Genomic DNA, 102,016 nt, shown 5'->3' on the forward strand with positions numbered 1-102,016 from the left:
TGAAGGTGCCAGAAGAGCATCAGCACTGGAGATCCACCCTAAAGGGCCCCATGCCAACTCCAGCAAGGTACCCAGCTCCCCTGCCCCCCATCTTTTGGTCAGAGGGCCTTAGAGGCTAACTGAGGGGGAGCAGGTGGCTGCAATAGCAGATCCTTTGCTACCTCCACTCCAAAGTCCCCCCAGTGAGGTGGGAACTGGCAAAGTACAGCATGGCCTCAGGCCTACTGAGCACCCCATTTTCTTCCCACTCCCAGTGCCCTTGGGCTAAGGGCGAGCGTGATGTAAGAGCTGAATTAAAGATAAAAAGAAGGCAGACTAAAGGGCAGAGAGGACTATAAAGGTGACTGCATAGTAGATGCAGAGCTATGCAAATGAGATGGGAGCAGCCTTGACTTTGATGTCTCATTTGCATATCTTACGCAAATGCAATGAGATCCCTAATATAATAAATATATTTCTAACTTTGTAATAAATATTCTGTTTCTTCTCCCTCCCCTTCCCTAGGAAATGGGCACACAGTGGTTCAGGGGCCAGCTTGGGCTGACACTGCAGCGAACACTGATTAGACATCCGGACAGACAGACGGACGGACGGACGGACGGACGGAGAAGCACAGGGGCTGGGGCGGTCCCCTGCAAGGAAAGGCTCATGGCAGGGAGGGTCACGAGAAGGAGAAATGAGATGCCTGTGGAAGTTGAGGACAGCATTCTTTTCTTAAAAGGGATTTTCCTATTTTACACAATTGCCCTCCCCAAGGACTGGAGAGTGCCATTTAGGGTCAGGGGACAGTAGGAGAGCTGGAAGAAGACATCCAGGAGGGCCAAGGCTCTAGAATCTGGGATAAGGGTCTCATAAGACATGGGGACTGATGGGGAACCCTGAAAAGGGGGTCCCAAAGAGTGACCTCCAAAGCTTCTCTCCAAAAGCTAAGCCTGACACACACGCCAGTGGCAGAAACCCAGACAAGGTTTGTGGCATGTGGGACAGAAACTGCACAGAAACAGTACAGATGGCTCCCCCTGCAACTGGGCAGCAAGGGGCCTGCCAGAGCGGAGCACTCCATGGCCCAGTTCTCACAAGGTCCCCTCCGCGCCCTGCCTCAGCCTCCCAGTCAGCCCTGATGCTAGTGAACCACGTGGACCTGGCCAGAGCAAAGACCAAAATGGACAATGGCCATGGACAGGTAGCCCAGACATGTCCTCACCACGGGCCGTGGAGAGCTTGGAGCTCTTCAATCAGTAGTAGCAGGCCCCAACCCACCCTGACCTTGGCTGAGCCTGCTCACTCCTGCCTGCTTTGCCCTGCAGGGAGCAGAGCAGAGCAGACCAGTCAGGGCGCATTGGAGAAGTCTGTGGAGAGACTTCGGCAGTGAAAAGCTGTGGATGAGGGAATACCAGGAAGCGTCCACTCGTGGGACTCCGCCTCAGTCCAAGGGAGCAGAGAACTGCACTGTTCCCGGGCTGTGACAACGAGCTCCTGCTTTGGCTCCTGCAGCCTTCAGGATGGCACCGGGCTGACACCACTGCCCAGGCCTGCCTGGCCACACAGAAAAAGCTTATTAAGCCCTGCTCCTAGGACACCACGGTGAGAGGGGGGAGGGGCTCAGGAATGGTGTGGGTGTGGCCAGGCCAGAGGAGAAAAGGTGATTGGAGAGAGGTGGTAGGGGCAGTGTACCTACTGATCACATGGTCCCAGAGCAGCTCTTCTCTGGGTTGAGCCTTTTGGAGGTGACTCTGACACACTTGTGGGCACAGCTTGGCCCTCAGAGAGGAATATCTGGTGGCCAGTTGGGCATCAGGAGAGGGCAGCACCTGGGCACAGAGGTACCCCATGAACACCCACCTCCCTGGCAGTGCAGGCCTCTGCGTCGAAGCCAGACTTAGGGCCTGCTAGAAGCTGCTACCCAGGGAGCCAGAGTGCCAGGGACTGGAGCTAAGGATCATGGTTGAGGGTCATGGTTGGAGAAGAAATGGATTCAGTTTCCTGGGTCACAACCCAGAGGGGACAAGGTCCAGTCAAGCAGGCTCAGTACACCCAGCTGACAGGCACCCACTGGGGCTCCGTTCGTAGCTTCTCCATGGCAGCCTGGAGCTCACGGAAGGTCCTCTCCAGGTTGCTGTTGACCAGGCTGAGATCAAAGTAGTGCCCGTAGCCTCTCTGGATGCGGCTGCTCTCCTCCACCGTCCGTCTCAGGTCCGCCTCCTGCCAACACAAGGGGACCTCCCGCCGGTCAGTGTCTCCTCCTCATCTCCACAGTCAGGGGGATCTACAGCCTGCCCCATCTAGCCTCCTCCCCAAAGCCCAACCATGGTAGGTACAGACTCCCTGGCTAGGAGCCCCTCCCTACGTGTCCCAAGGTGGCTCTTCTGCAACCATGGACAAATGAACAGGTTAAAGAAAGGAAGGAAATAGCCCTTAGTTAAGTGCCAGACATGGCACTAACCTCTTTACAACCCGCGTAATCTGCACTACAGCTCTGCAAGGCAGTACTTAATTGTTCCCCATTTAACTGAGGTACAAAGAGTTCACACAGCCAGCCAGTGTCTGCAGAGTCTGCCTGACTCCAACGCCGGTGCTCCCTACAATCTGATGAGATGACTGTACCTAGGCAGCCTGAGGGGCACTTGCCACGTGTGGTACTAGGGCAACCCACAAATGCCGAGGCAACCCCACCCCGGACCAAGTCCAAGCTGGTCAGGCAGGGGTGGAAAGGGAACTTGAACACTGACTTAAGTCCAGGCGGGAGCTCAGGCCGGCCCAGCTGTGTCACAGCAGTACCAGGCCAGGGGAGCATGCAGCAGAGGGGAGCCCAGCCCAGTCAGCTCCTCCAAGGCCAGAGCAATGCTGCGATCTGGGCCCCGAGAGCTGCAGTACCAGATATTGCCAGCAGAGGAACACCTGGGCTTAAAGTCTGCAAACCCTATACATCTTGGGGAAGGCTGCTCCAAGGGGTTCCTAGGAGGAGGGGGGGTGCCCTGGAGTCGAAACACCTGCCTAGAAGCCTCTCCTCCAAGCGCTACCACCTCCCTAATGCTAACTCATCCCTCTAGCCACCTGCCAGCCTCTGTCTCCCTCCTTCCCATCAGCCTTTCCCCCAGCTGTAAACAGCCCTGAGCCCACCTTGCCTGCCTCTGCCCACGGATTTCCCACAGGCCCTCTTGACTCCCTTTGGTCAGCACTCTGTCCCTGCACAGTGGATGGAGCAGTGGGCCTGACAAGCCCCTGCACCTCAGGCTAGCTATGTCCCTGACTCTATGAGAATCTGAACACTTCACTTCCTTGTTCAGACCATGTCCTCACCTATGAAGTGGGAACCTCAAGTCCTCCCTCACTGATACCTTGGGTGGGTGACTCTCCCCTTCCCTGACACCCTCTTCTTCTCTTCATCAGCTCCAGTCTCCCCCCTCACACCCCAGGCAGCCATCAGACCCCTCCCACTGCACATCAAAGCCCCTCACCATGAGCTGCTTGGTAGATACCCCACTCTCCAGTGCAGCCCGGTTCATGGCACGAAGGGTCTCAAAGTCGGGGGCCTCAATGAACACCACGTAAGGGACAAACTCAGCTGTCCTCAGTACCTTCACTGCCTGCAGGAGAGAAGGGTCGAGGAGTATATCTATCCCCACTTACATCTGGGGTGATGGAAGTAAGGACAGGTACCTGGGAATGAATGAGAAAAGGGTACCTGGGGTTCTGGGACATCAGTCCTAGGGACAAATACTAGAGGAACAGCTGGCAAGTATCTGGGAGTTGGGTAACTGGAGGAGACTAGACGAGTGTGGGATCTCGGAGGCTGAAAAAGAAGGTCTAGAGAGGCTTGGTCCCTGGCAGTAGTTGAGGGGTTACATGGGGTACTTGGGAGACAAGTACCTGGAAATATGGGGAGGAGTACTGAGGGAATCAGTACCCAGAGGGGATACTAGGCAGGCTGGGAAAGAGCAGGCCAGACGGTACCTGGGGGTTGACATCCAGCACGCACACCTTGCCGGCCGCAACCACACCCCGGATGGAATCGATACGTGTGCCATACAGGTTGCCCTCGTATTCACCATGTTCCAGGTAGCGCCCAGCACGGATGTCGGCCTCCATCTCTGCTCGGGACACAAAGCTGTAACCCTGGCCTTCCCGCTCTGAATCCTTGGGCCGCCGAGATGTGTCTACAGGGAAGGAGGGGCCAAATGGGCACAGGCAGGCCACTGTACCTCAGACATACATGCACGTGTTCTACGTGCCACACAGCCCCAGGGGTGCAGCCTGCCCTCTGTCGTCTCAGTTCCGCTGCCTTCCCACAGGCATGCCCTCCCCCTCACCACTGGCACACACACAGAGACTGTGGACATCGATATCGGAAGACACTTCAGAGATCACTGCTCCAACCTAGTGCTCACAGATGGGGGACAAGGCCCAGAGAGGACAGTATGCTGTGATAAAGCAAGGTCAAGCTGACCTGGGGTCAGCATTCAGGCTCCTGCCTCCAGGAAGCAGAGCTTTCACCACCCCAACTGGTTCTGTCACCAAGAAGCCCTGTCTTTCACAAGGTCACACACAGCTCATAGTCCTGTTTCACATGGATGCCCAGATGGGCTTTTAGCAAGTAAAACATGAAAGAAGGAAAGGCAAGGCTAGCTCAGCCGACCTGGCCACGGGATTAAAGGATAGTTCCCCACCCGCCAACAAAAAACAAATAAACAATAAATGTATCTCCCTGGCCTGCAACCCCCTCACCAACCAACAGAGGGCGCTTGTCCCACACAGTGCTGCTTGAGGCCAGTGCCCAAGCATATGCCCATTCAGTGCGCCCAGACCTGGCCCCCAGAGCACTCCAGATTCCTGCTCCCCACCCAGCAGGGCCCAGCTCCCACTCACAGGGCACCGTGGTGCCATAGCGGTCTGGATCCCACATGATGAGCTTGTTCTTCAGGCTGCGCCGACCCACACCCTGAGCCCCGATCAGCACCAGGGTTTTCCGGCGGAATGGGGGCATGCGGGCCACCTCCTCATAAATGAGCAGCTCATGGCGGTCAAACTCTGGACACAGGGAGATGGCACTGCTCATCAGGCTGTTCCCCAGGTGAAAGGGGTGGGGCTGGGTTCTCACGGGCCAGGGGCGGCAGGAAGAAACTGGGCAGGGCCTAGGGACAAGACTGGCAGCATCAGAACCAGGAGAGCATATGCACAAGTCATTGGTGAGGGCAGAGGGGGAATGTGTCATGTTAGAGGAGACAGGAGGAAGGGGCCTCCAACACCCACCTGCATTCTTGGTGGTCAAATACATCATTCGCTTCTTTTTCTTTCCTGAAAGGCTGCCGCATAGGGTCCCTGGCCATAGAGAGGTGGGTCAGAAAGGCCAGACTGGGACACAGTCAGATCCCAGATTAGGAGTGGGAGCCTTATACCTGAGGTGGGTGTCAGCTCCAGGTCCCGCTTGACAAAGGCTTTCCGCTTCTCCTCCAAAAGCTGGCTCGGGATGAGCCCGGCACTGCCTTCTCCCACGTGGCACGCCTCAAAAAGACACGGGCAAAGCTCTGCCTCAGTGACAGGTCACCTCCCAAGCCCTCGCCTCCCCACACCCACTACCTGGAAAGACTGCATGGGCATTCAGGGCTCACCTGCCACCAGTTGGCATCATCCTGGTTTACAATCTGGAGTAAATCCCCAGCGTTGAAGCGCAGGCCTGCTTCCTTGCAGGGAATGAGGCTATCTCGGGTAGGGTCATAGTCAAAGTGGCATTTCACAAATACCTAGACCAGAGAGCAAGGAAAGGTCAAGGGAAGAAGCAGGGGAAGGCTAGAGCAGATGTGCCCACCCCCATCCGCCACCTCACAGCCCCCAACCACTGTGGTGGGTAGTGTCATGCCGTCCACCCTCTGTCCCTTCCCTCACAAAGATGAGAGGCCCTGGCACTGCCCCTTTAACGGCATAATGCCCTCAGGCCTGCGTGCCCTGCCTTCCTGGTACCAGCCTCTCTTTGCATCTAGAACAAAAGGGCTCAATCAGAGGGATGGAGGATCTGCTCAGGCTTGGGACCCTGGCCCCACTCACTCAGGAGGCAGGATCACTGGGTAAAGTTGAAGACCCTGACACCTGATGCAGAATCCCTCCATCCACTCACCCCCCTCCCCTTGGAGGAAGGGGCTCTGGCAAGCCAATAGGAGAAGTGGGCAAAGCAGCCAGACCTCCACAATCCACCAACCAGCAAGCAGCTGTACAGGACACCCAGCAATCCGATTTTGTGCACCCATAGACACAGAGGCACACAGACAGCTACACACAGTGCAGGTGCTCACTTGTACACTCAGGTACCACAGGCCTTGAATGCACGCACAGCCCTTGCACATTGCGCATGTGTGTCCAAGACCAGGGCAAATGCGCAGAGTGGGTGTGTGTGGATAACAGCAGATGCCTGTAGGTGGGCCCCACCCCCATCTTGCTTTTCAGTGTTGGTAGAAGAATTGCTCCCACCCTGAGGCCTGTGACCCTGACAGCTGGGAGGCTTGGCTACCCCTTGGGCCTTGTGTTTGATAGGGAAGTTGGTAAAGGGACTCACCTGGCGGGGCAGATGGGGCTCCTGGTAGCTGGGCAGGATCTTGAGGATGACGCTGCCGCTGGCACTGCGCAGGAGCTCCTGCAGCGCGCGGGGGTCACTGCCCACTGGTTGCCCATTCACCTCTTTGATGATGTCGCCCACATGCAACAGGCCTTGCTGAGCCACCATGCCCCCGTGCAGAATGCGCGCGATCACCAATTCGCCACCCTCCACGCGGAACGTCACTCCCTGGGGATGGAGAGTGGGTAAAATGAGGCCCCAACAGCTCCACATCAGAATCTTCGAATGGGATCTCCAGCACCCCCCTTTCCATCCCATACTCCCACCTCGCCCTCACATATTTCTTCACTTACAGGAGCACTAAAGAAGTGAAAGTGGGAAGAATGAAGAGGGTTCTGGCGCACACATGTATGCAGCTCATATGCACGGTGCCTGCGGTCTTCTGGGTCTGCATGGGCCAATGCCCGGGCAAAGCTGGACCCACCTGTCTTCAGTCCTCTCCAGACCAGATTTGACCCTGCTGGTTGCTCTCAATCCCCCACTTCCATACCCTACCTCCGGCCCTGCCCAGCACTCTCACCAGGTGTTCTCCCGCGGTCTTGCGGATGCCCACCATGCGCACAGCGTCAGGAGGCAGCGGCTGGTTGCTGAACATGGGGTCCAGGCCAGGGCTCGGGGGTGGTGTCTCATAGGTCTTTGAGGCCACAGAGTCGTGCGTCTCCAGAAGAGACTGGGGAGGAGGTGGGAGGAGGAGGGACCATGGAGCAGTGCCCTGCAGTCCCTTCCCATCCCACCTCCAACTTCTAGTCAGCCCCTTCCCCAGTGCCCTGCCCTAGTTGCCACCCCAGCCTGCAGGAAACCTGGAAGTGGGGCTCCTGGAGGATGCGGGCCAGCTCAGCGGCTGTGCTGCTCTGTTCCGCCAACTGCGCCAGGTCCCGCAGGATCTCCTGCACCAGCTCCAGGTTGTTGTCCCGAACAGCCTCCAGCTTCGTCTCCTCCAGCCTCTCGTGGGCCTAGGTGTTGGGGTGGAGCAGGTAAGACCTGATGCTTCCCCAATAGCCCGGGTACCAAACACCATCCCCCAGGTCTCTCCCCACCCCAAAATCCTAATTTTAGACCCTTACATAAAAGGTAGAATATAATATACATTCTTTGATACCTTGGGGCTTTTTGTTTCTTTAATTGGTTTAATGTATAATTTGGTTTTTAATTTAATATGCCCTGGAAATCACTCTATGCTACAACATGGAGATCTTCCTTTATTTTTTAATTTTATTTTAATTACTTCATTTGACTTATTGTATGTTTGGAATACCATAGTTTATTCAACCTCCACAGGTATATAGGTTGTTCTAATGTTTTACTGTTGTAAATAAAGCTGCAGTGAATAATGCTGGCATAGCTATTCTGAACCTATGGAGAAAATAGATCTCTCGTAAATACCTAGAATTCTTGCTGGGTCAAGCAATAAATACATACGTGGATTTAACAGACTCCCCACCAAAGCTTGGGCTACTTTGCCCTCCCCCTAGCACTGGGTGAGAGACTTTCCAGAAGCCTTGCCACCAGAGTGTGTGCTCAAACCTTAGTATGTCTGCCAATCACATGGATGAGAAATGATCTCTCAGTGGGGCTTAATTTGCATTTTGCTTACTGAGAGAAGTTGAGCATCTCTTCGTATGTTTAAGGGCCATCTGTATATCATTTTCTGTGATTGTCTGTTCATGTCTTCTGCCAATTTTTCTGTCAGGTCTTGATTTGTTCTCTTCCCATTTTTTAAACATTTGCTATGTTAGGAAGATAAGCCCTTTATATGTGATATCTCCTTCAAATATTGTCCCCAGTTTTCATTTGTCTGTTGACTCTGGCTTATGGTTGTTTGTCAATGCAAATATATATTTAATGTAACTGAGTTAATTAATATTTTATGCATCTAAATTTTGAGTAATAGGTTTTTAAAAAGCTCCCCCACCCCCCACAGATCCATATTTTCTTCTAGGACATTACGGTTTATTTTTTCACATTAAGATCTCTGATCTGCTTGGAGCTTATTCTGATGTAGAGTGTGAGCTATGGATCTACTTTGATTTCTTTCCAAACATCTCTCCAGTTGTCCCAATACCATTTACTAAAAGTCCATAAATGGGGTTGCAGGGTTGGGTGAAAAGGTAAAGGGAGTAAGAAGTACAAATTGGTGGTTACAAAACAGCCACAGGGATGGAGGGTGCGGCACGGGGATACAGTCAGTACTAGCGTATAACTGTGCGCGGTGTCAGGTGGGCACTGGAGATATGAGGCGGGGATCACTTTGTAAAGCACATGGTCATCTAACCACTATGCTGTGCACCTGAAACTAGTATAAAATAATATTTAATGTAAACTGTAATTGAAAAATAAAAATGTTTTAAATGCTTACGAAGCCCTGGCCAGTGTGACTCAGTTGGTTGGAGGGTCAGCCCGTAGACAAGTCACACATTTGATTCCCGGTCAGAGCACATGCCTGGGTTGCGGGTTCAGTCCCAGGTTGGGGTGCAGACAAGAGGCAGACAAGTGGTGTTTCTCTCTCACACCACTGTTTCTCTTCCTCCCATCCCCTCACTCAATAAGCATGTCCTCGGGTGAAGATTTTTTAAAATGCTTATGAACAAAAAATCCATAAGAAAATTATTGTTTGATTTTCTCCGTGCGATAATGATAGTGTGATTACTTTTAAGGAATCTTTATGTTTTAGCAATGCACACTGAAATACAGATAAAATGATACCTGAGATTTGCTTCAGAATAATTCAGGAGAGAGGGAAGTAGGAGGAGATACAGATAGAACAAAATTGTTCATGAGTTGTCAAATGTTGAAGGGGGACAATGGATAATGGGGGTTCAGAAGACATTTTTTTAAATTTCCATAATAGGAAGCTTTTCAAGCCCCAGAGATGGAGAGACTTTAATAACACCTCATAAGAAGAGTCGGGATTTGGTGAGATGGACACAGTGCCTGGCACACAGCAGGTGCTCAGTAAAGGCTAGATCCTCTTTGTCTTCTCCCCAAATAGGCCAGGGGAACAGCATCCCGCATGGGGAGGCATGCTGGCCCCACCATCACTTAAACCAGCTTCTACCAGGTGGGCAGCATTTCACACTGACTCCCACAGCCTGGCTGGGCAGAGCACTCCTCCAGGAAAAACAGACAATCAAAGGGGAATAGGAGTAACACTCCAAGGCCACTGTGCCTTGATGCTCTTCAAAAATTAGAGGGCAGGGACATGCCCGGGAAGTTTCTACCAACCCCTCAGTAACTTAGCTTTGCACTGCCCGCGTAGCTTCCCGGCTCTGTGTCTAGGTCACTGCTGGGAGTCCAGAGCCCCAAGAACTGTGTTTCAAGAATGAACAAAGACACTCAGGCATGCAACCATATCACCATGGTGACCCTGGCAGGGCTCTTTCGGGATAAAGGAGCTAACTCTGGCCCAGGTGACATGACGTGAGCATACAGGTCACCCATTTTAGCTTTAGCATCTTCTGCTCCATTGATGGGGAGGACAGGTTTCCCTAGGAGCCCTCACCTAGCCATGTGGGAAGCCAGGGCATCTCCCAAGACACTTACCTCCCCAGGCTGATCCATTCCACCTCCTGAGGCCACCCCTGGACATCTTACCCAGATATAAAAGCATAGCTCTCCAAACTCAACCTTCCTGGCCCAGAGGAAAATTCACTTTAAACATTTAATCATTCTAATAAAAAAGTAACACTATAGCAGACTGGTCTAAACATCTGATTGACGAGTGCTGAGAATACCTAACCTGCATAATTTGCAGCACACTTTTCTAGAACTTTGGAAACTCATGATTGGATTAATCATATCCTTGGTTCATGATACATTCCCATCATTGGTTTGTACATGACTTCCTTATAGTTAGTTGGTATTAAATTAGATATTTTTGTAATAATATAACAAGGATCTAAGGAACCACCACTCAAGCCATAAATGAGGATCTTGACACTATCCTACGTCTAACCACCTGCCTCCCCCACCCATGCACTCACAGAAACACCGTCTTGAGTCCCTGTGCTCACCATGCTCTGGCTTCCCATTTTACATAGCTTTATTGTATCTATATGTTTTCTACATAGTCCTAAAATGAATATTGCTTTTAGTTATTTTTACCCTTAAAAAGGGGGACTCATGCTATATATAACCTCTGGGAGTCAGATTTTTTTCACCTAACATTATTTAAATATTAATAAAATTTCACTTAATATTAATTTTTTTCACATAATATATTTCTCAGTTAATATTAAAATATTTCACATACTATTTTTTACCGCTATTATTTTGCTAAAATTTACTCTCCTTTTTCATATTAAGAGACATACAGGGGTTGGCAAAAGGAGTGCATGGAAGTGTACTTGAGTGTCTTATAGTCAGCAAGTAGACTATAAGAACATGTAAATAAGGAAGGCTGGGCCCTGGTTGGTGTGGCTCAGTGGATTGAGCACTGGCCTGTGAACTGAAAGGTCACTGGTTTGATTCCCTGTCAGGGCACATGCCTGGGTTGCGGGCCAGGTCCCCAGTTGGGTACATGTGAGAGGCAACCAATTCATACTCCCTCCGTACCTCCACCCCACACACATGGATATTTCCCTCCCTCTCTCTCTTCCTCCTTTCCCCTCTCTGTGAAAATAAATAACTAAAATCTTTAAAAAGATTAAGTAATAAAGGCCAGCAATTTGAGCACTTATAAGATTGTACCTAAGTGCAGTGTCATCATGACATTCTTTTAAGTTAATAAAGCTATGGTAATAATCATAACCTGTATATCTTTTTCCAGACACACAACTGTAAACCTACTTTTGCCCACCCATGTATTTCACTTAATATTATTTTTCACTTAACATTGTTTTGCTATGATTCATTCTTTTTTCCCACATCACATTAGTTCATTCATTTTAACTGCTGTATTACATTCCATTGTGTGACTACACCACATTTTGTTCATTTCCTCATTCTTGGGAGGGCATCTGGGTCATTTCAGACCTTTGCCATTGTGAACAATGCTGCTATGAACATTCTAGGCTGCGTCTCCTGGTGCACACGTGAGAGTTTCTCCCAGAACAGAATTGTTGGGTCATGGGGTATATGCATGTCTGATGATAAAGCATCACATTTGCAAAATATTATATCCCATTTCAAAGTCACAACAACTTTATGAAATTAGTAACATTGAGGTCATTTTTCCAATAAAGTATCTGAGACTTGGATAGGTACAATAGATTCCTTAACCACATACAACTCAGCAGTGTACACCAGGGACCCCAGTCAAAGTTCCCCGACTCTCTGAGCTCCCCCACAGTTGTGGTGTCGCTATCTGAGCACCTATTTTAGAAAGCATGTTCTTGGTAGAGCACACACTGCAGTATTAGAGGCACCAGGCTCCACAACCAGCAGAGTAGCTTTCAATTTCTATGGTAACCATTTGTTTAATTCTGCTCTGAAAATTGTCCTCAGCACAGGAAGGGCTCAAGCTCATTATAGACCAGAAGCTCAGCCAGGTTCACAGCTAGTTAATGGTAGAGCCTGTACTTGAACCCAAATCTGCCAGCTACCGACCTAGACCCATAAGCCAACTGCAAATGCAGAAATGTCACGCTGCCAATTCTTTGAAAGCTCTTCCCTCTGTCCTCCCACTCCAACCTCTCTGATCTTGGCAGAAGATAGGGAATTCTCATTTGAAGCCTAGGCTCATAATTATTCAATAACTGAAAGAAGTCCCGGAGATTGGTGTGTCAGAAGACAACTTCACTCACTCTTCAAACTGTATTTATCCTATGATTTGCTTTGGCCAGTGGGACATGATCAAATGTGATGTAAGCAGAGGCTTGGACAGTGCTTGGAATTTGGAGCTGGTCCTCCTTTGCAGCTGAGCCTGCCATGTGAAAAAGCCAGGGCCACCCGCCTAAAGGATGAGACCTCACCATCCTAGATGCTGCAGCCTCCCCAACTGAGACAGTAGCCATGTGAGTGCGGCCATGTGAGAGCACCCAATCCTGACTCGGCAAGCCCAGACCCGAGAAACCACCGCACCAATCCACAAAATCCTGAGAAATGAATCATGATTGTTTTAGGCCACTATGCCTTGGGGTGGTTTGTTACACAGCAAAGGCCAACTGATACCCTGGGCTCCCACCACTGTGGCCTCTGCTTGTCACGTCTGCTGGTCAGCCTCTCAGTAGCCCACCCTGGGCTCTCATTCTTCTAAGGCCCTCTCTTGCTTTGCGACCTCTCTCACCGTGGTCTCACACAGAAGAGTCCTCCCTGTGAGCTCCAGTCCAGTGACTAAGACTACATTATAACAACTCTTTATGAGTTAAAAAGCACCTCCATGTCCCTGACCTCCCCACCTATCCCCACCATGGCTGAGAGACTGGCATCATTATCCCCACTTCTCAGAAGAAATAACTGAAGCTCAGAGTTGTCAGATACACTATAGTCGCACAGCCAGCCAGTGAATCCTCTGACTCTAAACCCTGTGTTCTTTCTTCTTCACTTCATGTGGATTAGTTCATAGGCCTCCCACCTGGCAGATGTCCCTGCTGGTAACAGTTTGCCTGAATTTCTGGATGTCACCTGCCTTGGATTCCTCACCTTAGCCTTGCCTGTTGTTGGAACACCTGCTGCTGGATCCATGTCAGCTCTCCCAGGTGCCAATCACCTGCCAGCCACCTGCTATCTGCAGTCAAATGCCTGGATTTATCAACTGTCTGCTGGATTTGACTTCCCTCCTGAGCCTTTAACTCTCTGGGTTTGTCCCCTCAAGGCGCTGCCCCTCCGTGGTCCCAGATCTAACCAGCCTGGCCCCTCCCACACTGTCTGCCACATCCCCAGAGAGGAGAGTTGGGCCCAGCTCCAAAGGATTGGGGAAAAGAGTTAACAGATGCCACATACAGTTCCACCTTGACTCTGTTCTTGTGGGTTTCCAGGCCACTTCACCAGGAGAACCACGTTTTTATAGCTGGATCTTGGATGAAAGTACTTTGTCTATTAGCTTAGAAATATACTGCTATAGACACAATCATTAAAATTGGTGACAAGGAGTAAGAAGTAGGTCCTGTTATCCAAAGTCACATGGTCCAGCCCAGACTGAAGAGCAGAGACTAACCACCTTGTGATGTGAGAAGCGGCAAAGCTGCATCGCAAAGGGTCACACCTGTGGAGATGAGGGTTTTTACTGAGCTCAGACAGGAAAGGGGTTTACCTAGAGTCTGATACAGCACCCTGGCAACCTTTCAGTCAGGCTGTACCATGAGGTTCCGGGACTGGGACATTGCAGCACTCAGTGAGGAGATGAGAGGCTTGGGCTCTATCGGGGGAAGAACCAACTATTAGCCCCAGCACTGGGCCTGGTACACAATGAGCACTTGGTAGATATTTGTTGAATAGGTGATGGATGACTGAGTGACTGAATGACTGAGTGGATGACAGGGCCATACATGCAGCACTCCCATCCCTGGAGAGCTGTCAAATAGACTAGACAAAGCCACCAGAGAAGAATGCTACTGGAGTGGGGGGGGGGCGGGGATCATGCTTTGGAGAGGGTGGGCTAACGGACCTTTTAACCCGGAGATTCTGTCATGAGTGACTCTCCTTATTCCATTAGCTGTCTCACTGTCGCAGCAACAGCTAGAGTGAGTCAGACATGATGTGGTCAAATCAATCCCACTCTGAAATCAGCGTTGAAAGGTTACAGCTATTGAGGTTCAAAATGCACATATTCAATTCCATTGCCAAGGGTGCACTCTAGAGAAACTCCCACACATGCAGGAGCAGGTGGACATGAGGACGTTCACATCCTCATGCAGCACTGTCCTTAACAGAGACAAATCAGCAACAACAGACCTGCCCTTCAGTATGGGAACCAATAAACAAGTGCACTGGGCTCCATACACATAGTGGAGGACCACGCAGCGATTAAAATGAATCTATCTATATCTATACTTATGTCAACAGCTATACTACTTATATAAACTAAAAGTCTCAAAAACTTAAGCAGCTTACACTATCAATCTATTATATAAAGTTTAAAAACATATAATAGGGGCATACTGTTTACATCTAGATACATATACAGGCAAGATGTGCAATTCAGGGGGAAAATATCCACTAACATCATCAACTTCCAGTCAGTGGTAGTCACCCGTGGGTAGGGAAAGCAGTGAAAAGAAGGAAAAGGGAAGAGGTGTTCCTTGTATTATACTTTTTATTTCTTTAAAAGAAAGAGCAATAACTAAAGCAAATACGGTGAGAATCCACATCCTGCAGATGGGTACTCAGAGATCTGCTGTAATTTCCCACACTTCTCTGTATTCAGTCATTTGACAAAGATTCAATGAGCACCTACTATGTGCCAGGCACTGTTCTAGGCTCTCAGGGCACAGTAGCAATCCAAAGAGACAACCCTGTCCTCACAGAGCTCACATTTTCTATATTTGAAACATACGTAATTCCATGTTTTTGTCTGTAATATATAAATACAGTCCCTGACTACCAAGTGAAAAGCAACCTGTCTTTCTCCAGTCTCATCCAATCTGCTCAGTGTTCTCTTCCGCCCACTCTTAACCCTCTCTCACATTTCTTCTGCCCCCATTAACAACCTCCCCGGGTCTTCACCATACCATAGATCATAACATTTTACCAGGCTGTGACCCAGGGAACCAGCATCCCATCCAGAAGCTCTCTCCCTCAAGTGGGGCCCAGTCCCCTTCCACACCCCATGCCAGGACCTGCCACCCCCACCCCCACCCCTCCCGTTATATCACCCTCTCCACCATTACAGTCGTTGCCCTCTTCCTGGTCACCCTGATCACCATTCACTGAAGACCCGGGGTTGGCCTCAGTCTTCTCCCCCTCTGCCCACGCCTGCCGTAATCCTAGGTTCCAATGCCTGTGTAGACCACCCATCCTGCACCCAAGACTTCTATCCCTGGGCCTCTTTAACATCCATGACCTCCTGTCCACAGGACCCGCACCCCGGATTGCCATGGTGCCCTCCAGAACTGCCCTCCTTGGAAATCTTTCACCTCCCACCTCCCCGTCTCTGCCCTGGCCTTCTCTTCCAGCTATGCGCTCTCCCCAAACACTGAGCGCTGAGAGCCCACAGGCCTTCACCTCCATTTTCTCCCTGCCTCTGTGTCTCTCCTGGTCCCCTCCCCTTCCCTTCCAGCCTGGGCTCCAGAGGTGACCCTCTGAGCTGCTCTCCTCTGTCCCCTTCTCACAGGTCCCTGCATCTCAGCCTCCCACAGCCCCTATCCAGGATAAGTCCTAAACCAAAGACACCTCCTTTATCTCTGTACTTCTGGACTGAGACACCCCCACCCCGGGAAATCCAGCACCTGCAACAGTCTATGCCCTGTCAATCCCGCTCCCTGGCTTGGGTAGGTTCCCTCTATCCTCCACCTTCATTGATTAGTTGAATCTTTACTTCCAAATCCCTCCCACCTTCCTGTTCAATCCCTGATCCCTAATTCCCAACAGACAACAGCCCCACCTCTGCTGGGAAATCTGAGCAATTAGACATGATTCAGTGAAACATCCAGCCCTGCCTCCAAAATGGCTATTGACACCATCTCGCCTTCTCTCCTCCTCCTCAGGAGAGGGGGTGCCTTCTTCATCTGCCCCTCCCCTCACCCATGCTTCTTCTCTCACCTGAAGGCAGCCCCAGCCTCACACTTTCTCCCGCAGAATGCAGGGTGCCTTACTACCCCCACCCCTCACCTTCCACACCCAACACCAAGTACTGCCAATGAACTTCCTTAAGTGTTGCTTTCATCGCCCCCCCACAAACCCCATTACCAGAGGTCTAGTTCAGAGCCACTCCAACTCCAGTCTCTCCAACTCCAGCTATGACCCTCCAACTACCTTCCATGTGGCTGCCAGAGGGATGTTCCTAAAATGTCCATGTGCCATCATCACACTCCCACTGAAAACCCATGAAAGGCTCCGTGTCACTCTCAGAACACCACAGGACAATGCCCCCAGTGCCCTTGTTACAGAAACAGGGGAGTCCAAAAATCCCCAGAGTTTGCTGCTGGGGGATGGGGAGAAGTAAGCAGCTTTTCAAATGCTTCCACATGCCTGAGGCTGGTGGCTACTGTCTTTCTTATGCAAATGGCTTTAATGCATCCAAAGCCTCAGGCCGATGGGAGGAGTCTTGAACCAGGGGACGGTATGGAAAGCACACAGAGCCTACGTAAGGGTCTGTGAATGGTCAGAACTGTTTGCAACGCCCACTGCGTCAGATGACGCAGTCAGGGATATATAAGCAGCTGCAGACATTTTAGACTCAGACTCTCTCTGGCGCTCGGACTCTCTCTGGCTCTGGCTCGTGCTCTCACTCTGGGACTCTCGCTCTCTGGCTCGCGCTCTCGCTCTGGCGCTCTGACTCGAACTCTCTCAGATGCTCCCTCTGAGACTCTCTCAGACTCTCTCAAGCTCTCGTTCGGGCTCTGGCTCTCACTGGCGCTCTGGCTCTCGCTCTGGCTCTCTGGCTCTTGCTCGTGCTCTCTCTCTGAGACACTCTCGCTCTCTGACTCGGGCTCTCACTCTAGCTCTCGGGCTCTCTCGCTCTCGCTCTCTCGTGTGCTCCCTCCATGTGGCTTGGTGAAGGGGCCTTCTCCATGTGGCTTGGAGAAGGGGTCTCCAGGCTGCTTTAAGAGGCTCTTGCCATGCAGTTTTGAGAAGGAGAGAAGATCCACACGGTTTGCAGGAAGAAGACAGTTTGCAAGGAGGCTGAGAATCCAGGTGGTCCTGCATTGAGAGCTGGAGGGCACCACAGCACAGAAAGGACCTCCCCAATCAGATTGAATGATTGGCAGCTGCTGGTAAAGCTGAACTGTGTTGGGAAAGTAGGGAAACAGTTTCTCTGACTTCCCTAAAACTAGCCTGGTTTGGAAGTGGGGGAGGCAAGGATATGTGTTTGTGGGTATTTTAAAGAGCATAAGACTTAACAACAGAAATCTGCAAATAACTAAATCTATATAACTGTTAAATAAACAATTCTTTTTCTTTTCACCAAACTCTGGTATTGAGAGTTATAATTTTGGCGGCGGGCAATCGGGCCCCTAACTAAAGAGCCCGTGGGTTTGTTTTCAACTGGAGCAGCCCAGGGGTTCTGTAACAATTTGGCGACCCAGATGGGACATTAATAATTGCCCATGGCAGGTCGACCCCCTTGGGAGACACCTTCTGAGGGCGCCGACCGCCTAAGCACGCCAGTGTGGTGAAAAGAAAATAGAACTGAGAAGGGATTAGAGAAGTAAGATTGTTTGCTAAAACTTATTTCTGTGTATTTCTAAAATAATGGCATCGTGGATACTAGATTTGTTTGTCCGATTAGGAGAATTCCTGGAAGTAATAGAATTATGGTATATATGTTTTCTAGTCCTTGGGATTGTTTTGGTTATAGCCATTAGCATATATGTCTGGGTTAATGGAAGCAGTTCTGGGCAAGTCCCTGATGGCAGCCCACTGGAGAGAATTTTGGAAAATTGGGATATGTACTGTCGTTATCCTATGACTAAGAAAATATTAATTTATTATTGTAATACTGTTTGGCCTGAGTATGTTCTGGGTGGTAAGAAAAGGTGGCCTGTGAATGGTACCCTGAATTATCATGTCATTAAGCAATTGAAAAGGTACTGCCTGCAATCAGGAAATTGGGAAGATGTTTATTATCTAAATGCATTTGCAGAGTTGCATAATAAGACCTTAGCAGAAATGGAGGCCCGAATAATGGTGCAGAGGAAAAAGGAGATCTCAAAACCTTTTCCTGAGAGTCAAACGCCGGAAGAAAGGGAGAATGAGGAAGTAGCCCTCTTTAATTCTCTAAATCCGGGAGACAAAGGCCCTAATTTGGCGCCAAGCCAGGCACAGGTGGGGGCGGTTCAGGAGGCCATAGCTTCCGCAGCAGTGGCTCCACCTCCTCTGCAGGAGGCCCAGGCTTCTGGGGTGGCGGTTCCTGTGGCGCAGCGCCCTCTGCAGGCGGATGCAGCTCCTGCAACGCCAGTGGCGACGGCACAGCACCCTCTGCAGGTCGAGGTTGCTTCCACCATGCCACCTCCAGAGATGGAAGTGGCTTCCATGGTGCCCGCCCTTTTGCAAACTCAAGGGACTTCTCTCGCGCCACCCTTTTTGGAGCCAGCCTCTGAAGTGACTGCAAAGTCAATGACTCCACCCTTACAGGACGAGGAGTGGGTCTCCCCCGCCAGAACCCGCCAAGGAACTCAGTATAGTCAGGGGGCCTCCCAATTCGGAGCAAGCCAATTCCCTCTACGGCAGTACCCAATAGGTGGAATAAATCAGCAAGGCCAGCCCTCTGGCTACTATTGGGCCCATACTCCGTTTTCCACTTCAGATTTGCTAAATTGGAAGAATTCTAACCCCTCATATAGGGAAGATCCTCAGAAAATGGCAGAGCTTGTTGCCTCCATTTTTGCCACTCATAACCCGAACTGGGCAGATGTACAGGCTCTCCTAAATATTCTGCTAACTGGGGATGAGAAGCGACTGGTTACAAGTAAGGCTAATGAAGAGGCTCAGCGTCTCCATGGAGAGGATCCCCATGGGACCCCCGACCCAACTGTGGCAATTCCTTGGACAGAGCCTAACTGGGACCCAAATGGTGGAGGCCTAGTTCCTTTGAAACACTACAGGAAGTGTATATTGGAAGGACTTAGAAATGGGGTACCCAAGCCAAAAAGCCTGAATATGGTACAGACTATTCAGCAAAAACCAGATGAGGATCCTTCTGAGTTCTTAGAGAGGATCTATCAAGCCTATAGAAAGTACACTGATGTTGATCCACAGGCACAAGAGAACTTAAGAATGGTGAACATGACATTTATTGGGCAGAGTGCCCCAGATATTAGACGGAAACTCCAGCGTATAGATGGGGTATTAGGAATGAGCCCCTCTCAGTTAGTGGACATCGCATTTAAAGTTTACCATGCAAGGGGAGTAGAAAAGAGAAGACAGGACCTGATGTTCTTTAAAACAGGCTGGAGAGGCCAAAGGAAGAAACAGGACCCTAAAGAGAGGAGGAAAGAGCCATTGGGCAAGGACCAGTGTGCCTATTGCAGAAAGAAGGGCCATTGGAAGAATGAGTGTCCAGATCGTAAGAAGGGAAGTAGAAATGAGAACCCTTGCACCCATTCAGACCTGGGGACAGAGTCTTACTGAAGAACTGAAAGACGCAAGGTCCCGAACAGCAGCTGGCTGAACAATGGACTGGTCCCTATGATGTTCTGCTAACAACACATTCTTCGCTGAAGCTGGTAGGAATCAAGTCCTGGATACACCACACACGGGTAAAACGAGCACCGCCTGAGGAGGACACAGACCCTGCTGCTGTGACTGACACCAAAAGGGAAAGTTGGACCTGCACTCCGGAAGAAGATTTGAAATTACTCTTTCGAAAAAAAGGACAGTGAACTGAAACACAGATTAAAAGTGTTTCTTTTGCTTTAGGCATGTGCTTGCAAATCTAGGGAATTTTAGCTGCCAAATACTGAGTTTGGGTAGAGTCCTTTACAGTGTGGAAAAGAATTGGAAATGGGTTATGGTTAAATCTGAATGGGTAAATATATAGAAAGGTTGTGAAAGTTTTTAAACCTTGGAAAAGGGAAACCTCAACTACTTGTGGTCTAATTGTATGGTTACTGTACCTCTGTATTGGCATTTAGCCATTGGGGACCTATGAAAGGTCATTTGGAATTCCCTGTGTTGGCATTCAGCCTTGGGACCTATGAAAGGTCATTTGGAATTCCCTGTATTGGTTTGGCATTAGCCACTGGAGACCTATGTAAGGTCTAGAATTCTCTGAGGCCTAGGAAGGGTCTGGAATTCTTTGGTTTGGCATTAGCCATTGGTGACCTAGGAAAGGTCATCTGGAATTCCCTGTATTGGTTTGGCATTAGCCACTGGAGACCTATGTAAGGTCTAGAATTCTCTGAGACCTAGGAAGTGTCTGGAATTCTCTGTATTGGTACTGGCCATATAATCTGAAAGGAAAATTGAGGTTTCCCAGAGAAAGTTAAAAAAACTTCACATGTAGGAAAGTGAACAAAAGAAAGTATAAGGCATGGAAATGCAATTTTGGGAATATTAGAAGGACAAGGATTTTCCTTCACACTGTGTATTGTTCTCCTTACCTGATCCCTCCAGAATTTGGCAATTTAAAGGAGTAAGTAATTACCGTTAGGTTTCTTTGCATAAAACTAAAAAGACCAGTTGTTAATAAAGGTATTGTTAACCAAGACTTTTGACTGGAGTGACATGCCTGAAGGAGGCATGCTTAGGCTCTGGTTGTTACCAGAAAGCCCTGAGGAACTGCACTTGACTTTTGAAGCTAAGGAAAGCCCAGAAGGAAAAAGGCCTGACACCTTGGTTGGTTGTGCGGTTCATGGCAGTCTTTCCAGGGAAGGAACGAAGGTTGCTTTCCTGAAAGATGGCTAGAAAGAACCTCAAGGCACAATGGAAAACCCAAAGGATTTGGGAAAGCAGGTGTTTGCAGGCAAGGCTGAATGGCAGGTATGTGGCTCAGCTTCTGTGCCCTAATGGGCAAACTAAAAGTCAACATGAAGGTTCCTTGTGTAAGTTCCAGCATAGTAGACTTAAAGATCATATGTGATCAATCACTGCTCTTGTTGTGTTTATGCAAATGAACAGGGTAAATTAAAACTGGACTTAATGCAGTCCCTTTACTGGCAAGGAGGGTAATCTTAAGGAGAAAAATCGTGACTTAAGGAAAATTGCAATGCTCAGTGCAGCTAACTGTCTATAAAGTTTGTTTTTCATTTGAAAGTTAAACCAAGTCTGTGACATTATAAAGGATGCTTTATTTACAGGCAAGAAGAATGTCAAGTGCCTTGCAACTGGATGTCTTCCCAGTAAGACAGTCTCTCAAATTAAGAGACTGGTTTGTGAATTGTGTTGTGTGAATTAACGTGTATGTTCTTTCTGTTTTCATAGGGCATAAGCCTATGATCTCTACCTGAGTAATTATCTGTACATATAGGCCTCACTTAAGAAGCCCATCTGCATTGCCACCTCCTGAGACTCAACGGTTTGGCTGAACTAAGTGGCTGAGTTGGTGAAGTATGGGGTGGTCTGCAGGCTTCACTTTAAAACTGGTTTCTTTTCTGTCCTAATGGCTTGGACAGAAAGAGCACAGAGGTCTGAGAGGGGGGAAATCCAAAATTTATACCCCTCAACCCAAGCTAAGTGAAGTGGGCAAAAGGGCTTTGGACAGGTGTGATGTGCCCTGCACACCTTCCTCCAAAGAAGCCATTTCTTTTTCCTAACGTGGGACATTGAAAAATTAACTCCTGCCTTTTGTATATAGTGGTTATAGGTTGAATTGTGTTTTTTTTTTAACCCTGTTGCCAAATCTGTTGCCCTCAGAATATGACAAGAATGCCAGCTTGTCCAGCAGTACCAGCCCTTGGAAACCAAGCATGCTGCTACCCAGGAATAGCCAACTGACCTGGACTCTGCAAGATTCTTCCCCATGTGGGAAGGGCACCCTCCCCTACATTCCCACTCTTATTAGGGATTTCTAGACCCAAGGGTAGGTAGGACGACAACCACGTTCAGCAGGAAGCAGTTAGAGGAGCATGAGACCTTCGCCCATTGTCCTTTATAAGATTATAAAGGGTCTTAGTCTGAAAGGGGGGAAACTGTTACAGAAACAGGGGAGTCCAAAAATCCCCAGAGTTTGCTGCTGGGGGATGGGGAGAAGTAAGCAGCTTTTCAAATGCTTCCACATGCCTGAGGCTGGTGGCTACTGTCTTTCTTATGCAAATGGCTTTAATGCATCCAAAGCCTCAGGCCGATGGGAGGAGTCTTGAACCAGGGGACGGTATGGAAAGCACACAGAGCCTACGTAAGGGTCTGTGAATGGTCAGAACTGTTTGCAACGCCCACTGCGTCAGATGACGCAGTCAGGGATATATAAGCAGCTGCAGACATTTTAGACTCAGACTCTCTCTGGCGCTCAGACTCTCTCTGGCTCTGGCTCGTGCTCTCACTCTGGGACTCTCGCTCTCTGGCTCGCGCTCTCGCTCTGGCGCTCTGACTCGAACTCTCTCAGATGCTCCCTCTGAGACTCTCTCAGACTCTCTCAAGCTCTCGTTCGGGCTCTGGCTCTCACTGGCGCTCTGGCTCTCGCTCTGGCTCTCTGGCTCTTGCTCGTGCTCTCTCTCTGAGACACTCTCGCTCTCTGACTCGGGCTCTCACTCTAGCTCTCGGGCTCTCTCGCTCTCGCTCTCTCGTGTGCTCCCTCCATGTGGCTTGGTGAAGGGGCCTTCTCCATGTGGCTTGGAGAAGGGGTCTCCAGGCTGCTTTAAGAGGCTCTTGCCATGCAGTTTTGAGAAGGAGAGAAGATCCACACGGTTTGCAGGAAGAAGACAGTTTGCAAGGAGGCTGAGAATCCAGGTGGTCCTGCATTGAGAGCTGGAGGGCACCACAGCACAGAAAGGACCTCCCCAATCAGATTGAATGATTGGCAGCTGCTGGTAAAGCTGAACTGTGTTGGGAAAGTAGGGAAACAGTTTCTCTGACTTCCCTAAAACTAGCCTGGTTTGGAAGTGGGGGAGGCAAGGATATGTGTTTGTGGGTATTTTAAAGAGCATAAGACTTAACAACAGAAATCTGCAAATAACTAAATCTATATAACTGTTAAATAAACAATTCTTTTTCTTTTCACCAAACTCTGGTATTGAGAGTTATAATTTTGGCGGCGGGCAATCGGGCCCCTAACTAAAGAGCCCGTGGGTTTGTTTTCAACTGGAGCAGCCCAGGGGTTCTGTAACACCCTCCGCCAGCTGCCAGCATCTCCGAAGCTCCACTTCCTGGCTCACACCTAAAGCCCCAGCCTCACACCAGTCCCCTGTATACTTCTGGTTCAAGATCTTCCCATGGCCCAGAATGCCCTCCCCCTCCTCCTCATTCTTCAAGACTCAGCTCAAGTGGCTCTTCCTCCAGGAAGCCTCCCCTGCCCAACCCAGGTTGGGTTAGGCATCTATCCTTTATGCTCCAAAATGCTTACTGCACCTGCCCCTATCACTGCTGTTACCCAATTGTTTTATACCTTTCTCTTTTAATGAGTCTTTTCCTCTCCTGTTGTAGCAGTTGACCTTGTAAAAACATCTGCACAAAATGCCCAATGACAGAGTGATAGGCAGGATGAACTCTGGAGATTCCAGTACACAGGCATGCTCACGCCCTTGGTAGTCACCAAAAGGCATCCACAGAGGCATGCACCCACAGTCACCAGCCACGCCTGGGGCAGCCCCCAAACCTAGAGTCACTCAGATTCATCATCTGGGCATGGATGTTCATGCATACCCTGCCTCAGGGGTCTCCCAAGGCCCCGTGTGGCTAACACCCCATCCCTTAGTGTGCCTCCCCAGACACAGTGCCCTTGTGCCCCCCTCCCAAGAGCACTATACCTTGGCCAGCGATCTTACTATGGGACTTTCCATAATGCCTCGAAGGAAGATCAGGTCCAGTTCTGCAGCCCCTGTGGCATTAGGGAGGGATCCTAAGTTGTCCAAGACTTGCTGCATGGCTGGAGGGAAAGGCAGGCAGTGAGACACACACAGGTGCCAACTGGGCCCAAGAGGCCAAAACACACCACAACAACTCCACCCCTCCCACCCCACGACCCACAAAGGACAGTCCCTGCCCAGCAGCACTTCCCTCCCTGCCTGGCATGGGAATGCCTGAGGCAGAGGATCTAGCAGGGGGCAGGGAGTTTCCTTGGCCTGTTCTATAGGCCCTAGGTAATGTCGGCCCAGGCAGGTGAGAGGCTCCAGGCAGCAGGAAGTATAATCTGACAAGAAAGGGAAGCTGGCTTCAGGTTCCAGGTACCACCCTGAACCAGAGAATCACAGGCTGCTCACTCAACCTCTGGATGGGCTGAAGCCCCAGGCCTCAGCCACCTGCACCTCAAGGGCTCAGGAATGAGACAGACAGTGCCCGAGCATGTCCCTGAGAGCAGGCCCAGAGTCAAGCAGACAGGCATGCAGGAAGTCAGGGCCCCAGAGCATCCAGGGCAGGCTGGGCCACGAACTCCCTGTGATTTTGCACCAGTCCCTGTCTCACACTGACCTTGGTCTTTCCCTCCTATATAATGGGTGGGTTGGGTTAGATGGTGTCTACAGGCCCTTCAGTTTCAACAATGATCTATAATCATCAAGAAATTAATAAAGATCATAAAAAGCCAAAGCTGAGGCCCAGAACGTTGGCAGGAGCTGGGAAAATGGGACCCTGGGCACTCAGTGGCAGAAGTCAGACCAAGTCATCCCAGGGATCAGCACACCCTCAGCCTGGGATGGGACATGACCAAGGACATGAGAACACCTGATGCTGGGCCCCAGTTGTGGCTGCTGAGATCTGAGGTAGTGCTATAATCACCCACCAGCAGACGAGGGAGCTCCCAGCTGTGGCAGGTTCTGGGGGAGGAAAGGAGAAGCAGAGTGTGCACAGCTGGGGGCAGAGATGGGCAGGGGGTATCATTAATCTGTCACCCTGCCACCTATGCCTACATCTGCATAACAGCTCCAAGCCATGGAGGAGGAGGGGTGGATACAGTCTCGTCAGTGCCCCCTCCTCCAGGAAGGAATGGGGATGGGGAGGAGAGGGTGCTGAAACTGGAGCTGGCAGATGTGGTTCAGGGGCTCCTGGACATCCACTTCTTCCCCCTCCTTCACCCCACCTTTTCCAGAAAAAACATCCTAGCCTGTCCCCCAGACCCTTCCTGCCCAGGCCTGGGCTTCGCATTGGTCAGAGAGCTGCAAGGCCTTTAGTGGGCTCAGAAGGAGGCCAGGGTATGAATCCTTACCACTCTGCAGGATATCCTGGGGTCCCCCTTCCCCAGCTATCCTCACACACTGATTCCCCAGCCAGCCATGAGGAAGGACTGAGCCAGAAGAGTTGGCACCCTCTGCCTAGGACAGCTCTCCAGACGGCCCGTGCCGCCAGACCCTTAGGCTCCCAAAAGCCCGTGCCTAGGGCACATTTTCCAGATGCTCCCACCCAACACCCCACCCCACCCCCACCCCCGCCAACCCTGCAGGGCCAGCTTTCCCCTCAGCCTCCAGCCCCGCATTTCTCTACCGTCCCTCCTGAGGCCGCCTTCCTAAGAGGAGACCAGGGATATACCGTCCAAGGAAGCCCCGCTACCTGGGCTGCCCGCCATGGCTGACCCCCATCCCCGGCGCGGGGCTCAAGGAGTACCCAACCTTGATTCGGGCTTTGGGCCACCTTCCGAACCAGAGGCTGGCAGTGCTGGAGGAGGCGGGACTCAGGAAGTGCCCTCTGCAGGACTAGCCAATAGCAAGGCTCAGTTGCACTGTTCGCCTTGCTGATTGGCCACAGGCAGGGGCGGTGGGAAAGGAGTCCTGGTTTTACCGCTGGCCTGATCCCCCCACCCCGTCCCCCGGTTTATTACCAGCCAGTGGGAATCGGGAAGAGGAGGCTGAGAGAGAGGCAAGGTAGTTACGCGTACTGCCCCTTCAGATCTGGAGAGGTACTCAGAGGCCCTCCCCTCACAGCCCAGCTGCAGGAAACCGATGGAGGAGTGGGGACTTGGCCCCACCCTGTCCCGCCCTCTCTTCTGAAAGTCTGTCCTCTAACACACCCCCACGCCACCTCCTCCTCGTGCCCTCTGACCTCTACTCTTTGTCCCATCTCCAGGCCCACTTTTAATTACAATGACCCCTTCAGGATCAAAGGAAGCTCCCGAGAAGGGATCTCAGTCGTCCACCTGGAGCAGTGGCACCACTGGCTAGGAAGGGTATCTCAAGCCCTTTCTGACCCCACATCTCAGGTGCAGCTTCTCCCCCTCCCCCGTTTCCCACTTTAGCTCTTCCCCTTGGGTAAGAGATGACTGCCCCGTAGACAAGTCAGGTATCTTAGAATGGGGGAAGGGAACAGGTAAGGGAGCTTTCTTGCAGCAGGGGCAAGGGTAAGCAGGAGGGGGAGAAACATGGCAGTTACACCAGCCCAGTGCTTTCATTACTCTCAAACCCTGTACCCATAAGGCCACCACCAGGCTCTGCTCCCGCCACCAGACAGCAATTCCCTGGGGAGTGGCACCAGGTTGCATTGCACCCCAGGTTGCCATGGCAACGGTAGGGATTACACACCAGGACATTAACCCTGGGATGCAAGAGAGATTTAAAGGGACAGCTCCACCTAAAAGCAGCCTACATTCCCACTGGATTCAAAGAAAGGAACAGGAGTGAGTCAGGTAATGGGAGAAGAGAGGGCAAGGCTGCATGCAGGTCTAGAGACTCCAGGGACAAGTTCTCTCAATTCTCAGCCCATGCCATCACCCACATATCTCTCAGCCCAACCCCAACCCTCAGGAAACGGTCCCCTCCACCTTACTAGAAGTAGAGTTGGGGTCTCTCTGCAAGAGGAATACACCCATACCACCCACCACCACCCCACAATGACAATGATCATGTGGGAAGGTGGGAAAAGGACCATGCTTCACTCTCTGTGGAGCTCAAGGCTGGGATCCCCTGGGAAGGAAGGGCCAAAGGGGGGCAGTGAATCTGACCTTAGAGGCAGGGTTGAAGTTGTCTCAGGCCAGTAGGAAGTATAATGGCCACCAAATGAGAAGCGGCAGAACCCATCATTAGATTTTTGAAGTCAGGAGCCTATCCAGCCCAGGGTGAGCACAGAGGGCTGCTTGAAGGAAGAGCTAAGAGACTCACAGCCTTTGAGTGACACATCACCTTTTTTCAGAAGAGAAAATGCAGGCTCCAAGAGGTTAAAAAACTTGCCCCTGTTCTTCTTCCTTTAGTTTTGAGAAGGCAGAAGCAGCCCAGGGAAGCAGAGTCCTCAGAAAAAGTAGGCCCATAGCCACACCCTTGGGCTCTACACCCTGCCCTGTCCCCCACCTCATCCCCACTATGCCCCCATCATGAGGCCTGCAGCAAGGAAGCCAAATTGCTGGGCCTCTTCCTCTCTCTGCCCACCTGCCAGGCACTATTAATGGGTTTACTGGGCAGTCCCAGATTGAGAGGCCTTTAATCACAGGCTCAGGGATGGGCTTAATTAACTCCTAAGCAGCTTACAGTGGGGCTCAGGCAGGCAGGAGCAGGGGGCCCCCAGGGGACCCAGCAGGCTGGACAGAAGGTGGAGGCACTGAGCCCTCTGAGGCTGCAGAAGCTAGGGGATATTGGTACAGTCCCTCCACTGCATGAAGAGGCCTTTCCTGGAGGACAATGGTGTCACAGTTTAGGCTCTGGCCTGCTCACAGCAGCCTCTAATTTTCTGGTTCAGTTTCTCAGAGAGGAGGAACAGTCATTTTAACCAAATTAGGAGGCCTGGAACATCTTGCAGAGGCAGCAGCAAGGCCTCACCTGGGAGGGAGGTATGAGGCCCTGGGAAAGGCAGACAAACCAGAGCACAATCAGAGTAGTTTGCCTTTAGCCTCTAGCCCTGGAAACTTTACCTGACAGATCCCTAAATGCACTTAAAGTGTCCATGAACCCCAGAGTAGAAAACAGATTTTGTACAGAGAAGCATTTGTCTATGATAAACACCCATGACTGTCATCAGGTGCTCCCCAGGGCCAACAAACATTGGGAACACTGATTTCGTCCCATCACCTCATCTCACAAATGGGGAAACCTAGATCTCAAAAGGGAAATGATTGACTCAAGATCACAGGTTAGTGAGGTAATAACTCAAGTACAACATAATAATTGTTATTGTTCCTAACAGTAACTCTTTTTAGTCTCCCATCAAGTCCCTGAAGAGGGGACAAGACTGAAAGGTTAAGCAGCTTGCTCCTGAGGCTTCCTAGGTTGTCTGGGTGGCCCATTCCCTGCCCTAAATCCTCCTACAGACCCAAGTTGCAGCTTCCTGATCTGGCATTCTCCACGCACAGCTTCCTGTGCCCAGCGCACACACACCCATCTCTAGCATATGCTGGTCTACTCCACCGGGTCTGGTGTGCACCACATCATGGACTTTCCACCCCCAGGGTGGGCTGCTGTTGTCCCTCTGCCCTAGCCATCCTCTAAGGCCCAGCTCCTAGGGGCCACTTTCTCACCAGCCAAACCCCATTCCATTGTCCTCCAGCAATGATGAGCCTGCCTGGTCCCTGGAGCATGCATACCCCTGCCCTCCAGGGGGCTGAGTCGTGCTGTGTCTCCAGCCCCGCCCTGGGGCAGCTGGGGCAGGCCCTGGAAGCTGACTGAATGAATGGCTGAGTGGCTGGGTGGAGTAGCCGTGTTCTTACAGGGACCTGTGGGAGTGTCTGACTGCTGCTCCCCACCCTGTCTGTTACCCCCTGAACCACTGATATAAACTGACATCCTCTCCCCCTTCTTACCAGTCTCAGAGTTGGTGGCAGCAACTGGCATGGTGAGGTTGGCAAGGGCTCTGAAATGTCTCCTGGAGGAGGAAGAAAAGGAGGATGAGAAGGTGAAAGGGCAAAGCAATGGGAAAGGAATTAGGAAGGGCCTGTCCCTTGGAATCAGCTAACAGCATAGGAAAGAAGACATTGCCCAGAAAACAGTGATCCCATAGTCCTGAGAGGCAGAAAGGGCAGATATTTCATGCCCATTTCTTCAAGGAGGAGGAGACAGAGGATCAGAGAGATTTGTTGATTTGCTCAAGGTCACAAAGCTAATAAAGAGAGCTACAGTGAAAATCCAGGTTTTATGACTCTTAACAAAAAATTTAATGTTTCTGCCTGCCATTTGTCTTTTTTTCTTTTTAGAGGGGTTAGATAAGAATACAAAATTTGAGTCAAAAACAGGAAAGATGGGTGTTCCCAGATTGTAAGCTCTGTGAAAAACCACATCTGTTTTATTTTGCCTCTGGATCCTAGGCCTAACACAAAGTAGACAAATGCTCCATAAACATTTGTCACTCTGTCTGATGGAAACGATGTCATAACTCTCCAAGGTCTCTCTGGGTTCCTCTTCCCTACTTTTCCACTTCTTAGCCCAGAGCTGGGACAAGGAGAGCAGGGGGCTCTGAGCAGAGCCAGGTATGAAGTTTACAGCCCCAGTTCCCATTCCAGGACCTCACCATGCTCGTGTTGGCTCCCCTGTTCTTCAGGAAAGGGGGTGGGAGGGCTGAGGGGGCAACTCTCCACCCCTTTTCCCTTTGCCTTTCTGGGCAAGTGCTGCAGGAGAAAACCCTAATTCCCAGTTGCCATGACAACAAGAGCCAGTGGATCACAGCAGGGTTGGGGGAGTGGAAGGAAATAGCTGGCAGTGCCCACTTTAGGATTGAATGCATGCTGGGCCCAGGAGGTGGGGGAACCACAACTTCACCTCCCTCCCCACAAAAGGATTCTTTTCAGAGGGACCACTACCTGATTTTAATAAAATCCTCTCTACTTCCATTCCCCACCCAGGCCCGAGCTGCTCACCTGAGCTCAGATAACAGAAATTACAAAGATGGCAGGATGATGCCCCTTCCTCCTGGATCTGCCCCTGAAGATGTGAAAGAAAGCAACTTTCAGGAAGAGGAAGAACACCTCCTGTGAGACTAGCACCCCGGCTGGGAGAAATGCCTAGGATCCCTTGTGCCAGCCAGTAGCCCCTGGTGCCAACACCTGCTGTCCCTATTCCTAGAGAGCATCGAGGAGGAACCCCTCCCTTCCCCATCCCAGGTCCTAACAACCTGGAGCCTGGAGCCTTCTCCTCTCTGGCGCTGCTCTCCCTGACAGAGGTACTGAAAGAGGACTCCAGATGTCCACCATCCCTAGAGGATGGAGGGTGGGAAGAGGCAGGCGGATCCTGTCCCCCAGTAGTCTTGCCCAGCCTGCCTGGGTTTTTCTCCCTGAGGAGTCGGTTCCCACGGCAGCAGCTAGCTCTGCTCCACTCCAACTCGAGCCTCCGAGAAGGCGGGGTCCGGCTGGGCCCACTAGAGAACAGCAGTGCCAGGCAAGCCAAGCTGGCTCCGGGCCAAGGGCCGGGGCCCAGGCATCTGGGAACTCGCACCACGGCTTCCAATGCCTGGACCCGGGTGCCCTCTCACCCCTACGTCCAGGCTGTCCACATGACCCCGGGTCCGCGGAGATACGGGCCAGCGGTGAAAAGAAGAGGTTTTCCCCAACCTCCCATCCACCCCGCCATCAATACAGATACAAAGGGATGTGAAAGAGAAAGGTCTGACAAAGGGGCTTTGAAGACCGACAGGTGGTGGGGAGGGGGAGACAGCCTGAGGGATGGGGTTATAGAGGCCGGGCGGACTGCGCACAGCGACAATCAGAGCGCCCCGGCCCCAAGAGCCCAGCCCTAACAAGCTGGGCGCTAGGACCTGGGGGTAGGAAAGCGTGTTGCAAGCCATCAAAGAGGTCTCTTTGCTAGCGCACCCGCGGGAGACCAAGGGATGAGGTCACTGACTGGCTGTACCCCGCCCGGTCCTCATTCTGCCTCCCCTAGTTGACCTAACTTTCTGACCCTGGATCCTGGTTCCTGACAGCGATCCCCTCCCAAGTATCCAGGCCCTAACCGTGTCCGCCCATCCCAACCCGACCCACCACAGCCTGGGAAGAGAGAGAAGGAACGCGCCCCAGGACCCACTCCCAGGGACGACTGAGGCGTTAGCCTCCCGAGAGAATCGGGGAGCCACAGGGACCCATGCAACCTGTTTCGCGCCCCCACTCCCCGGAAGTCCTAACAGCGCAGTCCTTACGTAATGCCGGGCTCCGAAGTCCCCCGAATCTGCACAGCCCCCGTCCCCGCACAGCTCACCAGCTCGGTGCCTGCTGTCACTCTGGAGCCTTTAACGCAGGGGCGGGGGCCAGCATCAACCGCAGTGGGGCTGGGTCTTCTCCAGGAGCACCGAAAAGGAAGGGGGACGGGAGGTGAAGGAGGAGGAGGCGGGCCTGGTGGGAATTGGACCCAGAGAATAGGACCCCCAGTGCTGTGCCTAGACGTAGAGGACACGGAGTCCCTGAAGTGGGTCGGAGGTCGGGGGTCGCCTACCTGCGTGCAGGGAAGCCCCTAGTTCAGGTGGCTCCAGCGCAGCCGGGCTCTCGGCGTTTATCGCTTGTCAATCGTGTTACCCCGGCTCTTAAAGCGGCGAGGCCTCCTCTGCGCGAGGGGGCGGAGACCTAGCGGAGAAGGGAGGGGGATTAGGATGCCCGCGCGACAACCGCGCGGACAGGAGCCTTTCCAAGCAGCTGGTGGGTAGACAGGGAGGTGGCGGTTTGAGAAACACCGCACAGCCCACGACTCCCTGCTCCCTGCCCACTCGGGGAAGCACGAATTGGGACTTGTACCCATTCGTGTCCCTCGTCGCCCAGCGATCCCTTAAAAGGGCGATGGTGAAAGATTACTCCGCCCCTTTCCCTCATCTTAGACCCGCGTCCCAATACCAGACTTGTCTCACCTTTCCACGTTATCCTGCTTCCTAATTGGGAAAGGGAACAAGAGTTTAGGGAAGCGTCCAAAGAGCAAGAGACCCACCCCAATAGGGCTTCGGACTCAGGGGCAGCTTTTAAGGACTCGAATCATGGATACCTGGACCCCTGAATCTGGAAGAATTTGCAAAAAAGTTTGGGAAGGGTGTCTTCGCGGAGGGATTCCCGAGATCCTATTTTAATCCTGGACCGGAGAGCTGGTTCCTACTTTTCTCTACGGAATACGGAAAGAAGTCATTTGATATCTTTCGTCGGAGCCTCATCTCAAGAAGTAGGCAAAGGGTTAAACCCAGTTGCCCGCCTTCGCCCAGCCTCTGGCTCCACCCCAGACCTGCTAGTGAAAGATATTGTAAAGCCTGGGAATACTAGAGGCTCCGGGGGGCCACCCTTCGCTCAGTGCATTGAGCCTTTGGGGCCAGGCGAGGTATGTACTCCTCTGGCCTAGGTGTCTCCTCACCCCCTCCAGTTGTCCTCTGGAATATGCAGGAGTCAACCCTCTTCCGTGCTTACTGGGCTCCGTAAAGGGCTTAAAGGGCAAGTTTCCATAGAACTTGCTTGGAAATCTCAGAAATAGGTTTCACTTGGGAATCTATCTGGGAAGCAGGAGGTTGGTCTCCGGGTCCGTGGAAACTCAGCTTGCCCTTGAGCTCCAGATGGCATAGATCTGTGCACAGGTAAAGGTAAAAGCCGTAAACCTGGCCATACTCTACTGAAAGCCCTCTCCGCCTTTACAGAGGGAAGAGAAAAGAGTTAGTGACCTGAGATGGCAGAGACTGGATTGCAGGCTTTGGTCTCTGACCAAAGAGGCCTCCTGGAGCACGCTGCTTCCAACTCTCTCCTCTGCTCTCAAGCCAGATGATCCTCCTGATTCAACTCAGGAAGAAGCCCCCCTCCCATAATGAAAGCTACCCTCCACTCTCACCTGATGATCTCTGGGCTTGAAATCCCTCTGCTATTTGCATGTGGTTGGGAAATGGAAGGATCTTGAATTCCTCCAGAACATTAATTACTTCTCAGTCAAGTAACTATTACCCCACAGCAACCCATGGCTTCGGTTTCATACAGGATCCCCAAGTCAAGGTGGGATCCCAGATTCTGGCCCACTAGGTAGGTAGAGCCCAACTCATTATTCTTACAAGCCTCCTCCCTGCGTTAGTCATTCAACAACATCTCTATTAAGTCCCTTGTAGAAGGCTAGCCGCTCCCATCTGTTCAGGACTTTATAAGTTGTTTGATCCTCACAACAGCTCTGTGAGGTTATGGAACGGGGAGAAACATTTCTGGATGCAGAGCAAGATGCTTCTATTCTGTTCCAGACAAGGTGCCAGCTGCAGTGATACTGAGTCAGCAGCTTTGGTGACAGTGTCACTGATTCCTGATTTCTTGGAGCTCACAGTTTGGGGTGGAGGTCAGGAGGTGGGTGTCAGCCACCAAAAGCACTTTCTGGTGTATACTTGAACGTCATAACAGAGGTGCAGGAAGTGTTCTCAGCTGGGCCCAAAGGAATGAGGGTGCTATACTGGTAGGAAAGAGAGTATCTGGGATTGAAGCAGGTTTGAGGCGTCCACAATGCATGGCAGTTGGGAGCTGCCCCTCCTGCGGGGGTGCGGTGTGGTTGGACTAAGGAAGTGAAGTTACGAGCACTCCCCCTCTGGGATCTGTAACTAGCTGTCTTCCTTTCTTCCTCCCCCCAGAGGTTACAAATATGAAGGCAGTGTCTCTGAATCCCCTAACATGAAGGTTTTCCTCTGGAGAATGTTCATCCCAGAACTTTGGGAGTCAGGGAACAGAGAGAAATAAAACAAGAGTGTGAATTCTGAATTTCCAGCGGGTCAGGCGCTGTATTGAGTAATGTTGCACTTCCAGTAATGGCCAGCAGGGGCCGTCAACAGCTATCCCGAATCTATCTGTACGACCCCCTCCCCTCTGATTCCTTTCCCCAGCCCCTGCGACTCACTGGGGTCTTGTTCTGAAAACGTTTTCACACTTGGTGTTAGCCTAAAGGCCAAGAAGCGGAGGAAACTTTTTCTATTGGCTGTACCTCTCAGTAAAAAAAGTTTGGAACCCTCAATGCGTGTATGTTTATATTTATACATTATTTTACCTGTGCTGTTGAACTAATATGTATATTTTTAAAAAACACACAGAAAAAGAATTTTAAATTGATTATTTTAAAACTATAAATAGAGGTCCCAATGTTTTATTACTACACCCCAAAGGATTATCTAGGTCCATCCCCACTTTGAAAATCACATTTCTAAAGGAAAAGCTGCACCTCTCCCCTTAATCTCAGCCTCAACAGGGCTTCCACACAGGTAGCTCTGCCTCCTCTCCACGACCAAATCAAACCCTCCCTGAAGGACTAGGTGTCCTGATCCCTTGCTCCCCGCACAACCTCATGACAGCCTGAAACCCCCTCCACCACCACCACCTCCAGCCAGTCCACACACCAGCCTGCCTTGTACCCATATTAGATTGCTGATCTAGAAGATGAAGACTCAAAACTTCTCCGAGAAGCAGCCTTCTTGCCCTTCCCCAACTCCCACCCTGGCCCAGCACTGGCACTTCATCCTGCCTCCTTGCTTTATTCCACCACAAAACCATGGGGTGGGAAGTTCTAGAACTGGACAATTTTGTGTTGAAATCCTGGTTTGTCTACATTGTGTGTGTGGCCTAGGCCAGTTACATAACCTCTCTGAGCCTCAGTTTCTTCATCTGTACAATGGAGACTATAGCCTCCACTTTGGAGAGGACAGATGTGGAGTGGCTGCCACAGTGCCAGACACACAGAAAGTGCTCCATAAATGCAGTTCCCTCCCGGGAGTAGGTCTGAGCAGGCTCTAGCTAGGTGCCAGCTGGGGAGCGGGTGGTTAGTCTCTGTTTTAGGCCATCTGATGTGCCAGTAACTGACCTCAGGTCTTCCCAAGGAAGGCGGGGTCCACCCCAGGGTTTCTGGAACCCCAGATATCTCATATAGATAGCATGTCCTCTTCCTGCTGCCCACACACCCAGCCCTGTCTGTGCCACCCACTTCTCTTATCCTCCACTCCCTCCGGTGCCCACACCAAAGTGCCAAAATCTTTGCTATGGACATTCTGTAAGGGGCCCAGGAATAGTCAGCCCATCACCAGAGTGGGAACGAGCTTGCAAAAGGCAGTGCAGACCACAGGAATGAGGAGTCCTGCTAACCACCCCAGTAGCCCAATGTCCTTTGCTAGAGACCCCATACACCAAGTGTGCCTTGAGTACCCCTGAAGACCCTGGGCAGGGCAGGGATGGGAGGGTCAAAGGTAAGGGAGTGGAGTGATTGATGCCCAGGGGACTGTGTGAGGTGCTTGAGTTGCTATTTTTCAACAGAAAGAAAAGAGAGAGGAGTGTCCCCACTTGAACTGGTTACCTGGAGGAGGGCTGCATGCACACACACATGCACACACACACACACACATGCACACACATACCCTGTGCTTCTTCCCACCCCCTTTGCCCTTTGTCAAAAGAACACTTACAGAGGGTTGGGACAGACAGAAGGGACAGGGACAGGGGTTGTGGGGTGACTTGCTGGGTAACTTTGGACAAGTCATTGACCTGAGCTGGGAAATATCCATCTCATAGGCTCTATATAGGCTGAAGGGAATAACCCATATAAAAGTGCTTTGTAAGCCATGGCAGGGGAGCCAGGGCACTCCTGTGCTCTCAGAATGTGAGCTTCAATCAGCCATCTTCACACCCTGACTCAGCCAGAGCTTCTCTTGTATTCACCTTCCTGTTTCTCACACACACACACACACACACACACACACACACACACACACACACAAACCCGCTCTCCCCTTACTTCTGCCGGACCAGCATGGGCTCCTGCAGGGCTCGCTGTTCTCTCTCTCATGCTTCCTTTCCTGCCTCCTGCGGCCCACAGACCTGAATCCAGTCCACTCTCTTTCCAACCTCCCAGTGCTCTAAAGAGCTTTCTTTTCTTGATTCCTTCTGCCTCCACTCCTCCCCCAACCCTGGTTCATGTGAATGGCCCAAGGAATCTAATAGTTAAGTAGGATTTCAAAGAGACCCTAACTCCATGACACAGTTAAGCCCAAGGTTCCCCTGGACACAGTGGCAAAACCTCAAACCCAAAGCCTCCTGATGTTCCCATCCAACGCTCTTCCTAGATCACCACGTTCAGGGTCATGACAGACCTGCAAAGCCTGCTTGCCCTGAGCTGTCATGGGTCCCTGGTCCCTAGTCCCTGCCAGAGTGGTCCTCCTCTGACTGGATGGATGTGCCCTAGCTCCCAGCTCCCTCAACCATACAAGCCCTATTCCACACTTCCCAGTAGTTGGGAGGAGATGGGCTGGAATTAGGAAAAAGGGTTTAGAACTTGCCTTTCCACTGCGTCTGGGGAAGTTTACCCACTGCTTAGATTTACATTCTTCAATTTTCAAAAAGCTTATTCAGAACTCAAAATTGTATCCTGCAGTTGCGGGCCACCGCTCCCTGCTCTACCCATCATTCACACCGAAACTGCACCTGTGAGCTCGCTCTCTTCCAGGCACAACCCAGTCTCTTCACATGTGTGGCTTTCTTTGAGCCTCGTCATAACTTGTTGAGATGGGGAATACCATTACCCAGGTTACAGATGAAGAAACTGGATCACTGAGAGGTTAAGCAATTTTCTCAAAGCATCACGCTGGTAAGTGGGAGAGCTGGGATTTGACCCCAGGTCACCTGGTCTCAGGTTCCACTGTACATGCTGTGCCTCACCTCATAGGTACTTATTATTAACTTCATTTTATAGATGAATAAGCTGAAGGTCAGAGGAAATCAGCGACTTGCCCAGAATCACACAGCAAGCGACAGAGCTAGGCTTGGAAGGTTAGGATAATAAAGAGATTTGCTTAGTTTTCCATCCATTATTCTTTAATTTACAAAACTATAACTCATGAATGTGGCTGAACTGAAAAAACATTTAAATGTGACTTAATTTAAGAATATGTGTGTAATCGTCAGCGTTAAAAAAAAAAAAACTCCTAGAAACAGTTTGTAATCTCTCCACTAATCCTTAGCTGTTATCCATCACAGCTTAATTAATCTTGAATTTATCTAGACTTGATTAAAATACTCTTACTAATGTGCCCTAAATCTTTTATTAACTTGGGATCAGACATGGGACTGGAGGACAGCCTAGCAGCTCCCTCAAGCAGCTGCCAGGGATGCCCTAATGCAGGAGCCCCCCGGCTTCCAGAGACCACATTCCTCCCTTAGTGCTGAAAACTTGGCCATTTGGCCTTGACTTTCTCACCTGTAAAATGGGAGGTTGGAGCATAAGGACTCATTTACTAAATTCCTGTCCATCAATCCATGTCTCTAAGAAGACAACTTCTCACTCAGTTCATAAAGGAGATAAAGATCTCTTCTTTCCAACAGGGATTTATAAGTGGTGACTTCTTGGTAGTGTTTTTTTTTGTTTTTTTTTTTTCTAATCCTCACCTGAGGATATGTTTTCATTGACTTTAGAGAGAGAGGAAGGGAGAGAGAGAAAGAAACAGCACTGTCAGAGAAAAACATCGATCAGTTGCCTCCCATACACTCCCTGACTGGGGATTGACCCACAACCCAGGTGTGTGCCCTGACCAAGGATCAAACATTTTGATGTATGGGGTGACACTCCAACCAGCTGAGCCACCCAGCCAGGGATTGGTGGATATTTCTTAAAGTATTGATTATTCTACTCAATAAATACCTATTCCCACTACTGTGAAGTTCTTAGAGGACAGCCACTATATCTTACTATCACTGTAACTCCAGCACCTCGTGTGCCTGCCATCCAGTTGGTACTTAGTTAACACTTGGTGTGGATTTTAGGAGCGGGACCACATAACGGTAGCTCGGGAAGCTTTCAGGTGATGCCAATGTACAGCCAAGTCTGGGAAAAGGTGCGTGTAAGGTCTTGCCAGCAGGAGATGTGGCCCATGGCCACAGGTAGGGGCTGCTAAGAGGACCCCTGAGGTAGCTGCAGACGTAGAAGGCACTCTAAGCAGCAGAAAGAGCTGTGGGAACCCAGAGCAGAGGGAGATGAATGTAGCCCTCAGACCAAGGGAAGAAAAGAGGCCTCCGAGAGCTGATGATGCCACACCATGCTCTTCGGTGCCTGCTCTGAGAAGGGAGCTTCTGCTTGGTGTCTAAGGACACAGATGCACAGAGAGGTAGATAGCACAGAAGCCCTGACCACACCCCGCTGGGGGCTCAAAGGTCCCACGGTCCCTGGCATAGTGTCTGAGAGCAGGGACAGAGCTGATGCCATCAATAGGAGTTAGCTCTGTCCCCTAACTCAGGGGAGACTGTCCTGTCCTTAAAAAGGGACACCTAAGAACAGCTGGTCAGCATACGCATAGTAGAAGCTGTTTCTTTATGGGAATTTTAAATACTACAGCCTTGGTCTGTTCTGAAACAATGTTTGTGAGGACCCAAGCGGATTCAGAATGAATGGGACTACAATCAGTTCTGCCCAAGGACATAAATTTGGTGATCACACCAGCCCAGATTATGTTGCTGTGGGTGGGTGCTTCCCCCTAGAAAGCAGCTTCCTAGCAGCTTGAGTAGTTTGGAGCTGGCTTTCCAAACTGTGGCTATGTATGCCTTTGACAATGTCCTCAGCAGACCCGTTTACAGTGCCCTGGTTGTTGTAGTCTGTCTGCAGTGGAGAAGTAGCATCACCAAGAAACGAGCTTATATTTCTCCTTTTCAGCATGCGATCATCCTTCTTAGCTTTTCTCCTCTCCACATTAACCTCTGTTTGGTGAGCCCTCAGTTCTGTACTCTGAATCTGTTAAGGCAGGCAGCTGGTGAGTTAGCCTTCTCGTTTGCAGATGTGGTTGTGAGACAAACGAAGAGAGCCGCATGGCCGGCCCAGGCTTTCACAGGAGGCGGCGCACAGGCTACAGTTAGGCCGCTCGAAAACGTCCACCATGGATCAGCCCAAAGACAATGTCAAGACCACCCTCAATTCTGACATCAGTTGCAAGTTCAGGGGTTCCTAAGACTACCATTACAGTTGATAATTTGCTAGAAGGACTCACACAACACACTGCAAGCTGTTATGCTAATGGTTATTGCGTATTACAGCTAAAGGATACAGCTTAAAGTCAGCCAGAAGAAAGAAAGAAAGAAAGAAAGAAAGAAAGAAAGAAAGAAAGAAAGAAAGAAAGAAAGAAAGAAAGAAAGAAAGAAAGAAAGAGAAAGAAAGGAAGGAAGGAAGGAAGGAAGGAAGGAAGGAAGGAAGGAAGGAAGGAAGGAAGGAAGGAAGGAAGAAAGGAAGGAAGACACATGGCAGAATCCAGGAAAGGTTCAAACATGAACTTCCAGTTATCCTGTACCATGGAGTTACAGATAGCAGTACCTTCCTGGCAATGATACGTGACAATATGCATGAGTATGACCAACAAGGGAAGCTCACCTGAGCATTGCTGGCCAGAGTTTTTGTTGGGGTTCCATCACACAAACATGACTGACTGCCCACATGACTATCTGTCTCCATCCATCCCCTCCAGAGATTGAAATGATACCATGTGTCCCCACCCCCATCCCAAATCTCATTATTAGGCTACCTGGGGTGACCTAGGGTGTCCTGGCAAACAAAACCACTCCTACCAGGTGTGACATTCCACAGGCTTAAAAATTCTCAGAAGATAGGGACAAAGGCCAGACCTGTCTCTGGGCCAAATTAAGTTCTTTACTATACACATTCCTTTATAGCTAAACAATATTCCAGTGTATGGATACACCACATTTTATTTATTCCTCCATCAGTTGACAGAAATTTGGATTCTTTCCACTTTTTGGCTATTATGATTCATACTGCTATGATCATTTGTGTACAAGTTGTTGTGTGGACATATGTTCTCATTCCTCTAGGAGTAGGATTACTGGATCATGTGACAACTCTCTGTTTAAGCTTTTTTTAAAAATTGTCTTTCTATTACAGTTGTCCCACTTTTTCCCCCATTGCGTCCCCCACACCACCCACCCCTTCTCCCGCAGTCAATCCCCACCTCATTGTACATGTCCATGGGTCATTTATGCTAGCTCCTTGACTAAACCCTTCCTCTTCATTGCCCTCTTCACTCCCTCCCCCAGTCCGCCCTGGTAACTGTTAGTCTGTTCTTTGTTTACATACCTCTGGTTCAATTTTGCTCATTTTTTTGTGTTGTTCATTAGTTTCCTGTATTAGGTGACTTCATATGGTATTTGCCTTTCACCACCTGGCTTATTTTGCTAAACATAATTCTCCCTAGTTCCATCCATGTTATTGCAAATGGTAGAAGTTCCTTTTTTCTTTCTGCTGCATAGTACTCCATTGTGTAAATGTACCAGTTTTTTAATCCACTCATCTACAGATGGGCACTTGGCTATTGCAAATAGTGCTGCTATGAACATCTCTGTTTAACCTTTTGAGGACCTGCCAGGAGAAATGGACAACGTCAAACATCACAGCTGCAGGGACCAGACACGACAAGTTGTGAATCACGGACTAGTCCCGTTCCTCACAGGCGTTCTCTCTAAGGCAGACATTAAGACCCGAAAGGAAGCTCTTCAAGTGGTGAAACAGTTGAACAAATTGTATACCTCGTTCATTGTGGCATCATAAAACCACTGATACACCTCTTAACTGCCAAAGATACCAAAATTATTCTGGTTATTCTGGGTGTCATTTCAAATATCTTTCAGGCTGCTGAGAAACTTAGCATACTCATTGAAAAATGTGGAGGTTTGGACAAAACTGAGGTTCTACAAAACCATGAAAATGAGCCTGTGTAGTTCCATTAAACTTGACGGAGAAGTATTTCTCTGCGGAGGAAGAAGATCAAAATGTGCCAGAAACTACCTCTGAAGGCTATATGTTCCAAGTTCAGGATGGCACTCCTGGGACCTTTAACTTTTAGATTGTACAGCTGAGGCATACAGTTGTTTGTTCTGTACTATGTTTGGTATAAGTTTGTCTTACTGTTTCTCTACTAAGGACTCTTTTTTAAATGTGCTTTGTGCAATAGCATGGATGGACCTGGGGAGTATTATGTTAAGTGAAATAAGCCAGGCAGAGAAAGACAAATACCATATGATTTTATTTATATGTGGGATCTAATGAACAAAATAAACTAACAAAACAAAATAGAACCAGACTCATAGATACAGAGAACAGACTGACAGCGGTTAGATGGGAGGGGGTTAGGGGAGCAGGGTAAAAAGGTGAGGGGTGACGCAAATAAAAAAACTAATAGACACAGAAAACAGTATGGTGGTTACAAGGGGGAAAGGGGGTGGAGGGAGGTAGAAGAGGGTTAAGGGGGGACAAATGCAATGGAAGGAGACTTGACTTGGGGTGGTGAACACACAACACAATATATATGATGTATTATAGAATTGTACACCTAAAAGTTGTATGATTTTATTAACCAATGTCACCCAAATAAACTCAATAAAAAAGATTTTTAAAGATTGAACAAATAAATGTGGCTTGTTACTGTCGCAATTTTTACAATGAAACTATATTTAAACAGTTCCAAACTATACATTTTGTATAAAGTTTCTCCTCTCAACGAGTTTCTTATTTCTGTGTGGAATTTCATACCTTGCTGTGTCCTGTAAATGACGATTAAATTCCACTCTTTTCATAGCTTAAAAAAAAAGCGAGGGTGGACTCCTGAACTGTCCCTCTAACTTCATGGAATAACACATGCTACAACATGTATAAACGTTGAAAACATGGTAAGTGAAAGAAACCAGTCACAAAAGACCACATATCATGTGATTGCATTTATATGGAATGTCTAGAATAGACAAATACTATACAGAAAATACATTGCTGGTTGGCTAGGGTTGGGGGAAAATGGGGGGTGACTGCCAAAGTATATGTGACCTTTATATTTAAAGGTCCTTTAAAGAATATTCAGAATGTTCTAAAATTTATTGTGGTGATGGATGCACAGTTCTGTAAATGTACTGGAAACCACTGAATTGTATACTAAGTGGGTGAACTGTATGGTATGTGAATTAGTCTCAAAAAACACCTTTGAAGCTACTGGAAGAGAGACTTCATTGCATTCACTGTGTGTCCCCAGTGCCTGCAATCCCTCCGGGAGAACAGGTGCTCAATAAATACTATGCAATAAATATGTCAAGTGACTCCAGGGACCGAAGCAGACCCCTGAGGACTCCCAATCTGGAATTTTCCAGCCTACTCTCCTTTGCAAAGACAAGAGCTCTTCTTAGAGGACCTGCACCCTCACTCTGCTTTGGGATCCAGCCAAAAGGTCAAGACTTCTGGCCTAGAGGAGAGAGGCCAAAGGGCGAGGGGTGAGGACATCAGAAGATTAACACACTCAGTCTCAGGCCTCAGAACAGCCCCTCCAGCTTCCCAAGGGTGAGCCCAAGTCATCAAAGGGATTCCTTGAGACTCTCAGACTCAAGGACTGTGAGGAGGGACTCAGGGCTTCCTCCTCCAGGAGGAGTCTCAGTCCTGGGGCCAGAGGCACTGGACCCGCTAACCAAGCTCAGGAAGGAAGACCCAGGCTCAGAAACTGACTTCCTTCTTTCTTTCTGAGCCTCCCTTATTCCTCCCCAGACGGCTTTGGCCCTATTTGGGAGGTGATTTGCCCTGCCCTCCCTTATCCCCCTTCAGAATGAGCAAAGAAGTAAAATCCACACTCTGATTTTATATATTCTGTTTCTCAGGCAAAATAAGTAACATGTGTTCACTCAGCTAACCTTAGGCATCTATTCTATTCCAGTCACTGGGCAGTGTCCATGGGACACAGAGTGAGTAAGACACTGTTCCCTCTCTCTCCTGGAGTTCAGTCCGGTACAGGAGCCAGACGTGGGCATCACCTGGCTGAAGACATAATAAATGCCAGCCACCTGAGTGGAACAAGAGCCCCACTAGCCCAGGGCAAGGCAAAGAGGGGAACAGGGAGGCCTCACAGAAGTGGAATTGCCCCAAATGTGTCCCTGGTGGGATTTTGCCAGGCAGAGAAGTAAGAGCAGCTCATTCAATGCAGAATAAACAGCAGGAGCAAAGGCTGGGGGTATGAGAGTGTGGGGCTACTCAGACCACTGGAGTCTAACAGGTGGATGGTAGACAGGTACAGTGAGGAAGGAACAACAGCAGGAGATGTTGCTAAAGAGAGCGGGTGGAAACACCAACCTCCAGAACAGGGGAACGATAAACACACTGTGGTCTGTCCTCACTAAGGAGCGGTACTTGTCAGCGATGAACAAGAACAAATGGCCGATATGCCTAAGAGCATAGACTAATGTCAAAAATATTGTGCTGAGTGAAAGAAGTCAGGTGGAAAAAGAACATACTGTTTGATGCCATTTATATGAAGTTCTAAAACTGGCAAAACTAATCCATAGAGATCAGATCAGCAGTTGCCTGGGGCCAGATGAACTGGAAAGGGGCAGGAGGGAACTTGCTGGGGTGACGGAAATGTTCCGTACCTTGACTGTGGGGTGGGCACTTATTTATCAAAACTTATCCAACTGTATACTTAAAATGGGAAAATTTTATTGTGTGTAAATTATACTTCTATGGAGTTGGTTTAAAAGGTTTTCTTTTAAGGCTAATGTCAAATTGTTAAGGACTTTAAATGTCAAGCTAAGGAGTTGGGATTCTCACAGCCAAAGCTACAAGAGGGATACATTTTTTGAACTCTTTTGGGAATGCGGGCATCAGCATTGAACTCAGGCCTAAGTGGAATAAACGGTAGGCTGCTTGTTGGGATTTAGGGTACACTGGTCCCTAGATCTCTCCTCCCACCTTGTACTATGGAATTTTATCATAGAAATCTCATTTCTTTGTGTGGAGATTCTTGGCTCCATGGACATGCAGTCCTGGTCTCACTTGGCTGCTGAGCCACCCCCGTAACTTCAGTGGTGCTGGCTGAGCTGCTCACTCCGTTCCCTGGGAAAGCAGTGGGAATGAGTGAGAAGCGTGCACCCAGGAGTGGACGGGCTCACTTGTGTTAATTACCTAGCATGTGCCAGGAGCTCTACAAGGACTTCAGCTACATCAACCAACTCAGTCCTCATAAAAATCCATGCTATAGGTGCAATCAGCTCCGTTTCCCAGGTGAGCACATAGAGGTTCAGGGGACATAATGTTTTTTAATCTAGGTCACACAGCCAGGAAGTGGTAAAGTCAGAATTCCTACCCAGAAGCCCCTGCTCATCCTACTGTGCCCCTTCTAGGGGTGGGATGGGCATGAAAAAGCATCAGCCCAGATTTTATAACCCTGCCCCAGAAAAGCAGCAATGCTGAACAACAGGTAGAGGGCTCCTGACAGGCCCCACAGCCAAAGCTCTGTGGCCTGAAGCAGCCCAAAGCCTGAGTTCATCATTCAGGCAGCCAAGACCCACCACCCTTTAGAAGGCTCTGCAGGTCACCCACCCTGCAGGGGCTCTGAAGTGGCTAGGCAGGCCCAGAAAAACTCCAGGACAAGCAGTAGGGCCTGCACCTGATGGCAGACACCTCAGCTTCCCCTTCCCATGCTAGTAAGTCTGAAGGCTGGGAATAAGGGTGCTGAGGCCTCACAGCTGCTCAGCAGGGAAGCGAGGCACCCTGGATCCAGCTGGATGGGAAGGCCTGGTCTCTCAGCATAGCCCCCCTCCCAACTCTGAGAGCAGCCCCTGGGAAAAGCACAGGCCCCTCCCAACCGCAGTGACAGTTCCTCCTTAGGACTGGTAGACTTGGAGGAAAAAGTTACCGTATTCCCCAGTGCCTCCCACCTCTGCCACCCACGCCTCTGGGCCCTTGGCAGGGACTGTGCCCTGGTCAGGACAGCTGGAAGTCCATGTGCTTCCACCCCCACCCTCTCCCTGTTCCCGACTCCCAGGTTGTAACACAGGGGCAGGATAAGGAGGCCAAGCTGGGGGTGGGCCTTAGAGGGAAAAGGGGCACAGATCCGAAGGGATATAAAGGGCCTTGGAGGTCCTGGCCAGAGACCCTTTCACTCTGCTGCTCTGCACCTGCCCAGCACCATGGTAATGTCTGGGGGCCCCTGCCAGCTGTCTTCTCCAGGATCTTGGGCATGGAGGCACCTAATGCTCCTCCCCAGGTCATTAAGGGCATGAAGGATTGAGGTCAGGGTACCCCCACCCCCACCCCTGCCAGTCTGATGGCCAGGACAGCTGTCAGGTTTTCCTATCCCTGCTTTGGATGGTGGGGATGAGGGAATTTTCTGGTCAAGAGAGAGTTGAGAGTCTCAGGGGCTCAGGGGCGGGGGAGGGGGATTATATCATGTTTATGGGCATTATAATATTTGAATTGCTATGTGTGCCTGGGTATGCTGGCACAAATTCCCTGTGCATGGCTGGGGTTGTGAATGCAGGTGAATGTAACTGTGTTAGTCGTCGTCGTCGGCAGCCGTCCGTCTCGAGAGACGATGGTGTAGCTTCTTAAGAGTCTATCTGCACCGCCGAGAATGGCTGTGCAGTCCGACTCAGGAATGACACGGTATCTGTCTCCTCCCGTGTTGAATCGACATCTTGCGATGACGCTGGAGTGTCCTCTCCAGTGAAGCTGAAGCTACAGAGCCTGGGCAGGGTGATATGGAGGGTCTGCTGTTGCCCATGCAGCAGACCCCCCCTCTCTTCACAGCTGAAGGGTCCAAGGGAAAGACGGAGTCAATACAGCTTGGCTTCAGGTGCGCCGCAGGAGTTGCCGGTGTTGACTGCAACGTCAAACCGCCTTAGGGACTCCGGCTCCGGATTTTCTGTCGGGGTTTACTCCCTTAGCCTTTCCCCTGAAGAGGTATGCCGCAAGGCAGCGGAGGTTTTTTGGAGTCAGAGTTTTCCTTCTCTGATGTGCCCTGACTGGAAGATCGAACCAGCGACACTTAGCTCGCAGGCCGACGCTCAATCCACTGAGCCAAACCAGCCAGGGCACAACTGTGTTAGTAGTCGTTCAATTAACATGTATTATCTAGCACCTACTAAGTGCCAGGCACTGTTCTAGGTTCTTGTAGTACATCAGTGAACAAAATAGGCAAAGAGCTCAGCTATACTGGTGTTTACATGGGTGGGGGGCACTTAGGAGGGGCGAAGACAATTTACGCAATTTTAAATAAGGGTGTCAGCGTAGGACCCACTGGAAGGTGAATTTTGAGCTGATGCTTGAAGGAGGGGAGGAAGTTAGCCATGAAGCTATCTGGAGGAAGCATCTTCAAGGCAGAAAACAGCATTTTTTGAGGAACAGCCAGGAGGCAGGAGAGGCTGGAGTGGGGTGAGCAAAGAGTTATGCAAGAGGTCAGTGAGGTTAGGGGCCTGACCAATGGCTCTGTGCTGTCCTCGAGCGCCTCAGGGTCTATCCCATGTTCCGGTTTGCCTGGTGCTTTGTGCGCATCACTGTGCCAAGTCCACGGGTGCATCATTTGGCTCGGGAACCTGGATGTCCCTAACGGCGCTTGTGCACCTGTGTACGCCCCCGAGGCAGATACCTCTCTGGGTCTGAGCGCCCCGGTCCCCCAGCTCGCCAACCCTGCAAGCCTCACTTGACTGACCGCGGCTCTCTATTTGCTCTGTCCCCTCCAGACGCTGACTCTGCGCTGCGCGTGCGCACTGACCCTGCTGTGCCTGGTGGTGCTACTGCAGGGGCCCGAGGGTGTCCTGGGGGAGGAGATGCAGCTGCAGCAGCCACGTGGGCCCAGGGCGGCCTATTGGCTGAGCACCTTCAGCCAGTTCAACAAGTACTTAGAGAAGCTCTTCAACAGCAGGTAGGCGGGGGAAGAGCCGGAGGGAGGGAGAACGGGGAATGGGGGTTGGGGAGGAGGCCCCCATACCTCGCCACTGAGCGCATCGCCACCCCACGACCTCTGCAAAGATGTATTCCCCAGCTTGAAGTCTAAGGACACCAAGAAATCCAGTGACGTTGAAAACCCCAAGAAAACCGCGAACAGCACAAAAATCCCCCCAGCGTACGCCACGAAACCCCTTCCACCGAACCCCGCGAAATTCCCACCGCGGAACACTGCGAAACCCGGACCACCGATTTCCTCCTAGGGCCCCAGGTGGCACTAGTCAGCCTGGGCACAGCTGGCACCAGTCAGGAGCCTTGGAACTGGGGGCGGATTGGGCGGGAGGAAGAGGAAGCCCCGGCGGTGCGGGTCAGGGTTGGGGGAAGATACCAGGGCCACAGGGTCTGCCTTCTCCAGGCTGAGCTTTCACCTCCAGGTGCCCTGTTCAAGTCTCCCCACCCACAGACCCCCTTTATATTTTGAGAGGGGCCCAGCTCCTCCCACCCCACCCTCCGGTGAGAACAATAAAGAGAAATAGAATCTCTAATGCTTCCATGACTAATGTGGACCCTGAACAGGAAGAGACCTACCTACCTGTCCTTCAAGGGAGAGAGGACCCTGGAGCTCCTGCTGAGAAAAAGGCCTCAGCTGCTGGGCTTCTGCCTCCTCCCTGCAACCCATTCACCACGCGCGCACGCACACACACACACACACACACACACACACACTCCACCACCAGGGCTGGGGCACTAACCAAGGGGGAGAACAGAATTTGAGCATCAGCTTCCAGCTCCCTCAAAGGAGGCCCTTCAGCCGGACCCCCACCCCAAGTTCCCACACAGAGCAGGGGAGGGCTGGGAACGTCAGTGTTGGTACTGGAACAAGCGGCAGCAGTGCCTCTGCCTGCGCCTTAGCGTGCAGGTCCTAAGGTACGGCCTTTGCCTCCTGGACCCTCTCAGCCCCACTGGAAGTGAGCAGAGCAGCGGAAGGGGTGGGAGCCTAGTCAGGCCTGTCTCTGAGAAGCTGGATGAGAGGGTGGCATTCGCATCTGGGAGCTAGCTGGTGGCCATCAGAGAGGCCTGGGCAGAAGTAGATCCAATTCACAGGGGTGTCCTGAGCAGGGTCCTAATTCCTGACCCTGGGAAGTGTCTACTCCTCTCCCTCCTCAGTGCGCTTCCCTGTAGCTGCCAGAGAAGATTCTGGGACAGAGCTTCAGGCTCCATCATCCAGACCCCAATTCTGATCTTCTGCTGAAACCAGCCCCGCTCCCAGACACGCCGCGGACTTCAGCAACTGCCTGAGCCATGCATTTGCCTGCATCTGCATCCTCTCCAGCCTCTGCCTTGTAGGGCCTGGCTCTGCTTTCAGGTCATTTGCACACACCAGACGCGGCAAGGACTGGAGGGGAAACAGGGTGTGGTGTCATTGCCATGGGGTCAGTGCGAGATTCTGAGCCCAGGAATGTGGATCCTTTATCCACCAAACCCACAAGCCCCATCTCTGTGGGTGGAGCATGTGGGGGAGGCAGGAGAAGCCATTCCAGGAACCAGAAAGTTCTAATTCTCTCATTTCTTCCTTCCACCCCCACCATCATGACTATTCCTTATCCACAGGTGCTCCTAGTCCAGGAAAAGGGGAGAGAGACAAGCTCCTCCCTCCCAGTCACACACATACACACACCACCCCACCACCTCCTATTCAGGTGCCTGAGCAGGGCACAGGCTGGGGAAGGCCACTGGGACCCACTGGAACTCCCCAAGGCAGGCCTCCCTGGGGCAGGATCTCTTTCCAGCCCTTCCAGAGCTGGAGTGTGGAACCCACAGATGAGCCTCCTCCCTGGAACCTGAATTCCCCCAAGGCCTCCTGTCCTGCGGCTCTTTGAATAGCTCCTTTGCCCAGGAGTTCACAACCTTTCAGGACAAGTTATTTCCAAATTTCTGGTTCTTCAGAGATATTTCCTATACTCACCTAAAGCCTGCCTTCCAGAGCCCCTGCCATGGGCCCCCCATCCCCCTTCCCTGCTTGAAGAAAGAGCACGTTCTCTCTGCTTGGCTTTCCAGCATAGTCGTGGAAACCCCTGGCTGGCTGGTGGCTGCATCACAAGCTGGCCCCCTGACACCTCCCATTCACTGAGCGTTACCAGGGTCATGGGCCATGCTAAAAGCTTCACATGCATTATTTCATGGCATGCTCACTACAGCCGATTTTACAGAGGTGGAATCTGCGGCTCAGAGAGGTTATATCCCTGCCCAAAAGCACACAGACATAAAGTGGCCGATCCCTATTTGAACCTAGGTTCATCTGACTCTAACATGGATGCCGGATCCCTCTTAGATTGCCATCTGCGCCAGGACCTTGGACAAATGCATGTACCTCTGTGAGCCTTGGTCTCCTCCTCTGTGGAGTGAGGATAACCATTATCAATCACCCTCACAGGGTTGTTGAGAGGATTAAAAACCCCTGGCACACAGTAGGCTCCTTTTCCCAACAGTGTGCACATGGTACCCTCTCCAGGCCCCTCCCCTCTCCAGGCCCCTCCCCTTCCCAGTCCCTGCGTCCAGCCATGTTTCCACTGAGCTCTGTACCCCAGTGAGCTGTGCTCCAACTGAACACGCAGTGACCTGCCCAGAGGGCTGTTCTGTTGTCATTGAGGCAGCCGGTGCCTATCTTTGCACCAGTCATTCCTCTGGAATGGGCTGTCACCCCAGCCCCCATGCCAAGGACACTAAACTATAGGGAAGAATTGGTGGGGACAGGGCTGTCATCATGCTGATGATCAGGAAAGTCTATAGGCGCTGAAATGGGAAGACTCAAGCTTAAGACTGCCACTTCACTGACTCACTGAGTGGCCTTCGGGGAGTCCCTGAGTCCCTCCAGGCCACAGTTTGCCCCTCCTTTCCCCTCTCCTGCCTCCCCTCCCCCTTTCTCTCCTGCACCTTTGGCTACTCCTGCCCCCACCGGAGGTCCACAGAGAGAGGCTATGCCTTTAATTTGCTTTATTTAGCCTATGCAGGAGCGAGGAGCAGGCTTTGGCCAGAGCCAAGGGTGTGGAGGGGAGAGCTGGGCTGGCACTGCCCTTGGAGTCCAAGGAGGCAGGAGGTGGCATCACACATCCATCAGGTTGAGCTCCCTGAGAGGAGAGGGCAGATCATGGCAGTGTGAGTGAGCAGTCCTCACACCCTCAGGAGACCTCAGACGCATCGCCCCCCGGACCATGCTCTCCTCGCCCCCCCCCCCCCAACTCCCATTTCAGCCCCAAGGAGCTAGTACACAGGGCAGGAAATCAAACCAACCTGGGGGCAGCTTTGTGGGGGAAACCCCACTCCAAGAAGTTCTGTGAGTCTTCTTTGTCTCTTTTCCCATATCTAGGAGGGGAGAGGCAGCTGGGGCAACCACGCACTGTGCCCACCTGCCTCATTCCTGCCCTTGGGCACCATCCTGCCACGGGCACATTGGCCCAGGCCTGGTCAGCAGAGAGGTTCTGCTTTCCCAGGAATGTGGAAGGGGAGGGAACTGAGACCTCTCTCCCTCTCTCTCATACACACCTGGGCCTGGTCAGCATGTTGATGTATCTGCGGAGCTCAGCCGCGTACCGGGCCATCTGCTCCAGTGTGGCATTGTCCCCTGGGTACACCGGCTCCAGCGGGGCCCCACAGGCACCCAGTGGTGGCTGCAGCAACAAAGCCACACAGGCAGACAGGAGCAGCACGGAGAGGCAGTGGCGGGTGGCAGCCATCTGAGGAGCAAGGAGTGGCAGGGGAGACGGAGGCAGAACAGAGCCCACCTGCCAGCACCTTAGCCCGTCACCCATTTCTCCGAGCCTCTCCAGAGCGAAGAGCCACGCGGACCTGACACCCCACCTCCCAGACGCTGCCCTAGAAAGCATAGACAGCTCCTCTCCTGAGCAGCGCAGCCGCCGGAGCTCAGCCAGGGCCTCAGCAAAGTAGAGAAGTGTAGCAGAGAAAGTGAGGGCATGGGGCAGAAGACACAGGATGCATGACACCCGAGGCCTGATGGCTTTGAGAAGGCAGATGTGGGGTGTGGGCTGGTGGGAAGGGGTTGGTGGAAGTAAGGGCTCTCCTCACCTACAGGGCAGGGCACACAGAATAAACTTGTGAACCAAAGGACAGAAATCAGTGACCTGCGGGTCTGCGCCCTAACCCCTCCCAGGGATAGACATGCAGATAGACAGTCAGGGTCACACACATGGATCCCAATCACCCCCGAGGTCAAAGTCACACACACATTTGTATTCACAGCCACCACCAACCACTTGCCACACACATTTGCAGTCTTCTAGTCAACTGCTCTTCCAGGGTGAAGAGTTGTCTTGATATAGAGCCAGACCCATGCAGGACCTCAGGCCTCTGGAAACCCCCCGCCCAGCAAAGTATCAAGTCTTTCCCCCATCCCAGGCCCTAGCCCCAGGGAATCCCCCAAAGTCCTCCAGACCTTGGGGCAGGCTGAGATCACTTACCCTGAGTCCTAAGCAAATGGGCCCTGGACCAAGCAGGTGTCTGCCTTAGGCTGGATGGGTCCTCTGCTCTCAGCCTTGCCCCTTTATAGTCCTCAGCCCCCCAGAGTCCCCGCCTTCTGTCAGCCTCACTCACCAGCCCTCACGCCCTCCTCCCACGGTCTCCCTGGTACCTGCAACGCCAGCCAGCTCACTGGGGCCAGGGACAGGAGAGGGACAGGGCAGTGTTGTGAATGCCAGATGTAGCAGTGTAATGGGTAAAAGTGAACCATAGTAAGTCTCCTGTGGACCCCCACCTGCCTTTGGGCACCAGAGCAGGCTTGGTCCAAGGAGGGTGAGGTTCTGGCTTCTCAGGATAATGAAGGGCTCTGGTTGCAAGCTTTGGAACAGCTCACTTCCCTCAAGGATTAACCCAAAGCATCAAAGGAATTTCCTCAGGGCAGAAGATTGAGGCTGGGGCTCTGAGACCAGGGATGAAGGATGGAGACTCGAGGTGTCCCTTCCAGTCTGGGATTAGAACAGCGTGGAAATGAGGGAGATGCATCAGGTAACGAGGCAATGTGGAAAGGAGTAGGGACCCAGGCAAGGAGAAACCCACTCTCTGGCTGGTGTGTAGGAGGCAAAATTAGAATTGAGGTGCCTGGGTTCAGGGCAAATTAGGGTACCAACTTCTGGTAGCTACTTCAGAGCCCCCATTCCATGGGAGTGATAAAAACCAGCATCATTTGCAAAGCTTTGAATTTTCCTGAGGGCTTTCAGCTCAACCACCTCACTGAGTCCCTATAATAACGCATTTTACAGATTCAGACACTAAGGCTCAGAGTCATTAAGTCTGGCATAACTAGTCAGTGGCAGAGTCAGGCTTTAAAATAAAGTCTAACTTCAAATTCTGGACTAAGTGGGGCCATCAAAGTTTTGCTATGATTTCCCACTTTTTGTCTAAGAAACATGAGGCTCACAGAGGTGAAGTCACTTGCCCAAGGTCACACAGCTGTCTAGGACTCAAGTTCTGGCCTAGAATCCAAACCCCACTGATCCCAGCAGTCTCCCACCCCCACCCCCCAGGAGCCTCCTCCTCTTCCCTGCTCTGTGTCCCTTTCCCACCCCAGGCCAAGGAGCAGTGAGTGGCTGTGTCTGATTGACACGCAGAAACCTGAAGAGGGAGCAAAGGACTACTCGCCCCTGAGGTTCTACTGTCCCGAATCAAGACACTAAAAGCGTGTGTTAGGAGAGCGGTTTGGGATACCAGGGTGAGGACTGGAGGTGATGCCACGGGCATCTGAGCTTTAATTTTCCTCAAGATAGCGAGGAAACGTCGGTGCTCTGCTTATTCCTCTCAATTCTCATTTCTCACAACAAGAACAATAATGCTTCAACCGACAACTTACTTTCCACAAAGCAAGTATGGAGGTGGTTCTGTCTCCATAAGCCCCTGCATTTGGTCCTCCGTTCTGACTTAGCAAATCAAGGGAGGTGCATTAGTCATGGGTCCCAGGTGAGGTCTCTAGTGAGGCAGGCAGAGGCTGCAGTCTGCCACCAGGGGGCGCCAGGCTCCAACTCTAGTTGGAAGGGTCTGAGTTCCCATGCGACTATAGCCTGGTGGGTCCTGTTCTGGCCACTGTCCTCGTCAGGCCCCAACCCCCACAACAGATGGTGGATCTGGGGATTGGCGCAAGTGCACAGGCCATTTATAGTTTTGTAAACAGCTTTGTCACAGCCTAAGAAATGACAGGTACTTCACAGTGTCAACTGAACCTGTAGCTTTTGTTTTTCTCCTTTGCAAACAACAGATTCCTCTTCTGGGTCCTCTCCAGATGTTGTGACAATTGAGGAGGAAGAGATAGTGGATGTGCTTTTTAAACAGTATGACCATGTCCAGAACAGCAATGGCTGGTTCTCACTCACTCCTCTTCATCAGTTCCCAGGACTAGTCAAGGAGCCCTGCTGGGAGAAGTCACCAAGTACTTGCAGGTGGACTAAATGAAAATGACAGTGGTCCCTCTCCCCCTTCCCAGCCTCATGCCCTCCGGGACAGGGCGGATGGCCATTGGGCAGTGTTGAGGATGGCGTGAGGGCTGTGATGAGACTAAGAACACCCCAGAAACTCCTGGGGTCACAGGGTAAAGGTGAGTGTACAGTCGTGAGGGGAATGGAGGTTCCCACATAGGAGACTGCAAGGAATTTGACCAGCATCACATTCTCCATACTCCCTGTCACAAGAGTGTCTCCAAAGCTACCATGTAGGTCCAACTACCCAAGAACATCAAGCTGGAGAGACCACATGGAGGTGATACGTCAACAACCCCAGCTGAGCTCCCAGCCAATAGCCAGCAGCACCCATCAGATGTGAGTGAGCCATCTTAGATGTCAGCCCAGTGGAGCTTTCAGACGACTGCAGCCCCAGCCAACCTCTGACTGTCACTATGTGAGAGACTCCAAGTGGCACCTGCCTAGTCAAACCCTTCAATCCTGACCTACAAAATCATGAGTGAAATATAATGGCTGTTTTAAGCTCCTAAGTTTTAGGGTAATGTGTTATGCAGCACAGTAACCAGCTTACCTACCCTTTCCCCATCCCTCCCCTCCCACTGACTGAACACCAGAACTGGCGATGGTGGCCCATCTTCAGTCACGTAGATGAGGTTATGGGGAAGCCACAAAATAGGACCCTGGCCTCTCAGATGTCCTCATGGAGAAGAGCTGCTGACTACCCAGATGCCACTCACACCTTGTGTAAAAGAGAAATCAGCTTATATTTTGTTTAAGCTACTGTTAACTCTGTCTCCATTTAAGAAGCCAAATCAATATCCTAGCAATATAATGCATATTTAAAACAAATAGCTCAGTGTCTAGCACATACGTGCTTTTTTTAAAAAGGTAGCTATTGCTATCATCATTGGTAATACGTCTACCCTGGCCAGGGAACTCAGTTGGTGAGAGCATTGTCCCAATCCACCAAGGTTGCAGGTTCAATCTCCCATCGGGGTTCACACAAGAAGTAACCAAAGAACGCATAAATAAGTGGAACAACAATCAATGTTTTTCTCTTTCTTTTTCTCTCTCAAACAATAAATTTAGGCCCTGGCTGCTGTGGCTCAGTGGGTTGAGCGTCGGCCTGCGAGCTGAGTGTCACTGGTTCGATTCCCAGTCAGGGCAGATGACTAGGTTGCACGTCAGGTCCCCAGTTGGGGACATGAGTGAGAGGCAACCACACAGTGATGTTTCTCTCCCTCTCTTTCTCCTTTCCCCTCTCTCTAAAAATAAACAAACAAACAAATAAATAAATTTAAAAAAATAAATCAATTAAAAAAATTTTAATTACACCTAAGGCTCCCCCTGCTCCAACATTGGTTGGGTTCAATAAGCAATGGATCAACCACTTACTCAACAACCTTCCACATAAATGAGAACTTAGCCTATGTCACTGAGGATCAACCAGACATGTCTAGCTGGGTAGAAACTGTGGTCATACAGAGCTCATACCAAGGGTCTTTCGCATTAGTCTTAAACTGGCCGCAGTCCTCCCAGATCAAACAACAGACAAGGAACTATGGACACCAACATAGATACACATCCTCCCACTCACCTGACGACAAAACGAACCAAAGTTCATAGCAGCCACTTTGTGCTCCCACCCTACCTCTCCTGTTGCAGGGGCAGTAGAATTGGAGTAGAAAAGACAAGGAGAAAATGGGATGGGAAGTGAGTCTCAGATAATGATTATACAGTAGAGAGAGGAGAGCAGAGAAACTAACTCTATCCCAAGAAATCAGGAAAGGCTTCTGGGAGGAGGTGAACACTACCCCGAAGATGTTGTCCAGACTGAAATAAGGGAAAAGGCTCTGCAAGCAGGGGGTGACCTGGGCAAAAGCTTAGAACACCAGAGTCCACATAGCTTGTGACTTGCACCAGTGCCAAGACCTACCTCCACCTCACGCTTCTAGCCCTGTCTCAACTGAGGCTGGAAAGCAGTGCAGGGGAGGACAGGAGCCAGAGCTCTGACACCACCTGGGGCAGGCTGTGTCCATGCAGGAGCCTCTCCTGTAGCCAGCCTTAAGGTCTTCTCCTAGAGTCACCTAACTGCAAATAGTTACGCAAGGCCCCTACCCTCCAAAGTGACAATCCCCAGCCTACTTGCCCTTTTTACCCTCTATGAATCTGAGGATTTGGCCTCAGCCTGATTCTCCCTTTCATTCCCCAGCTCCCCACCTCAGGCTCAGCCGGGTCCTGCTAAACTAGAGTCCCAAGAGAGCCCAGAGACTGTGGAGGCTGTGTCTGACCAGGGAGACATAGGCTCTTCTTTCAGGGGGCTCCCAGACCTAGAAGTGAGACAGGACACAGAGACAGTGTCCGTGAAAGCTGGATAGCCACAGAGCGCGGGAAGAATACACATCAGGGACAATCAAGGCCAGCTTCCTGGAGGAAAGTGGCTGGGAAGGAAGGGTTTCAAGGAAGATCATCTTTCAAAGAAGTTCTGGGATTCCTCAGAGTCACAGGTGTGGAAGGATGATGGTTAGACTAGTTTATACATCCACAGTGCCTTCAGCCTTCAGTGTCTAGTCCAGAGAAAGGGAGGGGGTGCACAGAAGGGTGTCCCCATGGCCTTGTCACCAGAAAGGCACAGTTAGTGATTTAGGCAGAGTGTAAATTCAGCAAGGTGGGGGAGGTTGGTTGCTGAGAGGAAGGGCAGCCTCCATACTGCCAATGACCACCCCACCCCACACTGTACCTACCAAATGACTTCCTCCACAGCTCCATCCTGGACCCCATCACAGCCCACAGCCACTACAGTCCTAAGGGCTAGTAATACATCTCCTCAGGGTAACCACCTTGGGTGTTCGTGCCTAGTCGGTGCCCCCAACCACCTTCATCTGGCGGGTGGTGTTCTGTCTCCCTCCATTCTCCTAGGCTGCCTAGCATGCTCTTTCCCGCCCTCCCCATCCTCCAGTGACTCTTCTTCCTGCTCTCCCTACTCCTTTTCAAGGACTTTCATTCTGCCCCTTGCCATCCGACTGGAGAGTTCCAGAGAAGTCACTGTCTAGGCGCTGTCCACTCCCCCGCAGGGCAGAAATGTCTTCTCTTAGCTAAGAGCAGAAGGAGCCCTCATTCCACCCCAGTCCTGGGAAGGCTTTTATCTGAGGTTCCAGTCTTCTTCCGGCTCTCTGGCACCCCCACCCTCCTCTCCCACCAGGATGCCACCTCCACGAAGGAGAAGCGAAAGGAAATACAAATGCACACATTCCGATTCAATGAAATGTGCTCTTTATTTGGAGGTCAGGGAAACGACCACACACAGATCTCCATCTCAGTGGGGGCAAGGCACAGAGAAATGGAAAGAGGACCCCACCACAAAGCCTCCCCTCCAGGCGCGGTCAGGAGAAGGAATCCAGGGTCCGGAGTCTGGAGCAAACATGCAACTGAAGCCGATGTAGGTAGCATCTCCCAGGGGGCCTTGGGATGTCAACCCCTGAAGGTGCCTGCCGGCCTGTAGGAAGGAAAAGAGAGGAATTGCAAGGATCCCAGCGTCGGCTCGGGGAAGCCGAGATTGAGGGAAGTGCTAGCTGGCCGTGTAGGGTGGGGGCTCTGCGGGGCAGCAGGACCAGGCGCCACTCTCGGGGCCAGGGCGAGTGGCGAGGAGGAATGCGCGGCCCAGGAGGTTGGATAAGATACTTCTTGATTTCTGGAGGAACATTTCCGACCTGAGGCCTCTCCCAAACCTAGGGGGCGAGGTCAGAGATGGGCGCGGTCAGGTATGGGCACACCCCTGGCGAAGCCTGGCTGAGGGTGGGAACCCTAGAGACCCGGCTCCGCCCGCTGGTCACACAGCTGCCGAGTGAGCGGGTGGAGGTACTGGCGCAGCTCGGCGTAGAGGCGGCTCTGGTCCTCGGTGACGTCTTCGCTCAGGGTCTCGGGTAGAAGTGGGTAGGCGTCGGCCAGCGCCACCGGGCACACCAGCAAGGCCCGCAGCACTCAGACAGTTGTGGGCCACGACCTGCGCACCAGCACCGTCTGCAGAAGTGGCACTGGCTGACTGGTGGTCGGGGTGGGTCTAGGCTCACTTTAGGGATCACAGGATCCCATAATTGCTCAGAGTGCAGCTCTGGAGTCAGACAAATCCTGGTTCAAACTCTGCTTTAGCTGTTCACCCAGCCTCTGTGGCCAGAGCAAGTTATTTCATCTCTGAGCTCCAGCTTTATCATGTGAAAAGTAGTTCATAAAAGTGCCTGTAAAGGGTTATGAGGCCTTAATGATATGATGCCAGTTCATTGTAAGTACCCAATAAAATGCTACATTTTATGGCTATTGTTTGCAATAGATTGGCAGATAGAACTGTACATTGGAAACCTACATACTTTAATTAAGGAAAGCAACCTCAATAAATACAATAAAAATTTTTTTAAAGGAAAGATTGGCAGGATGCACTTTAAATGTGAATGGTGAATTATCTTTAGTAGGATTTTTATCCCTAACACTTTATTATGAAAATTTTCCAAGTTACAGCAAGTTGGAAAGACTGTTCAATGAGTGTTGTTGGTGAGATTTGGGTGCTTTTTCTTTCTTTTTGCTTATCTATAGTTTATATTTTTCTACAGCAAACATATATTACTTGAGTAATAAAAACTAAATACAAGGGAGGGAAAAGGAAAAAATGTTAACCAGAACAGACCCAGAGACAGAGAGCCCCACAGTCCGAAGTCACTGCCTCGGCTCTGCATGACTGTCATTAGAATTGGCCCCATCTAATTAGAAATCCTTCTGGCCATTGAGTCATTTCCCCCACACATCCTCACCCTTGTGTCTACAGGATGTCAGGAAAGACTCTCCCAAAGGCCTTGCTGAAATCCAGACACAAGGAGGCTGTGGCACCTCCACCCCTAATCAAGTAATTCCATTAACCAGGCAAATCAGATAAAGTCAAAGTATTCTCTTCTTCCCTTTCCACATTCTTTTTTATATAATAAAAAAATCTCTGAACATTTTGTTTCATTGGTTTATACAATTTTTTTCATTTGTTGCTTCCTTTTTTTTGTCTTTTTATTGTTTGTTTTATTGTTTTCCTATTATAGTTGTCCCATTTTTCCCCCGTTGCTCTCCCCTGCCCTGCCCACCTCCCCCTCTCCCACAGTCAATCCCCGCCCTGTTGTCCACATCCATAGACCATTTATACTAGTTCCCTAACTAGACCCTCCTCCTTATTTCCCCCTTTCCCCCTCTCCCCTCCCCTCTGGTCACTATCAGTCTGTTCTTTGTTTCCATGCCTCTGGGTTTATTTTGCTAATTTTTTAAGTGTATTTTATTGATTATGCTGTTACAGTAGTCCCAATTTTTTCCCCTTTGCTCCCCTCTTCCCAGTACCCCTTCCCTCCAGCAGTCCCACCCCCCTTAGTTCATGTCCATGGGTCCTGCATGTAAGTTCTTAACTATTCTTAACTCCCCCCTGTCTGTTTTGTACCAACCGATTATGCTTCTTAATCCCTGCACCGTTCCCCCATTTCCCCCCCTCCTCCCTCCCAGCTGATAACCCTCCAAATGATCCCCATACCTATGATTCTGTTCCTATTCTGGTTTGCTTAGTTGGATTTTGTTTTTAGTTTTTAGATTCAGTTGTTGATAGCTGTGAGTTTGCTGTCATTTTAATGTTCTTAGTTTTGATCTTTTTCTTAAGTCCCTTTGACATTTCATATAATAATAGCTTGGTGATGATGAACTCCTTTAGCTTTACTTTGTCTGGGAAGCACTTTATCTGCCCTTCCATTCTAAATGATAGCTTTGCTGGATAGAGTAATCTTGGTTGTAATTTCTTGCTTTTCATCACCTTGAATACTTCTTGCCAGTCCCTTCTTGCCTGCAACGTTTCTTTTGAGAAATCCACTGATAGTCTTATACGCACCCCTTCGTAGGTAACCCTCTGCTTTTCTCTCGCTGCTTTTAAGATTCTCTCTTTATCTGTAACCTTTGGCATTTTAATTGTGATGTATCCTGGTGTGGTACTTTTGGGGTCTAGCTTGTTTGGGACTCTCTGTGCTTCCTGGACGTCTATGTCTATTTCCTTTGCCAAATTTGGGGAGTTTTCCTTCATTATTTTCTCATATAAGTTTTCAATTTCTTGCTCTTCCTTTTCTCCTTCTGGCACCCCTATCATTCAGATATTTGCACATTTAAAGTTGTCCCAGAGGTTCCTAAGCCTCTCCTCATTTTTTTCAACTCTTGTTTCCTCATTCTGTACTGGTTGACTGTTTTTTCTTCCTTATGTTCCAATCATTGATTTGAACCCCAGCTGCCTTCCTTTCACCATTGGTTTTGTATGGATTTTCCTTCATTTCATTTAGCATAGATTTCACTTCTTCCCTTATGCGTTTGCTGTGCTTAAGCATATCTATCAAGCCTGTGAGCATCTTTATCACCAGTATTTTAAACTCTGTATCTGTTAGGTTGGCCATCTCCTCATTTGTTAGGTTAGCTATCTCCTCGTCGCTTAGTTCTCCCATTGGAACTTTGATCCATTCTCCCTTTTGGGCCATACTTCCTTGTCTCCTCATCCTGACAGGCTCCTGTGTTTGTTTGCCTCTGTGTCTTAGGTAGAGCTGTCACTCCTGTTATGTTGTAAGGGACAGAGCTGTAGGTATTCATCAGTACAGGGTGACCTGTTTCACCATGTTGTGGTACTGTATGTGGGGAGGGGTCCGAGAGGGAACAATGCTGTCTGCTCAGCATTCACCCCTTTTCCAGGCATTTCTCCCACTTCTGTATGGGACAGGCGCCTCTCTAGCTGTTGCCCTGGCCATTGTCCCCAGAGTGGGTGGGTCTGCGGATGTTCTAGGACTGTGGGGGCCCTTTAAACAAGCACACTCTTCTGAGAGACTGGCAGTTTCTTCCTCCACCCCACCCCACACTGGTTTGCACAGTCAGAAGCAATGAGGCTTTATTTTCCCCGGCGCTGGGACCATGAGCTGTGTGGTCTGGTCTGGTGCTGGGAGAGCTCCCCAGGTGTCCCTCCCGACTTTTTAAAATGTGTGACTGCACTTTCCACCAGCCTGCCACTGCCACCGCTGCTGCCACCACCACACCACGTCCTCTCCGCCCTGGCTCCGCCCCTCCTACCTGTCTGGATGAGTATTTCTTCTTTATATCTTTGTTTATTGGACTTCCATGCAGCTCAGTTTTCTCAAACTTATGGTTGTCTCTAGTTTTGAGGTAGTTGTATTTCTTCTTAGTTGTAGAGGGAGATGCAGAGTGTCTGTCTAGGCCTCCATCTTGGCCGGAAGTGGGCCATTTGTTTTGTTCATTAGGTTCCTATATTAGGTGAGATCATATGGTATTTGTCTTTTGCCACCTGGCTTATTTCACTAAGCCTAATGCTCTCCAGTTCCATCCATGCTGTCACAAAAGGTAGGAGTTCCTTCTTTCTTTCTGCTACATAGTATTCCATTGTGTAAATGTACCACCGGTTTTTGACCCACTCATCTACAGATGGGCACTTAGGCTGTTTCCAGCACTTGGCTATTGTAAATAGCTTCACATGCTCACCAGCACTTGGTTATTGATCCTTTCTACATTCTTATGAACAGGGGTAGTGGAAAAGAGTATGGATTCTGGAGTCAGACTGCTCTGAGTTTGCATTTGACTTGTATTTCTCGGCTGTGTGCCTTAGGGAAAGTTGCCTGACCTTTCTGAGTCTGACTGTAAAGGGAGAACAATAAAGCTTGTGTCACAGGTTTGCTTTGACAACAATAATAATGGATATACAGTATTCTTTCACTTATCGCGGTATTACATTCTAGACACCCCCCCCCCCGCGATAGGTGAAAATCCACGAAGTAGGCACCTTACATTTATTTTAGTATTTATATATATTTTAAGGCTTTATAAACCCTTCCCACACACTTATAAATCGTTCCCAGTCCCTTATTAACCTTTCCCACTCCCTTATTAACCTTTTCTACACTTTTATAAACACTATTTATATTCTTAAACATATTCTACACTCTTAAACCTATGTAACTTTAACAACATACATATACAGTACTGCAAAATCCCGCAATATAGCAAAAAATCTGCGATAAATAATTAAATATATTATTTTTTTAAATCCCATGATACAGTGAGGCCGCGATAAGTGAACTGCAATATATAGAGGGGCTACTGTATCTGTCTCCCTCTCCATCCAAACTGTAGTCTCCTCAGCCTGGGGCTTCCTGTCTTTGTACTCCAGTGTCTGGTACTGAGGGGGGCCCTCACTTCACCCCTACCCCCAAATATCTCTTCTTATCCTCTCTCTCAATGTCTGCCACCTGCATCTCCCCACCCTTCTCCACCATCCCCACCAACCCCTTTCTACATATCTTCCCCTCCTCCTTCACCTGTACCTCCCCCTACACTCTCTCCCAAACCTCCCTTGCCTGGCTGAAGTGACAGACTCCATCCCCACCCCATTCTATGTCCACGGGGTCCATGAGCTACTGTGCAGTCTGTGGCCTCCCCCGTGGCCCTTGGCAGAGGGGCGCTGGTGGGTGGGGGCAGTGATAAAGTGGTGTCAACTCATTTACTGAATTGCTTGTTAACAGCTTCATTAGTTCTGAGGGGTCCATAGAAAGCCATTAGTTGTGACCATTTGTGCCATCAGTAAGAGAGGGGATGGAGGTGACAGCAGAGAGAGGAGAAAACAAGAAACACCCTACCTCCCACCTGCCTGGCATCTCCCAAGGAGACCAAGGTCCTGGCCAAATGCACAGAAACTAGGGTTCTGAGGGCTTCACCTGACACCCCCTTGCACCAGGACTTCCCACTTCTTACAGGACCCAGGGCGGGGGTGCTGCCTCCCAGCTGGAGGACACTGGCCTAAAGCCAGTTCTGATGCCTACCCAGCCTCCATTCCCCAACCTCCCCATCCCCATCCCACCCCTGTTACAGGCACTGCAGACCTGTCTGGCTCTTGGCACCAGGCATCCATGGCGCCCCTAGCCTCCATCCTCCTCTTCCTCTGTCCACATTCCCTTGCCTCCCCTCCACTCACTCTGCTCTTTCTTCTCTGCCCAGCACTGGGGTCCCTTGAAACTGCAGCCCAGTCTTAGTCACCTCTGCCACTGCCATTGCCACAGGGGTTTTGCTGCTTAAAGTCTTGGCTGCAGAGTTGGCATTATTGAGGAAAACCTTTTGAAACTGCTGTCTCAGATCCCGGAGCTCCTAAAAACCACCACTGGCCAAGATGGAGATTTTCTCTATGACAACATTTCTTAAATGAGGTCCTTCAGTGGGCTTCAGTGGTCTGTGAAGCCCTTGAAGTTACATGGCAAAATCTGTATTGAAGTACATCTTTCTGGGGACAAGCATCCATGGCTTCCACCCATACTTAAAGCCCCTTCATCCTCTCCTTCAGATCGCCTCTCCTGATGGCAGGCCTCAGCAGCATTGGGAATTACATACCCTACACCCAATTTGGGTCTGTGTCTCAGAGAGAAAAGCAACAAACTTCTCTACAGTATTTTGCTGTTTGTAAGCCACCATAATATCTAGTATTTCATTTGCTCCTCCAACAACACTAAAACTAGGAGGACATGCTATTTGTGGAGACCACCCCCAAGTCCCACTTCCTGGCTGGGTCAGGGCCATTCCCTGTACTTCCCCCCAGAATACCCCTCACCTTGCACCAGAAGGGCAGAAGTATTTGTCCACCTGTCCCATGGACTATTAGAACCTCGTATCCAGTGCCCTTGACTTATTCCTTTCCATCTTGGGCCCAGCCCAGTGCCAGACCAGGAAAGAGCCTCAGTAAATGTGTGTTGGATGAAGACATGAATGAGTCCCCATTTTACAGACAAAGACACGAAACAAAAAGAGGTAAGGGGGCTTGCCTCATCTGAGATCACTTAATCTTAACTTGCTGGGTCTAGGCCCCCAGCCCAGGCCTGGCTCCTCGGCCTTGGGCAGATCAGGTGGGATGGGGTATGTTCTCTGGCTCTTTCTGGCTGTCCCCAATATCTACTCTTCCTTCTTCATTACTCACATAGCCCCTGACTTAGCTAGCACCTGGCCATCCAGAATAAAAATCATAGTCCCAGCCTTCCTTGCAATAAGTTTTTTATATATGATTAAGTTCTGGCCAACAGATTGAAAATGTAAGTGGGGTTTATAATTTCCAGGAAATGTCCTTAAAGGCACTTAAAGGCATTGTAATATTTTATTTTGTTTCTTTCTGTTCTTTCCTCCTTCCTGATTGCTGGAATGAAGACCTAATGGTTTGAGTTTAAGCAGCTATATTGCACCATGAGGCAAAGGACACATCTTATGCAGCCAGAGAGAAAAACTTGAAGGACCTTGGATCCCTACAATTCACTGCCATACGGGCCCTGGGCTGCCAACCTCTGGGCTTTTTACATGAGAGAATAAAACCTTGAGTGTTTATGGCAGCCACTCTCAAAGTATGATTTCCCGATCAACAGCAACAGCATTACCTGGCAGGTTGTTAAAGAGACACATCCTCAGGCCCCATCCTAGACCTACCAAATCAGAATCTCTGAAGGTGGAGCCAAACAATCTATGTTTTAACAAGCTCTCCATGTGATTCCGATGCTCAAGTTTGAAAACTACTGGTTTAAGGCACTATTAAATACAGTATATGTATCCATTCTACTGTTGATGGGCATTTGGGTAGCTTCAGGTTTGGGAATTTTATGAATAATAAGGCTATGAATATTCTTGGAAGTGTTTTTTGGTGAATATGTGTGCTCATTTCTGTTGAATATATGAGAGTATGTCCTTAGGAGTGGAACTGTTGGGTGGGTATATGTTAAGCTTTAGCAAATATGGTCAAACAGTTTCCCAAAATGGTTGGACCAACTTACAGTCCCACCAGCAGTGTATGAGAGTTCTGGGTGCTCCAGATTTACACCAATATGTGGTATTATTTCTCTTTTGCATGTTAGCCATTCTAGCAGATGTGTAGTAGCATCTCATTGTGGTTTTAATTTGTATTTGCCTCATGACTAATAGAGTTGAGCATCTTCTCATGTGCTCATTGGCTATTTGGATATCTTCTTTTGTGGGTTGCCTTTTCAAACGTTTTATCCATTTTTCTACTGAACTGTCTACTTTTTTCTTACTGATTTATAAAAGTTCCTTATGTATTTTGGATATGAATCCTTCACAAACATCTTCCATTTTGTGGATTGCCTTTCAACGCTCTTCGTGGTATGATCACTACAGTCCAATGTAGCAATTCCAAAAAAACATTTTAAATCAGCAACCAGAGAACATATCTATTCTCTTAGGACTTGGATGAAGTTGTCACTGCATAGACACACTCCCAGCTCTTTTCATCTCTGCCCGAGAGCTCTCCAGAGCCCCTAGGTACACACACTTGGGCCCATATTCTCACCCACACACATCACCTCTGAACTGAATGCCAGTCAACACAAATTGGCAAGCACCCGCACTTCGGAGTGAATGTGCTAGGAATCACATCCCAGATGGCAGACTGTCAGGAAAAGGCAGAAGACTCAGCACAATTTGGATGGGGTGAAACCACTTGCATGCGTGTGAGCCGGTGCATGTGTTTTTCCAAGCATGTCCATGGCCCTTGTGCCTGTGTGGGAAGGGGCTCCCTGCTGACCCAGGATTTGATGGGGAGGCCACCACACACTCATATATATATAACCCTGGCTGGTTTGGCTCAGTGGATTGAGCGTCGGCCTGCGAGCTAAGTGTCGCTGGTTCAATCTTCCAGTCAGGGCACATCAGAGAAGGAAAACTCTGACTCCAAAAAAAAAAAAAAACCTCCGCTGCCTTGCGGCATACCTCTTCAGGGGAAAGGCTAAGGGAGTAAACCCCGACAGAAAATCCGGAGCCGGAGTCCCTAAGGCGGTTTGACGTTGTAGTCAACACCAGCAACTCCTGCGGCGCACCTGAAGCCAAGCTGTATTGACTCCGTCTTTCCCTTGGACCCTTCAGCTGCGAAGAGAGGGGGGGTCTGCTGCATGGGCAACAGCAGACCCTCCATATCACCCTGCCCAGGCTCTGTAGCTTCAGCTTCACTGGAGAGGACACTCCAGCGTCATCGTAAGATGTCGATTCAACACGGGAGGAGACAGATACCGTGTCACTCCCGAGTCGGACTGCAAAGCCATTCTCGGCGGTGCAGATAGACTCTTAAGAAGCTACACCATCGTCTCTCGAGACGGACGGCTGCCGACGACGACGATATATATATATATATATATATATATATATACTATCCTATACCAGCAATGTAAACTGTGTCCCTAAGACTCAATGGTCTTGTGCAGTACACAAACTGAATACTGGTACTGGGAGGCCTTGCTTTTGGGCAGGAGTCAGGCAAACCTAGAGAAAGTTTAGCCAAGATTGTGACAGAAGCAGGAGTATTGCGGGGGGCAGATTTGGGCATGTAATCAGAACTGGCATGACTGTACAGAACTGGACGGTCTCTCACTCTAATGAGATGTCACTAAGGCTTATGCTTAAAGCTGGGTCAGGTGGGATTCCGTGCTCAGCTGGGCCTGATGCCTCAGGCCTGCCTATGTTTGGCAGGCTTCCCTGGTCTGGGGGCAGCTGCCCATTTTGTCCTAGATAAGACGGTTCCTCCCTCAGATGACCTTGTGCATGTGGTGTCCTAAGGAGAAGGAGGTCCTGAAGGCAGCTGGCAGCAAAAGACAGGGGGCCAATGAGGAATTTGGGGGCACAGCTGACAGCCCTGGATGAAGGAGACAGGAACAGCCAGGAGTTCTCCTGCTCCATCCCTGCCTGATGTAGCCCCCCAGCTCTGGGGCCCACAAACCCTGCCCTGCCAGGACACAGGCAGCCAGAGCTTGCACTTCTGGGAAATCAGAGGTCTGGTTGCCTGTCCCCAGGGGGAAGAGGGTGAGGTCCATTAGGGAGCAGTGCAGAGAGGACCACTGTTAGGAGCAGAGGAGCAGGGCCTGGCTGGAAGGAACACTTCGGAGGCAATGTGAGAGCTGTGCCCAGGGGGCTCAACACCGCAGGGACAGTCCCCTTGGATTCCCACTAGTGCACTTACTGTGCACCCTCCACAGCTCAGACACCCAACTCTCACCCTCAGGGACCTGGAGGCTGCAAGTGACCAACGCCTCCACTCAGACCCATGCACGTGCATAGCCACACACGAACGTGCCAACACCCACAGGCTCATTCACCCCCACGCCCCCCCCCATGCCCCCCCACTCCACACGCTCCCACTCCTCACCCCACACTGTCACCTGCCTACTGTCCGGGATCCTCCGCCACCCGGGGGAGGCCGGGCCTGAGAGTCCCGAGACGAGCGGCAGCTGTTTGCGCAGCTAAGTGTGGTCTGTGTACAGAGCAGCCGGCAGCGCTTATCTGCGTAAACAGGGCGCCCAGGAGCCCGGCAGCCGGCAGCCTCCATTAGCGGCAGGCAGCCGCCGGAATGGTCCCAATGAGCTTATCTGACCATCGCTGATAAGGACCGGAGGGAGCGAGGGAGCGGAAGGACCCACCACTCCCTGGCCTCCTACCCTGCCTGATCGACCCCCGCCCCCGCAAATCCGGAGAAATGATGGGGTCTTTTCTAGGGGGCCGCATCCAGGGGAGGCTGGGAGCCTTCCCAGCGCCTCCCCTCTACTGGCCGTCCTGCTCAGTGGGCCCCTCTCCTTGTCCCCACCCTCTCCGTCTCCCCCAGGGCTGTGCTGCGGGCCACCAGCCCAGGTGGGCCCTTATGCCTGCCTGTCTGTCCCGGCCTCACCCTGTGGCCACAACCAGGGACCCACGTCTTGACGGGGATTCCCAGCAGGTGGGAGCAGAAGTCTCCTCAGGAATTCCCAAACACTACCACCACTACCGCTGCTACTACTACCAATAATATCCACCTTGACTGGGGCTTCCTTGGTGTACAGGGCTGCCTGAGAAGCATTACTATCATTTGATTTCGTGTTCCCACCAATTTCCCAAAAACTCAGTGAGGTGGGCTGTTACCATTCCCATCTTACAGAGTCGAAAACCTTAGCACATGGATTTGAACCTGTTGCTGTCTGAACCCAGAGCCTGTACTGGCCTCCTCCTAGGGTACCAGCTGGTTGGCCCAGCCTCCCCAGTTTACTGATGAGGAAACTGAGGCATAGCTGGTAAGCAGCTGCAGGCAGGCCTCTGTGAGGCCACTTCTGTGCCCTGCCCACTGCATCTGGGTGTCAGGCACAAGTGCACTCAGGTTACTGCAACGGATTGAAGTCTAGACCAGTGCTGGGTGGGATTGTCAGATCTCGATTTTGCTCCTAAGTAAATCCAGCCTGCCTGCATGAGGTGGTGGTACTGGGCATGACATTGTGTTTCTCTTCCAAACTTGTAGAAAAGTGGTTAAATAACTTTTATAATGAAAAGAAAAGACCCTTCTAAATACAAAAACAAATGTAAGAAATATACATAAAATTTTTATAAATTGAACTACATTAAGGTGTAAGACTTCTCTGGGCAATAAAAAACTAAGTAAAAAGGCAGGCCTCAAGATTTAGAAAACATATTCACAATATATACAACCAAAAAAGCATTAAGGTCTGGAATATAGGAGAAGTACTTACAAATCAATAAGAAAATGACAGAGATCCCCATTTAAAAAAGTAAGCAAGTACAATACACAAATGCTGATAAATGTGTAAAATACTTACTCAATCTCACTATTAACCAAAAAGTACAAATTAAAACAAAGACCTACTTTTTTAAATAGAATTTTGGCTAAGATTTTTGTAAATGATAATGCCAGCACTGCCCAGTCCATGGTGAGCCCCTTCAAAAACACTAGAATGAGACTGTAAAGGTCTTTCGGGGAGGCTAGTGGAGAGTAACACATGTGTAGCCTCTTATCCCGGGTTTCCATTTCTGTGAGGGTAACCAGTGGACATTTCCAGAGATAAGAAATAGGATACCCATCTCAGCAGCAATCAACAATAACACACACATAAATGGGGACACAGCACAAATATTCAGAATGTCCAAGAATCGCTAAATTATAGTAAAAATTAGATGTACTATTTTTGTGGATCCATTAAAATTATGTTTTAGAAAAATGTTAAATGACATAAAGTATTTATGACATATGCTTGCAGGGGGGAAAAAAAGCATAGTGCAAAAAAAAAAAAAAAAAAAAAGAAGTACATACGGAATGATTCCAAGTTTATAAATACATGACGAAATCCTGTAGGGCCCTGGCCAGGTAGCTCAATTGGTTAGAGTGTCACCCCGATACACCAAGGTTGCCAGTTCGATCTCTGGTTAGGGCACATACAAAAGGAAATCAATGAATGCACCAATAAGTGGAACAATACAACAAACCAGTGTTTCTCTTTCTCTTTCTCTCTCCCTCCCTACCTTTCTCTCTCACCTTAAAAAAAAAATCAATAAGTAAAAATTAAAATAAAATAAGAGTTCTGTCTGGTGTGGTTCATTGGATTGAGCACCAGTCTGAGAACCAAAGGGTTGCCGGTTCAATTCCCAGTCAGGGCACATGCCTGGGTTGCACGCCAAGTCCCCAGTTGGGGGCACACGAGAAGCAACCACACGCTGATATTTCTCTCCCTCTCTTTCTTCCTTCCCCTCTCTCTAAAAACAAATAAAGAAAAATCTTTAAAAATAAATAAAAATAAATAAAATAAAAGCAATGGGGGGAAAACGTCCTTGGGCGAGGATTTTTTTAAAAATTAAGAAAAAGAAAAAGAAATGAGAACAAAAAAATATGTATAATCTGTAAAGCATTGTTTCCTCTGCCTTTTTGGCAATCTGGGCCAGAGACCCATGTTTCTGAAGTTTTCTCAGAGACAGGAGACCTCACTGCTCCTTTGTGGGACCCCCAGACTTCCTAACAGCTACCTGCAGGTTGGAGCATCACAGCAACCTTTGCCCCAGGCCATGGGCATCTTGCCCAGACTCCACCTACTGCCATCGCCTTCTTTCCTGCCTTCCCTCTGTGAGGCCAGAATTTGTTCTATCCACCAGCCCCCTGTCTCCTCTCCCCTCATCTTGTCATAAGATCTAAGGACTACAGCTATCACCACCATCCCCTGCCCCAGGGCCAAAGCCCTGTTCCAGCCTCTAACCTGCAATGAGGGCCTGAGGGGCTCGTGTCTCAGCAGGAAAAAAGCAGAGGCCAGGCTCAGTGCCTGGGAGGAACAGATTTCAGATTCTTCAAGCTTAGGCAACAGAGTAGGGCCACCCCCTTGGCCCGTAAGAGAGGTGCCCAAGTGTATGTTCAGGGTAGATGGTATTAGGGGTGTCTGAGGAGGAGGCTAGTCTAGTTGTCTATCATTCCCCATGGTTCACCCGAGGACTGGCTCATGTAATTTCCGTGCCTGGTGCACTCCAAGTTTCTATTGTCTTGCAGCCTAAAGGAAAGAATCGTTTGAGGACAGTGACACTAGAAAGGCCTAAACTGGAATCCCAGCTCTACAGCCCACAGACTTTTAACAAGCCACTTTGCTCTCTGAGCCTCAGTTTCCTCCCTCATCTATATATGGGAATGAGAATAATACCCTTGCAGGGTCCTTGTAAGGACCACAGATAATGGAGAACAAACACAGAGTAGTTGTGCATTAAACTGTATCTGAGGCTGTTGTGCCTGTCCCAGGTCTCAGCACCATGAACCATCATCAGGGGAGCCCACATGTTCCTGCCGCTCCACCCAAGCGCCTGCTCACATGTGAATCTCATGCCCCGCCACACAAACTACTTTTTGAATCCCAACTCTACACGTCTTTGTTGCAGGCCAGGTACACCACTAAGCATTTCACGTTTAATCTCCATAGCAAGAACACGAGGTCCATGTTATTAGCTCCATTCTACTGATAAGGAAACTGAGGCTCAGAGAGCAACCTGGCTCCCGGTTCCATAGCAGGTAAATGGCAATACTAGGGCTCTAGCTCAGGCATGTCTGGCTCTGGCTTGAGTTCTTTCCTCTGTCACAGCCTACCTCATGGAGCCAGATGCCAGCACGTTCCTCTGGACCCTAAGTCTACTCCTCCTCTGAGGTCAGCACAGATGTGGGCGATGTGGCCCTGAAGCCATGTCTCTATTACCGATGTTCCCAGAATGGGCAGAGCTCTCCCCTCCCCTGCCCTTATTAACTGCACCAGAAGCCTCCTGAGAAAATCAGTCCTCCCTCTGCCCCCACCCCTCCTGCTCTCTGGGTTAATTACTTCTCCTCCTGGCTGTAATGAATGTCTCTGAGCCCCTGAGACAGAAAACTTCAGCAGGAGCAGCGCCTCCATGACTCAACCCCTTTTCCCAAAGCCCTGTCCTTTGAACCTAGACATAAGCCCAGCCTCAGCTTCAGCTACAGGGGGCATCTGTGGATGAGAGACTCTCAGCCTCTCAACCTCCCTGCTCTGGATGGAATGCAGACCCTAAGATCAGACCATGAAGGGTCTGCTCTAGATTGGGGGTCCAAACCCTCAGCCCCTTACCAGCAATCTGCCCACAGGAATTGGAAGCAAACAGTTCAGAAGGCAGCTTCTCCTAGCTTCTGACAGCCCACACCCCTGCAGGGCCAGCATGGAGAGGTTGCTCTTTCTTTTCATTCATTCAACCCGATATTCCCTGAGTACATACTCTGTGCCAGTCCCTGCCCCAGGCACTGGGAATTTAACAGGGAGCAGGACAGACAAGGCGTGTGTACTGTAGGAGCTTCTGATCTAGCAAGAACACAGCCCAAAACAAGTGAATGAAAAGATTAATAAGATCATTTGCAAGGAGAGGAAAGTGAAAGCACAGATAGAGAGCAATAGCTTGGGTAGTAGGTGATGTGCCGGGAAAGATGGCATGGATACGCCCATCTCATCCTGTTTAATCCCTATGTTGTAAGTCCTTACAGCAGTCTGCTCTGCATTCCTCATACTTCCAGGCCAACATGGTCTTACTGGATCATCACCTCCAATCACCCAGGCTTCAGCCACACACCCACCTCACCCCATCACCTAAAACAACCACAGGGAGGAGAGACGGTGATTATGGGAGCCCCAGAGCCATTGTGTGGAGAAGGAAAGCAGCAGGATGAAAACAGGGTTCCCTGCAGCAGCCCAACCCTCCTTTTCTGCTTCTCCACCTTTCCACTGGGACCCCTTGTCCCCTTTCCAATTACCAAAGTAATTTCTGGGTAAAGGGTTAAATATGAAAATAGACCCATAGAAAACCAGAAAGAAGTAAAGTGATCAGACCTGAGGTAAGAGACTTTAATGAGCGTAAAAACACTGGAAGAAATCACAAAGACAAAGGTCAGCAGCCTTACTACTTAAGCGGCAAATATGCGTGTATATCATATGCACATAACTGACCCACCTCTCTTTGCCATGCTAACTCCCAATCTGTCCTAGATTCAGATCCACAAGGAACTCTCCATGACCACCCCCACCCCTGGCCTCATGACTCGGAGTTGTCTGTGGCCCTCCAGGGCTCCCAGTGCTGCTGCTCAAATCCCTGTCAAAACCTTGATGAAATTGTGCCGTGAATGATGGTTTCTATGTCGATCCTGATGGTCCATGGGCACCTTGACATCCTTTTTTGTTTTTTTATATTCTCTATGCCCAGCACAGAGATACTTTACACAGAGTAGAACTCAATAACTTTTTTTTTTTTGGTGGATATCTGTTATACTTTCCAGTTATATAGCTTTTTGTTAAATCGTAGTTAAAATATACATAACATAAAATATACCATCTTAATTTTTGAGGAACTGCCATATTACTTTGATAGCTCTACCATATTACATCCTCACTGCCAGTACACAAGGGTTCCAATTTCTCCTTATCCTTACCAAAACTTACTTTCTGGAGTTTTTGTTTGTTTGCTTGTTTGTTTGTTTTTTAAAGATTTTCTTCTTCAATTTTTAGAGAGAGGGGAGAGGAGGGAGAAAGAAAGAGAGGGAAACCCAGGACACTTTCTGGGTTTTTTATAGCAGCCATCCTAATGGGTGTGAGGTGGCATCTCTTTGTTGTTTTGATTTGTATTTCCCAATAACTTTTTTTTTTTTTTTAATAAAAGAGTCAACAGACTAAAAAAATCCACATGGCCCTGCTGGTGTGGCTCAGATGATTGAGCACTGACTGTGAACCAAAGGGTCACCAGATCGATTCCCAGTCAGGGCACATGCCTGGGTTGTGGACAAGATCCCTGGTTAGGGGTGCATGAGAAGCAATCACACATTGATGTTTCTCTCCCTCTCTTTCTCCCTCTCTTTCCCTCTCTCTAAAAATAAATAAATAAAATCTTTTTAAAAATCCATATGGCAGCTATGACAAAAGGTTAATACCTTTTTTTATATAAAATGAATATACAAATCTCTAAGTAAGACATTAGGGTCCTCAAAGGATCAATGGACATGAAGAGACAACTCCAAAAGAGGAAAAACACATAAGAACAAATAGCATCACTGGCAACCAGAAAAGACAAAACAAGAGGATACCATGTTTTACCATGTTTAAGATCTCAAAATTAAAAAGAAAATTAAAAGATAAAACTCACTGCTGGCAGGAGTGCTGGCAAAAAGGCACACTTACTCATTCATGGCTGATGCAAGTGTATGTTAGTACAATCCTTTTGAAAAGCAACTTTCAAAGACTCAAGATCGTTAAAATTATTCATGCACTTTAACCCAGAAACTCAATTTCTGGGCACTTACTGAAACAAACTCAATTCAGAAAAGGAATAAGCACAAAAATGTGTGCCACACTGCATTTATAATAGTGAACACTTGGAAGCTCATAAATATCTAATAGCATATATTCAATATTAAATTTTGCTGTATACCTACACTATAACATCTTGCAGTCACCCAAAAGATGATTATACAGTTTATGAGATGAGAAACTGTTTCAGACTTAAGGGTAAGTGGGAAAAGCAGGACACAAACTGTTACCTGCAATAAGATCTCAGTCAGGAAAAAAACATCACTAGTCAGTATATATAAAAACCCACGGCAGACTGGCAGAAGCAAACTCTGGCTGATAGGCCTGGGGTAATTCTCTTTTCTTCATTTTGCTTCTCTGTGCTTCTGTTCCCTACACTATACCTCTTCCCAAATCCACAATATAATTAAAACTTTTCATAAACTCTGATCAGATGTTCCCTCTTCTAAATATCTGTCCTTAAAAAAAAAACCAATTCAACAATATGAGGGAAATTTTTATGCATAAAGTGCTAATTACAAAATTATATATAATCATGTATAAATTGGGTGCAAATCAAGTGTTTAATAATTAAAAATTTGATTAAATAAATATAATTTTACTTTTATTGAAATCTTAGGCAGTCACTAAAGGCACAGTTAGAAAGGATTGTGGGTTGAATTGTATCTACTCCAAAAGATATGTTGAAGTCCTAACCCCCCAGTACCTCAGAATATGAAACAGGGTCATTGCAGATGTAATTAGTTAAGGTCACAGTAGACTATAGTGGCACTTAATCCCATATGACTGGTGTTCTTACAAGAAGAGAAGACAAAACTGGAAGAAGACAGCCATGTGACCATGGAACCAGAGATCAGAGTGGTACATCTACAGGCCAAGGAATGCCTAGGATTGCCAGCAAACACCAAAAGCTAGAAGAGACAGGGAAGGATTCTCTCCTACAGATTTTAGAGGTAGTGTGGCCCTGATGACACCTTGATCTTGGACTTCTGGCCTCCAGAACTGTGAGACAATAAATTTCTGTTGTTTTAAGCCACCCAGTTTGTGGTAGGGCAGGAGTAATATAAAAAATGCATATCTTGCCCTGGCCTGGTGCCTCAATTGGTTGGAGCATCATCCTGTAATGTACACCAAAAGGTTGTGTATTTGATTCCTGCTTGGGGCACATACCTAGGTTGCAGGTTTTATCCCCAGTCAGGGCACATATAAGTGGCAACCAATCTATGTTTCTCTCACATCAATGTTTCTCTCTCTTTCTCTCTCTCTGAAATCAATAAACATAGCCTCAGGTGAGGATTTTATTTTTTATTTTTTATTTTTAATGTTTATCTTCTTTCCCCCTTATAGCCTGTAGAGTCCTGCTGGAACAGGACTTCTAAAACAACAAATGTATCTAGAAGGTTGTGGTCCAAGGCCATTTTTGTGAGGTCTCCAGAACCAGAGAGAGCACACCGGTATTCTTAAAACTGAAGGTGTTTATGCTTGAGATGAAAATGAATTCTATCTAGGCAAAAGATGTGCCCACGTGTACAAAGCAAAGAACAACACAGTGCCTCCTGGTGGCAAACGGAACAAAACCAGAGTAATCTGGGGAAAGGTAACTGCTAACGGAAACAGAGGCATGGCTCCTGCTAAATTCCAAAGTAAACTTCCTGGTGAGGCCATTGGACACAGACTCCGTGTAATGCTGTAACCCTCAAAAATTTAAACTTATTGAAAAGTAAATAAATAAAAATGGATTTGTTCTCTTAAAAAAATGTTTATGACATTCTGATAAATGAAAAATCAGGAAAATTAATTGTATGTATACAATAACACAGCTGTGTTTTTTTAATGTATAAAAAAGAACTTGGAAACAGACTGAAAGCAAGTAGCAGCTGTATTAGCAGCTTAGGTAGGTTTCATTTATCCAGTTTCAGTAATTTTCCTAAATTATTTTTACAGTGAAAAAGAAAAGTTTTATTTATTTTTTGTTGGACTTTTAAATTATTATTAAATTCAATAAATTGGTTAATAAGAGTATATAAATTTCAAGTGTATAATATTATAATACATCATCTGTATATTGTATTGTGTGCTCCTCACTCAAAGTTTAGTCTCTTTCCATCACCATGTATTTGACCCCCTTTACCCTCTTCAACGCCCCCCCCCAGTTTTATTTATTTATTCTTTTAAGTATATCCTAACTGTAACCACCTGCTGCTCCACTTTCCATTCCCACCGTCGGGCTCCTGGTCTCTCTGCCTGAAATACACCACCCCCACCACTCTCACCCCATCCCTCAATACATTCCTTATCGTCCAAGAGTCAAGCTGGGATCAGGCCACTGTCCTTAAAATCCTGCAGTGGCTCCCCAGGTCTCTTTAACTGGCACTCAGACCACTGACCTCAACCTACCTTCTGCTTTGCCTCTCCCCTGCCCCACCACACCAAGGTAGCTAGGGAAGCGACCTTTCTCCCCACTAAGAGGGACACGGAGGACCCCTACAGTGGGCGTGCAAGTCCTTCTCAAAGCCGGCCCAAGGCCAGTCTGTAAGGTTTGGAATCGAAGCCCCGTCTTCTGACCCCAGAGTAAGGTAAGGGCCACGTGCTATCCATGGGTCCACTCGCCCAACACCCTGCCTGTACAGTGTATGCTCCATTAAGTGTCCCGACAGAGGATGCCTGAGGCCCTGCCTCCCACCTTTGCCCCAAATAAAACCTTCCACTCCTCCAAACGCCTTTGCCCCTGACTCCCCGCTTAGGCTGCACCCTCACTCTGCCCCCGCCCCCGGGCTGGATTTTCACGGAAGAGGGTTGGGGTATCCAGATTCAAGAGAGGAGCGCGAAGGTGGGGTGGTGGCTCTGGTAGGGCGTTGGTTGGGCTGTGGGTGGGGGGCGGGGGGCCCGAGCCCGGAGGAAGGGGCTGTAAGCCCGGGCACGAGGGGACCAGGAGTTGACCCCAACACCAGTCACCCAGGGTGCGATCCCACTCGTCCCTCGGATGGATCTTAGCACTGCTGGCAGACCCGACACTGCCAGTAAGCGATTCACCTGGATATGGTACTGCGTCGCCGGGCCGGCACCACCCCCTTGTGGCAATAGTGTGGAACTACAACTTGCCGTCACCCAGTGGAATCTCCATCCTCTACCCACTGAGGACACAACGGGGAGTTTCGGATCCGGACCTGTGCCCTGAGTTCCCTAAGTCATCAAACTATGACAGTTTCCTGAGCCCTGATACCCCACAATCTCCTGCCTACACTTTACTTCACCTTGGAACATGTACATAATAGGATTAACCATATGAATTTCCATTAGATGATTGTTAACATGTAAAAACACAAAAAACATACAAAAGATACACATGAACTCGGCCCCACACCTCATCTTCACACACAGACACACAACATCTCCACACATGCCTCTCTTCTCTGGGGAGCACACAGATGGATAGCCCTCAGGGAACTTTCAGCCATGGGGCAAGAAGTATTTTACTACCTAGCACTACACTACCTTAACTGCAAGTCCCACACTGTACCCCAACCCCGAGCGGCCCTAAAATTCACACACAACACCACTCAGTCTGGCTCCACTGCAGTGTCTTCACCTCTCCCTTTCCTCCTCCTCCTTGGCCTCAAATTCCCTAGGGACATCCTCGTGTTGAATAATACCTCTAGGGACCAGCCCACATCTCTGCTTCACTATTTTTTGCACTTTAATGGACAAAGAATCCCCTGGGATCTAATTAAAATGCAGATTTTCATTCAGTAGGCCAAGACTGGACCCCAGATACCACATTTCTAATCAGGTCCCAGGTGGTGCCATGGACCACGCTCTGAGTAACCAGGTTCTGCTTCTTTCTCCGGCCACAATTTACCCAGGAGTTCACGCTCTGATCTCATCCAAGGCCCCTCCCCAACCCTCTGCCACCTGGCTTCCCCACCTGAGCTCAGAAGAGTGAGTAATGAGTGAAGCCAGTGGCCTTTACTCAGGCTTTGAAGTGTCTACATTGTGAACTGCCCCTTCCTCCCTGCAACATTTCCACCTGTGGATGCCAGGTGATTCCTGGTGGGCCTCCTTCCCTGATTCCTCTGACATTCGCTGTGGGCTCCCTGGCAGCTCTTGTACACACTCAGGGGTACTAGGAAGCTCCACCTGTGCCCTGAAAGCACCTTATCTCCATTGTCTAAAACCAGCCTCCTAGGATTTCTGTAATAATGGCAACACCTACTTAATGGCATTCCTGTGAGAATTAACTAAGTTAATACATGTCACATGCTTGGAACAGTACCTGAGGGAGAGTTTGCTATTATAATCGTCAAGATAGTAGCCTTTGCTAAGTACCCCCCCAATCACCAGAGATTGTAACCTTGAAGGAAGACCCTTCCTATCATGGGGTTGTGGACAAATTTTTTTATCTACCAACCTACCAGTCTGTCTGTCTCTTTTCTCCTAATCATCTCTGAGAGAAGGTCTCTATGCAGATGCTAACCTATCAGCGTTATCTCTCTTACGCTTCTGATAATCTCTTCCTTTTAACACTCCCCCAATCCACCTTGCCAACCTGGGCAGGAGCCAGAGAGAAGCAGAGTAGGGAGCTCTCTGCTGGATGAAAAGCTCATTGCACACTTGAACGGAACGTCTTAAATCGGTGATTGCAGGGCTCCCTCCTCGACCTTGTACAGTACTATGTATTTGTGCATTATCTAGTAATATTTCACAGATTTATGCCTTGCAGGAAAACTATGCCTGAAAGAAGCAAACTCACTTTTATCGAATATTTACATTATGTCAGACTGGGAACTTGCACATACAGCAACTCTCTGGATTGTTTTTATTTTGAAGACGTACAAGCATATATGAAAGTGAAGAGGTAGTATAATGGATCCCCAGAACCCACTGTCCAGCTTCAACAAGTATCAACTCCCAATTCATGGCCAGACTTGCCGCATCTGTTCCCCAAGTCACTGTCTCACTTATTTCAGGGTTATTCTGAAGCAAATTCAAATCATCACACCATTTCATCTATAAATATTCAGTCTGTAGACTAAAAGATATGGAATATTTTTTAAAACATAACACGCAGTCATTATCACACCTAAAATAATATATCAGATATCCTTTATGCTCAAAAGTCCCTGTTTAGTTTTTTATGGTTTGGTTGAATCAGAATCAAAATAGGATTAAAAGAGACTTTAAATTTAAAAACACATCTTTTAATCTATACCTTCATCCTTTATATATATATAAATTAAATTTTATTTTTTTCAATTTTATTTTTCGAGAGATGGGACCGGAGGGAGAGAGTGAGAGAAACATCAATGTGTGGCTGCCTCTCACACACACCCAACTGGGAACCTGGCCCACAACCCAGGCATGTGCCCTAACTGGGAACTGAACTGGTGAACTTTCAGTTTGCAGACCAGTGCTCAATCCACTGAGCCACACCAGCCAGGGATATACCTTCATCCTTTCTTCCCCTACCCTTTTTCTTGCAGCTTATTTGTTGAAGGAACCAGGTCGTCTGTCCTATAAAGTTCCCCACAATCTGGATTTGATGACTGCATGCCCATGGAGAACTTTTCATTTTCACAATGCAATGAGATTAAGTTTTATTCTCTTTCCCCTATTTTACAGGCAAGAAAACAGAAACATATTACATGATCAGAGAAGTTAAACACCTTGCCCAGACCTTTGCAATCTGGGAAGTGGCAGAGCCCAGGCTTCCTGACTTCCAGCTAGGAAAAATGGCACTGCATCCTCAGTGCATCTAGTTCAGCACCTGGTACACAGCATGTGCTTCAAAAAAAAAAAGATGTGGTTGGCCCTGGCCGGTGTGGCTCAGTGGTTGGAATGCTATCCCATAACCGAAGGGTTGCAGGTTCACCCCTGTCCAGGTGTGGGTGTGTACGACTCCCAGTCCATACACTTTTAATCCCTGGCCTCGGTACATACAAAGGCAACCAATCAGTGCTTCTCTCACAGCAACGTTTCTCTCTCTCCCTTCCTCTCTCTCTCCTTGAAAGAAAGAAAGAAAGAAAGAAAGAAAGAAAGAAAGAAAGAGAAAGAAAGAAAGAAAGAAAGAAAGAAAGAAAGAAAGAAAGAAAGAAAGAAAGAAAGAAAGAAAGAAAGAAAGAAAGAAAATGTCCTTAGGTGAGGATAAAAAAAAGTGGTTGACTGAAAAGGACTTTGTGCACTTCCATTTGTCACAGCCTCCAGGTGTAACTCTGAGACAGTGCCCTCTAGCTCTACCTCCTCACAGATGGAAAGGGCTGCCTGGTAGTGCTAGGGCCAACCCCACAAACACGTATTCCACAGACCCTGCAAACCACAGAGCCAAACTTTGCTTTTTACAGGCTCCACTTCTTTCTCTCTATCCTTCCCTTATTCATTCATTCACTCGTTCATTCAATAAATATTTACTGAATGCTGCTCACATACCAGAGTGGTGTCTGGCATGTGAATGAGTGCACATGGATAGATGGGTATGGTCTCAGGGGTGTGTGTCTGCTTCTAACACTGGATGGTGTGTGTATGTGTGTTTATACAAGTGTACATTTACGTCTCCAGATCTAAGTGTCCCTATAGTTGTCAATGACTATAGTTGGGTGTATAGGTGTATAATTGTGTGTTCTCTGCATCTTTACATATGTGTGTGTGTGCTCCTATGTATGACACAGTGGCTGACAGAGCCTCCTTAAATGTGCACAATTCTGTATGCAAATGTGTCAGAAACTGTGTTTCTGTGCAGCTATGTTTCTACACACATACCTCTATGTGCACATGGGTGTCTCTGTGACTATAGATGGTCACATCCAAGTGTATTCTGTGTATCTCTGTACACCAGTGTGCACACACACCTGTGTGTCTGGGTGCATCTCAGTGGATTGTGTGGGTCTCTACATCTGTGTACTCTATGTATCTGTGGGTGTGTCTCCCCTCAGGTGCTGTGATTGGGCCTCTGGCCCTCACCTGCCCATATTCCTGTCACCTCCATACCTACCTATACTGAGTGGCAGCCAAGAAGAGCTCTAATAAAAGAGGAAGCCTTGGCCCTTTCAACCAGCCCCTCGTCAGGACTGACATCCTTGCTAAGGATAGATGTCTGGAGGGGCTGGAAGGTTGTGTCTGCTTCCAGCATGTATAACACCCAAGGTCTGGTGGCCTGGTGAGAAGCCAGGAACCTGATTTTGGACGCACAGACAACAGGCTTTGTCCTGAAAAACAAAACAAAACAACAGCCAGCTTCAGAGAGAGAAAAAGAAAATTGAGGCAGAACCGCAGGCCAACAATGATCCTGTAGGCTTTCGGTTCAGAGGGGTGTGGTCAGGTAGGGGTGTTGACCTCCTACACTCATCTCCTCAGAAAGCAGGGCCAGTTCCCCAACCAGGGGCTGGCCTTCTCTGGGAAGGGGCAGCGGTGACAAGTGACCTCAGGGTCACTTGCTGGGCCTGGAATTAATCATCTACTCGGGATATCCCTGTGCCCCATTGGCTGCTGAGGGCCACAGCCCTCTGGGCTAAAGCCCAAAGAGTGGGAAGCAGCTCCCCAGCCAGTGTCTGCTCTTCATCCAGGGGAAATGGGGCTGATACTGAAACAAGTGGGCCCTCGGGAAGCCCCAGTCTGAGGAGAAGCATCAACCCTGCCCTCAAAGAGCCCCGGTTTGAACGGAGATCACCCTTGCCCTCACAGGGGGCCCGAGTTGGGAGGAGGCAGGACTCAGCTGCAGCTGGAGGAAAGGACTTGGAAGGGGCCCACTTTTGGGTGGGTAGGAGGAGAGGAAGGCCAGCGCAGGGGCAGAGACACAGAGACATAAAGGGGAATCCTGAGTGCAGAGGAGCAGGGAGGGTGGGCACTCCAGTGAGGGGCTCCAGCAGACAGTGCGGGAGGGCACATCTGAGATCGGGGGCCCTGAGGGTAGAGGGGAGAGAAATGATTGTGCCCCAGTGGCTAGAAGCACCTCTTCTGGTGGATTCTGGGAAGTGTGTGTGTGTTTTGGGGGTGGAAGGGAGCAGTAGTACAGCAGGAAGAAAGGAAGGCCCTGAAGGTGGCCCCACAGGGTAAGAGGTACTCACCCTGTATGCCAGGCTTTCTAAGTAGTAAAATAAAAGTTGACGGAGGAGGTCACAAAGATGAGCTCCCCATGCCCTGTCAAAAGTCTCCTGTGCATGCATGCGTGGTGTGTGTGTTGGTGGTAGATCCCCAGAAGAGGTTGCTGCACTCACCCAGCATTCTCTGGGAGAGAAAAAGCCCAGGCCATTGATCCCCATCCAGGCAGAGCCCCAGGAGTCCTGTCTCCTAGCATGGGGAGCATAGACCTCTATATAAGGAATGAACAGGGGGTGGAAATGGAGGATGCCTAGGGTCTGGCCATGACACTAAAGCTGTGTGACCTTGGCCAAGATACTGCCCCTCTACAGCTGTGTCCACCTCTAAACAACAGAGGGTGGGACTCCATCGATCAGTGTACCCAGTGTAGGATACATACAACTGATAGTACACTAGGTGCTTTGAGGCAACACAAGGTTGCAGCAATAAGTAACAGTGAATCACATCCTGTGAAAGTTTGAAAATCCTTTTTATGTCTTGCTTCAGAGCATGGATCTGGAGCAGAACTGCTTTGCTTCAAAGACCAACTCCACTGCTTATAAGCAGAGTGACCTTGGTCCTCACATACTTCTGTCCCTCAGGTTCCTCAACCGTAAAATGGGGATAATAATTTCCATCCTGTGTTACCAAGACAGCAGGTAACACTATCCAGCTGGCATTTAGTAACATTGCTTTGTGCTGTATTCTTAAGGCTTTCTTCTGTTTACATTCAGCGATCTTGTCCTTCTACTTACAGTCCTGAGATGGAGAAATTAAAAGTTTAAAGAAAAATGTTAATGCAAATAAGGGGTAATTTAAAGATATGACAAAATTCTTCAGGGTGGTACTCAGTGGTTGGAGTGTGGCAACCCCTAGTGACGTCATGATCCCAGTCTTCTTTGAGCTAGGACAGCGGGACAGAGGCATCCCCGCCCTCCAGCAGGGCTGGCACTCCTCAGCCTCCTTTCACTCTTCCCCCACTTCTCCTCCCAGTCCCCTCCCTCAGTCCGGGGATAAATGCCACCTGCTCTCTCCTCTTGCTTTAGTCGGACTCCCCTTTAATTATCCAAAGTCACCCCTGGGTCCATGGAGCCCCTTCTGCAACTGGCCTTGGCAGCAGATTAAACGAGCCGGCACCCTTTACCTCGGCCATGTGACCCTCGCTAATGGGTTCCATACTCCCCCACCAGGGGCGGGGAATCCTGTGGGCCCCGCCTACTGAACCATGCTCTGAACCTCTTCAAACGCACCCAGAGCCAACTCCGAGCCCCCTGCTGCAAGCCAGCCCGGGCAGGTCTAGTCCCGCCCGGGCCCCAGAAAGGTCAGAAGTCCCCCAGAGCCCAGAGTTCCGGACAGACGGTCACTCCTGGGGGAAGAGCTGGTTTGGTTGGCATGGCAATGATGCAGTTAGCCTGGCTCCTTCGGGCCACTACTGCGGCCGGGAGGCTGTGCAGTCCTGGAGGCACTGGGGGTGCCCGAAGAAGGCTGAGCGGCAGCACGCAGAGGTGGGCAGCGAGGGGCGCCAGCCCGGGACGCCGGCTCAGCACCGCCTGGGCGCCCGCCCAGCCAGCACTAGAAGAGACCGTGAGTGCCGAGGACGATGCCCACTCGCCTGCAGATGATAAGCCGTCATGGACGCCACCTCCCACACCCCCCGAACCTCCCGGGTCCCCAGGCGGTCGCTCGCTGGTGCAGAGGGACATCCAAGCCTTCCTGAACCAGTGCGGCGCCAGCCCGGGGGAGGCGCGCCACTGGCTCATGCAGTTCCAGACCTTCCACCACGCTGCGGACAAGCCCTTTGCTGTTATCGAGGTGAGAGGAGTCCAGCGTCTGCTGTGTCACAGCGAGGTATGGCGGTTGTGTGGCGACTTGTCGCCGGGCAGGCAGGGCCGACAGCAGACGCTGCACAGCAGAGAATCCCGGGCACCTGACAAGTGCCCGGGACTGGGAGAGGCTTTGAGCTCTTCCAAAAGTCTAGCACCTAGCCTGGGTGCGGAGCCTGGTACACTGACCTGCCAAGTGTGATGCGCTGGAGAAGGCCCCCTACAATGGGCATAATGAGGATGGCAAGCGAGGAACCTGGACAGGAGCCACTTGCGTCACCCCTCCCCCCAAGGTGTCCTAGAGTCCAAGGTCGCAGGGAGGAGCGGAGGGAGGAACTCTAGTGTAAGATAAGGGGATGGCAAGACCCAACGGGGCAAAGGGCAGAGCAGGTGGGCGCCAGTAGCCAGCAATGGGGCCTGACAGTTCCGTGTGGGGACACCTAGAGCCGGTGCAGCAGGAGTCAGGGCCAGTGCCACGCCTTCTGAAATCGCCCGCTCCTCCGCAGGTGGAAGAGGAGGTGCTCAAGTGCCGGCAGGGCGTATCCAGCCTGGCCTTCGCACTGGCCTTCCTGCAGCGCATGGACATGAAGCCGTTGGTGGTCCTGGGGCTGCCCTCTCCCACGGCGCCCTCAGGCTGTCTTTCCTTCTGGGAGGCCAAGGCACAGCTTGCCCAGAATTGCAAGGTGCTGGTGGACGAGCTAAGGCACAATGCTGCCACAGCTGTGCCTTTTTTTGGTGGTGGGTCAGTGCTAGGCGCCGCTGAACCAGCCCCCCATGCCAGGTTAGTGCCCGCCCCACTTGCTGCGGAGTACTCAGATCACATGATTCCACCCCATCCTGCCCCAGCCCAGCCGGCCTGGAGGAGGCCCTCTTGAACACCACATTTTGCCCACAGCTATGGGGGCATCATCTGGGTCGAGACCGACCTACTACAGTGGTGCCTGGAGTCCGGTAGCATCCCCATCCTTTGCCCCATCGGGGAAACGACTGCACGCCGGTCGGTGCTCCTTGACTCACTGGAGGTGACAGCCGCGCTGGCGAAGGAGCTGCAGCCCACCAAAATCATCTTCCTCAATAACACAGGTGGCCTGCGCGACAGCAGTCACAAGGTGTGTCCCCTCCTTTCAGACCTCACTCCCCACAACTACTGCGCTAGCTGAGCCCCTCTCTAGCCAAGTGGGTCCAGAATGGAGTGCCAGAGAGGGGCTCAGCCAGCAGAGCCCAGATCTGAGACCTCTCTGGCCGAGGACTCTGGGAGGAGGTAAGGGTGAACAGGTCCGCAAGGAGAGGTCCCTAAGGTAGAGGCTCCATGGCCAGCTGCGGGCCAGAGGCTCATTCCCTAGCCCCGGATGCAGGTCCTAAATAACGTGAACCTGCCCGCTGATCTGGACCTGGTGAGCAGTGCTGAGTGGGTGAGCACCAAGGAGCGGCAGCAGATTCGGCTCATCGTGGACGTGCTCAGCCGACTGCCCCACTACTCCTCGGCTGCCATCACTGCTGCCAGCTCACTGCTCACCGAGCTCTTCAGCAACAAAGGTAAGGACAGCAGGTGGGCGGGGCCTGGTTCCTGGGAGTGAGCACCAGCCAAACTGGGACGGGGTAAGCAGGAAAAGCAGGAAAAGCAGCCTTCCTGCCAAAAAGGAGACCATAGCAGGGCTTCCAGCTCTTGCTGAACCTGGCATAGGCAAGCAAGGTGCACAAGACTGATCTGCAACTTGGATGAAACTAGACAGCTGGGCATGACTTGGGGTGGGGGAACCACAGAGGATGGAGCTTGGGGGGCTGGAACCAAATGGAATGGCTCAGACTAGGAGATGAGGGCAAATCAGGGTTGGGGGTGCAGGACTAGGGGGAGTAGGTGGGACTACTGGCTCTGGGATGAAGGTCTGGGACAAGCTGCCTGGGAAATGCATCTTCCTGAGTGAAAATCACATTCAAAATCTACGCATACCACAGAAAGCATTTCACTGGAGAGAGCTCCCAGTAAGGGTAATTGTTCCACCAGCCCCCCATCCTACCTTGAACCCCCAACAGGCCACCCAAACGAAGGAGGAGCTAAACTAATCCCTCCTCTTCCATCCCACCCCCAGGGTCTGGAACCCTGTTCAAGAATGTTGAGCGGATGCTGCGAGTCTTCAGCCTAGACAGCCTGGACCAGGGCCAGCTGGTGAACCTGGTCAACACCAGCTTCGGCAAGAAGCTCCGTGATGACTACTTGGCCTCCTTGCGCCCGCGGCTACACTCTATCTACGTCTCTGAGGGGTGAGTCTGAGGGCCCCAGAGGGCAGGGACAAAAGGACAGAGCGGGGCACTTCAACTAAGAAGTCCCAGCGTGACTCTTTCCCTCGTTGTACCAGGTACAATGCTGCCGCCATTCTGACCACAGAGCCTGTACTGGGAGGCACCCCATATCTGGACAAGTTTGTGGTGAGCTCCAGCCGTCAGGGCCAAGGCTCCGGCCAGATGCTGTGGGAGTGCCTGCGGCGGGACCTGCAGACCCTTTTCTGGCGTTCCCGAGTAACTAACCCCATCAATCCCTGGTAGGTCCTACCCCTCCCAGCTCTGGGCTGGGCAGCAGCCCCCTCCTCTCCAGCCTTTGCCAGACACACCCAGGGGTCACCAGCCAGGAAGGCTAGGCTTCCCATTCTTTCACTAGCTCTCCTTCCCCACGGAAAGGCCCTGTTCACTGTGGCCCCACATTTCCCAGGACCACAGAGCCTGAGATTTCCTGAGGCAGACCATAGAGTACATGCCCTCCTGCCCCCACCCTGCAACAGTGGATTCCTTGAAATGACACTGCCCCACCACCACCTCTCTCCAGGTCCCGAGAAATCCTGATCGTTCAGGCTCTCTTCCAGGCTCAAATGCCCACTCTGACCTCAGGCTCACTGCATCTCCAGCAGAACCCCCTCTCCTCTCTTTCCTTCAGCAACTATCCCTTCACTCCCCATTACCCTGCTATGTGGGCACCAAGTGTTGAACAAGAGCCCCTTCCCCAGCTGCAAAGCCAAGGCAGTGTATAGAGCGCAAGGGATGTCCTCATTCTAACCATAGCTGCATGACTGGCAAGTTGCCTAACTTCCCTGAGCCTTAGCTGGTTCTCTGTGAAAGCATCCTGCTGCCTTGAGGATAAAATCCAGTAACAGACAGCATGTCCCAGCAGAGTGTCTAGCATGTAGGAGGTCCTCAGTAAGTGAACCAGTGAGAAATGAGCACTGGCCTTGCACTAAAAGCTACCACCACCGCCGCCACCACCAGGTACTTCAAGCACAGTGATGGCAGCTTTTCCAACAAGCAGTGGATCTTCTTCTGGTTTGGCCTAGCTGATATTCGAGACTCCTATGAGCTGGTCAACCATGCCAAGGGGCTGCCAGACTCCTTCTGCAAGCCGGCTTCTGACCCAGGCAGCTGACCTCACCACTAGCCCTGCAGGCCCTGGAACAGCCAGGGTGGACCAAAAACCATGTCTGCTGACTCCAGGCAGCCACAGGCTGGACCAGGTTTGTTGGCTGAGTGCTCTGCAGAGGAGGAAGCAGCCCCTCCTCTACTTAGCCCAGAGGCGGCAGGCAAAGTGGGACAAGCACAGGAAGGAGAAGGGTCCCAAGACCCCCACTTGCTCCAAAGCCACAACCAGATGACCTTCAATTTTCAGTCTAGGGATTTGGGAGGGGCTGGGGAGGGCTTGCCTTCAAGGGTTCTACTCAGGGCTAACTTTAAGAACCGGTCAGTTTCTGTGGTCTCTGTGCTGTGTTTGGAGGCTCCCTTGCCCCAGATATCACCCCTATCTGCCTGATATTCCACCACTCATTTTAATTATTTTGGGTCTTGAAACTTTTCAGGAGGCCTTGATTAAAATGCAAATTCTTGTCTGAGAGTTAGCTCACACTTGAAAAGAAATGAGCAGTGGCCCTCTGGCAGCAAGATTTTGAGGGCTATAAAGCAGAGGACTCCTAGAGAGAACAGAGAAACTAAATGAATGCTGCAACCATGTTCCTCAATGCAGCCCCCAGAGGGGCTCCCCCAACTCCTACGTTGGGAAACATCCTCCATTCTACAGACCAGACCAATAGCAGCAGCCCTAGCTCCCTTTCAGGCAAGGCTCAGAACCAAGCCCAGACATGGATGTTTTCCCCTTGGGCCCCTAGAGGTTGTGTCTCCATCTTTATGGGCGCAGACAGGCAGTAGACCAACGTTGGAAGTTTCATTGAACATTTCTGACCCCTACGATGTGCCAGGCACCGTACTGGTTGCTGGGGCTACTTTCTGCCAGGAGGTGTATGGACAAATAGGGAGAGGTTCAATTAAGAGACCACCATAGCACACCAGGGGCTGTGAGAACCAAACCCCAAGAGCAGCCTCTGTCTTCCCTCAGAGAGAGGTGGTGTTCAGTATACATCTGGGCATGGATATTAGACAGACCCGACCTGGAATCCAGCTCTCTGGCTGGGTTTGCCCTGTGGCTTGAGACAAGCTGATTACCTTCTCTTGAGTCTCCATTTTCTCATCTGTAAAATGTAAAATCCTTGGACACTTAATGTTAGTTCCTCCCTCTAGTTGCCCTCACCAAGGATTTCATCAAAAACAACTGACACCAAATAGGGAGGAAAAATAAGCTACAAGAGGGATTGAGGTGAGAGGTCAAAAGAATATACTACAGGGAGAATTAGGAGATCCTTGAAAAGAGAGCCAAAGGACGGTGGGAACTCTCAGAATAGGGGAAAGATCACAGGAGGACCAAGGTGGGGCTTAACCGGATATGGTCTGTCTAGAAACCTAAGATCAACTCCAGCCAATGGCAAAGTGCCCTGTGGGGAGAACAGAGAAGCAAAGCCACATGTCTATATAAAATGTTTATTTTTGGAAGACTGTGTGGTCTGGTGTTTGGGAGGGCATTCACTCTCACCAGGCCAACCATTGGACTGGGAACAGAGGGCAGAAGGCAGGAAGTTGGCCACTGCCTGCTCCACCCCTCGCACCTGAGTAGTCTGGGACCTGTTCTGCTCTCAAGGTGGGAAATAGCTAGTGCTATTTCTGTTCCTGGCATATCCTAAGAACCCATGTGACTTCTGTGGAGCCCAGTCTCTCTGTCCTCCTGGGCCTGAGCCATATGTCTACATGCATGCTCACTCTTGATCTCCAAAAAGCACTGCAAAGCCTAGCTGCAACTGCCAGGTTCAAAAGGAATTTTTCACTTTTGCTCACCTCTGATACTTAAGTCTTCCTTCCACTGTCTCCCACTTTCAGTACCCTACCCTAGCCTGGGCTTACTCTCTTCTCTGAGACGTGAGACCCAGGGGAGCAGCTGACCTCAGCTCTCCTAATGAACAGGGGGTGAAAAACCCTGTAAGGCATCATCATCAGGGTTTCCCCCTGTCAAGGTCTGATCCCAGGAAGTGGGGAACAGACCTGCCCATTACCAACACATACACATATACACAGAGCAAAGGATCAAACAAACCAAAAACCATAAATAAACATAACTGGGCCAGCAAGAAGGAAGGTAGGGTGGCCCTCAGTGGCTCCCTGCACCCATTTCAGCCTCTCTCTGTGCAACTCAGCCATCAGTGGCCAGGATGACAGCAGCCCCAAAGATGCCTACACTCTCTCCAAGGAGCTTCATCTGGTTCCAGAATTCAACACGCCGTGTGTTGTGCCAGTAGGCAACATTGCCATCGATGAGCAGCACGACTGGGGGCAGCAGTACAGCCAGGATCTGGGCAGCCAATGTCACGTAGTAGCCAGACAGGAAGGCCAAGGCCAGGACGCCATACAGCACGAAGAACAGCTGGATCATGAGCTCCCCTCCTGGGAGATGGTTCAGATACGCCAGCCGGTCCTCCTTGCTGTATTGCAGTGAGTAGGCCTAGAGACACATCATCTTGTAAAACCATCCAACAGGTTGAGGAGCCTGACAAAGCCCACCCAAGATGGTACCTGAAAGCCAGCTTCTGCAAGGTGGGCTTCTGCCTCGCCTCTCAGACTTGGGTCTCTCTGAAAGTAAGGCCTGCATCTCCCCCTCAGACTAGGGAGCTTCATGAAATTAGGGCCTATTCCTCTCCTCACCCTGTGAGCTCAGAACATAGGAGGTGTGTCTCCAGTCAGACTGAGGCTCTCACCTCTGAATCCAGAGCTCTGAATGCAATATGGTGCCCAGTAACTAAGATGAGGCCAAGTAGCCTGGGGTCTGTTCATGTCTCCATCCACACTGGCCTCCCCTAAGGGCACCAGGGAGGATCATAATTGGCTACCCTAAGCAGCCCCCATCACTTCTAACTGGTAGAGTCCCAGCTGGGGCCTGAACCTCACCAAACCTCCCCTTTGTCTCCTCTCTCAGTCCTCTGGGAGCTGCAGCCATGAGAGGAACAATCCATCTTGTTCTTCTGGCTCTCAGGCTTGGGATTGAATGGCCAATCCAAACTTTCCTTCCACTGGTGGCAATAATATTGGAAGAATATTGGCCAAGCCTCAGGCATCTGCAGGGCCTCTGAGGCCCAGAAGCTGGCAGGGGCAATTCCCAGAATCAGGCCATCAGGCAAGGCCTTCTTCTGCCCACCTCCCTGGGTTCTGCCAAGCATGGGCTCACATTTTACTCTTAGTCAAGCACCTCTAGTCAACAGTCTCCCAACCTACCACACAGATGAGGTAGATGCCCAGGAAGACCTGGCCAGTGGACTGGAGGGAACGGCTGCGGGGTTTCCGACGATAGAGCTCCCCAGCACCGCTGGCCAGCACAAGAAAGCCGCCGATGATGGCAACTGTGCGTGAGTACATACGAACCTAGGCCAAGACAAGGGGGAACCCAGTCAGAAACTGCAACTGCCATGTATCTCCTGACTGCCCAGAGCACAGAACTGCCCTCTCTATAGATCCCCTTCTATCTGATTAATCCTCTTACCATTTCCAAGTGCGGTGAACAAGTACAGCAGAGATAGATAATTCTTTTCATCAGAAGTGGCCCAGAGGGGTTAATAAAATTGTCTAAGATTCTACAAAGTAGCAGAACCCAGATGCCAAGCATTGTCACCTTCCCACCACCAGACCTACAGACTAGAATCCCAATGTTCTTTCTGCTATGTAATATAGTCTGTTCCACAAAAAAACCATTGATCTCACCGTACTGTAGCTGCTCACACATCTGCCACCCCCTACTGGACAGACAGCCCATTCCTTGAGGGTAATGCCTTTGTCCAGGTCTATCTCCAAGTGCACAATGCCTGGCACAGATTCTGTCATATACAGGCTTAAATGCTGCACTACGATTACTTAAATTTCATAAAATCAGATCGTTGGACCAGGCACTCTCCAAGGTTCATTTTGCCCTAGGAGTCTGAGATTACTAAACTAATGGTTTAAAGGGTTCTGGAAAACAGGTGACCTGGGTGCTAGTCCCACCTGTAATGCTGTGGTGTGACTTTGGGTAAGTCTGTTTCCCATCTCTGGACCTGTTTTCACAGTCTGAAAGGAAGACTTGTGCGGTCTCTAAGGTCCTTCCATTCTTGCAGTCTGTAATAATCTTCACACATCTTGGGCTCCCCATCACCCTAGACAAGGCCTGTCCAGGGCAGAGGCACTCACCTTCAGCCAGTCCCCGTAGTGTACGTAGCCCCCGATGTAGGCGGCGTAGGTGCTAACGGCTAGCTGGAGTGCGGCCCCCAGCGCAAACCAGCGCCGCTTCACTCCAAAGGACATGAAGCTAGCGCACAGCACGGCCGCCCCCATGTCGAAGTACAGGTAGGGCACTGGGATGTCGGGCTTCCTGTAAGCCGAGAGGGGGTAAGCAACGAGGACAGAATGAAGTGGAAAGAAGAGCCCAAAGACCCCTTGAGTTCCCGTCAGCTCCATTGCTCCCCCAAACCGGAGCCCCCCTCTCATGGCCAGGTCCCCCGGCACTATGCTCGATGCGCAGCTGGCTCCGGACCAGGCACCCTCACAACTCCAAGATCCCAATTCTTCCCAGCTCGAGGGTCCCAACTTCTGGGCCCCAACATCTTTCCCACCTCACTGCACCCCCGTTCCTGGGACGCGCCGTACCGCCTCCTACCACAGGGGCCCGCTTACCGGCGTGCCTCGGCCCTCTCGGCGTACAGCATGAGCTGGCTGAAGCAGCCCCAGAAGGGGCAGCGTGTGAGCAACACCGAGCCCAACTGCATGAGCAACTGCAGTATCCACCGTCGTGAACCCACCTTCGACGCCATTTTGGGGAAGGGCAGTCCGCTGCGGCCTCAACCCGGGCAGGGAGGCCGGCGCGGGGTTTCGACACACAACTTCCGGTCTCGGGAAGTTCGCTTTTTTTTTTTTTTCCCCTTCCGTAGGGAAACAAGGCTTTCGTTTTCTAGTTCTGGGCAGAGGAGGTGTTCTAGCAACACAGTTTAGCCGTTCTCCTCTGCCCATGGAGTCTCAAGGGCTCCTTTATATAGCTGCAAAATTGAAAACTAGAGGAAGAATAGTGGGTTCAGGACATGAGAAGCCCTGAGCCATAACTTGATGTAATGAAGCAAACTGGTCTTTGAATGCAGCTAGACCCGGGCTCCAACCCTGCTACTTTGGGCGTATTGTCTACATTCTCCAAGATTCATCTATGAAACTGAAATGACATCTACCTCAGGGTTGCCGAGTTTTAAATGTGACAGTGTTGGTTCTAGCACATGGTAGGGATGTACACACTCAAGCCAGAGGAAATCCTCTGCTTCTGTTTAAGTTCAAAGGGATTCTCCTAAGAGTCACCTATAGAGAAGCTTGGTCTACCTTTCCTATGTTCCCTGAGAGATCTATCTGATGTAGACATATAGGACATCTCAAGTCAGTACATTTTCTTCAGCTGCCACACTCCCACTCTAGCCCCAACTACCACCTTTTGCGGGTTTAACTACAGCAGGTTTCCAACTGGTTTCCCTCACTTCTCCTTTGGCCTCAATTGTGCTCAGCTGCCCTATTTTGTTTTCATAACTATCAGGTACCTTTCCTTTTAATCACTTATCACAAATTTGTGATATATATCATATATTTGTGACTCTGTTAATAACCAGATTAGCACTAGATTGTGAGCTCCAGGCCAAGGACAGTGTCTGGTTTGTTTAGTAGGCCTCAGGGCCTAGTGTACATGATGTGATCAGGAAACATGTGCTGAATAAAGTGAACAAAAGGTGTTGCCACTATGTCTGATTCGTATTTGGTACTTAGTAACTATTTGTTGAATTAAAAAATGGGTAAAAGTCCTGGGCATGATGGGATTACCACCACAAAGCTGCCCCCGCCTATCTTCCTGTACCCCACGCACCATCCTACAACACAAATTAATCTTTCAATACTTAAGACTCTATGAGCACTTCCAGGGGGCCATTTAATTTAGGTTTCTAGTTCCCTTGGGAAAAGAGGGGGCTAGTGTCCAAACAGCATTTCTGACAATGCGAGTTAAAAATTCCCAATCAGCCCTGGCTGGTGTGGCTCAGTAGATTAAGCGCCAGCCTACAAACTGCACGGTTGCTGGTTCAGTTCCCAGTCAGGGCACATGCCTGGGTTGTGGGCCAGGTCCCTAGTTGGGGGCGTGCAAGAGGCAACCAATTGATATTTCTATCACACATCAATGTTTATCCCCCTTTCTTTTTCCCTCCCTTCCCCTAAAAGTAAATAGAGTTGGCCCTGGCTGACGTGGCTCAGTGGATCAAGCGCCAGCTTGCAAACCAGAGTCACTGGTTCGATTCCCAGTCCGGACACGTGCCTGGGTTGCAGGCCAGGTCCCCAGTTGGGAATGTGAGAGAGGCAACCAATTGCTGTTTCTCTCACAATAATGTTTCTCTCACTTTCTTTCTCCCTCTTTTCCCCTCTAAAAATTAAAAAAAAAACAAAAACCCTTAAACAAACAAACTAGGGAATGGAATCATGTACGTGTATGCTGGGGGCTGGGGATGGAGGTGGGGAGTAGGATCTCCAGGCAAGGGGAATGAGAAAAAGCCAAGATTAAAGGTCATTTTGTGTACCTTTCCTGCCCACCAGTGACAACCATGAGGTAAATTTTCATCACCATAATACAAGCACATAGTACAGAATAAACTTTCCAACTGATTTTATTCTTCCAATCTCCTCACCTATCCCTGATTTAAATGGGCCAAGATATATAGCCCTTGAGAAGGGACTAAGGTGTTGAGAACTGGAAATGGGATCATGTATGACCGTAAAATAGTTTTAGGAGCCTGCCTAGGTTGTGCCAATGGAAACAATAGCCCTACCCCAGCCCACCCCCATCATAACTTTAACAAAATTCTGCTTAAGTCCCCAAAAGCAGATGCCAGGAACATGTATGAAGGAGACCGGGATTCATGTTTTCTTTGGTACCCATCACATCCCAATTCCCTCTGGTGTTCAGTCTCTACCTTGTATTGCCCTTTTCCCCAGAGGGGTACTGAGGGCTAGGGGTCAAATTCCTCCTTCTATGGCTGGGGTAGATGCTGGTATTGTGCTAGATCACAGAGGTATTTGGGTGAGTTGGGGGTCGGGGGTGGGGAAGTTGTCTAAAGACCTGAGAGATGAACACAACCATTTGTCCCTCCCCCCATCACCATTCCTCCCACCTGCCTGGGCAGACAACTGAACCCTTAAGACTTGTGAGGAACATCCCTTTTCCTCTCCCATTGCTCCATCTGCTCTCCCCAATCCAGCTGTGTCTACTTCCCTCTGCAGCAACCCCTACTTCTCCAGAGGGCTTCCCCTGCTTCCCAGCTCCTCTAGGGGCCCCGCCCGCACTGTTACTCAGCCATGGTCACAGCCAGTCACAGTGACCAGCATGGTGCCTGTGATACCCAGCACAGTAGCTGTCATGACCAGAGCCTGACCTCCACACTGCTGAGCACTGCCCCCACCAGCCTCCCAGGTTCAGCACAAGTCAAGCTGCCCAGGTTGGTTACATGCAAGTGCTGCAGATGGTCCACATTCCCACAGGCCCAGTGCAGGTCGCAGTCACATACCAAGGTTACTGGCCAGCAGCAGCGGCGTGCCCACTGCCCAGATGCCCACCATCCCCTTCAACTTGAGGGTGCTGCAGCCTGTTGCCTCGAAGAGAGGAGACCTCTAGCACCTGCAAGGCTGCAAAGGCCTTGGCCTCCGGCTTGCTAATGTTTCCACTCAAGAGAGAGGACCTCCAGGCTTGGCATGGTGGCCAGGCCCACATCCCCAACTTGCTGCAGCTCGTTCCCAGTCAGTGTAAGCAGAAGAGACCCTGAAGCCCAGCTGTGCCCAGTTCAGCCAGCTGGTTGTGGCTCAGGTCAAGCTGTTCCAAGTTTCCCAGACCCCATAGGCTGCAGGGGTCCAGGGTGGCAAGCAGGTTGTCAGAGAGATCTAGGCAGAGTCCAGGGTGGCTGAAAAGCCTGGAGGCAGGCAGGCCATCTGGTTGTCCAGCTGCTACAGGAAACCCAGACGCTCCAGCACTCCACCAGGACATTGTGAGAAAGCAGCAGCACCCCTGGAAGGAGCTACCTAACAGGTGGCTGAGATTATTGTAGCTCAACTCCAAGAACCAGACTCTTGTCAGGAAGCCTGGGGGGTAGGGCTGAGCAGGTGGAGGCCCCCACAGTCCTCCACACTGTCCATGGCTAGGTAGGTACATGGTACTGGGCATGCTGCTGCCAAATTCCCAAGCAAGGCTGATGCCACTCTTGTGGCGATGGCCAATGCGAGTAAGCAGTGGCCACACCTGCCCCATCCTTGCCCCATGAGAGGCTGGCGTGAGGACAGCATCAGGCACTCATGGATGCTGAGACCTTGTTCCTCATTCCTCTACCCAGAATCCTGGGTAAGCATCAGAGCTAGGAGAGAACAAAAAGCCATCACTCAGGGATCTTATCACTTTCCAGGCTCTGCAGTGTGGTCTCAAGGAATCTCCCCTCTATCCTCCAGGATTTTATCTGCTACCTGGGTTTCTTGCAAGAGCCATCTCAGCTGAAGACCCCAGCATCCTAATCCCCCACCCCAGCCACCTTTCATACCCTTATTCCTACTAGAATGAAGAGCAATCAGGGAATATGACCTTTTTAATCCTCCAGATCACCTTTTTACTCTGACTTTCCACCCCACCTCAGGTACTTCCCACACAGCCCCAGCAGAAATGTTGCCTTCTCCTCCCTAACGAATAGAGCCTGAACTACATCCTGGCATAATCCAGTCACTGAGGTCAAGGTCTCAGGCCTCAGAAGCCCAATGTACTCACCTACATTTCTGGCACCACCTGCTGAATGCAGCCCCAGCCCAGGAATGGCATTGGAAAAAATGTCAGCTCTAGTTACCTGCCCTCCTGGCCTCTGGCCAGAGCCACCCCCGACTCCCCCAAAAGCAGTAGAGAGATCAACTCTCTGGGAAGCCATAGCCCAGAGGGTGGGGATAAGACATAGGATGAGGAAATCTCTAAGGCCTTGTGGTCCTATATCCAGAAATCAGGACCCTGCCCTGTTTTTCTAAGAACAGCCCCCCCACCCCCACCTTTTTTCCTTCTGGAACTCCACACTCTGCTCTATTTCTTATCAGGATAGCAGCTTGAGGCCCCTTGGAGCTCACTCACAAGTCAACAAAGAGCCAGGTGTCTCCTCTTTCATTCTATACTGCCTAATAAATCTGCCATCATCTATAATTCACCTAGCTCTTGTCTAAACACAGAGGAAAGGAATGCTCTCTCTTGTTCTTACTAGTCCAAAGGTCAACGTACTCCACTCTAGCTTTCAAACAATGCCCAGCATCTCCTTCTGAAGTAGAGAAGTATCTGGGGCCAGGTGTCCGTACCCAGTGCTTCTGCCTGGCCCTAGGAGACCAAACACGTTACTTTCTGTGTTCCCCAGTGTGCTCATTAGCTCCACCCAGCAAATTCTTGAAAGAATAATGGCATTTGGAAGAGATTACTATAGGCAAAGCATCTCATTAAAGGCTTCATTTAATACTCAACTGAGACACTCATTTTAGAGATGAGGAAACTGATGCTTGTCAAAGGTAGGTAAGTTGCCAAGTCATACTGTTAATCAGTGGCAGAGGTGAAATCTGACACAACTCAGAATCCAACCTTGTTCCTAACCACTAAGCAAGCTACAGTGCCCCAGAGACTGGGCCTCTATTCCCAATACCAGCCAAACACCCCCCTAAGAAGTCAGTCTACAGATTCTCCCCAGAAGGGAACGGGCAGCTAAACCACCACCAACCTAGGACATGAATCTGAGCCCCTTTGAATTAATTCAAGTGATCTTATTCAAGCAAATTATACTGGAAAAACTTAAGGAATCCCTGCCAATAATCTTTGAGAAAACATTTCAAACAGAAGGTTTCCAGAGATTTGAGCTCAGCAGAAGTTCCAATTTTCAAGTCAGACAAATAAGTGTAACAATTTAAAATTTTCAAAAAGGGCTCATCGAGCATGTTGTCTGACTAGTTACCTCAAACATGATGACCACTAGGTGCCCACATGACTTCACTAAACATAAGTGATAACCAAACCACTTGATTTCTTTTAATCCTCACCTGAGGATATGGTCACTGATTTTAGAGAGGAAGTGGGAGAGAAACATTGATGTGAGAGAGAAACATCAATCGGTTGCCTCCCACACGCACTCCGACCGGGAGTCAAACCTGCAACCTTTTAGTGTATGAGGTAACACTTCAACAGAGCCACCCGGCCAGGGCTTCATTTCCTTTTTAAACAGGGTACTAGATGGCTGTCATAGACAAACATCTGAATCTCATTAGTCTCTCATGCTATCCCTTTGGAAGACAGTTTATAAAAACTGGAACTAATACGACATTGGGAAGGATAACTAGTATATTATAGAATCAAGATTTTTAAAAAGCTCTTAATAGGCTGGTATTGTTGGCTAAAGTTATTTAACTGAAGACAAGACAGCTCCCAGACACATCTGCTGGTTTAGCAACTCCTGTGCTCCTCACCCAAGGGCTGACAAGAAAAGGAAACATCCTAAAGGGCAAGGACTAGCGGGCAGGAGCCCTGAGCCAGTCTAGCCTCAGTTCTAGAAACGAGCAGCTGCTTGGAGGATCAAAGGGCACCATACAGCTATCATGTGCTGTTTCTCAATGCAGTAAGCTCCTCATCAACCACATGCTTGAGCAGGGGTAGTCTGTAGCTGGTGCTATCGAGATATTTAAACTGGGAGGCTGGACTATTCCACATGAGCTCTAAGATTCCTGGCATTTCTAAGTGCTGGGATATTTGTGCTGAGCTTCCAATACCACACCTGGACCAGCCCTGCACTGGAGGCACCCTATATTTTTGCACTGTTCACATACTGATGCCTGAATTTACTTGGCTGCATATCTTTCCTATAGCCAGTGCAAGGAGGATAACAGCAAGACACTTTCAGAAAGGCTAATCTGAAAAAGACTGAAGCGTATTTGATGACAGCATCCATCTACAGGGGTGAAGGGTCCATCACTATAATTACTCCCTTGCAATATCCTGAGCTGAAATCCCTTCTCCCTTGGTACAGACCGGATGAACACCCTGGTTGTACCCAACTATCCACTTTCTGTGTCTGCATCCAGGTCACTCAACACAAGTAACACAAAGTCACACAATGGGCACCTGGCTGGCTGCACCCTAAACGCATGAAAACACACCTCTAAAGGGAACTCAGCAATCTTAAGTACTTCCCTTACGTGCTCAGAGCCACAGGACACATCCTCACTCACCCTCGCCTCCTTGCCAAGTCTACAAACTCAGCTGAAGACCTGCTCTCTTTCCTTCCTCTTAAAGATAAAGGAAGGGCCCTCTCCTGTCAGAGACCAAAATATCTACTGAGGCCATGGAACTCATTTCATGGAGTTCATGACAAGCTAACAACTAAATGTCTAGCTTCAGCCCAGGCCTCTGAATTCCAGGCTCACTCTCCAGCTGCCCAGCTCCCATCTCCTCTCTAGTGTTCCCTGAGCAAGACAAGATGGCAAAATAGAACTCCTGGTTTTTCTACAAACCTCTTCCTCTCCCACTGCTCATCATCCATCTGTAAGTCATTCTTAGTTCCGCTTTCCCTCACCACCTTGCCCTCACACCAGTCCATCAGCAAGTCCTATCAGACCTGAAATCACTGTCACTACCATCTTGTGCCTATATTACTGCAACAGCCTCTTAACACAAGTCTTTCTGCTTCCACTGTAGCCACCTAACATCAAATTAAATCCCTTGACAGCTTGAAACACTCTTTTAACAGTTCCCCACTGTGCCAAAGACTCTAGTCCCTACAATGGCTACAAGGCTCTGTTCTGCGTGATGTGGCTCCTGCCTATTCTCCATCCTGCTGAGCAGGCTCCAGCCACCTGTCTTCTAGCAGGTCCTAAACACCCCAAGCTCTTGTCAACCTCAACTTTAGCCCTTGCTGTTCCTTCTGAGAACTCTTTGCTGGCACCTTGTTCTTCAAATTTCAGCTTAAATCACATCTCAGAGGCCATCCCAGAATATTCCCTTTAAAGCAGTACACATACCTTCCTAGAGTAAAGCATAAGCAACTACTTCAAGCCAAAGACCAGAATAAAAGGGGCCAGATTAGAAAAAGAAACTGCTTGTTTGTCCTTCCACTGAAGACTATCTGCCGGAGTCAGCTTCAGAATAATTTGTTGCAGGAAAGGGAGGAGAGGTTAAGTTGAGAAGTCACTAGAAATATGCCTTACCCTCAACTCATCAGTTCAGGAAGAAACTCTGTTCCCCTTTAGATTTCCCAACAAAAACTGAAAATTAAAAGAAAATGGGAAAGGGAGGTCATAATCTAACTAGCCTTGGTCCTAGTTGCCAGCGTCTACTCTGGAGAAGCCTGGGGGCAAGCCCTGCCGCTTCTCAAGCTGGAATGAAGTGCACCTCCTCCCCTATCCTTTACTGATCCCTTGTCCTCTTCCCAAACTTGATTCCAAGCTTTCTTCAAAACCCAGTCAGTACTGGGTCACTTTTCATGTTGGCTCAGGCAACTCAAGTTATTAAACTGATGCCTTTTAAAACTCTACCTTCAGCCCTGTCCGGTGTGGCTCAGTAGATTGTCGGCCTGTGAATCAAAATGTCACCGGTTCAATTCCCAGTCAGGACACATGCCTGGGTTGTGGGCCAGGTCCCCAGTTGGGGTGCACAAGAGGCAACCACACATTGATGTTTCATTCCCTCTTTCTCCCTCCTTTCCCCTCTCTCTAAAAATAAATAAATCTTTAAAAAATAAAGAAATAAAACTCTACCTTCAGTCTTATTTCAATGGCTGGGTGCATGGGAATAACGCAAAAATGTGGACGTCATCATCTTTCCCTTGTAGCCTCAAAATTCTCCATTAGGCCGCTGAAGATAAACCTAAACAAGTAACTATCGCACAAATCATACATGCCACGTGACATGACATAAACTACATGCATCACTTTCCATTTTAATTGTCAAGGATGACTTCAGAGGTGGCTTTGAAGCAACATATGGTAGGGTAAGACAGAGAAGACAGAATTATTGAAATTGGAAGTTAAGAGATCACCGAGCCTCAGACCTTTTATATATAAGAAATCAAACATGCCAAGAGATTATAATAGAGTGCACTTCGTGGGCCAAGGATGAGGGAATGAGTTGACAAGTTTCTTTTGACATCGTGATGTGCACTGCATTTTCAGAAATGAAGGGGACAGGGAGAAACGTCTTACAATCTAGAGAAAATGAAAGATGTCAACAATGTCTTTAGGGGGTAGATGGAAAATATTTGCCTTATTTTTTAGTTTCCCTGTAATAAGCCGTGTTAAGAACACTAAAAACAAAAAACAAAAAAACTCATTTTGAAACTTTACAAACCAGCAGCAGTCCATCACCAGAGGATGACAGCCCAACTGCACCCCCTTTTCACATGTAAAGTACTTCATGGTGTCATGTTAGACCCCTGAGGTTTAGGCTGTTCAAGCTGATTTCAAGTTTCTTTTTTCTTAAGATTTTATTTTTTAGATTCCATTTATTTATTTTTTGAGAGGGAAAGGGAGAAAGAGGGCAAGAAACATCAATGTGCAAGAGATACATCAATCGGTTGCCTCTCTCATGCCCCCAAATGGGGACCCAGCGGGCAACCCAGGCATGTGCCCTGACAAGGAAAAGAACCAGTGACCTTTCGGTTTGCAGGCTGGCACTCAAGCCACTGAGCCACCAGGCAGGGCGATTTCAATTTTCTTGAAATGTGACTCTGGCATCCAATCTGCAGCAGTGATGGGAAAACCAACCCACTACATAAACAATGATCATCTTCCAACTGAGATGACCAGTACCTGTACCCAAACTCTTGCCCCAACCCTGTCCCCACCACTCACCTTGTACATTGTAGCTTCTAGTATTATACATTCTCACCACAGTACCCTCCCTGCAAAATGGACAGATTCTATTTCTGTATACGGCTGAAAACCCTCTACTCCTTTCTTAACCAGCGTGTCTTATGGGAGGACGGATTTTGACACACACGTTCTTGGCTTGAAAACTGCCAAGGAACCTTTACACTGCATCAGTTGTTCCCAGGCTGGAACCCCTGAATTGATACCAAAGTGCTTGAGCTATTTTCAAAACACTAAACAGAAATCAGTTCATGAGCTGCTCAGACTTAAACAGCAGATTCACTATCAACTCAGTGTGGTAAGGCTGTTTATATCAAATAGACTGGATGCTCTCAACAGCAGGCATGAAGAGGTAATCGGGGGTCTGGGTATAGAAGTGTGTATTTAGAGAGGAATGAGAATGTCTCAAAGCCAAGGAGACAGTTTGTAACTACCTGTACATTTCATCATAAATGGAAGGCTTCTGCAACACACTCTTCAATAACTCAATGATCTTCCAATCTTGGGAGCTGTTTCTGTCTCTCACCTGTCTTCTCTTGGGGGCAGTTTCTGCCACTCATCTGTCACTCACCTGTTCCATCCTAAACCTGGCAAATAAACATGAGCAGTACACATGCCAACAATTTGGAAATGTGAAATGCAACAGTAAGAGTCCAGGAGTGAATAAAGTCTGGGGTTTTGTTCCAGCTCTGCCACCACAGGCAGCAGTGGTACACTTGACAGGTCCCTCCCCCTGGGGGCGCTCACTCCCCTTCTTTCTGTAAAACGAATGGTTTTCAAATTATAATCAAAGAAATACCTCAGGAACTCTAGGGAAGGGGTTGGGGTGAGATCTCTGAAAAGTGAAAGGGCAGGGCTCTGAGGTCCCTACCCTTGCCCAAACGTTTTACCTATTAGCCTCACTTAAAATGCCATCTAAACAGTCCTGGCTGGTGTGGCTCAGTGGATTGAGTGACGACCTATGAATCAAAAGGCCATCAGTTCAATTCCCACATGCCTGGGCTGCAGGCCAGGTCCCCAGCTGGGGGCATGTGAGAGGCAACTGATTGATGTGTCTCTTGCACATCAATGTTTCTCTCTCTCTCTTTCTCCCTCCTTTCCCTTCTCTCTAAAAAGAAAGAAGTTTCTTCTTTTAAAAGCCATCAAAACAAAGACTCCTAAAACAAAACTGGAGCCTCGGGAAGTCTAATCCAGTCTCAGCTCCGGATTTAACCATCCCAGGACTAAGCTCACATTTATATTAACATTTACAGAGCATCTTCTAAGTATCAGGCATTTAAGTTATCTTATTTAACCCTTCACACAAATCCTAGGAGATAGTTATTAGTTCAGTATTTACAGTTTGGGGAAACTAAGATTCAGACAGGTGAAATGACTTATCTACAGTCACAAAGTAAGGAAATAAAAAATGTAAGAATTTGAACCTAACTATTTATCTCCAAAGCCTTTGTTCTTCTACACCCCAATGTCTGCCTTTCCAATCACGCTATCTCTTGAACTGCTCAAATTTCCCCCACATTACTTCATAAACTAAAACCAAAGAGTCAGACTGAGTGCTTCCTACCAGAAACAGTTAATATCCAACACCTCCCATTCACAAACCTAAAGACTAATAGGGAAGAAGTGACAATACAGGACATGCTGCAGAGCTTCCTCCTGGGCTTGCTACTTCCCACTAATCACCTTCACTCCTTTAATCGTACCTCCTTAGGTCTTCTAGATCTTGCAAGGTCTCTTCTCTTTTCCCTTCTCCAGAAATCTACATTTCCATGCAGACTAAATCAAAGGCAGGGTACTTTTAAGTTCTGGCCAGTGGCAGGCGAATATGAAAGCTTACCTCCCAGTCTTCTCTCATTTTTCCATTTGTCTTGCTACAAATGGTCTTATGAATGTACCCAGCCCCTTG

The 102,016-nt window shown here is 49.8% G+C and overlaps 4 protein-coding genes, 2 long non-coding RNA genes and 1 pseudogene across 9 annotated transcripts; 2 read left to right on the forward strand and 5 right to left on the reverse strand.

Moving 5' to 3' along the window:
• Positions 1-1,541: 1,541 nt before the first annotated feature.
• MPP2 (MAGUK p55 scaffold protein 2) lies at positions 1,542-29,005 on the reverse strand. 3 transcript variants are annotated; one of them, XM_090257398.1, is made up of 12 exons: positions 28,950-29,005; positions 24,046-24,164; positions 7,408-7,560; positions 7,128-7,277; positions 6,548-6,775; positions 5,610-5,741; positions 5,397-5,502; positions 5,251-5,319; positions 4,867-5,028; positions 3,955-4,157; positions 3,459-3,587; positions 1,542-2,202 (listed from the first exon to the last, which is right to left on the reverse strand). In XM_090257398.1, exons 1-12 carry the CDS (start codon positions 28,978-28,980, stop codon positions 2,026-2,028), a joined length of 1,659 nt encoding a protein of 552 aa, XP_090113524.1. In that variant the 5' UTR covers positions 28,981-29,005; the 3' UTR covers positions 1,542-2,025. The 3 variants fall into 3 exon arrangements, with proteins under 3 accessions (XP_090113524.1, XP_090113521.1, XP_090113523.1); XM_090257395.1 differs by lacking the exons at positions 1,542-2,202; positions 3,459-3,587 and having other exon boundaries at positions 3,702-4,157; positions 24,064-24,164; XM_090257397.1 differs by lacking the exons at positions 1,542-2,202; positions 3,459-3,587; positions 28,950-29,005 and adding an exon at positions 25,840-25,891 and having other exon boundaries at positions 3,702-4,157.
• A 20,754-nt stretch (positions 29,006-49,759) lies between these two features.
• Positions 49,760-51,302, reverse strand: PPY (pancreatic polypeptide). The gene is made up of 4 exons (XM_090292240.1): positions 51,258-51,302; positions 50,326-50,516; positions 50,074-50,145; positions 49,760-49,910 (listed from the first exon to the last, which is right to left on the reverse strand). Exons 2-4 carry the CDS (start codon positions 50,514-50,516, stop codon positions 49,886-49,888), a joined length of 288 nt encoding a protein of 95 aa, XP_090148366.1. The 5' UTR covers positions 51,258-51,302; the 3' UTR covers positions 49,760-49,885.
• A 5,197-nt stretch (positions 51,303-56,499) lies between these two features.
• Positions 56,500-57,275, reverse strand: LOC149998556 (uncharacterized). Its single transcript, XR_016514341.1, has 2 exons — positions 56,954-57,275; positions 56,500-56,739 (listed from the first exon to the last, which is right to left on the reverse strand). It is a non-coding gene; the product is annotated as an uncharacterized LOC149998556 (long non-coding RNA).
• A 16,475-nt stretch (positions 57,276-73,750) lies between these two features.
• Positions 73,751-74,603, forward strand: LOC149998557 (large ribosomal subunit protein eL33 pseudogene; annotated as a pseudogene).
• Positions 74,604-81,453: 6,850 nt separating this feature from the next.
• Positions 81,454-83,641, reverse strand: LOC149998558 (uncharacterized). The gene is made up of 2 exons (XR_016507246.1): positions 82,993-83,641; positions 81,454-81,739 (listed from the first exon to the last, which is right to left on the reverse strand). It is a non-coding gene; the product is annotated as an uncharacterized LOC149998558 (long non-coding RNA).
• NAGS (N-acetylglutamate synthase) lies at positions 82,211-87,666 on the forward strand. Of its 2 annotated transcripts, none has more exons than XM_090257680.1 (7): positions 82,211-82,828; positions 83,310-83,584; positions 83,699-83,912; positions 84,159-84,339; positions 84,894-85,065; positions 85,161-85,343; positions 86,062-87,666. In XM_090257680.1, the coding sequence occupies exons 1-7, from the start codon at positions 82,373-82,375 to the stop codon at positions 86,213-86,215; spliced, it is 1,635 nt and encodes a 544-aa protein (XP_090113806.1). In that variant the 5' UTR covers positions 82,211-82,372; the 3' UTR covers positions 86,216-87,666. The 2 variants fall into 2 exon arrangements, with proteins under 2 accessions (XP_090113806.1, XP_090113808.1); XM_090257682.1 differs by having other exon boundaries at positions 82,211-82,792.
• On the reverse strand, positions 87,641-91,077 carry TMEM101 (transmembrane protein 101). Its single transcript, XM_090257683.1, has 4 exons — positions 90,862-91,077; positions 90,379-90,559; positions 89,434-89,580; positions 87,641-88,666 (listed from the first exon to the last, which is right to left on the reverse strand). Exons 1-4 carry the CDS (start codon positions 90,996-90,998, stop codon positions 88,358-88,360), a joined length of 774 nt encoding a protein of 257 aa, XP_090113809.1. The 5' UTR covers positions 90,999-91,077; the 3' UTR covers positions 87,641-88,357.
• Between the last annotated feature and the right edge of the window lie 10,939 nt (positions 91,078-102,016).

Source organism: Furipterus horrens, unplaced genomic scaffold, assembly GCF_987537825.1.
Source record: "Furipterus horrens unplaced genomic scaffold, mFurHor1.1.pri manual_scaffold_11, whole genome shotgun sequence".
Classification (NCBI taxonomy): domain Eukaryota; kingdom Metazoa; phylum Chordata; class Mammalia; order Chiroptera; family Furipteridae; genus Furipterus; species Furipterus horrens.

Bases quoted from the DNA above. Each gene is read 5' to 3' on its own strand.
- NAGS (XM_090257680.1), top strand. From the start codon at position 82,373: ATGGCAATGATGCAGTTAGCCTGGCTCCTTCGGGCCACTACTGCGGCC. The intron at 83,913-84,158 runs GTGTGTCCCCTC...CCCCGGATGCAG, and splicing joins TGCGCGACAGCAGTCACAAG to GTCCTAAATAACGTGAACCT. The intron at 84,340-84,893 runs GTAAGGACAGCA...TCCCACCCCCAG, and splicing joins CGAGCTCTTCAGCAACAAAG to GGTCTGGAACCCTGTTCAAG.
- PPY (XM_090292240.1), bottom strand. From the start codon at position 50,516: ATGGCTGCCACCCGCCACTGCCTCTCCGTGCTGCTCCTGTCTGCCTGT. The intron at 50,146-50,325 runs GTGTGTATGAGA...CTCCCCTCCTAG, and splicing joins AACATGCTGACCAGGCCCAG to ATATGGGAAAAGAGACAAAG. The intron at 49,911-50,073 runs GTTGGTTTGATT...CTCTCCTCTCAG, and splicing joins CCCCACAAAGCTGCCCCCAG to GGAGCTCAACCTGATGGATG.
- MPP2 (XM_090257398.1), bottom strand. From the start codon at position 28,980: ATGCCAGTTGCTGCCACCAACTCTGAGACTG. The intron at 6,776-7,127 runs GTGAGAGTGCTG...CTCCATCCCCAG, and splicing joins AGACCGCGGGAGAACACCTG to GGAGTGACGTTCCGCGTGGA. The intron at 5,029-5,250 runs GTGGGTGTTGGA...CCCTGTGTCCAG, and splicing joins TTTGACCACCAAGAATGCAG to AGTTTGACCGCCATGAGCTG.
- TMEM101 (XM_090257683.1), bottom strand. From the start codon at position 90,998: ATGGCGTCGAAGGTGGGTTCACGACGGTGGATACTGCAGTTGCTCATG. The intron at 90,560-90,861 runs GTAAGCGGGCCC...CTCGGCTTACAG, and splicing joins GAGAGGGCCGAGGCACGCCG to GAAGCCCGACATCCCAGTGC. The intron at 88,667-89,433 runs GTAGGTTGGGAG...ATGTGTCTCTAG, and splicing joins GCATCTACCTCATCTGTGTG to GCCTACTCACTGCAATACAG.